Raw genomic sequence first — 121,896 nt, 5'->3', positions numbered from 1 at the left:
CAGGACTACAGCTGAATGTCAAAAAGACTATAAATAATGACAACAGAAGATTTATATAATTTTAAAGTTGACAATGAGGACATTGAACTTGTCAAGGATTATCAATACCTCGACACAGTCATTAATCAAAATGGAGACAATAGTCGAGAAATCAGAAGAAGGCTAGGACTGGGGAGGGCAGTCATGAGAGAACTAGAAACGGTCATCAAATGCAAAGATGTATCACTGAACACTAAAGTCAGGATCATTCAGACCATGGTATTCCTGATCTCTATGTATGGATGTGAAGGCACATATCAATAACAACAACTGTAAGAATGCCAATAATGTTCTAGTTAGCTAGTTCTTAGTCTCTGGCAGTGGATTATTGCACTCAACTCCACACCCTCCCGGGTGGATGTGAGCTGAGGAGACAGTGACGGCTTGCGTGTTAGGTTTGGACCTAACAAAACTAGTAAGTCCTAAGCATGACGGGAATCCAAGTCCCATTGAACTCGGCGCACATGAGGATCGGGCTGATTAAAACTCACCCAAAGATGGCTTCGCATTCGTTACAAGCCCTTAATCGTATTGGAGAAATAATGGTGCGTTCCCTTTTTTCACACCTGCTTCCAGTCCAAAGAAAGATAAAGATGCAGTTTCCCGACAGAGCGAAGATGAGAGCGCAGCCTTTCTCATGATGTGACGCAACAGAGGGAAGCCCCACCTGGCGTGCACTCGCCCCTCCCCTCTTCCCTCCCCGCCGCTTGCTGTCGGGTCGCAGAGGCGCCTCCGCCCGCTCTGGCCATACTGAAGCCGGCCGAAGAAGGAGCGCGGGAGGAGAGGAGGGCGACCTCCTGCCTTTCCGCGGTCGCTATGGGAAGCCGGCCGCGCCTCCTGCTGAACCCAGTCCTTGTTCTCCGCCGCTTGGCTCCTGCAAGCCAGCAGCTGGGGGGCTGGTCCCGGAGCGCAGCGGCCCCTCGTGCTCAGGCGGGTTGGTCTTGTTGAGCCCCGAGCACTCGCCCTTCTTCCGTGCCGCGCCCTTGATTGATTCGCTGCTTCGTTCGCCATCCTCCTCTGCCAGGCAATGGGGCAGCGGGTCTGCTAGATGGGCAGCTTGCCTGGCGGTGGGCAAGGCGCGCCCCTCTCCGTTTCAGGCCTCTATGGATCTGTAGCGGCCTCCAACCTCAGAGTCAACATCTCCCCCACACCCAGCGCCAGTCATGGGGGCTTCTGCGGCCAACGTAGCCGCTGCTGTTCTTGCCGCCGCCGCCTTCCCCAAGGCCGCTACAGGAGCCGCTGTTGTGTGTAGCCTTCTTGTGGTGAGTTACTGGGCGCAGACCGGGGGGGGGGAGTAAGCGGCCCTGCCGCCGATATATAATGGGTACTGCGGGAACTCCCCCTATATTGCGCTAAGGCGATGGGGGCGGGGGGCAGAGAGACGATTGGATGTGAGGCTCTCCGCAGTGTTGCTGCTCCTGAATCTGAGGTTTGTAGAGCTAAGCTAGCCGTCTTTGAATTTAGAGTGGCAATACTTAACTTTCTAAATGAAATACGCCAGGGCTCTAGTCTATCTAGAACCCTTGCTTTAGAAGTATTATATTGTCTGGAAGCCTTCCAGATCTCTGGTGAAGGAAAGGCACTCTGCACATGTTCAAAGGCATTCTTATTATTTTGCGTGTGACTGTGCCAAAACTGCTCTTTGAGAGCAAGTGTAAGGACATACCTAAACTGAGTTGTAGGTCAGTGGTGCCTCACAAAACAGCCTACCGACCAACCACGTTTACAAGCAAGGAGACAGTGGGCTGCCTCTTCTTGGTTCTGCTTCCTAGGTTTGCTGAAGAAGATGCAGAATGGTGTCTGGTTTCTAGAGGGACTCATTCTACCACACTAATGTAGAGGTCTTGTTCAAGGTGTGCTAACTCATGGGTTAGTGCATCAGTATATGAATCACCCCTTTCCTTTTCCCAGTCAGCAGCTGTTGCACACACACAGCCCCACACTTCAGATCAAATGAGATTGTGTCCCCTAATTTATTTATTTAAAATTTATATCCCACCCTTTCTCCAAGTAGGAGCCCATATTTTCATTTGTTTTGTTAGATGAGCTTGAAAATTCAAAGTTCCTTTTTCCAGAAGGACTAATATGTGTTTATATTATGCCCCCCTCCCCTAGTTTAAATTCTTGTGCGTGGGTGCCACCTGTATGAAGAAGAAGTGTTAGACTAGGGATAGGCAATCAGAGGACTCTGGGGCACGTGGGAAAACATGGTTTCAAAGGGGCTCCTATCAAAGACTATCAAATTATTATGCAGCTCAGCTATTTTATACCAAGCTGAGACAAAACCAAAAGGGCTCCTTAATCACTTTCCCAACAGCAAAAAGAGCATCTAGGGCTCTTAATATTTTTTCCTAATGCATCTCAACTACTCACTCCTGCGCATAAGTGAAAATACACAGGCAAAATTAGTAATCAATTGAAAGTTTCTAAAGGATTCTTCCAAACTTCTATTGCTGTTTTTCAATGGGGAGAGGAACTAAAAGATACCTCCTCATTTGGCGTGGGTGGGAGCAGTCAGTGGACAGAGTCAACGTTCCTTTTCTTACTCAGTTAAAAATACAACCTCCATTAAAAATTGCATGCTGATCATCAAATGTCTGGTAGTCCAGTGCCAAAGGAATTGAATTCTGGCCCTGTCTATACATTATTATACTGTAATACAGCATTTGACTTTATTTATTACACTTATATACCACCTTATTTATTACAATTATATCCCAAGAACTCAAGGTAGCTGGTTTGGTTCCCCACCCTGTGTTACCCCCATAAGAGTTCTGTGAAGTAGGAGAACCTGGCTGGGAGTCTAGAGTCTGTGAGTTCAGATCCTTGCTCGTGTCTCCTGGGTGTAAAGGGCCAGCTAAAGGTCACCCCCACAGTGAGTGGGTCAGGGATTACGTGCCCTGCCACCAGTGCAGCCGTGGGCAAGCTGCATAGTCCCAAGGAGCCCAGTTGCCCCCCTGCTGGCAGTTGCGGACAAGGAAGGGGCTGGCTTGTGCAGCTGTGGCAAGCTGAGCAGGCCCTTGCCAGCTGGGGAGGACTAGCCTCAGCGGGAGGCAATGGTAAACCCCCACTGAATACCGCTTACAATGAAATCCCTATTCATATCTGGCATAGCGGTTAAGGTGCTGGACTATGACCTGGGAGACCAGGGTTCGAATCCCCACACAGCCATGAGGCTCACTGGGTGACTTTGGGCCAGTCACTTCCTCTCAGCCTCAGGAAAGCAATGGTAAACCCCCTCTGAATACCTCTTACCATGAAAACCCTATTCATAGGGTTGCCATAAATCAGAATTGACTTGAAGGAAGTTCATTTCATTTTTTTCAGGATCGCCATAAGTCGGGATCGACTTGAAGGCAGTCCATTTCCATTTTCCATATCCCACCTTTCCTTCCAAGAACTCAAGGTAGCAAGTGTGATTCCCCACCTTGTGTTACCTTCATAAGAATTCTGTGAAGTAGGTTAGGCTGAGAGAATGTGACTAGCCCAAAGTCACATAATGAGATTCATGGCTGAGTGCGGATTTAAACCTGGGTGTCTCTATTCTTAATCTGACTCCCTAACCGTTGCACACTGGTGGATAACCTTTTTCCAGGTATAGGAGAAGGTATCAGGGTATATGTGCGGTTACATGTAAATCTTTGTAAATCAGTGTATACCCTGTGCCAGCTAATGATTTTAAGCAAGCTGTTATAGCCTTAAGTTAATCAATATATATTCAACATGTATTTGTTAGCAAAGCCTGGAGCTTTGTATTCCCCTTTCAGGCCCCAGCATCTTTGGGTATGTCAGATCACCTCATAGCCACCTGCAGTCTAATCTAGGTGTTTTAATGAGGATATGATGGCTTGCCCAGTATGATGCTGGGAATGTATCTTGTTAAGTGTAAAGGCATCAAAGGAGCCCAATTAGGCATAGGTTCAAGTATATGTTTATTAGTAGGCAGTTTATAGTTGGCTTGCCTAGTATGATACTGGAAAGCACCTTGTTATACATCAGAAAGTTCTGATAGGCATAGATTCCAATGAATGGGTCGAAGGACGGTCAATGCACAGATAATGCAGAAGTTACGTGTTAGTGCACAAGCCAAGTAACTGTCAATGATAAACTATGCTTGTTAGTAGAGATGAAAATAAAGATGATAGCTATGAAGTTTGCCAAGGGAGGATACTAGGGTGCACCTGGAATGATACTATAGTTTTTAGCAATTAGTTTGCTTTGAAGATGTTCTGTGGGAAGATCAGAACAGCCAATTATATGTCATAATATGTTATTTCAAAGTGTATACTATCATCAATCATATATGTAACTGCATGTGTATGCCAATGAGATATGCCAAGATTTATGCTATATAAACCTGATCTGTGCCCGGTATGGGTGTTCAGTCTCTGACGTCCGCTACTGCAGAGTGGTGGGACTGATCCACTTTTATTGGGAATACTTGGCTGAATGCTGTAAGTTACTCAATAAATTTTAACTCTTTGTAAGCAAACCTCTTGTCTGCATCTCATCTCTGGTAATCCAAAACTACCCTGAAGGTATACAATCAGGTATGGAGAACCTTCTTGGCTCCATGAGCAAGATCTTTATTAGGATATGCCTTGTGGGCCAAATTTGTCAATCACATGATGTTATGATGTCACATGATTGACAATCCCTTACGCTTCCATTAAGTCTCTGTGATCAGGGATTTATGGGTGGGAGAAGACTTGAACAAGTCTCTTCCCAATGTCCCCACTCCCCCTTTAAGTCCCCAGTTGTGGAGAATGAAAAGGAAAATGTGGGGAGACTTGAAAAAGGCCTTCCATTTGAGCAAATGGGAGTGCAGGAGCTGTCTTAAAGCCTTTGCAAAAGCCTCTTTGAAGTAGCTCTTGCATGCCTGCTGGGAACAGGTTCCCCAGCCAAGGCAGGATTAAATTCTGCCCTTCTGCCCATCAGCTGATGTCACTGGTGGATGGATAGGTGTGGTTTGGGGGAAATGGCCTCCAGTGCCAAACAGGACCCTCTCAGGGGCAATGATTTGCCTGGAGGCTGGAGATGCCCCACCCCTGTTGAAAAGAAATCCCATATATATAAAAAAATGTGATGTGTATGTACTGCTTGTGTATAGTTTGATTATGTGCACAAAGTAATCATGAGAGTCCTGCAAAAAGAACTGGCACTCTCAGTGGAGGACATTGATGCACAACTCTTTTTTAAATGGTGAACAGGCATGTTAGGATCTTCCTGACCAACATGCAAAGCGTGTCCCAGATTCAGTTTCTCCTTAGCATGGACCTCGCCACTATGCTATTATTCAGCAACAATATAAAATCTTGTCTGCCTAGTCAAATACTTACTTTACTGTGATAGATGTTGGGATATACATTTACTACATGTCTCTTGTCCTAGTCATAGATGCCAGAAGCACATGACCTGCAGGAGGGGTCTTGGCTGGGTAGAACAGCTTATATCCTTGTTTGATCACCTGACACACAGGAGCCAACTGGGAATAGTGCTGAATAGACCAATAGCCTGGTTCTGGCATAGCCCAACCAGTCTTTCTGGTCCACCCCTCTCCTAGGTGATACATGTGACTAATCTACTCCCCACCCCAATTTTGTCCGATAGGCCAGCCCTGCTGGATAGCATCCCAGCCGGCCTCATTTCCCATTCCCCATCTCTTCTCTCCCCTTCCCCTACCGCAACTGACTACCTCATACACCCTGGCAGCAACATCCATTCTATGTGTGCACCATGAGATGCCTGCTTCCTCACAGTTCAGAGAACTTGTCCCTGAGCCCATCAAGCTCCCTTCCCTCCTGTCCCATCCTGAGGCCAGCTAAAGCCATTGGTGACTGCAGTGACAGTGAGTATACTTCCCCTGGGACTTGTAGTGAAATGCTGTGGTTGCAGTTTGTTTTGCTCCATGCGTTTGGGCTGTGATCCTATAAGACAAACGTGCTCAGGAGTGTTTGGCCAGTGACTGCAATGGTGGGACGGGAGATGGGAGACAGTTGCACAAGTTAATCACTACAGTACTGGAGCCCCTGCAGGATGTGTTCCTCCTTCCCTTGCTGACTTGTGTGGTGGTCCTGTCACTCCTGGTTGATGGGGTGAAGTGGAGCTTGTTGTTGGGTGTCTGTACCTGGAGTCCTGATGTGGCATGCCTGTTAGGGTTCTAAAGAGAAAAAGTGTTGGCACTGCACTTAAATTCCCCTGTGAGGCTGTTTGTGCATAAATCTCCCTCTGTGTGTGAAGTGCCTTTTATCAATCCCCTTACCATCGTTCTCACTCATGAATTCCTAAGTGCGTGCAACATGAGGCCAGAGAGATGGTGTCAGGTTGCGTATGAATCCTGAGTTTCACTATTTCCTGTACTCTGTCAGGGTGATGTAGTCAAGGATGTGGGGGTGGCCATCTTTGAATAAATTTCCCTTCTGGTGGGAAGGAATTTCCTATGCTAGGTTTAGAACTGGTATAACGTTCTGCTATCAGCAGGGTGTGGCCATGAAGAGCCAGCCATTCTGTTTCCATAGAGGAGCTTCCGCTGAACCTTACAGCCTCTCAGCTGGCAGGTCTTCTCTATGAGAGATTGTGCCCTACGTCTGAGTTGCTGGCCTGAACTTAACAGGCTTGGTGAAGGATTGCTGCACTAGAAGCAACCTAGGTTCATTCTGCTTGAGAGGTGGACTGAACTTCTGTTTGGGTTGAATGGTAGTTCCCTGGGCCATTTGGGGTTGATCCCAATGATTCGGCTTGGCCCCACCTGTCCATGTTGCCCACAAGGTTTCCTTCTTGCCATGGACAAACCTACTCAGTTGGTGCCTTTGCGAGAACTAATGGCAGCAGCAAGCACTAAGCCTGCTCTTAATTTGGGAGTGTTGGCACGGCTGTTGTTGGAACAGTGCAAAGTGAAAAAAGCAGGGCCATTTATGGAGTAGCGTGAAGTGAATATCTGGGGTGGAGATAGTCTTTATTGGGATCGGGGAGATGGAAGAAGAGAAAATAGTCTGACTTGGTACAAGGTGGCTTTCTGTGTTCCTTCCTACAGTTGCAAAGCTTTTGTTGGAGCTATGTATTACATTTTCCTCCCAGTGGGTTTCCACACAGTCTTTCCTGCTCTGAGATGCTATGTCTGCACAAGCCTTAATCAGGGTTAATATTGACAGAATATTAACCCAGGACCACTTCCCATCTCTGAACCATGAACAAGAGGTCAGCTGCATCACGTCTTTATGGGGCCTTTGTGGCAAAAACAACAAAATGACACTCTGTTATAGAAATTTTACTGTCGAATCTCTAGAAATACCCAGTGCAGTTGCATAGGTGCTTGGATGTGAACAGTTCTGTTGCTATGGTGCTTTATGTTCAGCATTTTTAAGGGCATTTTGAAGTTTGTTTTTTTATTTGCTAAGCTTGTGAATTTTCAGTTTCACAGCTGGCTGTCGCAGTTTAGTATTTAATGCATAACTTAAACAATAAAATTATTTTTGTTGCAAAATTTCATGGGGTTGAATTAACAGAAAACATAATTGTTTGCTCTTCCAATAAATATTGTACACAATACTGTGCACCCAAATTACAATCACTTTATTGAAAGCAAGAGTTCAATAAAAGGTAACCACTTGCATATACAGACTAACTGCAACTGGTCCCAACATGAGCAGTATGCAGGACAAAGTCTTGAAGGGCACTTAATTTCCAGGTGCTCTGACCAGCATTCTGCCGCAGACAAGAGCATGATATTAACACATCAGTGCAAATCCAACTGAAGTTGGACAAATAATGGCACAGTGAATGTGGGTTTCTCTGAAAGGTAGGGAGTGCCAAAGAGATGAGGAGGCACAAGGGCTATTTGTTTTTTTAAAAAATTATATATGAATATGTTGCCTTTCTAACGCACATTATTCAATAAAATACAACATAGGCAAGTCCAGCAGATAAAAAACACTCAGACTCTACTCAGTTGTTCAAGCTGCATTTATTCCTATATTATAGAGATCAGTTTTTCCAAACTTTTACTGAACAGAAGAAGCCAGTAAGACATACAAGGCCTGCCATCAGTAGTTACTGTCTCCTGTTCTCTGATGACCACACATTCCCTAGACTAAGATCCCCTCCCCCAAGTTCTCTGTGCATTTCAAGGAACTGGAGGTGAGGAGGAGTATAAAAGTTATCTTTCACTGTGCTAGGCATAGTGCCTGCTCTCTTTCAAGTCCTCCAGCACAAATGGAGAACTTGGGTAAGGAGTGGCAGCAACTTCCCAGGTCACACTGGGCTTTGGAGAAGACTGAAGCAGCAGGAGACTCAACTCGTGTTTTTGTTTTGCCTACACCAAAGCCCATACTAAAGAGAGATCGTGGTTGTCCCCAAACTTCTCTACATGTATCAGATGTCTTGGTAATTGGTATTTATAATTGCCGCCCTGGGCTCCTGCTGGTAGGAAGGGGGGGATATTAAATAGGGTAAATAAATGTTTATCTACATTTGCCATTTGTCTAGTTTGCAGAGAGTGTTTTAGAGCTCTTCACTACTCCTTTTTTTTTGTTTTTTACCACTCTGAATTATTTGGTGTCATCAGCAAACTTAGCCATTTTGCTGTTCTCCCCTAATTCCAGAACTTTTATATTTAAGTTAAAAAACGGTGGTTTGTATCCAATGTAGCTCTAAGAAACTTGTTCCACAATGGAACATCCCCTTGTCTCTTTCCCTGTGTGCCCCTAAATCTGCTCTGGGAATTTCCCCAACTGTCCAGAGCAGATTTAGGGAGGGTGTAGGGGGAGGAGAGGAGGAAATGTTTTGTTGTGCAAGCTTAAATATTTGTGCTAATGAAACAAGTGCATTGGATACTACTCTCTGGTCCCAATACAAACCCCTCCACTGATTACATCTTTCTGTTGCAAGAACTATCACTTAATTCCTACTCTTTGCTTCCTGTTTTTTAACCAGTTACCAAACCATGAGAGAACTTCTACTCTTATCCCATGACTGACTAAGCTTGTTCTGGAGTCTTTGTTTAGAAACTTTTATCTAACACTTTTTGAAAGTCCAACTATACAATACCTGCTGAAGGTGTGGGGAATCTTCAGATGTTGCTGAACTACAACTCCCATCAGCACCAGCAATCATGGCCAATGTCTAGGTATGATGGGAGTTGCAGTCCAGCAAAAGCTGGATCTGCTGGATCATTCTTATCCATATGTTTATTGACACTGTCATAGAACTTGCTTTCACCAATTTATCCAGAAGAGAAGTTAAACTAACAGGCCTATAATTTCCTGTATTGCCCCTGGATTGCCCCCTCCCCCCCTTTTTTAAAGAATGGTGCTACATTGGCCACTTCTGAGTTCTCTCGCACAAAGCTTCTCTCCCTGAAGAGGAGAAATTCTCAGATGAGGACACTGGAAAGGCTGTTCTCTGCAGTAGTTAGGAGGGCAACAGTTCTTTCAGGGCCCATATCAAAGGAGCGAAGACAGCTTTTCCCGAAAGAGTCTTCCACCAGGCCTCTGTCAGCTTTCAGTAAGCTCATTCAGAGGCAATAGGTTACCTCCTCCTATAACAGAACCCCACAGGGTCTGTATTTTTACACCAGGATGGTGTGGAAAATCTTTAAAGTGCCCTCGGTAGACATCTTGGCGAGCAGATTTGTAGCAGATAATGCAGTTCTCCCTTCAGGTACGACAGATGGCCTGCCTATAGATCAGGGCAACAAACACATTAAGAGTAGCTCTCCAGTGCAATTTTGCAGCATTTTCAACACACTATGTGTCCACAGCCAATGCTGTCTTTTCTAGAGCTATTTACCTGTGGGCTAATTATCAGGCTTCTCCTGAGACTAATTTACCCAAGGAAACAAGATTGCCCTCTCTGCAACTTTTCTTGCCATTTCTTCTCGTGATGCTGTTCAGTTCTCGGCTAGCGGTACAGCAGCAAATGACTTGACTTGTAGGAGGACATAGTTGTGGTATTGGTATGTGGACCCAATTTCTCACATCATATTGTTTTTCTGGATATGGGTGGTTTGAATTGGGAGTCATGAATCAGTGTTTTGGTGGTTCTGCTCCTGCCTTATTCCAAAAGGTGGTGCTGAGGGACTATTTCTTGATCTGGTGGGACCTAAGTCAACAGGTTCTGTCTTGTCTCCTGTGCTTTTCAGTTGCTTAGTGAGATCATCCAGAGTTTGAAGGTTGGGTGTCATTAAAATGTAGATGACACTCAGTTCTCTTTCCTTTTACATTGGGGTCAAGTGAGGCAATCAGAGTGCTAAATTGTTTCCTGGAGGCAGTGATGGACTGGATGACAGCCAAAATAATGGTCTCAAGAAGATGGGAGTATTATTGGTAGGGCTGTGCACTGTACTTGCGCAAATCGCAAATAACAAGCTAAATAGGGCTGATTTGGGCCTATTTGTATCCTGTCCAAATTGGGTTGAAGCCACTACATATCTACAGAACAGATTGACTAGACCTGAACTGATTTGCAGAGTTTTATATAGATTTTTAATTAGAATATTAAACCTTATTAATAATTAAAATTGTCACAAGTCCAATCAATTTTTTTACATTTGTTTTTCATAGCAAAAGTATATGAAGTCCAATAAAGAATTTTAAATCCATTTAGTGGGTACATTATCTTTCAGCTATAAAATACAGAGTGTGGAGGGTATGATTATACACAATTCACATAGTAAGTCATTATAAAAAAGGGGAAAATGAATGAAATTGCATTATAAAAATTGAACTCTCTGAGGGGAGGAGTTAAAAAGAAGATGCTTACCTGTCATTCCAAATAAATTCACACTGTTGTAGAATTTGAGAATGGTGAGGTTGCTTTGTCATATGAGAAATAAAGGGCCACCAGATTAAAGTAAAGACTTCTGGATTAGCTTTGTATCTGAATTTTCAGGTGATGTGTGAGTTTTTCTGATACAACAATAAAAAACAAGTTTTTTATACCATTTGTGCAGTGTCGAGCTATGCACATCCTTCCAGTGTTGTGTTATTACCAGCAACCAACATAAAAAAGCCAATTCCTTCAGTCTAAGATCCTCTATCTGGCCTGGGAATATTGAAAGCAAGCACAGTCCCCAATCATTTGGGACTCTTATGTGGAGAATGACACCCATTTCATGTACAACTAATTCCCAAAAGGCTGCCACAACTGGGCAAATGAAAATAGGTGCCCTTTTCCCTACATTGGCGCCAACAAAAGTGGTTTGTTGTATGCATGATACAGGCCATTCTCACAGGTGTAAAGTGAATATATGCCAATACTGATGCAAGTAGTTTAGTAGTTTATTTATTTAATTTGTATCCCGCTCTTCCTCCCAGCAGGAGCCTAGGGCAGCAAACAAAGCACTAAAACACTTTAAAACATAAAAACAGATCTTAAAATACATTAAAACAAGACAGCATTAAAAACATTTTAAAAAACAACTTTTTAAAAAGGGTTAAAAACATTATTAAAAACATATTAAACAATTCTGACACAGATGTAGACTGGGATAGGTCTCGACTTAAAAGGCTTTTTGAAAGAGGAAGGTCTTCTAAAGGCGCCGAAAAGACAGCAGATATGGTGCCTGCCTAATAGTCAAAGGGAGGGAATTCCACAGGGTAGGTGCCGCCACACTAAAGGTCTGTTTCCTATGTTGTGCAGAACGGACCTCCTGATAAGATGGTATCTGCAGGAGGCCCTCACCTGCAGAGCGCAGTGATCGACTGGGTATATAAGGGGTAAGACTTTCAGGTATCCTGGTCCCGAGCTGTATAGGGCTTTGTACGCCAAAACTAGAACCTTGAACTTGGCCCAGTAGCAAATGGGCAGCCAGTGCAATTCTTTCAGTAGCGGGGTGACATGTTGGCGATACCCTGCTCCAGTGAGCAGTCTCGCTGCTGCATTTTGCACCAGCTGCACCTTCCGGACCAACCTCAAGGGCAGCCCCACATAGAGCGCATTACAGTAATCCAGCCTAGAGGTTACCAGTGCATGGACAACAGTGGTCAGGCTATCCCGGTCCAGAAATGGCCGCAGCTGTCTTACCAGCTGAAGCTGGTAAAAGGCACTCCTAGCCACTGAGGTCACCTGGGCCTCTAGTGACAAAGATGGATCCAGGAGCACCCCCAGGCTACTGACCTGCTCTTTCAGAGGGAGTACGATCCCATCCAAAGCAGGCAACTGACCAATTATCTGAACTCAGGAGCCACCAACCCACAGCGCCTCTGTCTTGCTAGGATTCAGACTCAGTTTATTGGCCCTCATCCAGCCCACCACCGAGTCCAAGCACCGGTCCAGGGCTTGCACGGCCTCTCCCGATTCAGATGTTATGGAGAAATAGAGCTGGGTATCATCAGCATATTGCTGACACCTTGCCCCAAAGCTCCTGATGACTGCTCCCAAGGGCTTCATATAGATGTTAAACAGCATGGGGGACAAGATGGTACCCTGCGGCACCCCACAGCACAGCTGCCAGGGGCCCGAAAGACAGTCACCCAATGCTATTCTCTGAGAACGACCCTGGAGATAGGATCGGAACCACTGTAAAACAGTGCCTCCAATACCCATCTGACCAAGTCGGCCCAGAAGGATTCCATGGTCAACGGTATCAAAAGCCGCTGAGAGATCAAGTAAGAACAACAGGGTCGCACTCCCCCTGTCCTTCTCCCAATAAAGGTCATCCATCAGGGCAACCAAGGCCGATTCAGTCCCATAACCAGTCCTGAACCCAGACTGGAATGGGTCAAGATAATCTGTTTCATCCAAGAGTACTTGCAGTTGGAATTATATCTTGACTACTTGACCCATGGTCTATTTCCACACGTACCTCAGCCTCCCACAGAGGTTTTAATGTTGAAGCAGAAGAAAAAATCACCCTCTGTAAGAGAGAGTAGATACGAGAAATGGTGGCCTCATATACCTGTAAAGATCCATCCACAATTCTTTCAATCGTAAGAGGCCTGCAAGTGCAAATCTCTTTGCATCTTATCAGAAATCAAATAACGAAGTTTCCAGATATCCAGCCATGTCACTTTACTTCCTCTTAGAATCTTCTGAATTTGTGTTTCTAACAAAGGCATTATTAGCAAGTGAGCCAGCCAGCCAAATCTTGTGGGCATATTAGCCAGCATTCTGAGCTGTGAATCATCATCATCCAATTGCTAACCACAGCAAATATTATTAATATCAAACAGTATTTTTGTTTTTCCCTCTCTACTGCTGTGTGTCTTTTTTATATATATATAATCTTTCATGGTAAATCAAAATTTAAATGTGGCTAGCATGAAAACCCCTGGAGATACCCACCTGAAATTTGCCAGCTTTAATTCTCTTTATAGAGGCTACATGTCACCGAATTTCATGTCCCTGTGTGAAAAAAACAAGCTATTATGTCTGTTTTAATTTTAAAACATTGTAAACTTTAAAGGTGGCTAGATGAAAACCCCTAGAGCAGCCTTTCCCAACTAGTGGGCCACCAGATGTTGTTGGACCACAACTCGCATCAGCCTCAGCCAGCATTGCCAATGGTCAGGAAAGATGGGAATTGTGGTCCAACAACACGTGGTGGCCCACTAGTTGGGAAAGGCTGCCCTAGACCTATACACCCGCAACTTGGCAATGTAATCCTCTACATAGCAGCTGCCATATCTCCAGATTTCATGTCTCTAGGTCAAAAACAAGGAACTTACAGCTATTTCAGTTTTGTAATGTAAGTAAATGGGATTTCAAGAGATTTGCAATAATCTGGTTTCGGATCTGAATCTGGTTGGATCAGGTCTGAATCTGTCCAGACTGGATTGGGTCTGATCTGTATTTATAAATCGGAGCCACAAATTGGATGGGGGGCTATGTGCACAACCTTAATTGTTGGTGGGAAGTTCATTTGTCCAGGGAAATGGTGTTCAATGTGTTCTGAAAGGGGGTTGAATTTCCAGTAATTTATCAGATTCACAATCTGGGCTTGATCCTGCTTTAGTACTCGAGGTCCCTGGGTGCATTTCACCAGCTAATGCTGATGTGCAAGCTGCAACGTTTCCTATACAGTAGGGCCCCGCTTATATGGCGGGTTAGGGACCAGGCCCCCGCTGTAAAGCGGAAATCGCCGTAAAGCGGAACCCATTGACTATAATGGGCCGTGTTGCGCGAAAATATCACAAAATGCTGTAAAATTGCAAAATCGGCTTTAAAACGGGGAATTTCCCTTAATTGAGAGCCACCGCATCAGTGGAATGCCGCAAAACGGAACGCCGGTAAGCGGGGCCCTACTGTATAAAGAGCCTGGCTATTGTTAGATAGGTTATGATAACCTCTAGGGTAGACTACTGTGTTGTCTTATATGTGTGGCTACTGTTACAGACTGTCTGGATATTGCAGTTAGTTCAAAATGCTGTCTTTAGGCTACTAACTGGTACCAAGCATTGAGAACACATCAGAGCTCTGCCATCGTCAGTTTCATTTCAGAGCACAACTCAAAGCTGGAGTTTAAAACACTGTGCTGTTCAGAACCTGGATATTTGAGGTTACGTCTTTTTGCACAGCAGCCTGCCGATGTAGAAGCCCTCCTGAGGGTGCTCCCACGATAGGATGTGAGTTGTGAGGGTAGTTGAGAGAGGAGGGGGTAGGTTCAGATAAGATAATCCCACCCACCTCTTTTCCTGGGCCTGCCCATTACTTTTGTCAGTGCTGCCCTTTCCCGTTGGGCAGTGCAAAGATATAAGCAGTGTTGGTTTCTTATACTTTTCCTTTTCCTTTTCCTCCCTCTGCTTTCTGTTCTTCCTCGTGCTGTTCTCTTACTGCTTCAGTTGAAGATGTTCTGGGGCACCCTGCTGTGTTCAGCTATTGTTTTTTTTAAAGTATTTATTGCAGGTAGTTTTGAAGAACTTGGGAACTGTTTACAGGTTTAGCCAAACATGGCTTTTCTGCCAATTTAAGCTTTGTTTTATTATATGTTTATTAGTGTTTTTAAAATTTATATAGCAGTAAGGGCCAACATAGTTAATTGTTAAGTTAAATATATAGTACATACACCCCCTCTAAAGCATGTTTTTAATAAGAATTAAAAAAAATAAATTTTATTGCATAAACTTTCACTGTTCTGATGTTGTGAGCTGCAAAATTAGATCCAGCTATACCAGGGGTCATCAACCTTTTTGGGCCAAAGGGTACATTTCAAATTTTGAGAAGTGCTGGGGGCACCAGTCACAAAATGGTTGCCATGGGGATGTAGCATAACCCAAAATGGCTGCCATGAGGGCATGGCTTAACAAAATTAGAGAGTAGTTATGGTGAAGCTCTTCCCATAATTGTATGTCCATATTAGAAAAGCTTGACCTGTTGAATTTCTGCTTGCTAAATAGCTGCTAAATGCACAAGAACCCTTTCCCCCCCAATGCCAACTCTAAACAAATGCCTAAGCAGCTATTGTATACCCATTTACCTGGAAGTAAGCCTCACTGAACACAAAGAGGCTCACTTCTGAATAGACATGTATACCATTGTACTGTAAGTTTATACAGTGAGTCCCTGAACTTTAGCTCCTGCAAAACAGAAAATATTTCTAAGCTGTTTTGCAAAGTTTTCACATTTGCCTTTTGGGGGGAGGAAGATTAAACATTCACCCACAGTTATTTTGTAGTAATATTGGCTAAAAAATTACTTCTGGGCACTACCTGATCCCAGACTAACCCAGCATAGGAAAGATGCATCTTGGTTGCTAGGGAAAAAGGAAGGGCAAACTATTGATATTCTAAGGATTAGAAAAAATAGTAGGAAAAGCACTAAAAGGGAGGGCAAAACAGAAGCTCTTTAAGACCCCAGGAATTCCTGTTGATGTCCAAACAACTCACTTATCAGTTGCAGCTCTGACTTTCACTTATTGGCTAATGACACTGATAGGCAGGAGCAGCCAGACTGTCTCATTTCACAGAAATTGTTTGGAAGGATATCTGCACATTTTGCTCCATTACTTTCTTTCTAGAAGAGCTAAAGACTTAAGTTTTTTAAAATGAAAGTCCAGATTCTGGGTTACCCAACAGGGACACAACTGAAGGCCTTTGTGGGCTCCATGGCACCTGCAGGCGTTTGGTTGGCAACCCCTGAGCTATACCATGTTTGCCACAGCCAGTAGACTGGCAGTCTGACCTCCCACCCAGGCAGCCACAAAGTAGAGGACCTATCCAAGAAATCAATGCAAATTTACCCCTGGGAGAGAGAATCAGTTTGGTAGAGGCAAGTGCAACTGTTTCCTCAGGGAACCTTGACTAGATCTATGCCAATGCATTTTTTTTAGTTCTGGGTAGGCAAAGGTCTTTTTATTTTCCTTTCTTTAATCTTTGACAGTATACTTTTTCCTGTGTTGTTTTCATTCTGTGGCATAGAAATGTGTTTAAAATAAGCCCAATAACCGAAGTTGATCTCTAAGCTGAATCTCTACAACTGTAGTTAAGAATTGCATTGTATAGGTGCTGGGGTACATTTGTGTCTGAGGATGGATTTAATGGCGGTGGTTAAGACTGAATAATTAATCCCCACATGGAATCCAGTTTGCTAGCAATTTGTAGAGTAAAGAGAAGGGCAAAATTCTTCAAAAAGCCCTAGGAAAGGCACATCTTGGTTAAGTGTGTGTAGATTGGTAGCCAGTCAAAAGCGGTCTGCAAGACAGGATACCTGACCTTGTCTTTCAAATGTAGTTAACTTTAACTGTTAATTTCTAAATAGAGTAAAGCTGATATGACTTGCTGTGATCGGCCTTGTGATACGTATCTAACTTACATTTATGTATGTGTTTCAGGGATTTATGTTCCTCAGTACCATTGATGCGCAGTCAAAGTTGACATCTGAACAGAATGTCATAAGCCTCTCTTCTGGCATATATAACCACTTTGATCGTGCCACTAATGTACAGCTGACTTGTGACAAGTGTCCTGCAGGAACTTATGTATCTAAGCATTGTACAATAACAAGTCTAAGAGAGTGCAGCCCTTGTCGCAGTGGAACATACACAAAGCACGAAAATGGTATAGAGAAATGCCATCTGTGTAGAAAGCCATGTGAGCTGCCAATGGTTGAGAAAACACACTGCACTGCTTTGACTGACCGTGAATGCATTTGTCCATCTGGCAAATTTCTAGATGGTGATGCTTGCATTCCTTATTCAGTGTGCCCCATTGGGTGGGGCTTAAGAAAGAAAGGAACTGGAACTGAAGACATCAAGTGTAAACCATGCCCTCAAGGCACTTTCTCTGATGTGACTTCTAGTGTGTTGAGATGCAAAACATTCACTGACTGTTCACAAACAAACATGGTAGTGATAAAACCAGGAACCAAAGAGAGAGACAACATCTGTGGACTTCCATCAGGTTTTCTGAATGGAGCTGGGCTTTTGTCACATCCAAAAGAGGGTGAAGAACATTACAAAGTTCCTTCTGCTTTTCTTCCGAAAGGTAAATATAAAACATTGACAAATCTGTAGCTGGGGCATGCAAGGCTGGGTATGAAGTCTGTTTTTCTGAGCTGGTAAGATGTTAGTTGCATTTTAGAATGCCTACCATGGAGCGATAGATGAAGCTTTGTGTTAGATACATTTTACACAGCCCCTAAACAGTGTGATTGTCTCTGTGGTTAGCCCCGCATTAGTCAGGGGTTGTTTCTGCCCATGTGGTTCCTCTGTGTTTAGCATACCATGCAAGCAATTTCCTGACCAGTGAGAGGCCAGCCACGAGATGGAGGAGGCAACTATGCCACCCAGGGAGTTGTGTAAAGACATCTTAAATTGCAATCCTGTACGTATGTCCCTCCAAGTAAGTCTCATTGAACTCAGTGGCAATTCTGGGTAGATATACATTGGATTACGTCAAATAAGAATTTCTGTAGTAGAGGCTGTGAAATGAGCTTGTACTCAGTATGCATTCACAGTCGTAGATCAAAATGGCATTACTGCAAACGTTAATCTTCATGGCATAAAAATTGTAACTGAATAATTTTATGATTTAAGACTGTATAAGCAACTGCTTTAGGGTGAGCTAAAGTCTGGATTAACGTGCACTTGGAATATTTCCAATCTTCATCAAATAGCTCCAGGCTTTTCAATACACATACTATTGTCTGGAGCAAAACAAGTTGGGAATGTCTTCTCGTTAACTTTCTAGCTGACATAATGTAGAAACAACTAACCTCAGTATTAATAAAGCCTTTCCCAAGCCACTGATCAAGAACTTTAAAATGCCTTTGGTAGGTCTATTGTAGGACCAAAATACACTTATTGAGGATGGATCGGATTGTGGGGACAGTATCTAAAATATGAAAGAGTGAACCAAAGTTGTTGTAAATAAGACACTGGTATATTCTCGTGATGCATTCTGACAAAGCATTGCTGGCATGATTTGTACATGGAAACTGAGAGAGGCTAAGCAAATAGACATGAGCAGGATTGAAACAAGATTCTCCTGTTTTTAGCATAACATGTTCAGAATGCTAATTCATTTTTGACACTATTTCCTTGTAATTAACAATCAAGGGCTTTCGCGGTAATGCGTGGTCATGTCCTAGAACACAAGTAAGAGTGAACATAATATTACAGTATATGTAAGATTGGGGGGTACAACTTGCTTGTCAAAATGATGGTGGAGACATTGATTTGATTTTTGCTGTTCAGTTTTGGTCTTGCAAACATTTTTGAATATTGCAAAAATTAACTGAAAGCTTAATTACTAATGACTTGAGATATTGATTTTTATTTTTGCTCTTATCACCATTTAAATTTGGGATTTTATTATTTATATTCCACATATTTATATTCAACATCCTCAAAGCAGTTTACAAACTGGTTTGGGCAAGGGGAATGTTCAGAATCTCAGCAGGGGCATGCTTCTACATACAGATCTTTCATCCAAGAACAGACTCCCTCCCCCATGCTGGATATCATATTTAGTCTGGCTGTCTTGGCTTCCAGCAGTGGAGCAGCAGAACATCCCTTCCTCAGAAATATACTACCTACTAGACCAAATCAGGCGCTGTTGTAGATAGCAGTGTCTGGGTCATGAGTTTGGGTTTATATCTCCCACACAAATTATTCCTACAGACAGATGGTGCTTGTGTTAAAAATCTTTTATACCACCTTACCCATACATTATGTCAATCCAATTTTAATGACATCAATATTAAAACAATAGTATAAAAGATAAAAATACTAAAATTGGAAATATTAAAAACCATTAAAACCATATATCTGTAGATGGGTAATAAAAGTTGGTTTTGATGGATGGAAACTGACAACTTTGGATATAGAAATACAGTCCTTCAACAGCATTGATAACAGCTGGAACATGCTTACTAAGTTGCTTGGAGTGTGTACAAGCATGCATCTAAACAACTATATTGTTGAGGGTTTCCCCACAGTAGGATAACCCTAGTCTGCAGGGCTGTGGAGTCGGTATGTCAAACCTTCGACTCCGACTCCTCTATTTTTCTACTGTCCGACTCCAACTCCTTCATAAATGGCAAATGTATATTAATTTATTAATATTAATTTTATTTTGAAGTCGGAGTTCATACATTTCTACCGACTTCGACTCCACTCAGAATTGCTTCTGACTCCACAGCCCTTCTAGTTTCCTCCCTGCTTACCTGTCATTTAGACAGGTACAAATATCACTGATTCCAGTACTGATTGCCCCTCACTTTTGTCCCTACTGCTATGTTTCAGATGGATTTTCTACTTTTTAAAATACAATGGAAAGTTTTTCTGGTGCCTTGTTTATATGAATCTACATCAGCGGTTGCCAACCTTTTTGGACCAGGGGGCACATTTCAAATTTTTGAGAGTGTGCTGACAGCGTTAATCATAAAATGGCTGCCATGGGGATGTGACAGATCACAAAATGGCTGCCATGGGGGCATAGCATAATGCAAAACTAGAGACAGTACAATCATTGCTGCTTCTCCTCCCCCTCCTCCCCGGGACAACCTCATGTTTACCATGGGAAGTCAGCTATGTCCTGTTAGTCCTGATTGCAAAGATACAACTGTGAAAAGCAGTTCTGCCTAATGTCAGTCCTAAACAAAGCCTTGGCTGCCATCCTGTACTCACTTAATACCATTGTACTGTAAGTTAACTGTACAGTGAATTCTTAATGAGTGCCTGGACATCAGCTACTGCACAACATGCTTAAACCTCTTTGCAAAGTTTTCACATTTTGCATCTGTCATTTGGGAAGAAGATCTTTGCATCTACCTGCACTTATTCTCTAGTAAATAACTTCTATGGACTCCCTGAACTCAGATGAACCCACCATAGAAAGGTACATCCTGGTTGCTAGGTAAAAAGGAAGAGCAAATATGTTGATTCCTAGGATTACCAGAAAATCAGACAGAAGTAGGAAAAGTGCACTGAAGTGCAGGGAAAAACAGAAGCTCTTTAGGGCCCTAGGGATGCCTGGTGTCCAAACAACTCACTTATCATTCATAGCTCTGACATCACTCATTGGTTAAAATCACTGACAGGTTGGAGCAGTCAGGCTGGCTCATTTCACAGAAAGCACTTAGAAGGGTCCCTGCGCACATTGCTTCATAACTTACTTTCCAGGACTAGCTTTTTAAAAAAATGAAAGCTCAGAATCTAGGGCGCCTGATTGGTGACTCCCAGTGCACAGGATCCATGGGAATGGGATTGTGATAATATCACCTGTCAGTCAGCACTAGGAACAGCCTGCTTCTGCTGCATACCCACAAAACCCACTTCTTTTGAATGGGAGAGCGTATATGCCAGATCATGGTGACTCCACTTCCAGAGCACAGCAGCTGCTGTTTTATATATGTTGTATCACATAACATAAATGAGATACCTCTTTCTAAGTGCTCTCAGAATTAAAGGCCATGCTTATTTTTTAAATTTGTTAGTCGCTTTTCTACACATGCGCACTCAAAGCGACTTACAGTTAATAAAAAATTAAAATAAAAAATAAAGTAAAATTACAAATATATAAAAAGTTAAAAACAAAAACAATACATAAGGCAGTGGAGCAACCTTTCTTAGGAAGGCTATACAACACAAGCCCTCCAAAAGCCTTCCAAAGTTAAGAACCCAAATGCCTGGGTTTTTGCCTGGTACCTAAAGATGGATAATGATGGTGTGAGGTGTAACTCCCTGGGAGAGTTTTCACAAATGGGGGGCCACCACTGAGAAGGCAAGTTCTTGTGTTGCCACTCTCCACACCTCCTTTGGAGGGTGCACATGAAGAAAGGCCTCCATGCCAAGCGCAGGGATCGGGTTGGTACATATAGGGAGAGGTAGTCCTTAAGGTATTGGGGTCCTGAGCTGTATAAGGCTTTATAGGTCAAAACCAGCACTTTGAATTGAGCCCAGAAACTAATTGGTAGTCAGTACAGTTGTGCCATAATTGGGTGTTAGGTGCTCAAACCGTCTTATCCCAGTGAGCCGTCTGGCTGCAGAATTCTGCACCAGCTGCAGTTTTCAAACTGTCTTCAGAGGCAGCCCAACGTATAACACATTACAGTAGTCTAACTTAGAGGTTACCAGAGCATAGAGAACAGAAGTCAGACCATCCCTGTCCAGATAGGGTCATAACTGGGTCATCAGCTGAAGCTGATAGAAGGCACTCATCACCACTGAGGCCATTTGAACTTCAAGTGACAGTAGTGGATCCATAAGTACTCCCAAGCTACATACCTGCTCCTTCAGAGAGAGTGTAACCCTATCAAGAGCAGGCCACAACCCCTCCATTCTGTCTAGGGAACCACCCACTAACAGTGCCTCAATCTCGTTGGGATTCAGCATCAGTTTATTGGCTCTCATACAGTCCATTACTGAGACAAGACATAGGTCTAGCACATCTACTGCCGCACCTGGAGATGTAAAGGAGAGATAGAGTTGTGCATCATCAGCATATTGCTGACAACTTACTCCAAATCTCTAGATGACCCCACTCAGCGGTTTCATGTGGATGTTAAATAGCTTGGGAGATAAAATTAAACCCTGTGGAACCCCACATTGGAGGTTCTACAGAGCCAAACAATATCCCCTAAGCATCATCCTCTGAGAGCGACCATCCAAATCGGACTGGAACCACTGCAGAGCGATGCCATCCACCCCCAACTTAGACAGCAATTACAGAAAAATACCATGGTTGATATCAAAAGCCATTGGGAGATCAGGAGGATTAATAGGGACACACTTCCTCATCTCTCTCCCTACATAGGTCACCATACAGAGCAACCAAAGCAGATTCTGTGCCAAAACCAGGTCTGAACCCCTATTGAGATGGATCTAGAAAATCAGTTTCATCCAAATGGTCTGCAACCACGCGCTCCAAAACCTTGCCCAAGAATGAACATTAACAACTGGCTGGTAATGATTTAGATCTTCTGGATCCAGGGAGGGTTTCTTAAGGTTGGCCTCTTTTAGGCAAGCAGGGACCATCCCATTTCGCAAGGAGGCATTAACCACCTCCCTGGCCCAGACATCCATCTCTTCCTTCCTAGCTTTTATCAGCTCTGCAGCGCAAGGGTCAAGAGCACAAGTAGTCGGCTGAATCAAGCCAAGTGCCTTGTCCATATCCTTGAGTCCTTTTAGTTGAAACTCATCCAACACAACAGGACTAGACAGTGCTCTTGAGATTCCTCTGCTTTAACAGGGGCAGACCATCCTAATGAGTCTCTAGAGGGGAAAAGTCGCTGAAATCTCAACAGGAGGTGATCTGACCATGACAAGGGACTCATTTCCATATCCCCCATCCTCAGATCACCCTCTTCCTGCTTGGTCGAGAAACCCAGATCCAGAATGTGTACAGCCACATGCTTTGGGCCAGTGGTGATATGTTGGGACAGCCCCACGGTTGTCATGGCAACCATGAAGTCCTGAGCCCCCACAGAGCCAGTGGCCTTAACATGGATGTTGAAGTCTCCCAGAACCAAGAGTCTTGGAGTCCTCATCACCATCCCCAAGACGAGCTCCCTCAGGCTAGGAAACTGCTGGGCAGTGTGGCAGTCAGTAAACCAGCAGAATCCCCTAACCCTAACCCTCTAGATCCCCACTCAAGCAGACAGGAAACCTGGAGAGAGAGAGATGGAATTCCTATAGACCACAGCAACTCCCCTTCCCAACCCTCAAGCCTATTTTGATGTTCCATCATGTGGGCATAAGTGGGTGAGGCTAACCCCACTCTGTTCACCCACTCAAGTGTCAGTAATACATGCCAGGTCAGCCTCCTCACCCACAATCCAACTGTGGATGAGAGAGATCTGATTCGAGACTGACCTGGCATTCAACAGTAGCACCCACAGGCCCAGAGGCTGGCTAATATGACAACTGTAGTACCTCTGGCTAGAGGAGGGACTGGTACATGGCATAGCCACCAACTGTCTGTGTTGTGTATCCCTTACCTAGCTTGCCCCTCCTCTCACACCATACCTCCCTTTCCTCCAGACCACTGCAATAGGGGGCTCCAATGATCTCCCTAGTTGCTTCCCTCCCAGGCACATATCAATCCTAAAGATGGAATCTTCAGATGGAATCTGTAAACCACCCGACTCTATAATTGTAGTCGGTGGAATTTAGGTCTGCAAGTGGTTTAATATATTTCGTAGAAGCCCCTCTTTCCATATCGGGGGGTATAAACAGTTTGTCTTCTACAGTCGAGTGGAAAATTTAGTAGTGCTGAACTTTCTAGATTAATATTCTCTCTTTCATCTGTACTGGCCAGATCCATCTGATGAGTTAGATCACTGTCAGGTGGGATGGATTCGAGTTCTGGATGGAAAAACCAAAAGACTCACTTGGTCCCTAGATCTGTAGTGGTTTATCTATAGTACTCCTTTGACTGCCAGTTTCTTTTTCACGGGGATGCATTATGAGTGGTAGAACAGAAGAACTAATGTGTTCGTCAGATGCTATTAACTATATTAATAGTTGATCACTTCTATATCTGCTGCTTCACTTCTAAAATTGTATTTGTTTTTCAGGCATGAACTCTTCAGTTTCCAACTTTTCTGCTACTCCTACCCCAAACATGTACATGATGGAGCCTATGAACATTTACAACGAACCTTCAAAGAACAAGACAGTAGCTGTCAATATGACTGCTCTGGAGTATCATAAGCCTTTGAATCACCAGCAAATCTATTATCACAAACATGCCCCTTCCATTCTAAAGAGACAGCCAGCAATGGAAATGAGTGGCAGTGTGAAATCCAGCATTCCGTATAACCCCCCCAGGAGAGGATCTCCAAGGCAGGCTGCCCACAGGCATTTCGATATCAACGAACACCTGCCATGGATGATAGTCCTGCTGCTTCTGCTTGTTCTTGTGGTGATAGTTGTGTGTAGTGTCCGGAAAAGTTCACGAACTCTAAAGAAAGGACCAAGGCAAGACCCCAGTGCCATTGTGGAAAAATCTCTTTTGAAAAAATCTTCCACTCCAACCCAAAACAGGGAGAAATGGATCTACTACTGTAATGGGCATGGTGAGTAAAGACTAACTTAGGTTCATTAATTTCAGTGGGTCTGCTCTGAGTTAGGACTTAGTTGAATAAAACCCAGAGGCTTCAAGTTGCCTCTAGTTTGATTATAAACTTAAAGTACTTAACATATGGAAGTGGAATGGCATGCCTTGAGCAACTTATTTTATATAGTTTAAAGTTGTTTGATATTAACTCATTGAGCCTTGAAGTAAGTGTTAGTGATCATATAGTATAGTTTAAAAGTATCTCAATATGGCTCAATAGGTTACAGTAAATGTGTGCATCTCCCATATTGCTATGGTCCATTTTGCTTGCTTGCTTACCTCCTCGTGTCTGTACCAGGGTTCATTCTTGCATTACTCTGTGGAAGGCCTTAAGGCACGTTCTTAGCAAAGGGATTCTATGAGTGCATCAGTAGGAATAAATAACATTTCCATTGTCTTGAGCAGAGAATAATAAAACCCAGAGTAGGTGTGGTAAGAACATTCTTGAATCAATCTGCTGCAAATGTGTGCAGGTTTCCAAGTTAGTTTTCTGATTGGGCAGAATAGAAAAATGTTAAAATATGGAGAAATCCTCAAGATCACTTTGTCTTGCTGTCTTTGGGGATAGCTAACCTCCAGTTCAGGGGCCCAATCTAGCTCTCCAACACCCCACTGATTTTGGCAGAGGGTAGACGAAGAAAAAATTAAAATAGAGAGTGCTGGGGTGGGCAGAACCCAGTATCTCATGCAGATATCAATTGTCCTCTCCCTGGACATCAAATTGAACATTTGGGTGGACAGTGATAACCCCCCTTCTTAGCTGAACTGCACCGATCAGCTGAAGGCTGTCTGCCTGTCTGTGTGTGCTGGTGTGGAGTGGCCACACCCACCTTCAGCCGCAGTAAATGCTGGTATGCAGTGTTGGCCGAAGGTGAATGTAGCCGGTGGATCAAAAAAGGTTAGCCGCTCCTGCATTAAGCTATGCAATTTACAAACCCCTCAACAGATTTATTCTTCTTCAAAAATATATCAAGCTACATAACATGAGAGATGCAAGTTCAAGAAATGGGTTAGCAAAGTAGAGAGCAAGTCAGCGGAGTAGAGAATTCCCAAGTTCTGATTTTTTAAACAAACAATGTGTAGTGTCTTTGCCTGAGTCACCCTGTAAATGCATCCTTCTTCTTAAAATAACCTATAGTCTCCTCCAAGCTGGCTAACATTTATGACTGTAAGTAAGCATGCCTGGAACTGAGTCTTGTTTTCTATTTCCTTATCCCTGCCAGTATGCTGTGAACTGAACTGTTGATGTTCATAGCAGAACAAGTCACTGTGGCACACTGCCTAAAAGACTACTGTTTGTAGTTGCCTTAAGTCCATTGCTCTCAATTGCTTTCTGTCCTAAATTTGGGGACATTCTAGTTGGTGAACTCCTTCTGCTTTATTTGTCAGTCACTTAAAGGCTTTCGATGATGACTTTCTTGAAAATGAGGTCATTTGACCACTATGATAGGTTGGAGTAGCTGCTGTTACAAGACCACACAACGATTTTCTGTCTGTTAAGAAAAGCACCAGATGAAGAACACTGTACATTCTGTGGTCTGCTAGGAATCACTAACTTGAAGCTGATTTGATCAGGCAAAAGCAGCATTTTAGAAGAGGTATCAAACTTTTTAAAAAATGTAATGTCAAACAAATATTACAAAAAAGGGTATAAAAAGAGACATTTGGCCAGGGTGGTTGTAGAAGTAGAAGAAATGAGTGGGAAGGAGCAGGGCTGGTATTGGGAGTTGGCCAGACCTTGGTCCGCTGCTGATGCCCAGAGCCCCCTTTCCCTGTACTTCCTCCTTCTTGTAGCTGCTTCATCATCTGACTTCTCCTTGTAGGCAGTGATGCAGATTGGGCCCTTAGGGACTGAGTAAGCGAATGGGCAGCGGTGACAGTGGCAATGAAATGGGCCCATCCAGGGAAGTGGTGCACAGACGGCATCTTGCCCAATCCTCCACTCCCTCCCCCCAAACAAAATCTGGAGCCATTGTTGAGAAGGAAGAAAGGACAGTGGAAATAATTTGGAAAAGAAAGCAGAGGGAGAAAAATGAAATTATTTGGTTGGGTTCAGACAAAGAAGGAAAGGAATTGGAGCATATGTGATGAAAGGATGCTTTTTAACGCTGAGCAACACTTAATTGATCCATAAACATATGATCTCATGGAAAGCAGTAGCATTAGAAAAGGTTTGTATATTGCAGAAGGACCATGTTAATTTTTTTTCTAGAAGTACCACCCCATCTAATGAGACAGTGTCCATCAACGGGAAATGTTGGGGTTTTTAGTTTGCTAACTTGCTCTGATCCGATATGGAGATAAGGGGAGGCTGGCCTTCGTATGTGTTTGATGAAAAAGGCAATCTGCAGATACTAAAAATAGTCTGCAGTTTTAAACTGCCTACTTCATGCTCCCTTTGTCTCCCTTTGTCCCCCCTCCCCCTCCAGTAATCTCAATCCCGTTCAATCCTCTTCTGGTTGATGATGTACTTATTATGTGGTGATGGATTCTGCCCAAGTTATGGTGTGCTTGTTTTTGTTATTGTGTGGTAAGCCCAGGTTTTTGTTAGAGAAAAGCACTCTGCGAATGTTCAGAGGCATCTGCTTGAGCATGGCTGGTTGTGGACTATGTGGTGAGAAACTCTCAATATCATTAGAAGTTTTAATGTATTATACTGAATAAAAGCACTTGTTTATGAGCTGGAAATTTCCGCCAAGTCTCAGCACTACAATGAACTCAGTGGCTCATACCCCCTTGATCTGCAATGTTGTGGTCTGCGTCCATTACCTGAATATTGTAAAGGTCACTGTGATATATATTGCACAGAGTTGTTCTAGGCTGCAGAGAAAACAAGCAATTGCATCTTAAGAGTAACAGAATTATTGTGGCATGAGCTTATGGACCAGAGTCTACTTCATGCATTTGAAAGAAGTCTAGACTGCAAAATTGTATGCTGTAATAAATGTTAGCTTAAAAGTATAAGAATCTTCTGATATTGTAAGTGAACCCTCCCCAAAACCTACTTGATTCCACTAAATAGTAGAGGGTTGGCAGATTGGATGGAGGTGTAGCACCCCTATGCTGTGAGGGCCAGTGCCTCCAACATCAGACCCAAAGATAGTCCATAGTCTTACATATTTTCTGCTAAAGGTCCACAAAAATGATTTTTCTACAAGGGTGTGCTACAAGGAGGTAGAAGTGTAATTTGAAAAGGTTTCGATGTACCATTATGGTACCATTATGAAAAAGTTTTGATGTACATCATTTACTGCAGCAAATAAAATGGGAGGAGAGATCACATACACAGCTCTTCTTGAAGAAAGGATGGGATACAATGTAATTAGCCATAATAATTACATGAATTTCACTTAACGGCAGCATAGCAGAAGATTCACAGACACTTCCGCCTGCCAAATCTGATAGAGTAACCATTTAGTTAGACAGCAACACTAGGTGTTTGGCAGCTAGGCTAAAAAAAACAACCTTTTTATTTCATAGAATCAGAGAATAGAAGGGTCCTATAAGGCCATCAATCCCCTGCTCAGTGCAGGAATCCAAATTAAAGCTTACCCAACAGTCTTGGCTTAATGAACTGAGAGATACAAAGCTTCAGTAAGCTACTCAGGTAATTCACACCTCCCTCTGAGTTAGTAAGCGAACAAGGTGGGAAGCCACAATTAACTGTAGCTTCCTGTTTATCTCCAAACTACTGAAACAGTAGTTAATTCATAGAATCATAGAATTGTAGAGTTGGAAGGAGCTATAAGGCCTTCGAGTCCAACCCCCTGCTCAATGCAGGAATCCAACTTAAACATACCCAACATGTGGTTGTCCAGCTGCCTCTTGAATGCCTCCAGTGTTGGAGAGCCCACCACCTGCCTATGTAATTGGTTCCATTGTCGTATGGCTCTAACAGCTAGAAAGTTTTTCCTGATGTTCAGTCAAAATCTGGCTTCCTGCAACTTGAGCCCATCATTCCATGTCCTTCACTCTGGGACAGGTGAGAAGAGATCCTGGCCCTCCTCTGTGTGGCAACCTTTCAAGTACTTGAAGAGTGCCATCATAGCTCCTCTCAGTCTTCTCTTTTCCAGGCTAAACATACCCAGTTCTTTCAGTCTCTCCTCACAGAGCTTGGTTTCTAGTCCTCTGATCATCCTTGTTGTCCTCCTCTGAACCTGTTTCAGTTTGTCTGCATCCTTCTTAAAGTGCGGTGTCCAGAACTTGCCGCAGTACTCAAGATGAGCCCTAACCAGTGCCAAATGGAGGGGAACTAATATTTCATGTGATTTGGAAACTCTTCTTCTGTTAATGCAGCCTAACATAGCATTAGCCTTTTTTGCAGGCACATCACACTGTTAGCTCATATTCAGCTGGTGATCAATAACAATATTGCATGTGGTATTGCTGAGCCAAGTATCCCCCATCTTATAACTGTGCATTTGGTTTCTTTTTCCTAAGTGTAGAACTTTCACTTATCCTTGTTAAATTTCATTCTGTTGTTTTCAGCCCAGTTCTCCAGCCTATCAAGATCCCTGTGAATTTTGTTTCTGTCTTCCAGGATATTAGCTATCCCTCTAAATTTTGTATCAACTTCAAATTTGATAAGCACATCCTCATCCAAGTCATAATAAAAATGTTGAAGAGCACTGAGTCCAGGACCAAGCCCTGCAGTACCCCAATCGTTACCTCCCCCAGTTTGAGATAAACCGAGTGCGATTCTGTAGCCAACTGTGGATCCACCTGATAGTTGTTCCATCCAGCCCACGTTTGGCTAGCTTGCTAATCAGAATATCATGGGGCACTTTGTCAGAAGCTTTGCTGAAGTCAAGATATACTATGTCCACAGCATTCCCACAGTCTACCAGGGACGTTACCCGATGAAAAAATGAGATTAGTCTGGCAGGATTTGTTCTTGATAAATCCACGTTGGCTTCTAGTAATCACTGCATTGTTTTCAAGGTGCTTACAGACTGACCACTTCATAATCTGCTCCAGAATTTTCCCAGGGATCGATGTCAGGCTGACTGGTCTGTAGTTCCCAGGTTCCTCCTTTTTGAAGATAGAAAACATTAGCCCTCCGCCAGTCATCTGGCGCGTCACCCATCCCCCACAATTTTGCAAAGATAGTAGACAGTGGTTTCGAGAGTTCTTCAGCCAGTTCAATACTCTAGGATGCAGTTTATTGGGTCTTGGGGAGTTGAACTAGTTCAAAGTGATTAGGTAGTCCTTGACCATTTGTCTATCAATCTCAAACTGCAGTCCTCCCCTTCACCTTCACATTTCTCAGAAGGGCATAGACCCTCTTTTGGGAGAAGACTCAGCCAGAGTAGGAATTGAGAACTTCTGCCTTTTTTGGTCATCATTTTGCCATCCTCATTGAGTAGCTGTATCACCATTTCTTTTCTCTGTCTTTTTTGTTGCTTTTCGCATCTCATGCTAACCTCAGCTGATTCTCAGCTTTAGCCTTCCTGACACCATTCCTGCAATTCTGTGCTACCTGTCTGTACTCTTCCTTTGTGGTCTAGCCTTCCTTCCACTTCCTGTATGTGTCCGTTTTTGTTTTCAGGTAATCTCTAAGCATTCTCTGAAGCCACATTGGCTTCTTCTGCTGTCTCCCCCCTTTTTTCCTTGACAGAATTGTTTGCCATTCTGCCTTTAGAATTTCCTCTGTTAGAAACTCCCACCCATCTTCGACTCCTTTTCTCATTAGGGAACCGTACTTACCATTGTTCTGAGTTGATTAAAATTAGCTTTCCTGAAGTCCAGTGTACGTGTATGCTACTCTCAGCTTTTGCTTCTGTTAACATCAAGAAGTCAATTATAGCATGGTCACTTTCCCCCAGAGTTCCCGTAACTGCCGTTTCATCCACTAACTTATCTCTACTGATTAGAAGCAAGTCAAGGATCCTCTAGTTGCTTCCTCCACTTTCTGTAGGAGAATTTGCAACACAAGTCAGGAATTTCTTGGAGGGGCCGTGTTTTTGTCTCCCAACAGATATCGGAGTAATTGAAGTCTCCCATTACTGCTACATCATGCCTCCTCGAAACATTGGCAATTTGCTTTTCAGAAGTTTCATCCTCATCTTCTCCTTGATTGGGTGGTCGGTAGTAGACTCCAACCACCATGCTCCTTTTATTGCTTTCCTCATTTATTTTAATCCAGATAGTCTTGGTGGAGCTACCAAGCTCATTATCCTGTATTTCTGTGCAGGGATAGATAGATATATTTACATATAGCATGACTCTGCCTCTCTTTCTATTCCTTATCTTCTTTTTGAACAAGTTATATCCTTCAGTCTCTGTATTCCGGTCATGGGAGTCCCCTCACCAAGTTTCAGTTACACCTATCAAGTCGTATTTACTGCCCTATATTAAGATTCAAGTCCGTCCAGTTTGTTTCCTGTACTGTGGGCATTAGTATACAGACATTGAAGGCCATGTGATTTACAGTCTGGCTTCGTCCCTACATTTTTATGAAGACTATTACTGGGCCCCATCAGAGCCGTTCCCTCAGTTCCTCTTACTGTGCACAAGCCTTTGTTTGTTGTTACCGCCAAGTTTACATCTCCCTCTGCCTTACCATACAAGCCATTATGTGAACCCCTGACTTTTCTGAAAGCCATAATTTTTAATGGAAAACTAGGGTTAACTATGCCTTATTGGCTTGTTTGGCTCTTGTTCACATGAAGGGGGAAATGAAGTAGCTGGATAAAGATGCCTGAATTAGTGCTGGTTTATTAAACTGAGATTAAGCTCATGACTTCGTGGGTCTCTCTTTCCTTTGTGGGAGGGGGTCACCTTTCCTGAGCCCTGATGGTTCTTCTGGTCAAACATCAACCAACCATCCTGGGGCTGTTAACAAACAATCTGCCTGACAAAGAGAAGACTGATTATCCAGAACAATATAGAGGTTCTAATAGTCTGCTTGCTTACTATGCAAGAGAGAACTGTAATCTCAGAGGTGTTTTTTGTGCAGCCAATTAGTAACTGGGGCAGTTTTCACAGCTTTGTTCTGCAATACTGCAGCTAAAATGTCTTATCATGCTGGGACTTCAGCTCATGTCTTGAATCTTTTCTTTTTAAACTTCCCATCAGTCCTAAACAATGTACCTGTTTCCTGAATTACTCCAGGGTTTTTTAAAATAAAAAACAGATGAGCTGCTGTTTACATAGAAGGATCCTTGTTTGAAAAAAAAGTTTTCCTTCCCGTTTTATACTAATTAGTTGGCTGTGCAGCCTCTTTTAGTGTGGCTTCAGTATATATGCTGGAGTAATTCTGAAATATGTTGAGTTGAAACTAATTGCTGAAGGTGGAAATAAATCAAAACTGTCCTCTTAATCCTCTTCAGCATAATACTTCAGTCATTCTGCAGCATATACTTATTTGCTTTACATGCCTTCAATGCCCCTGACAGCAATAAGTAAATGTCGTTGCTCTTAGCTCCATTTCCTAAGAGAAACAGCCTTGAAAAGCAGACGGAAGACAAATAGCTTGCAGCCTTTAACTCTCATGCAGAGAGGGTGTTTTTTTGCCAGAAAAAAAATCACACTGGTTGACTTTGGGGTATATTTGGACCCCAGTGAGATTTTCAATGGAAGGATGGGGTCGCTTGATACCTCAGAGACTTTTTAAAAACATAAAATAAATTCACGCACAGGCGTCTTCCAACCAAACCAAACCAAAAGTCCCATGGTGATCGGTGAATGGCAACGGGGGCAGGACTGTGAAATCTGGAAGCCCCTAGTCATGGACCGGCACATGGGCAGTGGATACAGACTCAGTCATCCTGGCTCAAGGACCGAGGCAGTTGAGTTGTTCGGCAGCTATATCCACGACTGAGCAGTCCTATTCAGGATCCACTCTGTTCACCCTGTACGGGAAGGGGGCTAGAAAAGGTGCCCTAAACATAGTCTGCCTCATCTCTCTCCCTGACTGGATCACCGCATCCATTGGGGTCACCAATTAGCAGTGGCAAAAGACAATTGAATTTTGGAACATACGGACATTGCTGGACAATACAGATAGTGAACGTCCTGAACGCAGGACTGCCATCATTGTGAGGGAGTTGAGACGTTTTGATATTGACATAGCAGCACTCCAAGAAACTCGAAGAGCAGGAGAGGGACAATTGAAGGAAGAAAAAGGAGGTTACACCTTCTTCTGGAAAGGACTGCCTGAACAAGAACGACAAATACATGGAGTAGGCTTTGCTATTAAAAATGATCTTGTGAAGCTCTTGTCAGAAGTTCCTATTGGCATTAATGAACGACTCTCAACTCTCAGATTAAAACTCGCCAAAAACCAGCAGGCAACTATTCTAAGTGCTTATGCACCAACATTAGATGCTGATGAAGACATCAAGGAAAATTTTTATACCCAGCTGGACACCATCTTATCAGAGATACGTAAGGAGGATAAAATTACCTCCTGGGCGATTTCAATGCAAGAGTTGGGCATGATTTTGATTTATGGCCAGAAACCATTGGGAAAGAAGGAGTTGGCAATAGCAACCTGAATGGAATTCTACTTCTGACTAAATGTGCAGAGCATAATCTTGTTATCACAAACACACTCTTTCACCAGAAATATAAATTTAAAACATCATGGAAGCACCCTCGGTCGAAGCACTGGCATCTCCTGGATTACTTAATTGTCCGTGCCAGAGATCGTTGTGATGTACTCCTCACCAGGGCCATGACGAGTGCCGATGACTGCTGGACAGGTCACCAATTAATTCGATCCACTATGGCCATTAATATTGTTCCTCAACGTAGACTCCAAGGAAGGAAACCAAGGCGTAAAATGAACATCCACACCCCTCAAGATCCTATTAAGCAAGCTTGTTTTCAAACAACTCTCAAGAAACATCTACCTATGGAACTCCCTGAAAACATTGAGGAACACTGGATTAAACTGAAGACATTCATTATTGCAGCATGTGAACGAACTATTGGATACCAAACTAAGAAACATCAGGACTGGTTTGATGAGAATGATAGTGAGATTGAACATATCATTGATAAGAAAAGGAAAGCCTTCCAGATATGGTAAAAAGGCATTAACTGTGCTGATAAGAAAAAAAAATCTATGCCAGTGCAAAGGCTGAGGTCCAAAGAAGAACTAGAGAACTTAAGAACACCTGGTGGACAAAGAAAGCTCAAGAAATCAAGCATTTTGCAGATGCTCATGATGCATGGGGCTTTTTTAATGCCACAAAGGCCATCTACGGGCCAACAAATTGTGGTACAAATCCCTTACGTTCAATAGATGGTACCAAACCTCTAAAGGACAAAGAGTCTATTGCACTGCATTGGAAAGGGCATTACTGTGACCTCCTTAATCGTAACTCTATTGTGGCTGATGAGGTCTTCTCTCAAATCCCACAACAACAAATTAGAGATGAGCTTGCAGTATTCCCTAATTTGGATGAAGTCAGTAAAGCCATTAATCAAATGAAGAATAACAAAGCTAGTGGACCTGATGGGATTCCTGCTGAAGTGTTTAAAGAAGGTGGGCCTGAACTTACACAACAACTTCATAAACTCATCGAAAAAATCTGGATGAGGGAGGAGATCCTGGAAGACTTTAGGGATGCCATAATTACCACTCTTTTCAAGAAGGGTGATAGAACAGATTATGGGAACTACCGAGGCATCTTTTTTCTTGCTACCGCAGGTAAAATCCTTGCAAGGATCCTCACAAATCGCCTCCTATCTATCTCAGAAGACATCCTCCCTGAATCCCAAAATGGTTTCTGCCCTTCCAGGGAGATAGTGGACGTGATCTTCACTGCACAACAGCTTCAAGAAAAATGCCGGGACCAAACCGACCTCTGTACATGGCGTTTATTGATCTGACTAAGGCCTTTGATGCTGTAAATCGAACTGCTCTCTGGACCATCCTTCTGAAAAATGGATGCCCTGATAAATTTGTGAATATTTTGCGACTCCTCCATGACAACATGACGGCAACAATTTTGGATAACAGTGGCTCTCAAAGTGATCCATTCAAAGTGGGAACAGGCGTCAAACAGGGATGTGTCATTGCTCCGACCTTATTTGCTATTTTCATTGCCATGATTCTACACCTTGTTGAGGGGAAACTTCCCACTGGCGTGAAAATCACCTATCAAACAGATGGAAAGCTTTTTAATCTCAGTAGGCTGAAAGCAAAAAGTAAGGTAATTACACCCTCTGTCATAGAACTTCAATATGCCGATAATAATGTAGTCTCCACACATGCAGAGGAAGATCTTCAAACTATCCTAAATGTCTTTGCAGAAGCATATGGAAAGCTTGGCCTCTCGCTTAACATCAAAAAACCCAAAGTGCTTCATCAGCAAGTGCGAACCAATCCCTCTGTAGCACCATCAATCCAGCTTAATGGTGCGATACCGAGATTGTTGATCACTTTTCTTATCTTGGCAGCCATCTCTCTGTAAAAGCTGACATCAACACTGAAATTCAGCATTGTCTGAGCTCTGCAAGTGCCGCATTCTCCCGAATGAAGCGTAGAGTGTTCGAGGATCGGGATATTCGCAGGGAGACCAAAATGTTTATTTTCAAAGCCATTGTACTACTGACCTTACTGTATGCCTGTGAAACATGGACCATCTATAAACGCCACTCCCAACTTCTTGAAAGATTCCACCAACACTGCCTCCGGAAAATTCTGCAAATTACTTGGGAGGATAGGCTGACTAATGTTAGCGTATTGGAAGAAGCAAAGACCACCAGTGTTGAAACAATAATCCTCCAACATCAACTTCGCTGGACCAGCCATGTTGTTGGAATGCCTGATCACCGTCTTCCAAAGCAGCTACTTTACTCCCGACTTAAGGATGGAAAACGGAATATCGGTGGACAGCAAAAGAGGTTTAAAGATGTTCTCAAAGCTAATCTAAAAAAATGTAACACAAGCATCGAGAACTGGGAAGCCTTGGCCCATGAGCATCCCAATTGGAGGTTGGCCATTATTAAAGGTGCTATGGACTTTGAAGAAGAAGCACGAGTACAGGGCAAAAGGGACAAACGAGCTAAACAGAAGGCATGTCAAGCAAATCCTTATCGTGGACCATCTTCCTTCTGTGTGGATCCAGAATTGGCCTCCACAGTCACTTACGGACCCACCGTTAAAGACCTTATCTTGGAAGACAATCTTACTCGGCCACGAGTGGTCGCCAGTGATGAATGAATGACTCGAGACTACCAAATCACCTTGAGCCAAAAAACTCTTATTCAGAGGTCGAATTTTTCTGAACAGTATACATTTGCAATGAAGAAAAATTAAAGGAACGTTTTTACCATGTGTTCTGCCTTGATGTTTGCTAATTTGTTGTTTTAGCATCTCTTGCTGACCTCAGCTCATTCTCAGTTTTAGCCTTCCTGATGCTATCCCTGCAATTCTGTGCAACCTGTCTCTACTCCTCTTTTGTGGCCTGGCTTTCCTTCCACTTCCTGTATGTGTCCTTTTTTTTGTTTTCAGGTCATCTCTAAGCTTTCTGTGAAGCCACATTGGCTTCTTCTGCTGTCTTCCCCCTTTTTTCTTCGATGGAATTGTTTGCCATTGTGCCTTTAGAATTTCCTTTTTTAGAAACTCCCACCCATCTTGGACTCCTTTTCTCAATAGGGTCACTTACCATGGGACCTTACTTATCATTGTTCTAGGTTTATTAAAATCGCCTTTCCTGCAGCCCAGGGTACATGTATGACTACAATCAGCTTTTGCCTCCTTTAAAATCAAGAACTCAAGTATAACATGGTAAATAAAAGGGATCTTGTTGCTCAGTCTGAATATACTTTCCAAGCATTTGACCATTGGGAACATAGTGGGCTTTAGCACAATTCATTCTTTTGCTTATTCATCTGTAATTCTTCCCTCATATAGGCATTGACATTCTGAAACTGGTAGCTGCCCAAGTTGGAAGCCAGTGGAAGGATATCTACCAATTCCTGTGCAACGCAAGTGAGCGGGAGGTGGCAGCTTTTACCAATGGCTATTCTGCAGACCATGAAAGGGCCTATGCTGCTTTACAGCACTGGACCATCAGGGGCTCTGAAGCCAGCCTTGCCCAGTTGATAAATGCTCTCCGTCAGCACAGGCGTACTGATGTGGTGGAGAAGATCAGGGGCTTGATGGAAGACACAATACAGGTAATGATTGGCTATATTATTGGCTCACGGCACAATTCTAACCTTGTCTATTCAGAAGTAAGTCTGATTAAATTCAATGCAACTTGCTTGCAGGTAAGTGGAATTAGGATTGTAGCTTTCGTGAATTAATGCTGAGTCACTATTGGTGATTTTGAAGCCTATGGGCAGAATGACCCTTTTGCAGCATTTACCAGCAGTTATATCATTGAATTCCTGGCAAAATGTTGCAATTTTCTCATAGTCTGAAAGATTTTCCTCAGAAATCTCTGGTGGATTTTCAATTACCTTTTTTGAAACCAGGAAGAGGTGGGATCTTCTCATTTTGAGAAGTAACATGGAGGTGGTTGTGTAGATGCATTCTGAACACTTGCATTATACCTCTCCTTAAACAAGGCTTTTACCTCCTTCAAATATGCTAGTATTTGCTACATGCGTCAAGCTGGGGAATTCTACAAATCAAAAGATAGGGAGCTGATAAAAGTGGTGGTGGAGAAGGTGTGTCTTTCGTTTCCCCAGTGCAGACTATATCCATAGAGAAGATTTCTCCTGGTTTCCCTTGATTTGTTTAATTCCACACTGCTGTGAAAAATTGGAAGAACTGAAATGACACCAGCAGTCACCAATGAAAGAACATATAATGTAGTTTAAGGTTGCTGTCTAAAATAGTTGCCCAGTGTCATGCTAGGGTTAAGCAGGAAAGCAGGACTTCACCACCATCTCTAGCAATCTTAGTATTGTGGAGACCCTGATTATAACACATATTACTTATATTTAGCTATCTACTTGTAATTCTGGAGTAACAGTTGAGTGCATCATTTCATAACTCAAGTCTGCAGCAAGTGCTTTTCTGTGTATTTGTCTATATGAGTTTTGCCAGAGTGGAGGAAATAAACTTAAATTTTATTTCTAAAGCAAATTATACTCGTGGGCATTCATAATTTATTTTTGTTAACTAATGCAATATCTGAGCTGTTGGTCCAAATGCCAGAGGATTTTCTGGCAATATTGTAGAGTTTTTGTTTCTGTTCCTCTTTGCTTTAGTAAATATGCGGCAGAAAAAAAGGGGGGAACCCCAAGATGCTAGAAAAAAGTTTTTTTTAAGATGAAAGCCCAAATGGGTTTTATTAAAATGAAAGCCCAACTCGTTTCGGCCACTCAGTGACTTGGCCTTTGTCAGGGGCTGTGAATAAAATCATGAGAACACATTCAGTATCTTACAGCATAAAACCATAGAGTGCAATGAGAAAAAGTTACTTATTTACATATACAGGTCTAAAGTTTTCTTCTCCAACAAATCTATACGCATAGATATTGAACATGAGGAAGCGTACATAAACAGGTCTAAAACTTTTCCAATGAATCTGTGCAACTGGATAGTGACCATGAGGTAACATACACTGGGAGTGTTAAACATATACACATACTCAAGTGCCTGATTGCGGATACACTAGGGAACTACACACACCTGGGACAAAGGGATATATAAGGGATCATCACTATTTTGTGAGATCTAGAAAAGAGGAAGAAATTCTAAACCCTCATTAAGGCCACCAGGGGTCAGCGTTTTTAATTCTAAAATCCATGCTAATTCTCTTCTTAATAAGATGCATCTTTTGTTCACAGTAGATCCAAGCTACACAGGAAGTGGATTGGACTGTGAAAGACCAGCCCAAATTGTGTTTGCATTTTGACAAATTTGTAGGACAGTACAATATCTCAGAGAGGAGTTCAGGTCTCCTGCTCCCCTGGTGCATGCACTATAGCAGCCCAATTTCCCTCCTTTTTTTATTTCTTTTTATTGATCTTTTATTATTATACAAGAATTTAACATAAATAATATAACAATATAAAAGTAACCCTAATCCCCTTCCCCCTCCCTAGAGCCATTATTTATGAATTGATTTAGTGTATATGCAAAGCTGTAGAAATAAAAAGTTAAGTATTAATATACAAGTGAGTGTTTTGAAGCTTGAATTTCCCTGCTTTTTAAAGTTTGACAGAAAGATCTGTGGGCTATAGGTAGGTTCTTAAACCCCAAGGTTTTTTGCCTGTTTGTGAATTTCCTTGCTTTTTAATCCGGGAGGTAAGAAAGGGGATCCTGTGCAAGTTTGCTGAGAATGGATTGATCATTTGCATGCTTATTGAGTTCAGTGGGATTTACTCCCCTGCAATCATGCTTAGGGTAGGTGAAACTGACCACAGGGGATGGGGAGGGGGAGGAATAGGAGGAGGGAGGGGAGGAGGACAGGTTTGATCATTTGTATGTTTATTGAGTTAAGTGCAATTTACTCCTGTGCAGTCAGGTAAAACTGACCGGGGGGGAGGGAGGGAGGGCTGGAGTGGGCAGGGGAGGAGGAAGAAGGAAGAAGGGGGGAGGAGGAAGGGAGAGGAGTGCGGAAGGAGGGGAAAAGCAGGTCTGATCATTTGCATGCTTATTGAGTTCAATGGGATTTACTCCTATGCAGTCATGGTTAGGATAGGAAAAACTGACCATGGGGGAAGGGGAAGCTAAGGCGACTGTTTCTCTTTCCTGTCTTCTAGGAAAGCAACATCAGTGGAATAAAATTCTTGTAGTGCCGTGAGCTCACATATCCACATGCTGTGTAGGTTCTGAGTTCTGTGTATCCAAATGCAGTGAGATATAGTTTTAAAAAGTATTGGGGGGGGTAAATTCAAAGATTTACAAAGTGACTTTTTAAAACAAGGTGAAAGGAGAATATTTTCCAAGCACAGTGTTATATCAGCACACATATATGTATGTCAAGTAAGCATTATGATTACTTTGTTGTTGTTCTTTAGCTTTACTCTGATTTTCAATACGACCAGTTCATGATCCGTACTGCAGTCTGCTCCTGTTCTTGTTTTCGCAGAAAGTATGGAATTATTAGATGCACCTATAATGCATAATGCCAAAATACAATTTAAATAACATCCCAGAAGAATATAATGATCAAATAAGGAATAGGTTTGAGGCTTTAAAATTAGTTGACAGAGGACCAGAAGAACTATGGAGTGAAGTCAGAGACATTATCAGGGAAGAATGCAAAAAGACAACACCTCTAGTTAAAAAGAGAGAAAGACCTCAATGGATGACGGAAGAAACTCTTAAAAGGGTTAAAGAGAGAAGGAAAGCAAAGCAAAAGGAGATAGAAACATGGCCAGAACCCTAAATGCAACAATACAGTGACTCTAGTACATAAGGACAAAGAGAACTATTACAATAGTTACTGTATAGAAATAGAAGAGGACAAGTAAAAGGGAAGAACAAAACCCCTATTCCAAAAGATTAGAGAAATGAAAGGGAAATTTAAACCACGAGTACGGATGTTGATCAACAGGGGAACACACTGACTCACCAAGATGAAATAAAAGGAAGATGGAAGCAATACCTCTATAAAAGAGATGCCAGGATGACAGATTCATTCATGGAGGAACCAGAAATTTTAGAATGTGAGGTGAAAGCTGCTCTTAAAATACTTGGAAGAAACAAATCACCAGGAACAGATGGCATACCAATAGAGTTGCTACAAGTAACTGAGACTGAATCTGTCCAAACTTTGACAAGAATTTGTCAAGAAATATGGAAAACTAAATCCACAGACTGGAAGCGTTCAAGAGTTCAACTGCCAACATCCCAATTCCAAAGAAAGGGGATCCCAGGGAATGCAGTAATTATCGAACTATTGCCTTAATGTCCCATGCAAGTAAAGGGATGCTCAAGATTCTACAACAAAGGCTCTTACCAGATATGGAGTGAGAAATACCAGATGTCCAAGCTGGATTTAGAAAGGGAGGAGGCACCAGAGATCATATCGCAAACATACGATTGATAATGGAACGGAGCAAGGAATTTCAGAAGAAAATCACCCTGTGCTTTATAGATTACAGCAAAGCCTTTGACTGTGTAGATCATGAAAAACTATGGAATTTTAAAAAAGAAATGGGGGTGCCACAGCATCTGATTGTCCTGATGTGCAACCTATACTCTGGACAGGAGGCTACTGTAAGGACAGAATAGGGAGAAACCGATTGGTTCCCAATCGGAAAGGGTGTGAGACAGGGGTGTATTTTATCACCCTATTTGTTTAATCTATATGCAGAACATATCATGCGGAAAGTGGGATTGGATCAAGATGAAGGAGGAGTGAAAATTGGAGGGAGAAATATCAATAATTTAAGATATGCAGACGATACCACACTACTAGCAGAAACCAGTAATTATTTGAAACGAGTGAAAGTTAAAGAGGAAAGCACAAAAGCAGAACTACAGCTGAACATCAAACAGACTAAAGTAATGACAAGAGAAGATTTATGTAACTTTAAAGTTGATAATGAGGACATTGAACTTGTCAAGGATTATCAATACCTCGGCGCAGTCATTAACTAAAATGGAGACAATAGCCAAGAAATCAGAAGAAGGCTAGGACTCGGGAGGACAGCTCTGAGAGAACTAGAAAAGGTCCTCAAATGCAAAGATGTATCTGAACACTAAAGTCAGGATCATTCAGACCATGGTATTCCTGATCTCTATGTATGGATGTGAAAGTTGGATAGTGAAAAAAGCAGATAGGAGAAAAATCAACTCCTTTGAAATGTGGTGTTGGAGGAGAGCTTTGCAAATACCATGGACCACAAAAAAGCCAAATACTTGGGTGTCAGAACAAATTAAACCAGATCTGTCACTAGAAGCTAAAATGATGAAACTGTGGTTATCATACTTTGGACACATCATAAGAAGAGATGGATTGATTCCATAAAGGAAGCCATAGACCTGAACTTTAAGGGTGGTTCATGACAAATGCTGTTGGATGTCACTGATTCATAGGGTTGCCATAAGTCATAATTGACTTGAAGGCACATAACAAAATAATGCATAAAGGGGTAATTAACTATGACAGGATCCAATAGGTTAAAAACTGAATTTTATAGAACTTTCCAGGATAAATATTAATTTCTTGGTCCAAATGTTTTCATGGTTTATTAGATTAGGATCACTTATGTAGACTGGGCTTAAAATTAATATGGCTTTGTTCCATAAAACCAAAAAAGATGCAGAAGTGACTGAATCATGCCATCCTATAACTTTGTTGAATATGGATTATAAGAACATATGAAGAACATAAGAAGAGCCTGCTGGATCAGGTCAGTGTCTATCTAGTCCAGCATTCTGTTCTCACAGTGGCCAACCAGGTGCCCCAATAGGAAGCCTGCAAGCAGGCCCTGAGTGCAACAGCACTCTCCCCTCCTGAAGTTTCAAACAACTGATAGTCAGAAGCATATTGCCTCAAACCATGGCAGTATATCCTTATAAGACATTAGTATTCAACAAAGATATAGGGTGACATGAATCAGATCTTCCTGGTTCTAGGCCTCACAGAATGAGATGATTTACCTGTATTTGGTTTTGGGGAAAGATTCAGAAGCTAGACAAATATAGTATACTTATAAGTGGACAACTGTCTTAAAAATAAACTTTGAAAGAGGAGTGTGTCAGGAGTATCCCCTTATCTATGTATAGAGCATTTAGCCATTTCTGATATTAATATTGAAGGGAATGAAATTGAACGTAGTGTCACTATGGAATGGAAACTGCCTTCAAATTGATCCCAACTTATGGTGACCCTATGAATAGGGTTTTCATGGTAAGCGGTATTCAGAGGGGGTTTACCATTGCCTCCCTCTGAGGCTGAGAGGCAGTGACTAGCCCAAGGTCACCCAGTGAGCTTCATGGCTGTAGGGGGATTTGAACCCTGGTATTCCAGGTTGTAGTCCAGCACCTTAACCACTTACACTGATTGTTTTACATTAAGATATCCAAAATCCTAAACAAGCCTTGTAAATAAATCCACAAAAGTTATTAGCGTGAAGATTTTTTTTTTATTAGCCTACTTAAGTCCTGTGTTTCCATGCTGCATATAGAGGAGGGGAAGCCCTCTCCTCTATGACTGCCAGAAGTATAATGCCAGGGTTCCCCTGAAACATGGAGCCAACCCTGAAGGCTGGTCATAATGAACAGAAATATGTAACTAGATCTGTACTTAGTCTTTGCTTGGTGGTGCTTTCCCTGCAAAATGGTTTCATACTCATTTTGTTAATGGAAGTCCTGCAAAGTTGGCAGAACTCTTTATGTGATTACTCATGTTAGCAAAGCCTGTCTTAGCAAAATCATTTTTCCTATAAGAACTTGCCGTGCAGTCTTATTGATCTTAATAATAGCAGCAGAGTTTAGAATGTCCTTAAATCTTCCCACAAAATGAGTGGGAACTAAATGTACTTAATTTTTGCTTGATTATGCTCTTAATTCCTTTCCGTTGCGCATAGTGCAATCTAAATGTCTAGGGACCATGTCTGTATATCACAGCAGGAAGATGTCTTTACATAATTAGTGCAACTCAACTTCCTAAAGAAAGAGGTGTGATGATCAGAATGGAGAGTAAGGTGGCTAAGTAGGAAAATGAAATGCTTAAGAAAATATCGGTGATTTTGCAGAAGTACACAATTCTAACATAGGTCCTCAGTTATACATGTCGTTTAATCCTTCTGTGCATGTGTGTGTTTTCCCTCACATGTGTGACAGCTAGAAAGTTGCGGGGATATTTTTGCAGGCTGCCTTTATCCTTTACCAGCAGAGCAAATTGTGGATTATGCCAGAAAGTAGTTGAATTGGGTCATTAATCTCTTTAGTAAACTGTACTTATGTATTTCCAGTTATTTCTATACCCATCTTAATCGCTTCAGTGAAGTTCAGAGTTCTGTACTCTGTAACTCACCAAGAAAAGTAAACCTGTGTAAGGTAGAATGGAACTGCTTGCATATGCTTTCCAGTGTCCAGTTGTTTATGATTACTCCAGACAGTTGCAAATATGTCTTAAACAGTATTTCTCAAGTTCAAAAGTAGCATCAACTTAGTAGGAAAACATCAGTGCATTTTATTTCAGTTTCCATACTAGCAGTTTCCACGTTTCTTGGTCTGTCATCTGTTCAAGGAATTTATATCTCTTCTATTGAAAGCACTAGCACTTTGCAAACTACATAAGGGCCTTATGTCACCTGGAAAGTGGGGAGAGAATGAAGTTCCCGAGAGGTGGGGATTCCTCAGCAGGCATCACCAGAGGCATTTTTCTCCCACCAGCAGCAGTAGTTTAATGTTGTGACCACCAAAACTGCTATGTTAACCATGGAAGCTACAGAGAAACAGAAAAGATATGTTATTTTGGCTTTGGGAAGTGTGGTAAGTTTGGAAATAGGGCCTGAGAAACTCTGAGAAATGCTAGTGGAAGGGAATGCCCCTCCCACCTCCATATTCTGTAGCTGTAACATGGGTTTTGCATTCAGATGCAGTTTTACATTTGTCTTTTTCTGTGGAAAAACTATTGGAACTGGTGCTTAGTTGCCCAGGTGTAGTGATAAAACTGACATTTTTGCTTTAGCTGTGGCTTGATTCACACAAGATAATACCTTCTGTACATACAGTGTTACTTCTGTACACAATTGGGCTGACCCCTCAATATGTGCACAGTCCAGAAGTGTGAGCCAGATTGAGCACAAATACAACCAGCTGGGGCTTTTGTAGTCATGGCAGTGCTATGGACAGCCATGGGAGACTGTGTAGAAGAGGTTAGTACAATTCCCACTTTCATTATCCATGTGAATATGGAGAGTGTATGTAGCAGAGTGTATGGAGTTGACATCTGGTGTGAATTGGAGTTACACAGAGCTGAACAGATTAAATAGCTATTCAGAATGAAGATCACTTGCTGGTTCTGAAGTGTATGCTTTTCTTTGCCCCCTCTGTTTCTTCCGTCTGAGCCCTCTGGTAGTCATTCAAAATACATGAGTAGGCAAGCACCATGACCTCTGACTCTCCAAACTTTAACCATGTTGTAGGACACAATTGTATCACAAGGCAATGAGGGGTTGGTTTATGCCACTGACATGTAGGTAGGGAATGTCTTAAGAATTTTTTAGGAGTGATTTATAATCCCTTTTGTTTTGTTTTTAATAAAAAACATATGTTTTTTAGGGAGATAGAGAGTCTCTTGCAGAGAAATAGCTAAACAGCAAGTTTTTACTGTGGACCATATTGTGGGCTTCCTGTTAAAATTTATGTACGGTCAACAGTAGTTTAAAGCTAACAATCCCCAATAACAGGCTGATTTCTACTACAACTCTTTGTGTTGTGTTGGAAGGTGCTGCCAAAGATTCCCTGATATTCAGAGGCAGAAGCTTTTCATTAGTGGTGTGCACACATATGGCCCTTTAGATCCTGTGAAGGGTTAGATTCTGCAGATAACAGGCATGTTTGTCCATTATTTTTTAAGTAGCCAGTTGCTAGACGGAATCTGATTACTTAGCATAAAAATGGTCTAGAAGGAGACACACACAGTTTGGTAGGTAATGGTGGATTATACTGGGTTCATGAAAAGATTTTAGTAGCACTAATGGGAGCTAACTTCTTTGAGTAACTGTAGGTAATGCTCTCTGCTATCCTTCCCATCCTCCTTTGTCCTCCTGTGACCTCTTCTAGTTTCCCCTTCCCTTCTCTCTGCTTTAATATAATTCTCATTCCCTGCCAGCTCCTGCTGACCAAAGCCTAGTTATTCTCATTGTGCAGAGTAGATCCTTTTTTCGTAAAACCATGGAGCTCATCAGGTTCTGCTCCAGTACCTGAGCATTGGACTTTGATACGTCATTGCTAAACAACTCAGGAAAGCAGCCATTTAGAAATCTACTCCTCACAATGAAAATTGGGTTGGCTAAGACTATATTTTCTGTTGAAGTCAAATCCACTCAGTATAGCAGCAGTGGTTTTTCCATATGGATAATGATTTTGTCTGATTGTGGAGTATTTACTAATTTTGTATGTTTTGTTTCTAGTTTTTTATTTTCATTTTTTGATGCCTTGTAATGAGGCCTTTTTACTGATAGGATCATCCAAGAGTCTTGGTTCAAGATTAGCTTTTGGCTTAAACTGTCAGGAATGCTACATTCAAGAATGTTGGGTTGGCCAACAGCAAGCTATCCTAGTTAGGGAAGCAGTAAGTGTTTGAGTTGAGACATTCACAAGGCCTAGCAACCATGACTGAATGCTTGCAAGCAGGATGGAGGCAAGCAAGGCCTGTGCTTGCCTTGCAGCCATGAGTACCACCACTGCTGCCTTCCTCTGCCCAAGGCCTTCTAATTTGTCCTGGGGCACGGAAAAGAGGCAGGCAGCAGCATGCACTCCCAGGTCCAAGTGGAGCAGAGTTTTCTCCTTGGGATGGGACTGCAGCTCAGATGTCCTTCTCCCCAGTGAAAAAGACATGCATGGTGTTAGTTTCCATCTGATGTTCTGGGACTGGTCATCCCTGGCAACCGGTACTGTAAGTTACTGGACCTTAGGGAAGGGAAAGGTGGCAGAGTACAGAACTTCAGGAGCACTCTTTGAACTTTTTGTTAGTGTTCCATTTGAACACTTGCAAAGGTAAGACCCCTTTTGGGGTGATCAGTGAATTGCTCATACATCCCTATCTCCAGCAGGGAGTCATTATTTTGGGGAAAATACATTCTAAGACTTTGATCATTATTGAGCCTAAGCAACTGGCTTTTCTTGGTTTAATAAAATTAGTAGGCCTCTGACCTTGGATTTTAATCAAGGAATGTCTCTTTCTACTCCAAATCCACATAAATGTACAGATACATCTCTACTACTAACATCTGTTATCCCTGCCATCTTCAGTTCAAAGGATCTCTAGTAGCATGGCTGGAAAAGTCCCCTGCTTGAAACTTTGTGGAACGTACAATACTATGCTAGACTAATGGTATGTTTCAGAATAAGGCAGCTTCATATGCTCAGCCTGCTGTGTTGTCTGAAGGTCTATGTGAGATGAACAGATGTCAGAAACATGTTAGTGTCTGCCTTTGGTAATGTCTCTGAAGATGGCTTCTCATGCAATGTTCTATATTCTGCAACAGATATAGAGTATACCTGTACAGATGACCTCTGTCGGGAGAAAGACAGGGGGAGTGTAACCCTGTTGATTCTCCTTGATCTCTCAGCGGCTTTTGATACCATCGACCATGGTATCCTTCTGGGGAGACTCGCTGATCTGGGAGTTGGAGGCACTGCTTGGCAGTGGTTCTGCTCCTATTTAGCGGGTCGTCTCCAGAAGGTAGTGCTGGGGGAGTTTTGCTCGGCACCCTGGGTCCTCCAATATGGAGTCCCACAGGGGTCAGTACTATCCCCCATGCTTTTTAACATCTACATGAAGCCACTGGGTGCGGTCATCAGGAGTTTTGGAGTGCGTTGCCACCAGTATGGTGATGACACGCAGCTCTACTTCTCCTGTTCATCTTTTTCAGGTGAGGCCGTCAAGGTGCTGAACCGATGCCTGGCTGCGGTAATGGACTGGATGAGAGCGAATAAATTGAAGCTCAATCCAGATAAGACTGAGATGCTGTTAGTGGGTGGCTCTCCTGACCAGATGGGAGAGGTTCAACCTGTTCTGGATGGGGTTGCACTCCCCCTGAAGGAGCAGGTCCATAGTTTGGGAGTTCTTTTAGAACCATCCCTGTCACTGGAGGCACAAGTAGCCTCGGTGGCACGGAGTGCTTTCTATCAACTTCAGTTGGTGGCCCAACTACGCCCCTATCTGGACAGGGAAAACCTTGCTTCAGTTGTCCATGCACTGGTAACCTCAAAATTGGACTACTGCAATGCACTCTACGTGGGGCTGCCTTTGAAGACTGTTCGGAAGCTGCAGCTCGTGCAACATGCAGCGGCCAGATTGTTAACAGGGACTTGGAGATGTGAACATATAACTCTGATTCTGGCCCGCTTGCACTGGCTGCCTATATGCTTCCGGGCTCAATTCAAAGTGCTGGTTTTGACTTATAAAGCCTTACACGGCTTGGGACCACAATACCTGGTAGAACGCCTCTCCCGATACTCTACGTTCAACATCGAAGGGCCTCCTTTGGGGGCCCACCTAGAGAGAAGCCCGGAAGGTGACAATAAGAAAACGGGCTTTCTCAGTGGTGGCCCCCAAATTATGGAACTCTCTCCCTGATGAGGTACGCCTTGCGCCAACATTGCTGTCCTTCCGGCGCCAGGTAAAACCCTTTTTGTTCTCCCAGGCATTTTAACATTTTAACATTGTTTTACATCTATTTTAACACCTACATTTACACTTACGATCTTAACATTTTAGTAATTTTAATTACTTAACATCTTAACATCTTAATACTTTTAACTGATTTAATAGGCTTTTAATATTTTCAGGCTTGTGTTGTAGTTGTTTATATATTTAATTATGTTTTGCTACTTTTGGTGTATTGTTTTTAAGTTGTTTGATATATGTTTTTAACTGTATATTGGATGTTTTATGTTGTGCACCGCCCAGAGAGCTTCGGCTATGGGGCGGTATAGAAATAGAATAAATAAATAAATGAATACACCATGTCAGTTACATAGGGTGTGTACATATAAGTGCCACTACACTTGCTCTCCACTTATAAAGGTATCCATGTGGGTGGGTTTTTAATGCTTAGAATGAGACAGTAGAACCCTTAGGCACTAGTTTTGAACTATTTTGATTGCAGGTGACCAATACTTCTTTTGAATTCTACTTCAAGTTTGAAAAACGTCCTGTTGGTACAAGCAAAACAAAATTTAGCATATCAGGAAAACTGATTCTAGCCCAGGTCACTCTTGAACTATGCTAGTTTCTCACTCACAAAGGGAATTTTCAACAATGTGAACTCCTGCAATCTGAAGGCCATTCTTCCACCTCATTCTACAGTATTTGTAGATCAGACCACCATGATGTGTACTCAAGTATAAAACAGTGTGCAAGAGTGCATATTCAAAAGAAGAAAGGAAGAACATATTGCTACCAAACATCAAAACCCAAATAGCATTGTGTTGAAAAATTGTTTCTCACTTCCCTCTATTTGCATGTGGGACCTGCATGTGCGCAGCTGAGTTCACTTGAGTTTTCAGACATTCTTACATGAATGCTGCTTTGTGCAACTGTGAATTAGCTGGCTGAGCATTCTGTGTATGTGTGCACGTGTGCTTATTTTTCTTTTGCTCTCTGGAACCCTCCTCCCATCCCCCTTCCTTAAAGCAAGAGACTGAGTGAGTCAGCATCCAGTCCTGGCTGTAACAGAATTGCTATTGATGTAAGAGCATTTGGCAGTTTGCTGACATGTACAGAAGATTCCTAAGAGGTTCTTTGCCTTAGTGGAGGTAGCCAGTCTTTCCAGCCTCAGTGATGGTAAATAATTCACAGTTCTATTTTTTTCTTAGTTATTCTCTCCCCACTTCTTTAATAACACACTTAGAAAATAATATTTCTTTAAAAGCAAGAAGCTTGGTTATTAACATTTCTCTGTTGAAATTACTTCAAAGAATTACAGTAACCATCTGATTCTGTGAGCAGATCTGAATTACAGAACCTCTACAAGAGACTAATGCATGCATGTTTTTTGCTCCTGTGTTGAAGAACAAGGCTGCACCGAGTAGCTCCACCCTAGCCTTGCATGTGCCTCCCCTGAGATCCACATGTATAATGCAAAAGTCTATAAGTGAGGGGGACTTCATTCAGGGTTGCAGATTCTGGGAAAGCCTTTGGATGTACAACTGTACAATGAAGCCCCCCATGCTAAAGATGTTCACACTGTACGTGTGGGCTTTGAGTAAGGAGCGTGCAGTGTCAGGAGTGGGGTTATTCAGTGTGGTCTTGCTGCTTGCTTCCATGTTGTTGAACACAGGAGCTTCAGTTTACCAAATCAGTGGGTGGCTCACAACATTCATATTTTTTTAAATGAAGTACAAAAACAATATATTTGTTTCCAGACTCTGGTAGGACTTCATGTTTTTCCTGAGTTCTAGAATTTATAAAGTGGTGCATTTGGGGGTTGCCTTAGAAACACACAAACACAAAGATATGTAATTTTCATGTTGGTAGAGGAGGACGGAGAGATGGGATCTACACTTGCCCTTTGACTTACTGTAAACTCTTTGGCATATGCACATGCTCATGAATCCACGTACATGCACACACAAAAACTATTACATAGTTGGTGAGGGAGGAAAGCTTTTTGCCTTGCTGTTGCACTGCATGCACATGACCACACGTGTGTGCCTGTGATTGGTGGAAGGGATGAGGCGGAGGGAACGAACCCACACACATATATGCATACTTGGGAAATAAGCATACACCACTCCGGTGAGAGTTAGCTGGTGACCATCTATTAAGAGGTTAACTAGAGCAAGCCTGAGAGCTGGGCAAGTATACAGGGGTGAGCAGGGCCAATGGGGAGGGTCAGGAGGCCATTTGGCCTCCCTCAAAGGGGGCCTCAAATTATGACACTTGCTAATTTCACAGACCAAAATGTGACACACTCTCTGAGAGCTGCAGATTTAAGCAAGTAAGATATGTGGTTTGGTAAAAGATATAATTTTTTGTTAACTGATATAGATTTTGTCATATTAAAGAGTTAAAATGTTCATAAATATTAATAAACATATTAGTTTTGATAGCACAAGATTAGACTGTGATGAATGTGTCCTCTCAGTTCAGCTGATCATATAAATAAACTACTCACTCTTTTTTTGTTTTCGTGTGTTGTCATTTCTTACTTTTATTATGGCTAGGGACCCCCATAAGCTGGCAGTGGCCCATGCCTCTAGACCTGTGAGAAGACCTGGGGCTGAGGCAAAGTGGGACCAGTTTTGGAGTTAAAAGGAATTGCCTTTTCCTCCTGGTCTTTAATGTTACCTGCAGGCAAATCATTTAATTCAGTGTTTAGAATCTGGCAGACTGATAGCTAGATAGAGGGTGCCTTGGCCAGACTTCACTACCCCTGGACAAGCCATCTGAAGTACAATTGGTTGGTGATCACAGGTTGGATAGGAGTCCACTTTAAAAAATGAAATCGCCTCCAGACCAGTCAGTCTGGCATCAATCCCTGGGAAAATTCTGGAGCAGATTATAAAGCGGTTAGTCTGTAAGCACCTTGACAACAATGCAGTGATTACTAGAAACCAACATGGATTTGTCAACAAAGCCTGCCAGACTAATCTTATCTTATTTTTTGATGGGGTAACCTGCCTGGTAGACTGTGAGAATGCTGTGGACATAATATATCTCAACTTCAGTAAAACAACTATCAGGTGGATCCACAGTTGGCTACAGAATCATACTAAAAGAGTGCTTATCAATAGACCCTTCTCAAAGTGGGGGATAACGAGCGGGGTACCACAGGGGTCGGTCCTGGGCCAAATGCTCTTCAACATTTTTATTAATGACTTGGATGAGGAGATGTAGGGAATGCTTATCAAACTGGCAGATGATACAATATTGGGAGCAACAGCTAATACCCCTGGAAGACAGAAACAAAATTCAAAGTGATCTTGATAGGCTGCAGCATTCGGTTGAAAACAACAATGAAATTTAATAGGGATAAGTGCAAAGTTCTACACCAAAGAAAAAGAAACCAAGTGCACAGTTATAAGATGGGGGATACTTGGCTCAGCAATATTCTATGTGAGAAGGATCTTAAAATTGTTGTTGATCACAAGCTGAATATGAGCGAACAGTGTGACAAATGCTGTTTTTGGCTGTATTAACAGAAGTATAGTTTCCAAATTGTGTTCCCCTTTATTCGGCACTGATTAGGCCTCATCTTTACTTCGTACAGTTCTAGACACTGCACTTTATGAAGGATTCAGACAAACTGGAACAGGCTCAGTGGAAGGCAACAAGGAGGATCAGGGGACTGGAAACAAAGTCCTTGGAGGTGAGATAGAAAGAACTGGGCATGTTTAGCCTTGAGAAGAGAAGACTGAGGGGAGATAAGAGCTCTTCTCGATTGTCCCAGAGTGGAGGACAAAGAATAGTGGGCTCAAGTTACAGGAAGCCTGATTCTGGCTGAGCATCAGGAAAAATATCCTAACTGTTCGAGCAGGTTGATAATGGAATCAATTACCTAAGGAGGTGGTGGGCTGTCCTACACTGGAGGCATTCAAGGGGCAGCTGCACAGCCACCTGTCAGCTATGCTTTAAACTGGATTCCTGCACTGAGCAAGGGATTGAACTAGGTGGCCTTTACATAGATTTTATATGAATCTATGGTGTTACTGCCATATGATACTGGCACCGCAGTGGTTAATGAAAATGTATTCCCTGATTAGGTCTTCTGACAATTTAGAAGAGCCTAATGTTATCTCCAGGCAATTAAAACAGCACTTAGGGGAAAAAACAGGCAGCCTCAGCTTACTGTCTGATACATCCCAGTTTCCTGCAACTGACTGATGCTTCAAAGCCTTTAATTAGTTGTAATGTTTAACAGAAACCCAAATGAGTAACTGTACAGGCCACAAAAGTAAATGTTATAAAGTACCATAAGAATAGGCGTGCAGCTTTGTGGTGCAATAAAATATCTCATTTGTAATTTTTTAAATCTTAATTTAGTACATGATGTCTATTTAATAAACAAAACTAAAAATGGCTGTTAAATTTTATGAGTCATACCCCCAGCACGCATGCACACACACACACAGAGGCACCTCCAAAAACACACACCCAGGTACCTCCAAACACACTCCACTCCCTTTGCCAACCCCCTCGCAACACCTACCAGTGCCTCTAGGCATTGGTGCGCACTGAACCTGCTTCTTCTTCCTCCTCAAATGGGTCATAATGCTTCCTCCTCTTCCCCCCACGACAAGTCGCCAAGATATCTCCCATGCAGGCAGTGTGGTAGCGATGCCACTTGTCACTCAATGGCCCATGCAGGCCACTGCCCGCTTGCTTTGCTGATTGTTCTGGTGCTCCCCCCCAGGTCAGTCAGCTTTCAGCACACACAGAGATGGGTTGCCAAGCTTCCTCCCAGTGGTTCACAAAGCACCCCCCCTTCCTGCTCTGGAGGCCTTGTGGTAGCAATGCCAAAGTCTCCCAGAGCTGCTCTGGCCTGTCACTGCGGCTCCTCCAGGCTGCTGCCTACCACTGTCCCACTCTCTACCACCCAAATTCTCAGGCTGTAGTTCGCAACACCACTTTGTCTATGACACTGCAAATTGCAGTGTGACACATTCAGGGCTTACCTCGCTCTGTGTGTGTAGATAGATAGAAAGAAAGAAAGAAAAAGAAAGAAAGAAAGAAAGGAAATAGAAATGGACTGCCGTCAAGTCGATCCCGACTTATGGCTAGGGTTTTCATGGTAAGTGGTATTCAGAAGGGGGTTACCAGCTGGCTAGGGCCTGCTCAGCTTGCCACAGCTGCACAAGCCAACCTCTTTCTTGCCCACAACTGCCAGCTGGGGGGCAACTGGGCTCCTTGGGACTATGCAGCTTGCCCATGGCTACACAAGTGGTAGGGCACGTAACCCTTCCCTTTTAGGGGGATGCCACAAAAGCACGCAACACACCTTCTCTGGATCCATCTCGACTCCAGTGGGGGAGATGTAGTAACCCCAAAAGTCCAAAGTGGTCAAATCAAACCCGCATTTCTCCAACTTGGCATACAGATGAATCTTTCAGAGTATCTATAACACCGCCTTCACATGCACCTCACACTGCTCACAGGAGTCCAAAAAAATGAGGATGTCATCTAAATAAACTATCACGAAACAGTCCAGATAGTCCTGAAATATGTTGTTCATTAAATTTTGGAAGACACTAGGAGTGTTCGATAGTCCAAACAGCATTACTAAGTATTCGAAGTGCCCATACCATGTCTTGAAAGCAGTCTTCCACTCACCACCTTCCTTAATTCAGACCAGATTGTAAGCTCCATGTAAATCCAATTTGGTGTAAATTTTTGCAGAGTGAAGATGTTCCAGGATCTCCCCAATCAAAGAGAGTTGGGATAATCCTGACACGGATGGAATTCCCCACTTTTTTTCTTGACAAGCAACATCTGTGCCCCTGCAGGAGATTTAGATGGCCGGATGAAGCCTCGCTGTAGATTGGTATCCAGAAACTCTCGCAGTGATGCTAACTCTGACTCTGATGGGGTAGTTATGCCCCAACAGGATGTACGCCCCCGGCAACAGGTCTATGGCACAGTCATAGGGGCAGTGAGGGGGCAGTTGGTCGGCTTCTTTCTTGTCAAACACATCCCTGAACTTCTGATACTTCGTAGGCAGGGGTGTCTCTGCCGAAGGGGTCATGGCGGCCAGTGACAAAGGCGCAGACCTCGGGGCTGGCAATGCTGCTTGCAATCATGCGACTGAAATGTCACAGTCACCTCCTTCCAGGAAATGACAGGGTCGTGTTTAACCAGCCAGGGCATACCCAGCACCACTGGGAAATGGGGTAAAGCAGCTAGATAAAAAGCCATCCATTCTACGTGCCCAGGCACCTCTACCCTCAACAGTACAATAGCCTTGGCTACCACTCCCGACTTCAGTGGCCTTCCATCTGTGGTTTCCACCGGGAGGGACGTCTGGAGCTCAGTAATAGGCGCTTTGTGTTTATGAGCATAGTCCAAGTCCATACAATTTGTAAGCCCCAGAATTGACCTTGGCAAACACCTGAATGTCCTCCCCAACAGGCAAATCAAAGTGGACAGGTAGTAGCAAGGCAGATCTTAAAGGGAGTGGGTCAATTTGAGGTCATTGGCTGACAGTCGCTCCCAGCTCTTGGACCTCTACAAGGGCTGGGATTTATAGTTTTCCTGCATTGGTGCCTTTTCCATTTTGGAGGGGCAGGACCTGGCCATATGGCCCACCCTTCCGCAGTACAAACATAAACCCTCCTTGCACCTCTTCTCCTTCTCTTCTGGCAAATGAGGCCATGCCCCTCCAATTTGCATGGGCTCCCCCCCCAACTGTAAGGGGGTTCCCACGTGCGGATGCAGCGAAGTGGTAAAGGGGGCAAGGATCTAGCCTCCTCTGCCCTAAGTTCCTGGCAGTGACCCTCTAGCCAGCTGTTGATCTGGAGACAAAACTGCATGAGTTTTGCAAAAGTGGTCAGCAGAGGAGCTTGAGCCAACTCATCCAAAATCTCTGAGTTGAGTCCCTGGCAGTATAAAAACATCAGTCCAAAGTCATTGAAATCTGTCTCCTGAGCCAGGATGAAAAAAGAGTTGGTGTTAAGTTTCCACTGAATTTTTTCCTTGTCTCAGGCACCCCAACTGTCTGGACACTGTTTCCTTGTGCTGGGGTTCCTTGAAAATCTTGGCCATGGTATTAACAAAGGCAGTATCGTTGTTGGGAAATTCTGAGTGTCATACACGCATATACAGTTCACACTGGGCAAGGAACATGGAAAATTGCTTGACTTTCCCCCCATAATGGGCTGGCATTCTGACCGGGGGTTTGCTCCTGGGCACCGGCTGTGGCTGGGCACCTCCCAGCCCCTGTCGCATAGGGAGGCCCTGAGTGACCAGCTGAGTCATCTGGGCGTGCAAGGCTTGATTCTCGGCTCGAAGAGACTGGGTTTCCATCCAAAGCTTTGAAGTTCCATTAGCATGGTTTGCATGGGTTGCTGAAGGTCCTCCCCTGCTCTGCCATTCGCTTCTATCCTTTCGGTCATGGGGGCACTGGAGGGAGGTGTTGGCTGAGTTAAACTGTCCCGTTTGCAGCCAAGGAACGCAGCCGTACATGGTGCAGTGTTTTCTCTTTTTATTAAAGTTACATCAATCTTAAAAGCTTTCGACTCATTCAACTAACTACACTTTCTAGGAACTATTTCCCTGACTGGCGCTGACTAAGCTTCCCTCCGGTCACAGACATTGACTCAGCACCCCTCCTTGTCATCACCCACTTAAGTAGGTTTCTCTTTCGTGAGCTAATGTTTGCTCCTTCGAACTGCCGGCCCGTTGCTCTTTGTGCCTCTGGATTCTGTGAGAATGGGGGGAGAGGGGCTGGACCTTGACTTCCCCCTCTGACTGAGGGGGGGTGGTAGCCTGGGCAGCCATGGGAATCTGCTGGGTGCCTGGCTGGGAATCTACCAGTTGGTCAGGTGATTCCTGCACCACTGGAGAAAGGGACATGCTCTCGACAGCGACCTCTCACAGCTCTCTCTGCACTTCCATGGGGAGAGTGGGAAGTTGGGGACTCTGCAAGCCCTCCTCCCTCAAACTCTCAGTCAAGTCCTCAGTCAGAGTCCTCCCTGTCCTGGGTCACAGCACTCTGGGAGTTTGGTCAGTGAGCACACAGCAGGGTATAGTAAGAATATTTATTTTAAAAATAAATTATCAGGTTCACTTCCAAATCCCAAACCCAGCAAAATATAAAAAGAGAGGTTTCTTGAGAGAATGCAGCCACTAAAAAATAACAAAGCTAAGATAAACCTGACTAAACACTAAGAACTCTAACTCGGGTTCCTCAGCAAAATAACAACAGGCTCTTGGCATAGTTGGTCCAGACAGTCTGAGTCAGATAGTAGAGGGAGTCCCAGTGTAGGTGCAACATAGATTTCTCCATTCTCTCAGCAGGATGTCCTAAAGCTTAGGACTCCCCAACTGATGCTCCAAAGAAAAGTAAGGGCTTAAAACCCCTTTTCCTCAAACCACCCAGCTAACCAATCATAGGCCAAGAAGGGTGTAGCATTTCAGAGCTCTAGTGGGCCAAACTGGTTTCATTACTAAGTAAAAGGCCTTAAGCATAGGTGTATCTACTTAGGTTAATCAGGTCTGTAACACCTTCCAATACACTGGCAAGTAAAATACAAAGTTAATAACACAGACTGCCTTTCAAAATGGATGTCAGCACCAAAATGAATCCCATTCTTTACAGCAAGTAAGAAGTGACATGACAGAAGTGTATAAAATTACGCATGGCATAGAGAAAAATGATTTTTTTTCTCCAACATTCATAATACTAGAACTCATGAACATTCAATGAAGCTGAATGTTGAAAGATTCAGGACAGAGCAAAGCAAATGCTTCTTCACACAGTGCATAGTTAAACTATGGAATTCACTCCCACAGGAGGCAGCGATAGCCACTAACGTGAGTGGCCTTAAAAGAGGATTAGACAATTACATCGGTGATAACGCTATAAATGGCTACTAGCCATGATAGCTGTGCTCTGCCTCCATGTTCAGAGGCAGTATGTTTCTGAAAACCAGTTGCTGGAAACTGCAGGAGGGGAGAGAGCCGTTGCACTCAGGTCCTGCTTGCGGGCTTCCCATAGGCATCTGGTTGGCCACTTGTGAGAACAGGATGCTGGACTACATGGGCCATCTAACAACTTACGTTCTTAGTTGTAGCCCAGAACATGTGAAGGATACTACCCCTAAACTAGTGAATGGCGAATCAAAGCATTGGACATGGCAGCAATGGGTAATAATTAACATAAAATATATAGACAGGTATACCACTGATTTGATTGCCATCTTTCATCATAGAATTTTATAGAAATAAGATGCTTGAGTTGCAGAGGACACTTCATCATGAGTTTGGCAGAGCTTTTGGATTGTCAGACACAACGGGTTGTAGAATTCTATGAAACCAATCAATAGGTAGTTGGGTTCTGTCTGGGGAATTTAATCCTTTCATAAATACTTGGTTGTTAAAGAGAAAAGCTAGTAATTATCCTAACAAATCTTGTTGGAAGATAATCTGATTCTTTTGGTTGGGCTCTTCTGTTTGTTGATTTATATATAAATAGGCATTGAAAACCAAAAACTGAAAGAATGTGATACTGCCATTTTCAGGGTAAATGTTTTCTTGTAGCCATGTTGATCTATTAGACATTGCACTACTTGATGTATTAGATACTGCAAAGAGAACTTTTGAAATTCCTGGGATATCTTTTCACCTACATATAACAATGAGGAGAAATGAATGGTCCTCTGTGTTATTTCATGCTTTTTCAAAAACTAACACACATACAAAGATGCCACCCAAACTTTGCACTAGTGTTTATCTGAGTCCCAGTCTATCTTGTATTCATGAACCTTTATGGATATGTGCCTCAGTATATAACATATTGATTGAAATAGAACAATGCATATTCTTCTTATCTACTGAATTTAAGCAGGGGGCCAGGGTTGAATATTAATTTGGTGTACGAGAGGGTAGGTGCTTGAATTAACAAGTGATTTGTGGGTAGCAAGTTGTGCAGATGGCAAAACTACAAAATAGAAGGCAATGTGGAAAGATCACAGCTGCTGTTTTGCCAAATTTGTCTGGATATATTAAAGCAAATAACACATAAACCATAAGTGAGCTGTTGCAGGTGGTATGACAGACTGCAAAACTTGTTCCAGAAACATATACGCTAAGGGTATGCGTGTAAACATTTACATCCTGCCTTTTTTGATCAGGTGGCTCACAAATTTACTTTTTTAAAAACCCATCAAAAACCAAATAAATTGAAACTATCAGCCAGCAGAAAACAACAATGACAGGAGAAAAACCAGCAGGTTATTGTGAGGTGGCTGAGAGGGGAAAAGTTAACTGTAGGGAGCTTCATGTTGACATGATGATGATTAATCATCCCATTTGTTCCCTACCCTTCCTCCAAAGAGCTCAGACTATATTCCCACCACTTTATCCACACAACACTGCTGTGTGTTAGATTGGGAGATAATGACAGATGTAGGGTTGAACAGTGAGTTTTGTAACCAAGTAGGAATTTTGGGCCTGGTCTTCTCAGTCCAAGTCAAACATGGTATTCATCATACCACACTGGCCTGATGATAATTTCTTCAAGTATGAATTAGGAATTTAGAGCAGGGAAGAGAAGGTGAAAAGGAAAGTAGTTAGTTGATCAGGCCCACCTCTGGACTTTAGTCCTGAGAGAGCAATGTAAGGCCTAGTCCAGACTTGTGACACTCCACACCTGCCTCGTAGCAGCAGCAGTAGCAGCTGTGTCTTTTAGGAGGCAAAACTGCTACCTCTACCAAAAGGGTAGATAGAGATGACACACAGCTTGGTGCCACTGTCCACTATGCTGGTGTCTTACGCCTGCTGAAAGACCTTGTGTGGATCAACTAAAGGATTTGCCCATTTCCCCCTCCAGCAGATTCAGTATGTTGGTTCAAATCAATTACATACACTAGGAGTGGCTGGAACAAGAAGTATAGAATGCAGTGGCTAGGAATCAGTATGTATACGATACACTTTTGCATAACTTATAAATTTCGGATATTTACTTGTGTTAGCACATAATTTTCCCCCTCTATCCTGACAATCAGGACAATGGATATATCATGAATGACTCCCTGCCTTTGCTCCTGTATGTTAGAATTGTACAAGAGTAGAAAAAAAGAACAGGACAGGTCTGCACACCTTGGTGCAGCCTTTCCCAACTGGTGTGCCTCCAGATGTTGTTGGACCACAACTGCCATCAGCCTCAGCCAGCTGGCTGAGGCTGATGGCAGTTGTGGTCCAACAACATCTGGAGGCACACTGGTTGGGAAAGGCTACCTTGGTGGCTCACAATCGCCATGTATTGTAGCCTGCCAGCTCTTGACAGTCTCTTTGTTTTGCAGCAGCAAAGCAGGTTTGTCAAGCCTCTGGCAGGCCACTGTATGTGGCTGGTTTGTTTCCTTCAAATTGATGGATCACAAGGTGTGGAATGGGTCAGTATGTGAGCCCATGGCATTTCTAAAGCTTGAAAGTCAAGATGAAACCAAACCCTAAACTAGGGGTGGGAAATCTTCATCCGGCAGGCCAAATTGGCCCCAGCATGTCCCAATTTGGCCCACAAGGCCATCTGCCCCCAAACCATGGCCCGCTGTCCCACACCTGATTCAGAGGTACCCTTTTCCCTCAGCCTCACTTTGTATAAACACAGGTTTAGGTGTCGTTCTTCAGTTTTCTGCAGCCGCCAATTCACCAAGAATGCTAGAAGGCATAGCTGTGAAATGGACACCAACACCAGAGACAGGATGAACTTTAAACTAAGATTGTTAGTTAGTAAAGGGGTACTATGTGCGTACTGATACTTATATTAGAATCTTAAAGGTGCTCATTGACAGTTTCTGAAGACTCAAGAGACACTGTTGCTGACACTAGTCTCTAAGTGGCTCTCCCTTCAAGCCAATTTTCCTCTACCTCAGCCAATTACTTCAACAGTCCAGTCTAGCTCCTGGGGAGAGTCCACCTCTGTACCCCAAAGCCCCTGTGGTTGTCCTCCTGGCTGCTTGGACAGTTTAGCCAACCTTAAAAACCTACTTGAGCTACCTTCCTCTGGTAAGACCTTTACACAGGGCAGCCTCTCAGACCAACCCAGCTCCACAGGATCTTCACTAGACAGATATAATATGTGACGTCAGGTGTGGGTCTGATAGAGAAGTGGCTGGATTGGCTGCACGACTGAGTTCCCCTTGGGAACCCAATCACATAGCTGATCCCTGCAGAAAGCAGCGTTGAAGTCACCCCACATTGGCTGATCCTACTGGATCAGCTGCGCAACCAAGTTCCCCATGAGGAACTTGATTGCGCAGCTGATCCCTACAAGAGACTTCAACACTGCAGTATTCTTTGCAGAAAACAGCTTTGCCACCCCTATGCTAGCAAAGTTCCTTGTTCTGTGGTTTATTTATTTATTTATTTAAAAAGTTTATATCCCGCTTCAGTTCCAAGGAATTCTAAGCGGCAAACAATAGCATAATAAAACAACTTGGTACAGTATAACATACCAAACAAGTTATAAAACATTATAAGAAATATACAGTATATCACACATTACAATTCAAAAGCTAACCGAAATAAAAAGGTCTTAACTTGGCGACGGAAACTAAACAGAGAAGGGGAAGAACGAATTTCCTGGGGAAGAGCATTCCAAAGAGTTGGTGCCCCCACTGAGAATAGTTTATTCCTAATGCCCGTCTGGTGAATTTGGGAAAAGGAGGGAATATTAAGACCAGGGTCTAAAGAAGATCTTAAAGGACGTGCCGGTTCATAAAATGACAAACGATTTGATAGATAACTAGGACCTGAGCCCGATAAAGCTTTAAACGTTAAAACCAGGATTTTAAACTGAACTCGATAGGAGATTGGAAGCCAGTGTAGTTGTTTTAAAAGCGGAGTAGTGTGAGCTCGGACGTCCGCCCCAGTTAGCATCCTAACAGCTGCTCTCTGAACCAATTTCAATTGGCGGAGTATTCTAAGGGGAAGACCTAAATAAAGTGAGTTACAATAATCTAGTTTAGATGTGACCAAGGCATGGGTAACCATGGTCAAGTCAGAAAGCTCCAAAAAAGGACGCAATTGGCGAACTAGCTTCAGGCGGGCAAAAGCGCTTCTAGAGATTGCAAGAACATGAGCCTCTAGAGTCAAGGCCGAGTCTAGGAGAACACCGAGACTACGGACTTGAGTCTTTAAAGAGAGTACAACTCCGTCTAATATCGGAACATTCCGTGTTTCCAACTTAGTTCGATGTCCAACCACCAGCACCTCTGTTTTATCTGGGTTTAGTTTAAGTTTATTCTGCGTCATCCAGGTCTTTACTGCTGTTAGACAATTGTTTAATGGGAGGATGGCATCTTTCGTATCCGGAGGAAAGGAAAAATAAAGCTGGGTATCATCAGCATATTGGTGAAATCGAATTCCAAACCTCCGGATGATCTCTCCTAGCGGTTTCATGTAAATGTTGAATAGCATCGGTGAAAGCACTGAGCCTTGTGGAACTCTACATGATAACGGCCAGGGATCAGAACTAAAATTCCCAAGCAATACTCTCTGTGATCTGCCCTCCAAGAACGAGCGGAGCCACTGAAAAACAGTGCCTCGCAAGCCCATCTCGAAGAGGTGGTCTAGGAGGATTTTATGGTCGATCGTGTCGAACGCTGCAGAAAAATCGAGGAGAACTAGTAAGGACACATTCCCCTTGTCTAACTCTCTCCGAAGATCGTCTACTAAGGCCACCAATACAGTCTCAGTTCCATGACCTGGCCTAAAACCAGATTGAGATGAGTCAGAGTAATCCGTCAGCTCCAGAAAACTCTGGAGTTGCGCGGCTACAACTCTCTCAATGATTTTACTTAAAAAAGGTAAGTTAGAAACAGGACGAAAACTGTCTAAACAGGAAGGGTTCAAGGAAGGCTTTTTTAATAATGGAATAACAATTTTAAGCTTCCTGGAAGGCGACCTTGCTGGAGGGAGGCATTAATCAACTCACTGATCCAAATTGCGAGTCCCTTTCTGGACTGTTTTATAATCCAGGAAGGGCAAGGGTCAAGTAGACAAGTGGTAGGTCTCATCCCTTCCAAAAGGTTATTTATATCTGCTGGATGTACGATCTGAAAAGAGTCTAAGGTGGCAACGCAGACATGAGTGGCAGGGAGGGGGTTGGAAATTATAATATTCTTAGTGTCAAGGTCGAAATGGATCTGAGCAATTTTAGTACTAAAGTACGTGGCTAGTTCTTGGCAACGAGAAGCAGAATGATCAGGATTCGGCTTATGCTGGTCTTGGTTAAGTAAATTCTTAACCACCCGGAAGAGTTCTTTTGGTCGGCCATCAGCAGATGCAATGGTGGCCGAGAAAAAGGTTCTTTGAGCCGTAATTCTAGATGACATATAGTGTTTCAGAAAATTTTTTGCCTGAAGATGGTCGCAGGGGCTCCGTGTCTTCAGCCAACGGCGTTCTAAGCCCCTATAGGTCTGTTTCATATCAGCCAACTCCTTAGAGAACCATGGGGCAACTTTAGATCGAGAGTGTGTGAGAGGGCGTAACGGAGCAATAATATCTATAGTTCTGGACATTGTATTGTTCCAGAAATCTACTAGATCAACAATAGACTCATTAGGTCGAGGAACTAGGAGTTTTTCAGCAGTAGATAAAAAAGTTGTTGGATTTAATAATCTTTTTGGACGAATCATTTTAATGGGATTCTTTTCTGTAGAAGGGGTAAATAGTGGTGGAATTTTAAATTTAATTAAATAATGATCCGTCCATGGTAATGGACGAATAGATAAGTCAGAGACTGCTAAGATCTCTTCATCTGATCCTGTGTAAAAAACAAGATCAAGAGTGTTTCCAGCTCTATGTGTAGGTTCCTTAATTAGTTGAAGAAGTCCTAAGGTTGACATAGTCGTCATAAACTCTTGAGCCGCACCATATAAAGAAGAATTAGCATGAATGTTGAAGTCACCCAATACTAACAGTTTGGGGGACATCAACATTAATTCCAGGATCGAATTCGATAGATCCTGCAATGTGGACGTGGGGCAGCATGGAGAACGGTAGGTCAATAAAATTACCAAATTATCCTGGTTTCCAGATTTTAGACTAAGGACTTCGAATCCAGGAGGAGATGAAAGGGGGATCCTAGTTAGGGAGATAGTCTCTCTCTATACTATTGCCACCCCGCCTCCAGGATCACCAAGTCTAGGTTGATGTATAACCATGAAGCCAGGCGGGCAAAGACTAGTCAAATTAACTCCGCCGGCTTCGTCTAACCAGGTTTCAGTAATACATAATACATCTACTTGTTCGTCCACAATGAGGTCTTGGATAATCACCGATTTCTTATTTACAGATCTTGCATTAAGGAGTGCAATTTGGGATCCGAAAAAGTTGTTTAAGGCAGGAGTCTGTCCCTCTTTTTGAGTTAATTGTACAGGGGCAAGTAGATGGCGATGTACTATGCCTTCTTTGGAACGAACATATGGTGTTAATTGGTTGTACTTCCTTCTACCTAATATCGTAGGAATAGGGTTGCTATCAAAGACCTTCGATAGGTACCCGCCTCGATTCTTCAATATCAATTGCGATAGAATTCAAAGAGGTGGCAACATCAGATTCTAATGGGGGTCTGTATTTAGGGGAGTCTGTCTGAGATAGATTCCCAAAGGGGGCAGAGAGTGCTGAATCCGTCACAGCAGTTTGTTCTAAGAAACTGCAGGCAGTTTCAGCTGCTAAATGGTGGTTAGAACTTTCCTTATTCTGTGGCAACCTATGATTCTGCAGCAGTCTAAGGAGACTATGTAGGTCATCAATGATATCTTGTTGGGCTATATCAGAGAAACTAGGAAATTTAATCATTAACTCTTCAACCTGGGGCTTTTTTAATATAACAGGATGATCAACAGGCTCCATGCGATTAGAATTCTTAATAATAGGCAAGGATATATTAGCAGAAGGCGTCAATATCCTATGATCACAACAATTCATTAAGGAATCCCTAGGGTCATCTGGGCTAGATAATGCTAAAGGGACAGCATAGTCCTGACGTAATTCTCTTAGAGGTGGTTGTTGATCATAGGAATTTAGCGAAGTTCTTGGCCGTTTAATAATCAAAGGGGGAGGAGTCGCTAAATTTAAGAAGTATCTATGGACAGAGATGCCCCGCTCCCAAAGCCAGAATTTCTTAGCTAAAAATAAATTGACTAATTTAAAAGGAACAAAGGAAAACAGTACTGTAAAATCAGAAGGAGTTTTGGACAGAACAGTAATTTTAGCAAAATCTTTGAAATTAATTGGGCCTATGTCCCAAAATTGGAATAATTTCAGAAAATACAATTTTAGATTTGACAATTGACCAGAGGAACCAGGGTAAGGCAAGTTGGAAAGAACAATTGAGTTCTGCTGAAGTTGTAAAGACCAACAGTCTATAGGTTCTGTCTTTATAGGAGCTTGATTTTGCTCTATTGTCTGTAACTTCATAGGGGAAGAGGGTGTGTCTCCCAAAAATGGTTGAGATACAGGAGGGGGGGAATGCTTCACCGGAGGAGTTGTATCCAATATACGTATTGAAGAGGATTGTCCCGAGCTTCTCCTAGTATGTTCAAGGGAAAGTACATCTTCTAATAATTTAAAAAGTTTACGGAAATTCATCTTCCTCCCTCTAGGGCGTTTATAGTTCTTTATATTCTTTGTTTTCTTTATGTGGTTAGCATTCTTAGGTCGTTTCTTTTTTTGTCCTTGATTTTGAGATACTTTCTTCATCATCATAGGAGGGGAAGAGTCAGACGGAGGGTTCTCCGTAGGAGTATCTAATTTGGTTGGCAGTGATGTCTTCACAAACTCTTCAGTAAGGGTTCTTAAAAGATTGTTGGTTACAGAAATAAAGTCTATTATAGATTTCAATTGATCGGAGAATATTGCCAGATGAAGAGATAGATGAGGATCATTAAAAGAAGGTTGAAAAAAACTAAAATCATCATTAGCACAAGAGGAGTTTTGCGTTCTTAAAAGATCTTCGGTTCGGATAGAGGTTAGTTTATTTATCGTAGATTGAACTGTTTGTGTTAATTCTGGTTCTCCCGTGTGCTGTCCAAGTTGAACTTCTGCCTGGGCTAATTCCACCGCTAAATTTGGGGTGATTGGCACAGAGGGTTCTTGTAGTAGGTGGAACACTTTAGAGTCTAAGGACCAATTGAGTTTTTCATTGTTTAACATACATAATGGAGCAGAACAGAGACTCATAGCAGGACTTGGCTCCTTTAAATCTTGATCTATTGTCGAACAGGAGAGAGAGCACGGTCCTTCTGCCTCTCTACTCCCTCCGTTCATTCCGTGTTTCCAGCCAAAAAAGTGAGTAATCTTAAGTTGTTTTGTACTTTTTGACATATCCTTATCTACTGGTATTTGTTCTTGCTGGAGTTCTTGCTGGGATTCACGGCACATTCTCCTTGTTAAAACCATAATTAGACAATGGAGGAGTAGGAGTAGAGATAGGAGTTGTACTTATAATTTAGAGACAGCTAGCCCGGTAAGAAATCAGCTTCAGCGTAAATATGAGTGAGACCAGTTATATAGAGTTAAAAATAAAAATAAAGTTTAAAAGTTTAAAAATACTCAGTCTGTTCCAACTTGCTCCCTAGAGATCAGAGGATATCAGAGGATATCAAACAGCGTCTTCCCACTAGCAGCCATCTTGAAAAGTACACCATATGGGGGAAGAGCCGTAGCTCAGTGGTAGAGCATTTCCCTTGCATACTGAATCCCAAGTTCAGTCCCCAGTGGTAGGGCTCAGAGAGACCCCTGCCTGAAACCCTAGACAGCTGCCAGTCAGTGTAGACAATACTGAGCTAGATGGACCAATGGTCTGACTCGGTATAAGGCAATTTCCCGTATTCCAGGTGGTTCTCAGGTGCTCTGGATGCACTGCACAAGTGACTTGATGAATGGGTGGGACTACCTACCTGTCAATCATCTGACATCATAATGATGTTAGGTGATTGATAGGTTGGTTGTTACACCCACTTGTCAAAAGTGACCTACAGAGGTGGGGACAGATATAGAACTGGCTCACCAGGCCAAAAAGCTTCTCCACTCCTTCTGCAAACCAACATTTATTGACCTGTGATTTTAAACCAAAAGGAAAGGTGAACGAGTGATAAGCTGAGGTGATTCATCTTTTGTGTATATTCTGCAGTCAGCCTTTTCCTGAAACTGCTTTATCATGAGTACAGATCATTCTTTGAATTCTTTCTACTCCTGAATGAACAAAAAACTGATATAATAAATATTTGTAGTGTCTTCCTTTTCTTGGCTCTGCATACTCTGTGTACTAAAGAACGATAAGGAGATTGCAGAGAAGCTAAATGAACTTTTTGCATCTGTCTTCACAGTGGAAGATATAGGGCAGATCCCTGAACCTGAACTAACATTTTCAGGAAGGGATTCTGAGGAACTGAGACAAATAGTGGTAACAAGAGAGGAAGTTCTAGGCTTAATAGACAATATAAAAACTGACAAATCACCGGGCCCGGATGGCATCCACCCGAGAGTTCTCAAAGAACTCAAATGTGAAATTGCTGATCTGCTAACTAAAATATGTAACTTGTCCCTCAGGTCTTCCTCCGTGCGTGAGGACTGGAAAGTGGCGAATAACACCAATCTTCAAAAAGGGATCCAGAGGGGATCCCGGAAATTACAGGCCAGTTAGCTTAACTTCTGTCCCTGGAAAACTGGTAGAAAGTATTATTAAAGCTAGATTAACTAAGCACATAGAAGAACAAGCCTTGCTGAAGCACAGCCAGCATGGCTTCTGCAAGGGAAAGTCCTGTCTCAGTAACCTATTAGAATTCTTTGAGAGTGTCAACAAGCATATAGATAGAGGTGATGCAGTGGACATAGTGTACTTAGACTTTCAAAAAGCATTTGACAAGGTACCTCACCAAAGACGTCTGAGGAAGCTTAGCAGTCGTGGAATAAGAGGAGAGGTCCTCTTGTGGATAAGGAATTGGTTAAGAAGCAGAAAGCAGAGAGTGGGAATAAATGGACAGTTCTCCCAATGGAGGGCTGTAGAAAGTGGAGTCCCTCAAGGATCGGTATTCGGATCTGAATTTTTCAACTTGTTTATTAACGACCTAGAATTAAGAGTGAGCAGTGGAGTGGCAAAGTTTGCTGATGATACTAAATTGTTCAGGGTTGTTAAAACAAAAAGGGATTGCGAAGAGCTCCAAAAAGACCTCTCCAAACTGAGTGAATGGGCGGAAAAATGGCAAATGCAATTCAATATAAACAAGTGTAAAATTATGCATATTGGAGAAAAAATCTGAATTTCACGTATACGCTCATGGGGTCTGAACTGGCGGTGACCGACCAGGAGAGAGACCTCGGGGTTGTAGTGGACAACAAGATGAAAATGTCGACCCAGTGTGAGGCAGCTGTGAAAATGGCAAATTCCATGCTAGGGATAATTAGGAAAAGTATTGAAAATAAAACAGCCGATATAATGTCATTGTATAAATCTATGGTAGCTCGCCTCGCGGCGGACCGCCAGCTCGATCCCAAGATCCAACTACGAGCTTTTTAACTGCAGCAACTTTAAGATACGCTATTGGAGCTGGAATTACCGCGGCTGCTGGCACCAGACTTGCCCTCCAATGGATCCTCGTTAAAGGATTCCATGCTAGCGATAATTAGGAAAGGTATTGAAAATAAAACAGCCGATATCATAATGCCGTTGTATAAATCTATGGTGCGGCCGCATTTGGAATACTGTGTACAGTTCTGGTTGCCTCATCTCAAAAAGGATATTATAGAGTTGGAAAAGGTTCAGAAGAGGGCAACCAGAATGATCAAGGGGGTGGAGCGACTGCCTTATGAGGAAAGGTTGCAACATTTGGGGCTTTTTAGTTTAGAGAAAAGGCGGGTCAGAGGAGACATGATAGAAGTGTATAAAATTATGCATGGCATTGAGGAAGTGGATAGAGAAAAGTTTTTTTCCCTCTCATAATACTAGAACTTGTGGACATTCAAAGAAGCTGAATATTGGAAGATTCAGGACAGACAGAAGGAAGTACTTCTTTACTCAGCGCATAGTTAAACTATGGAATTTGCTCCCACAAGACGCAGTAATGGCCACTACCTCGGATGGCTTTAAAAGAAGATTAGACAAATTCATGGAGGACAGGGCTATCAGTCGCTACTAGCCATGATGGCTGTGCTCTGCCACCCTAGTTGGAGGCAGTATGCTTCTGAAAACCAGTTGCCGGGAGCCTCAGGAGGGGAGAGTGTTCTTGCACTCGGGTCCTGCTTGCGGGCTTCCCCCGGGTACCTGGTTGGCCACTGTGAGAACAGGATGCTGGACTAGATGGGCCACTGGCCTGATCCAGCAGGCTCTTCTTATGTTCTTTATGTTTATTCAGTTGTGGAGAGGGGAACTTCTTTGGCTAACACAGTTTTCATGTTAATGCCTAAAAATTATCAGGAAAGTCTATCAGAATGTGATAAGTCCCCTTAAAAGTGGATTGGCTGAACATGCTTCTCAGTACTGCAGAGTATAACCTCCATTTCAAATATGTAATACTGCTGACTCCTTATGTCCAAAGCATTTTTGTGTCTTTGTCTTTCAGCTTGAAGCTGACAAACTGGCTCTTCCTGTTCATCCTGGTCCTCTCAGCCCTAGCCCAGTTCCAAAGCCAGATGCAACCATTATTCCCGTGGAACCATCTCCCTTAGAGAAGAACAAGTGCTTCTTTGTAGATGAGTCAGAACCTCTTCTGCGTTGTGATTCAACTTCCAGTGGCTCCTCTGCTCTTAGCAGAACAGGTTCCTTTATTACCAAAGGTACTGAATTTTGGAAGTCTCAAATCCCATTTTCCTTGGATGCCAGTCCTGTTCGGTATTATAAAAAATACAGAAATAGGAACTAATTTGGTTGGTCCTATTTCTTAGCAGAGTTGTAAAAATATAAGCAGCAGAACGAGAATGTAAACCAGTCCACCTTTCTCTATGTAAATAACAACAGACACAATCCTTTAGATAAAAGAAAAGAATATCTACCTACGACCTCATATGTTAGGAACACAGGCTCTATAGCTTAGATGAAAGAAAAATAGTCTCAGTCCATCTTGGGCTTTAGTAATGGATGCTCTCAGAGAGAGCATCTGTGCCATGCGGCCTCTCTCAATGGTGGATAGATCAGCAAAGGAGGATATTCAAAAATCCCCCAGGACAAAGGAGGAGGAAGTCAGGTAACTAAACCCCACCCATTAGGAAGTTACATCATGGTAAACAGGTACATGGGATATTTCCCAAATATCCCTTAAAGTGAACATGCAATATTTGCCTATTCCAACGAGTCCATCACATCTGCCATTAGTCTGCCATTAGGTGTCCAAGGACAGGAAATGCACTGAAGCTTTGCAGCTTTGAGGAAGTCATTAGACATCGCTGGCTTGCAGAGTCCAGTTCATTTGCTGTCCTGCTCCAAGGCGGATGTCTCAGTCCTTACTCCCACTTTCTTCGACAGTGTGAGTCAATTCCCTTTTCTATTTTTCTCTTACCTAGTTTCTTCTAACTTTGCTGTAGTTGCTATATATATATTTTTTAAAAAACTTTTTCCTTTCAGCCTATTTCTTGTGGTAGGTTAGGGGAGCACTCTCAGTCCCCCCCCCCCGGGTTCCACTCTCCGCACTTCTGGACACCATTGGGACTCCCCCCCCCGACATCGTCTCCCTTTTTAGGAAACTTTGCCCCGTCTCTAGCTTGTTTGCCTTAGCCGTCCACGGCACTGAGCAACGGCATGGAGGCACAACCTCCATTTTAGTCTGACCAGGTTGTCTGCCTCCCCTTGACCCCGTGAAGACTTCCTAGGGTGCGAAAGCCAGCTGCCATTTTTACCCAGCGATACAAGCCAGGCGACCAGGAGCCACCTCCTTCCCTCTTAGCTGGGCAGTTTTCCCCCATCCTACCTTAGCCAGCCACACTCCCTTCCCACTGCTGACTGCGGCCTGCCCACCCTCCATCCTTACCAGTGGTTGTTGCTCCCATGGTAAAAAAAAAGGAGCAGGCCCACACAGGATTAAATTCACTGGGCCTAGCATGATAGGGGTCATCAGGGACAATAACCAGGTTTTTTTAAAAAAAAAATTCCCCTTTTTTCTTTTGGTTTCTTCCCCCCCCCCCCACCTACACAACCCAGGTAGCCGGTCTACCGATCCTCCCGCTTGCCCTGCCACTTCTGGTGGGAGGGGACATCTCCTGGCACAGAGGGACCTCTTGGTCAACCAGAGACCCAGCAGCTGCAGCGCCCCCACCTGGCCCACCCTATTATTATTATTATTATTACTACTATTACTACTACCATCACTGCTGATACTAGCACTGCTGTCCTCTATGGGGGATTCTATACTCCCCACCCCTTTGTCTTCCTGCCCTTCTCTTTCTCCCCTCTGACTTGGACAGGCTACAAAGAAGACAGAGTCCCCAAAGAGGACATTTACCTGGCCATAACCTGAATTTAAACCAGGGGGTGCGAGACACTTTTTCTAGGGGTGCAAGGCCCAACCAAAGATTTTGGAAAACTGTCATTTATCTTAGCTAAGTTAGGCTAAAACACACATTAAAATTAAATTAAATTAAAATTAAAAATGAACAGTATTTCTTCAGGGGGTGCGAGAGCATATTTTGGAAATCCAAGGGTTGCTGGCAGTGGAAAAGGTTAAGAACCACTGATTTAAATGCTCTCCTCCCTCGCCAAGTGTGGCAGCAGGCAGAGCAGAACCCATAGAGGACAGTTACCTGGCTAGAACCCGGATTTAAATCCTCTCCTTCCTTGCCAAACGTGGCAGCAACAGAGCAAGCCTTCATAGCCAACAAATATGGCAATAAAGCAAGATGCCCCTGAGCAGCCCTGCTTGCTGGTTGGGCAAGCTGCACATAATAATGTGGCCCGGGGCATCCCTGTCTGGTCTCATAATGGATCTCTCACAATGGCCCCAGCACAGGTCTCTCACGATCCCACTACTAGGCATGGGACACTCTGTAATGCAATACTGCCCTGAGACTGTGCCTTAGTCTCCTCCACAGATTGCTACGTAGTGTCTGAGTGCATTTACAGGCCACAACCCCCCTGTATCTTTCTGCCTTTAAATATTACAGCCCTGAGTTGCTTTGGATACCTGATGCTGTTACACTGTCCCTTCACCGCTGCCACCATTGATACTGTTCCCAGCTTTGGTATTTGCTCTGCCCACCCTTCTAGTCTGTAATATCTCAGCCAAGGATCAGGCATGTTGTTAAACGAAAACTCTTTATTTAATAACACAAGGAATAAACAAGATTACTTGAAGTTCAGGCAACATGTGTGTGGTTACATATAATAGTTTTCTCTTTATATCTCGTAGTCCTAAAACCTGCCTCACTACCCACCTAAACACAAATCCACCCCTCCAAAACCCAGAACCAACAACCACCACCAACTGTCATTCTCTCATTTATACCGTCAATCACCCAGACACTCAGCCAATCACAACTCGGCATTCCTCAACATTCCAACCCACCACATTTATGCTACAAAACTGACAACGCTACCATAATTACTGTACAACATTTACAGGGGCATCCCCTCAATCAAACAGGGCACCCATCAGACCTTGCCAACCAACAAGATGCGGACAAAGCCTCCCAAGGCCAAGAAGGCCAGGAAGATACACGACAAAGGGCCATCCAGCCAGCCCCCACGTAGGGCCATGTACATGGGCCATGAGGAATAGGAGAGGGAGCAGCCTCTTGAGGAAATGGGTTCAACAGTGCAGAAAGCAGCCAACCCAGCCATCTCAGAGGCCTCAGATGACGAGTCCAGTGGATTTTCCCATCAAACAGCCCGCTCAACACAGTCATCGAGCTGGTCAACTTTGAGCCAGGGAGCCCCATTGGCATTCTCGGATCAGCTGATAGACTCAAGGAGGCTCTATTTGGGTCGTGTCATGGCCCCATCAGAGGACTCCTCCGATGAGGACGACTCGGGAGTAACAGCAGCAGACCCAGGAGCAGCAGACCCAGAAGGAGACACGGAAGAGACTCCTGAGAATCCAGCTCCTTCTCCCCCTCAGCTGCAGAGCACCCCAGATACAGCGGAGGCCCTGCAGCTAGATGTAGACAGTGAACAGGATACTCCCCCCTCACCTGCAGAACGTAGACAGCAGAAGGTCAGGCAGAAGAGAGGCAGGCCTGTCCCCTTAAGGCCCAAACGCTGAGGGCTCACACCTGCTGTCAACCCTGCTCTTTATAAGGCACACCTTGGCTGCAGCTTGTTGCTGACTGCAACGTCAGGCGTGGCTTCATGTATTCCCAGTTTCCCTGCAGCATCTCTTGGACTGACCCCTTGGCAATTGATCCCGGACCTCTACTGACCTCGCTTCTGGACTTGTGACTTGGCAAGTAAGCTTCAGACAGGCCTGGCCCTTATCAGGTTCCCTCCTCGTTTGCCTGGCAGATTTACAACCAGTCTGCCGGCTAAGGACTTCCCTTCCGTGCTAACGACCCAGGAATTTCCAACCCCCACTGCTGACTCAGTGTGGAGCTGACAGGTCATTAGCCAGTGGCCCCAGCTCTACACAAGCGTCAGCAGCCAACTGGCCTACCAACACTAGCACCGCTAGGGGGCGAAAGGCCAAGCGTAAGGCCAACTATACTGCGGAGCCTCCACACTCCTCAGACGAGGATGAGGACTCATCTCCAAGCCCTTTCGACACACTGAGAGGCAGACCACGAGGGGAGCCCTATGAGGATGCATATCCCTCATCAGATCAGGACTTCTTAGAACACAAACACAGAGGCGGAGGGACAGGGGCTGCCCCCACAGCGACTATTTCAGGCCTCCAATTACCTTCCCCTCCTGAAGAGAGCTCGAGCTGTCTTAGAAGCAGAGAACCCAGGGGCAGACAAAGGTGCCTCAGTGGAAGCAGGTCCCCCAGGGCAGGAGCAGCCCTCACCCAACACTAATGCCAGGCCCTGTTCTCAAGAATGCTGTAACAGAATGGAGCACACCTCTCCATTCTCATAGTAGAAAGGCACAAGCCAACAAGCTCTACTCCATCAAGGCAGACTTCATGGAGCTTCTACAAGTCCCAGCTGTGGACAGTCCAGTCCTTAGTCTTGTCTCAAGAACCATCCTCCCTTGTTGTTGTTTTGTGCCTTCAAGTCTATTACAACTTATGGTGACCCTATGAATCAGTGACCTCCAAGAGCATCTGTCATGGACCACTCTGTTCAGATCTTGTAAGTTCAGGCTCCCTTTATGGAATCAATCCATCTCTTGTTTGGTCTTCCTCTTTTTCTTCTCCCTGCTGTTTTTCCCAGCATTATTTTCTTTTCTAGTGAATCATGCCTTCTCATGATGTGTGCAAAGTATGAAAACCTCAGTTTCATCATTTTAGCTTCTAGTGACAGTTCTGGTTTAATTTCTTCTAACACCCAATTATTTGTTTTTTTCACAGTCCATGGTATGCGCAAAGCTCTCCTCCAGCACCGCATTTCAAATGAGTTGATTTTTCTCTTATCCCCTTTTTTCCTTCCTAAGGAAGGCAAAATGAATCTCAAGGATCCCACAGAGCACCGGCTGGACTACACCCTGCGGAGGTCCCATGAGGCAAATGCCATCTCCTTTAGAGCTGCCAACACCACCTCAGCATTCACTGGTCTGGCTAGTGGAGCTACTGGATAAACCCGACCAGGACCCAGAGCAGGTCAGAAAGTTGCTGCTAAAGCTCCACAAGACAGCTGCCTTCATTGCAGATGCCACATTAGATGCCTCTCAATTCACAGCCAGATCCATGGCCACCAACATTGTGGCACGCTGCACGCTCTGGCTAAAACACTAGGATGCAGACAACACAGCAAAAGCAAACCTCATAACAAAACCCTTTGCAGGAGGTAAGCTGTTTGAAGACTCTGAAGGAGACTCTGAAGGAGGTCCTTGTAGACCCCAAGGAAAAAGGAAAGCCATACCTGGCAACCAAAAAGCGGGAAGACAAGTGCGGCTCGAGAAGGTACTCTCCCTACAACTCCTACCACTCCTTTCGGTTGGGAAGGCAAGCAGCAAGAGCAGGGATTACAGATCCTCTCCCTGCTATTCCTGGAACAAGCCTCGATACCAATCCAGAACACAACAATCAGGGAGGCAGGCTGGTCAACCCAACCCTGACACCCAAGCAGGGTGGCCATCGCCGCCAACAATGGTGCCACAGAAATAGGGGGCCGGCTTCTGCAGTTCACTCCTGCCTTGCGGGCCATCAAGGTGGATGTTTGGGTGCTCAACTCGATCACCAGGGGCTACGCTATAGAATTCTCTAACCATCCACTTCACAGGTTCTTACCATCCCAAATACCCAAGGGCCCGGCAGGAAGAAGCATCATAGCAGCAGCCATTCAGCACCTGAAGGACATCCACGCCATAGAGGAGATCAATCCCTTACAGCGTGGCTCAGGTGTCTACTCAGTCTTGTTTACAGTCCTGAAATGAGACCTGTCCTGGAGAGCGATCCTAGACCTCAAGTACCTGAACAGGTTTGTGAATTACAGCAGGTTCAAGATGGAATCCCTAAACTCCATCAGGGAAGCACTACAGGAGGGCGACTTCCTAGCCTCCATCGATTTGCGGAAAGCCTATCTTCACATCCCAGTCCTGCCCTCTCACAGAAGGTTCCTAAGGTTCTTGTTCGGGCACCATCACTTCCAGTACAGGGCTCTTCCATTCGGTCTGCCATCAGCTTCAAGAGTATTCAGAAAGTTCATGGCAGCCCTGGTGGTACACCTCCACCTGCAGGGAATACACATCTACCCGCACCTCAATGGCCTACTAATGTGGGCAAACAGCCTACAGCACGCTCAGGAGCATGTCGGGGAAACCCTGATGCTTCTCGATCACCTTGGTTTCCTGGTCAACCATGAAAAGAGTCACCTTGCTCCCTCCCAGCAGCTACAACACCTGGGAGCTCTACTAGATACAAAAAGGGCCTTGTATGTCTTTCTTCAGAAAGGATACAGACCATCAGAGACGGCAACTGCACTCCACTGAAACAAGGCAGCAGATATCATGAGTCTTGCCAGAGCCCTAGGTCTCTTCATATCCACATACAGATAGTCCCATGGGCCCACCACCACACAAGACCCCTTCAGAGGGCCCTGCTACCCCATCAAGCGGACATCGCAAGATCGCTACACTAACAAATTTCACTGTCCGCAGAGCTCTGTCACTCATTCCTATGGTGGATGAAGCGGGACAACCTCCTAAGAGGCACCCCCTTCATGGATCCTCCAAGAACCATAATAATAATGGACACCAGCCTACTGGGATGGGGAGCACACTGCAACATGAACTATACCCAGGGCATATGGTTAGAGGAGGAAGCAAGACTCAGCATCAGCTGGCTGAAGCTGCAAGCATCCCGGCTCACTCTAACTTCACTTCAGCCAGTGCTTCCCTCTCAGGCATGCCCTAATCTACACCAACGACACTACAAGGAGGACACACATCATCAGACAAGGGGGAACGCGCTCGAGGAGCCTACAAGCAGAGGCCACCCTGACATGGAATGGGCAGAGCACAACCTCCCATCCCTAACAGCAGAACATCTCAGCAGAACATCTCACCACAACAGACTGGCTTGGTCAACAACAAATTCTCCTATGGGAATGGCCCTACACCCGCAGGTCTTTGCCAAGATACAGTAGAGATATGGCCGATTAGAAATAGATCTCTTCACGACAGAACAGAATCACCAACTTCCTTGGTTCTTCACAAGGAGCAGAAGCAGTAGATGCCCTGTCACAACATTGGCCTCGGGGCCTCCTGTATGCCTTCCCACCAAAGCCCCTCCTAGCACGCCCTCTGCAGAAGGGGAGGGAAGAGAAGGCCCACTTGGTACTGATCGCTCTCTGGTGGCCACAGAGACCATGGATCTCGGAGATCCTCAGCCTCTCGGTGACAGAACCTTGGAGATTACCCCCAGGGCCCAATGTGACATCCAGATCCAGACTGGTTGAAACTGACAGTGTGGCACTTGAGCGGAGAAGTCTGAGATGCTCAGGCCTTACCTTAGGAGTCATTTATGTCATTCTTGCCGCGCTCAGGCCATCCACGAGAAGAATCTACCAAGCTACCTGGAAGGTCTTTGCAAGCCAAGGGCATTTGACCTTCCAAGGCCAACATTCATCAGGTGCTAGATTTCCTCTGCAGTATGGAGACAGGCATCAGATGGCATCAGCCATCTCAGTGGTTCTGTCAGCCACATCTGACCATCCAGTCGACAGTAACCAGCTGATCCGGCACGTCTTCAAGGGGGCTGCTGCTTCACAACCTCCGACCACTCACCACTTCCCATCATGGGGCCTACAGAAGGTCCTGTGGCCCTGCAACTACCACCCTTCAAACCACTAGATAACTTTCCTCTTCAGGTCCTGTCCTACAAGGTCCTATTCCTCATTGCTATTACCATGGCCAGGCGCATTTTGGAGCTGGGTACCCTATCTATTAGATGCCACCTTGCAGGAGCTGGTCCTACCATCATTCTGGCCTAGACCTGTGCACCCGCTGGAAAAGGATCTGCACTGCCTATACTTCACTAGGGCACTCAGGATAGATAGGACTAAGGACCACAGAGCATGCTTATATCAATACAGCCCAGAACTCTGGGTAAGAAGGCATTGACACCAACCGTAGCACACTGGCTAAGAACATGCAACCATATGGCCTACGAGGCTATCAGCCTCACGCTGCCACAGAGCATAACAGCCCACTCTACAAGAGTGGCATCTACCATGGCAGCCTTCTCAACCAACGCCAAATTGGTCATCTCCTTTGACCTTCATCAGACACTACAAGATAGACCGTTACGCCTCGGCCAAGGCCCCCTTTGGGAGAAGAGTACTGCAGCAGGTGGTACCAATGACTTAGTCAGCTGGCCCTGACCTACCTAGCTTTGGTATGTCCCACGTGATGGACTGGCATCCAGGGAAAATGAACCATTGGTTCTCACCTGAAAGGTGATTTTACTGGATCCCAGTCCATCACAACCCACCCGGTTCAGTCTTTGGGGTACAGCCGCTAAGTCAGTCCAAGTTTAAGCTTTCTCTTGTTTTGTTTTGTTTTTAAGAAGGGGGGGGAACAACTAAAATGTCTAGTATGTCAATAGGCTAAATATTTGTATATACATACATAGATATATATAATTGCAATCTAGGACTGAGCTTGGCACTGCATTCTATCTGTTTTCAGTTCACAGAACTTCCAGCTCCTAACTTGCATGATGAGGAAGTGGCCTCATGTTAAGCTAAGGGGTCGCTTGCTTGTGACATTGTTCTTCTGTGGTAGGGCTGTGTTTTTCTTCCTTCCTTTCCTGCAGAACAACATATAGATTTTCCACTGCCACATCACAGAGGACTGTGTCCAAAAATGAACTGGGCTCTGCAAGCCAGGAACACTTAACTACTTCCTCAAAGTTGCAAGCTTCAGTGTATTTCCTGTCCTTGGACACCAGATGGCAGACTAATACTCACGTGATGGACTGGCATCCAGTAAAATTACCTTTCAGGTAAGAACCAATGGTTCATTTCATATTCATAGCGCCATTTATCATTTTTATTCAGACTTCAGTGTAAATGGAACAGCAAGAATTATTAGGAATGCAGACTTTGATTTTGCCCTGCAAAGTGCATCAGCGTGTGTTTCTAAATATTTCTGTTGATGATTATTTTGTTATCATTCTGTTGATGATAAATGGCACGATCTACAATGTCTGGAAAGAACTTTTGATGTTGAATTTACCAAAGGAATGACCGGCCAAACATTTTAAAAATACAATTATTATTAGTTACATTTTTATCCTGCTTACTATGAAGGAGCCCAGAGCAACATATATGATTCCCCCACACACACTGCTTTATCCTAACAAACCTGCAAGGTATCTGGGCTACCATTTTACATAGGTCAAGCAGTAGAATGGTGAGCTAGTCTGTGACTGTGACAGAGGGCTTTGGACAGGCCTTGGCCACAGAAATACTAGAATCTGATCTGATAGGAAAACATGATAGAAAGAAAAAGCTAGGTACTATTCCAAATGGGCCCTTAGTTGGTAAGAAGTAAGATTACATGACCCAAACTCTCTTCATCCACTCTAATTTCTATTGGTGTACCTTAATATACTCCTTCTTTCCTCAAGTTCCATACTTGTTTCCTAATAATTGGGTAATTATTCAGTTACATCCAGTGGCTCTTCTGTGCCAGGTATGACAATGGGATTGGGAGATGCGCTGCATAATGGACAGGATTCACATAGTGAGTTTATGGATGAGGTGAATAGACTTGCCACAAGAATCGAGATTTCCCTGGTGGGTTGGATCCAGATTTACAGAGTAGAGTAATCCAAACCCCCAATCTACTACGCTAGGGGTTTTTTGGATGAGGTGGAGGTATCCCTTCACTCAGCTCTGCATTGCTGTGCCAGGCTCTGCTGGTGCTGGGGAGGAATTCTACCACTGCAGAGCTCCTTTCTGTGTCCACCTAAACTACAAGTGTGCAGAAGCTGTCGCTTGTGGTATACCCATCAACAGTAGCTGGCATATACCCCCTAAATAGGCTTATTTTGCAGGTGGAAGTGGGCCAGCCAAAAATCCATGGGATTCTAAGCTGGTCCATCTACCTGCAAGTTGCAACAACAGGCCTATCTGCTGTACCAGCCTGATCAGATGAGATGTTACACAACAGATGAGGGGGAAAGCTATTTTTTAAAAAATAGGCTGGCTCGTGAAGTCCTCAGAGATGTGTTTAGAGAATTTCAGCATAATCCTAAGCATGTCTACTCAGAAGTCTTATTGAATTCAATGGGGCATACTCCAAGGTAAGTAGGGTTATAATTTCAGCCTTAGTCTGTGTTAGGTACTTGCAAGTATCAGGTTACACCTAAGGACACTGGGATGACTGGTCTCTATTTTTGACAGCATAAAGCCTGCCTGTTACCCCAGTCTGTCTCACACCTGACATGAAACACACATGTAAAGAGAAATATAGCAGTCTTTATGGTATGATAAATCCCTTTGATTTTAGAGGGTCTATTCTACCTATGTGAGAGCCTGCATCCAATCTGATGAGGGTAATTTATACTTTGGCTCTTCAGTCTGAAAATCTCAAGAGGTATTATAATGGGTGACTGACTTCTAGCAAATCCTGGATTAATAGCAAAATATCCTTTCCATAGAAAAGAAAGACACAGTGCTGCGACAGGTTCGCCTGGACCCATGTGACCTTCAGCCCATCTTTGATGACATGCTTCACATTCTGAACCCAGAGGAGCTTCGTGCCATTGAAGAGATCCCACAAGCGGAGGATAAGTTGGATAGGCTTTTTGAAATTGCTGGTGTCAAGAGCCAAGAAGCAAGCCAGACACTCCTAGATTCAGTCTATAGCCACCTGCCTGATCTGCTTTAGACCTTGGTCACCAAATTACGCTGCACACACACTCTGGCTGCTGCTTGTACTAGCTTGGCACAACATGCCGGCAGGGTATTTTATAGAACTTGTGGCCAGTATTTTCTTCTAGGTTTTACTTTTTTCTTCCTTACCAGAGGAGGGAGGGGCAGTTTGCAAACCTTTGCAAACTTTCATGTTTCTTATCTGAATTAAAAGATCTTGTTTCCCTCTTTCCATTACAACATTTTAATCTGTCATTTTAACCACTTAAATGCCCCCATCTTCTGTTCAGACTTTATCTGTTGAATTTGGACTTAAGCTTCATCACCTTCAAATCTTACCAGATCAATTTGGGTAGGTTTTTTTTGCTGTTGTTTCTGTTGTCAGCCATTTTCACTTGTATTTGAAATATATATATATATATATTTTTTTTTTCTCATGTCAGGTTTTTACAATTCTCCTTTACTGCCCTGTTCATAACTAGAGGCTTATGTGAAAAACACTTGTCAGTTTGATGAGCTTTTCTTAAGATGACCTTTAAAAAAATGACACTACTGAATTACTCACATTGTTGACATTTTACTAGCACACTGTATGGGTTTCACATGGACAAAACAGATATTGGTTGGTGACTTGTGCTCCTCTAAAGCTATAAAACAGAAGCTTTCTAAATGTAAGTTCTCCAGCCTTCAAGACAATAAGACATTTTGGCCTGCAGCTGAGTGTAATTCTGAATGCTCAGCTCAAAGGGATTATTTTGCCTTGCCATTTTAGGATCTCAGCAGGCTCAATAATTAGGGTCATTTTTGAAGTAGCACCTGGAGCTGGACTCTGGAAGGTAAACAAGAACCCTGGTGGTGCCACATTTCTCATTCTATACGATTTATTGATCTGTGCTTCAAATTTGTCTTTTTTGTGTGAGTTTTTTTTTATATAGATGTGGCCAATAGGTTTCAAAGACGTCACTTGGTATTAGCATTTCTCCCCTCTACATACACTTCACTTTCTATTAAAAATGCTGCATTGGAAGAAACCTGCCTCTATTATATTTGCAACTACTATTATGCCAGTAATAAACCATTCAGTGGTATTACTTACTTTGGAGATGCTGCTGCAAGGTGATGTGTTCTACCTTACATGGGGGCAGGAAAGGGAAGGAGATCATGATTTTGAAAAAAACTTGCCTTCTGGTAAATTAATTTATTAATAAATGATAGGTGTTTACCATGTGAATGTTTTTGTCTTAAACTCCATCATTTGTTGGATATCTTGAAATGAGCTCAGTGCAGTTGCACAGGATTTGAATTTTAAGTGTCCTGTTTTGAGGCTGCAATCCTGTTTGCCCAGGAGTGACCAACATTGAACTTGGTGAGAGTTACTTTTCGATAGACTTGTGTGAGATAGTGGGTGGGTCAGTACTGAATGCACACAAGACACAGTGTGGGGACAGTAGTAAAAAAGACAGGAATTACCTTGTATTATCTGATCTGACCTCCCAGTAAATGACACCTTAAATTAATGTAGAACATGATGATTGCAATTCAAAGTGCAGTAAGTCCTGCGGAGCATGGTAATGAAAACATGCTGGATGTTTAGATCCTTTTGGAAACATTTCTGCCATGCCTTGAAGACATTCTGTGCCGGCAGCCTTGAGTTTGGGTATCCATTTTTTAAAAATCTGCCAGTCCTAAACTAATTAATTTTGATTTTGAACAGTTATACATTCCTTGTGTTGTTAATCATGACAAGAAAACCAGAAGTACTGCTAACAGGCTTAATGGATGTTGCAATCATTTGAGCTCTGAACAAAGAGCAGAGTCAGTACAATTAGAAGGAATGTGAAGGGATAGTCTTAATATAATTGCCTATGACTGAGTCACAGTGAACTTTAGGCAAGCGCTCGTCCTTTTCCTATCCTCCACTCCTATTCATCTAAAAACACAACTTTTCTTACTTTTTCTAAAATAAAAACATTCCTGACATACTCCACAGGAACCTAATTGAGGGTCAGCATTTTCTCAATTAATTTTGGTACGTTCTCAGTTTTATTAATTGTGGCCGAGACTGCCTTTTGCAGTTCTTGAGAATCCCTGTTCAAACCATCTACCCTCAAATGATGGGAATGTAAGAGGCCTGGTTTGGTTGACTATATTGAGAGTGGAGATCTGAAGATGGCTAGGAAGCAGGCAAGTAGTCAAGCAGGTATGCATAGACCTTAGAACAAATTAGGCACAAGTTTACAGGACCAGGTCAAATCTTGTTATTCCCCTGTGTTGCCTGACCTCTGCTGAGCTGGTAGCTATAGCTGCAATACCACATTCTTTCTTTTATATTTATATACATTTATTTGCAAATATAACAAAGGAAAAAAGAATACAAACATTTTATTAACATTAACAATAATATTCTATAAATCCTCATTTAAACTTATAGATTAATATAGGCAGTTCATATGTCCAAATAGGTATCTAAACAAGATTGACTTCTAAGTCATCCATTCAAATGTAGAAAGGGCATTGAGATCTTCAGCCACTGAGTAGTAGATGGTGAGTGAGTGTCCTTCCAGGCCTGCAGTATGAGTCTCTTCGCCACCATAAGGGCTCACAGGATCCACTTTTCTTGTCCATCTGTGCCCACACCACACGTATGTAATTTAAGAGTGCATGAACATCTGCAAATATCAAAGCAAAGTTAATACAAACTTTGAGAACTGTCAACTTTACAAAGATTCTCATAGAATTCTGCAAATACTTTGCAGATTGCTGTCGCTGAGTATCAGAAAGTTCCCTCAGTACTGAAGACATGGACCATCTGGTTTTGCTCCCTTTTTTTCCTGTGGGCATGCACCAACAGCCTTGAATTCCTATTGCTGAATTTGTGATACACACAATTAGTCTATACCACTATGTTGCTGGTTTGGTCAATTTCTAGAGCCACCATAGAGCTTATGAAGAAGGCTCTGAAGTGTCTGTAAACCATCAGACACAAACATCTTATGTTTCTCCAGAGTTGCAATTTCTCCTACCAGTTCCTGTCTGGTCACATTTTTGGAACACAAGGATCGACGTTTCCATTATGCATTGCCCCCTAATAACAGATTTGAAAGCATCCCATAAGACTGCAAGTTCAATTTCCAGCGAGACGTTTTCAGTGAAATAGTGGGCTATTCCCTCTTGCAGCTTTCTTTGATCTCCTTGCACAGGAGATTTGGTGGAAGGCATCAAGAATATGGGGGATGATAGTGAGAAGTGAAAGACTATCACAACAGGAACATGGTTCGATATCGATATTACACCTAAGTGTGCATCTGCCACTGTGTCCCTTGCATCAGGGGACACTAGAAAATAATTGATCTTACAATAATAATTGTGTCTGTTAGAGAAATGTGTGAAATTTTTGACCCCTGGATGCCTTCTGTGCCATGCTTCAATTAGACTAAACTCTTCTAGCAGATGGGCCATAACTGTGGGGTGACTAATTCTTCCTCCTGCAGTACCGCTCCTGTCCATAGCCTCATCCACTACAGCATTTAGATCCCATCATGAGTTCCAGCGTTTTCCCAAAACAATGTTCTTGGCCCTCATTTGGCCTGTAAATAGAACCCAGAGTTATTTGCATGCCCTCTACAATGCCCCTTGCAAGAACATACCTGCCCCTACTGTCAGTTATTGTATCAGAGATCACAGTCTTTTTCACTAATATGGAAACTCCCCTAGCTTTTGATGAGCCAAAGTAATGAAATTGCTCATATATCCAGTGTTTGTGAATGACATTTTGAGTGGCAGATTTTTTTTGTGTGTTTTTTGAAGAAATATGACATCCTAAGCTTCATCTAGAAGTGCTGACACTGGAATGTTTAACAGCAGTTCCCAATCCTTGTACATGCAGGAGGTGGAAGGATGGCCAGGCCACAAACGAAGAGTACAGACAGGTAGCATGGAATTGCAGCGATGGCATCAGGAAGGCTAAAGCTGAGAATGAGCTGAGGTTAGCAAGAGATGCCAAAAGCAACAAAAAAGCTTCCTTCAGGTACATCTGTAAGTAAAAAAAAGAAAAGAAATGGTGGTACAGCTACTCAATGAGGATGGCAAAATGATAACAGATTACCAAAAAAAAAGTCAGAGGTGCTCAATTCCTACTTTGGCTCGGGGTATTCACACGTTACTCTGTACCCAGGTAGAAGCCCCCTGTATCTGGGTACAGCCGCTCTTGAGAAAGAGTCTACACATGGTGATTTCAAAAATCACCACGTGTACCGTACCCTGAAAAAAGACATCTCTTGTTCACGTGGTGATTCTCCCTGCATGCTGTCCATCATGAGCGATTAGTTTTTCTCCCCGGGGACAGCCTGCGCCTTTGCTCTAGCAGCAGCAGCAGCTGCTGCCAATCAGAAATGGGCTCAAGGAAACGTCAGTTGCTGGAGCCAGGGAGCAGGAAAGAGGAATAAAGCTAAAATGGAGGCAAGGGCAAGAAAGAGGGAAGGGAGACCGGCCTGAAACAACGAATGAGCTTGAGGGAAGGAAAGAGGCAAAAAATGGGGGGGGGGGGAGCTTTGAATGACTCACTGCAATTTTTAAAAAGTCTACTCAGAAATAAGTCCCATTGAGTTCAGTGCTTCTGTGTGCTGGCAGTGATTGAGTTTGAGGGAAGGAAAGAGGAAAAAATGGGGGAGAAGGAAAGCTTTGGAGAATTCACATTTGAATTTTAAAGATGTCTACTCAGAAGTAAATCCCACTGAATTCAGTGGGGCTTACTCCCAGGTAAGTGGAGCAGAGTGTCTGTGTGCTAGCAGTGAGGTTGAGGGAAGGAAGGAGGAAAAAGTCTACTCAGAAGTAAATCCCACTGAGTTCAGTGGGGCTTACTTCCATGCAAATGGAGTGACTAAAAATGTGAGAGAGACTTGTCAGGAAGCTAGAGCTAGGTTTAAAAAATAAGTTTGTTTTACAAACTTAAATGGAGTTTAAGCCTCTTGTGGTCTCAGACAAGTGAAAGCTGCTATCTTGAGAGAAGGGCAGAAGGAAGCGCAGTAATCAGAAAGCGAGTGAAGAGAGAGAAGGGGCAGAGATCCTGAGGTCTCGCAATATAATTCTAAAAACATCTACTCTGAAGTAAGTCTCACTTAGTTCAGTGGGGCTTACTCACAGGTAAGTGGAGTTAGGATTGCCTAAAAAAAGCAAGTGTTCTGTTGGAGAAGCTAGAGCTAGGCAAGGACTGTTTACATTGCTGATTTTTACAAAATTAAGTTTGATTACATTCCTAGTACAATCCTAACCCCATGCCTACTCTAAAGTAAATTCCATTCAGTTTGGTGGGACTTACTCCCAGGTAAGAAGGATTAGGATTCCAGCCCCTTAGAAGAAACAGTTGGAGGGGAGTTTGCCTCTGTGTCTGCTCACAGGCCAGGCCAGTCCTAGCGATGTTCACTCAGAGGAACTTACTCCCAGGTAAATCGGGTTGGGATAGGATTGCAGCATCACTTTGAGGGGAATGTAGGAAGAGGTGAAAGAACAACAGGTAATGTGGAGAGAAAAGGTGGGGGGACCCTAAGACTCTGAAGCAGAACTTGTGTGGCCCCTGTGGGCTCAGGCAAGTGAAAATTGCTATCAAGAGAAGGTGGGAGGATGTACCAGTGATCTAGTAAAGGGGATGGGGAGAAAGACGTAGCAATCTGCAGTCCTATCAATGTTTATTCAGAATCCCTGGGGCTGATGGGAGTTGTAGTTTAAAAAAGTAAGCTTTCCAAGCTCTGGATCCACGTGGTGGTGATGAAATGCCTTGTGCTACCATTTTACTACAGTAAATTTGTTATTACTAGTTAATATACATTTGCCATTTATGAAGGAGTCGGAGTCAGAGTTGGACAGTAGAAAAATAGAGGAGTCAGAGTCAAAGGTCTGGCGTAACGACTCCACAGCCCTGCAGCTCACAGTATTTCCACACAAATATCCATTCCTGATTACTCCCCCCCCCATTTTCTTCTTTTCAGCAGTATAATGATGGGGTGGTCATTTTCTTGTTTTTATTGTGAAACAGGAGTCTGAAATCCTCACTGATCTTCTGCGAGTCATCCTGAGATACACCAATACATTTTGATCTACTTTCTGCCCACCCTGCGTTTAAAGTGCTATCCAAAAGCTAAATATTACGACATAGATCAGTGGTTCCCAACCTGGGGGCCGCAAAGTAATCCAGAAGGGGCCGCAAACAGTAAAGAAATTATTTATTATTATTTGTTAAAAGTCTTCACTCCCTGGACACTGCTCCCCACCACCACTGCAGATGATGCCTCCTCCTTGCTCCAAACGAGAGGAGAGGACTTTTGCTGAAGTGCTAGAGCATCTTTCAGGCGCACCAAAGGCAGGCATCTGCCTATAAAATACATGGCAGACACCAAAGGAGGCTGAGGGTGGAGCTACCAGAAAGAAGGGGGAATTACTACCACTGTCTCCTGTCTCCTCACACTGCCACTGCTGATGATGCCCTTACTCAGAACGAGGGCTTTTTGTGAAGCAAACAAGCAGGGCTTCAAGGAAAGGCTGCTTTCCCCCTTCCTTCCTGGCAGCCAAACTGCCTTCCTGGAGGTAGGGGGTCACCAAAAAAATTGAGCTTATAAAGCGGGTCCCATACTCACAAAGGTTGGGAACCACTGACATAGATCATAAAAAGAGATACTGATGATCACTTTTTGATACTGATTTGATTCCCAAATACCAGGAAAGGCTTTCAAAGGGACAGTAGGAGCACCAGGCTGGAAAGCCCAATTGATAAATAATTTTCCCCACATTTATATTTTGACTGTGCCGAGGTATTGATAATCCTTGACAAGTTCAATGTCCTCATTGTCAAGTGTAAAGTTACATAAATCTTCTGTTGTCAGTAGTCCTCCTTTTGTGCTTTCCTCAAACTGGGGGAAGGTAACGAGTGAGTTATCGCAGGGCTTTATGCTGGGTCCAGGGCTCTTCAACAACTTTATTAATGACTTGGATGAGGAGGTCTAGGGAAACGCTTATCAGATTTGCAGATGATTTAAAATTCAGAGCAATAGCTAATACCTTAGAAAACACACAATTCAAGGAATCTTGATAGGCTAGAGCATTGGGCTGAAAATAACAGAATGAAATTTAACAGGGATAAGTGCAAAGTTCTACACTTAGGAAAAAGAAACTAAATGCACATTTATAAGATGGGGGACACTTAGCTCAGCATACTGCATACGAGAAGGATTTTGGGATTGTTGTTGATCACAAGCTGAATATGAGCCAACAGCGTGATGTGGCTGCAAAAAAGGCAAATGCTATTTTAAGCTGCAGAAACTGAAGTATAGTTTCCAAATTGCATGAAGTATTGGCCTCATGTTGGGTACTGCATCCAGTTCTGGTCTCCGCACTTCAAGAAGGATGCAGACAAACTGGAACAGGTTCAGAAGAGGGCAACAAGGATGATCAGGGAACTGGAAACAAAGCCCTATGAGGAGAGAATGAAAGAACTGGGCATAGTTAGCTTTGAGAAGAGGAGAGATTATTTATTTATTTATTTTATTTATTTATTATTTCAATTTATATACCGCCCTTAGCGAAATAGCTCTCAGGGCGGTGAACAAACAAAATAAAATACAATATATCATAATAAAAATACAAAAACATATACAAACAAACAACGAAAAGCACAGCAAAAACAAAATAAATACTACAAAAATTAAAATACAGATTAAAAGATTAAAAAAGTTAAGATTAAAATGCCTGGGAGCATAAAAAGGTCTTTACCTGGCGCCGAAAAGATGGAAGTGTAGGCGCCAGGCGTACCTCTTCGGGGAGGCTGTTCCACAACTCAGGGGACACCACAGAAAAGGCCCTAGATCTCGTAACCACCCTCCGGGCTTCCCGATGGGTTGGTACCCGGAGGAGGGCCTTCGATTCTGAACGAAGTGAACGGGTAGGTTCATAGCGAGAGAGGCATTCCACAAGGTATTGAGGTCCCACGCCGTGTAAGGCTTTATAGGTCAAAACCAGCACCTTGAATCTTGCCCGGAAGCAAATAGGAAGCCAGTGCAGACGCGCCAGGACAGGTGTTATATGCGAAGACCGACTGGTCCTCGTCAATAATCTGGCAGCTGCGTTCTGCACCAGCTGAAGCTTCCGAACTGTCTTCAAGGGCAGCCCTACGTAGAGCACATTACAGTAATCCAATCTTGAAGTTACCAGAGCGTGGACAACGGAGGCGAGGTCGTCCCTGTCCAGATAGGGGCGTAGTTGGGCTACCAGACGAAGATGGTAAAACGCATTCCGTGCCACCGAGGCCACTTGGGCCTCGAGAGACAAGGAAGAGTTGAGAAGAACCCCCACTCTTCAAGAACAGCACTCTTCAAGTAGTTGAAAGGTTATTACTCAGAGGAAAGCCAGGATCTCTTGATCATCCCAGAGTGCAGGACATGGAATAATGGGCTCAAGTTACAGGAAGCCAGATATTGATTGAACATCAGGAAAACCTCCTAACTGTTAGAGCTGTATGACAATGGAACCAATGACCTAGGGAGGTGGTTGGCTTTCCACCACGGGAGGCATTCAAGAAGCAGCTGGGTAGCCACCTGTCAGGTATACTTTAAGCTGGATTCCTGCATTGAACAAGGAGTTGGACTCGATGGCTTTACAGGCCCCTTCCGACTCTACACTTCTATAACATTATAATTTTCAAATTACTCACCATTACCGCAGGGTGTGTAAAGAAACCAGAGTGCCCACCTCTCAACATGGACCATTTTTAGTTGCCAGACAAAATAAAAGAGGGGGAATATTTAAAAAGTGTCCCTTGAGGGAACCCTCAACCAGAAAAAAAAATGTTCTCCAGGTACACAGTGACAGCCTCGCCATCTCCAGCGAGCTGGGCACTGTCTCCAACAATCCTGGGGGTGAACAGGTGGAGCTAATTGCATGGAGTTGTACAGGGTTGCTTCCCCTTCCCCACGATCTGTTTCCAGATCACAAAGGTGAGAGGACATTTCTATTTGTAGAATAGCATTTTTTTTCACCTCAGAAACAGATGTGGCTGCCAAGGTTTTATCCTTATGACGGATTAGCATCTTAAAGGGAAACCCCAGCGATAGAGTACTATTGCCTTTTGCAGACCTTTGGTTAGTGGTTTAAAACATTCCCTGCATTTCAGCGTATCCAAGCATATATGTTGAAATATCTGGATTTCCACACCACTGCAGCACACTGCAGAAATTGCATGGAAATGGACTGCCTTCAAGTCAATTCCGACTTATGGCGACCCTATGAATAGGGTTTTCGTGGTAAGCGGTATTCAGATATGGTTTACCATTGCCTTCCTCGGAAGCTAAGAGGCAGTCAGTGACTGGCCCAAGGTCACCCAGTGAGCTTCATGGCTGTGTGGGGAATCGAACCCTGGTATCCCAGGTTGTAGTCTGTAAATCTCTTTTTTAATACTTAATTCCCAAATCTAATAATCAAGGCATGACCTCCACTGCCATTTTGAATCCTTGGTCCCAGTGCCCGATATATTGGCTCAATATCCCAAGAAGTAAAGTCCCCTGCAACCTTCGGCTCTGAGAGACATTATATGAAAAAATCATAATGTGGGTACTTTCCTCCCCCTCGGGGACCCCTCGTAGATGAATATTCTGTTTGTTCTCCTGTTTCTCCAGATGTACTTGTAAGTCCCATGTAGTCAGCAGCAACTTGTCCAGCCGTGAGGTATTGCAGACACTTTGACCAAAGGCATCACTAGCTGTTTTGGCCACCGCTCTTGTAGAGATGTCAATTTACGACCTAAAGGTTCCAAGGTTGCTTTCAAATCACTTGCCATATCACTGGATCATTTTAAGATGCGCTATGATGTCTACTTCTTCTGATAGTTCTGTCATCAATTTCGTGCCTTCAGCAGATTTAGGACCACCACGTGCCATATTGGAGTCTTCCATTCTTGACAGATCGGATTCTCCCGATTGATTGATCTCAGACACAGCCAATTTCAGGGGTTTACGCTGGCTTCTGGTAAGAGCTGGATGCATTCAAAGAATAAAGCTTTCAAAGAAAAAAGATGCAGATGTGAATTATTGTTGCATTTAGTCTTTCAAGCCTCCATGTAATTGGGAGAGAGAAAGTTATGCAGCCATCTTGCACACTGGCAAGCCATGTCCCCGAAATTAAGCATCTTGTGGAAATAATGTTTGGATTTTTTGGATTCATCCATCTTTATTTATAACTGTTCCCATCCAACATCTCCACAACGCTAGGCTCCCCTTTTCCTATAGCGGCCTTCTGGCAACTGGCCTAGCCTGAGGGCAGTTAAAACCTTCTTGCCAGAAGCAAGTAGGCTAGATTAAATGTCCCCTACCCAGGCCTTCCTAATCAGGTGAGAAGGAATTATCCCTTCACTTCCACTGGGCCTGGGTCACCCCCCCTTTAGTTATGATTTCTTTCTTAATTTACAACTAGAGAAATATTTTCTCATTTTTAGATTTCATGTTTTTTATTTGAATGACATGGTCCAAGCAACTATGGTTGATGCTTTATGTATCATGCTTAATGACATCACCAGGGTCCACCCCCGTGATCATCAGGAACTGTCTCTAGGTCTCAAGTTTTGGTCCTAAAATCTCGGGGCCTGGGATGCTTCTGACCTGGCAACCTTACTTATGATATAAACAAGAGCTGGACCATTAAATCCTCCTCCCAGTATTGACAACTGTATATTTTAAAGTGAAAAGAGATAAAAGAGGACCATTAAATAAACTTCCAAAATGCTGCATTAAACCTTTGAAAATACACATAAAGAATATATAAAGAAACACCACAAAGCACATAAATTATCTACGGCAAAATATTCATCTAAACTAACCTTTCCCCAAATATTGTACTAAGTAAAGCCTATCTTTCCAAATCAAGAAATATTTCTGTCCTATTTAAATCTATTTAAATTCAACTTAATCATTTGAGAAATGCCTCTAGGAACCAAAATGTGTACATATGTTATAACCTCTGGGCACCAAAGAAATTGCCCGTTCGTATATAAACTAGATAACCTTATAGTCCCATTGGCATCAATTTAGTTTTTGACCAATCATGTGACCAGAAATTACACCAAAATCATTAATCAGTTTTATTCTGACATAGATGATTCAGGCCTGCTAATAAATAACAAACAAGCTAATAAATAACATGCATATAGACCTATTTAAAATTGTATTTGTTATGTGTTCATGTATAAACACATGAATCTCTCTGTCTAACTAAGCATGCCAATGTCTCCAAACATAAATGTCAGAGGAAAAAGGGGACAGCCCTGTATTGCATTCTAAGCCCAACACACTTGAGAGAATTCAATTTGTCCTCCCCTATGTCTTAGGGGGTAAGTACAAGACTCTAATCCTGCAGTGGGAGCCTCTGGCTCGTGTGCCAATCTAGGTTGGCAAAAGGTCCAAAATGGCCCACAAGTCTATTTCCCCCAAACCATGCCCACTTTGTGACAGGTTCAATTCCGAGCTCCACGAGCTAGAGGGAGCCCCCAGCTGACGAAGCGTCAAGGCCACGGCTGACAAAGCGTCAAGGCGAGTTAAGCAGCAGAGCGAGAAGAGGGTAAGTAGCACCCCTTTATTTCATTATTTAATTGAATTAAAACAGCTCAGAGCAATAAGTAATAAGGGCAGCCTAAGGTCACCCTGAGCTAGGAGCCAAATCCTGAAAGAACCTATATCTTAGGAGACAGATCCTAGGAGAAGGAAGCTTATAGAAAGCTAGTGTTCAACACCACCCTAGCAGGAAAGCTTCAGGGGACACTGTAAACAAGGCTAAATTCCTGTCGGAGAGAAGGGGAAAAAGGAAACTCCACCGATACATACAGGGAGTCAGCTCAGTCCTTGCTAAAAAGGGCAGCTTTAGCCTTCCTGAAACACAACCACAAGCTCTGTTTCCCTAGGTTAAAGAAAGGTCAGGCTGTTCTAGGTGGGAAAACAACAAACAAAAAAGACTTGCCTGGAAGTCTCAGCCCCTTGCTTAGATTAAAAGCAGCCAAAAGCTAGTTTAGTTTGTCCATGCCAGAGTGCAAGGCACCATTTAAAACTACAGGGGAACTTGCACTGATAAAAGTGGTTGTTGTCAGCAAATAAAATAAAAATAGAGTAAAAGCTAGTTAACCTTTCTTAGTACCACTAGTCAAAGTCCTTATACAGCCCCCCCTCGCTAAGGAAGGAAGCCTGAGATAATCCTAAGGAGAAGGCCCAGCTGATAGTTGAGCCATCAGCCTCAATTAACACATCATTGGCTGGCAGCAGTAGCTGGGAGGGACCAGCCACACATATAAATTCAGAGCACCCTAGCAAGGGAGCCTGCTCCACGAGCTAGAGGGAGCCCCAGCTGACAGGGCGAGGAGGCCAGGGCCCCCCACTCTGCCCGTCTGTTCCCTGACCTCAACTAAACCTCAGTTTCCAACCCATTAACTTAATAAACCTTAAACAAAACTATGCAGGTAAGAAGCCAGCAGGGGTGTGGGAGCTTTCCAGTGTTTTGCACTGCCTGCAGCATGTACGACTATCTGCCTGTTGGACAGAAGTTGTGGGTGTGCTCTCGGTGCAATGACCTCCTGGCTCTCCAGGAATGACTTCATTTCCTTGAGGCCATGGTGGCTGACCTGGAAAAGCTGAGAGAGGCAGAGAGGTGTGTTGATGAGGCCTTCAGGGACACTATAGCTGTGTCCCACTCCAAGGATGATAGTTCTGCTATCATGGAGAACGATGGTCTCAGGGAAGGAGAGCATCCAGCCGAGGAAGAGGGAAACAATCCCTTAGAAGGGATCCATTCCTTGGGGGATGAGCAGCTATCCTCTCGTGCCGAGGATATATCTCCGGGGGGTGGAGGGATCCTTGTACTGGGTGATTTGATCATTAGGAACATAGACAGTGGGGTGTGTGATGGGCGTGTAGACCGCAAGGTTATTTGCCTGCCTGGTGCAAAGGTTGCGGATATCGCCCATCGTGGATTCCATTAGTCTCCCGGGGTGGACCATCTTAATCTGTCCACCACCTTTTTGTTGTGGACAGGAGGAAGACAATCTGTGATATGAGGCATCAATATGATTCCCTCGTTGTGAACAGATCTGTATCTGGTAAGATGTAGCCTCATGGCAAAACTCCACAAGGATGGGGGAACCCCTAGATCCCAAAGCTCAGAGTGCCATATGGAACAAAAGGCCCCTCCAGTCAGTGTTGGCTAATGTACAGGGAAATTCCCTTAAAATCATAAACTGCTGCTATCTAAGAAACCCAAAGAGTGGTAGTCGGTGATCATGCTAATGTGGGATTAGCACTAGTGGAACATGCACATTGCTTGCATCCAGGGAGACTGCATCCTGACTGCTGAAGAGAATATGGCTTTAGAGGCTCTTGTTCATCTTTGGTGGCAATGTCCTCTGGAAGATGTGTTTTCAGACTATGTTATTGCTGAGATAAGCCTCATCTGTCACCCCATGGTTAAAAGACCCCAGCCTGTTCTTGTTATCCATTTTTTCTGGAGTTGATTAGGTTTATGCTTGTGGCAGTACATGTGATTATTGCACAGCACTGGAAAAATGCTTCGGGACTGCTATACAAAACTTTGGGACTTGATAACAATGGAGAAGCTAACATGCCGCTTGAAGTCACTAAGAAGCCCAAAGGGTTTCATTCAGTGAAGTAATTCAGTGAAGTGAAATTCAAAGTCCTATAAGGAAAGTACTGGGCATGTTTAGCCTGGAAAAGAGAAGACTAAGGGGAAATATGATAGCACTCTTTGAGTACATGAAAGTTGTCACACAGAGGAGGGTTGGGATCTCTTCTCAATCGTACCAGAGTACAGGACATGGAATAATAGGCTCAAGTTGCAGGAAGCCAGATTTCGACTGGACATAAGGAAAAACTTCCTAACTGTTAGAGCCATACGACAAAGGAACCAATTCCCTAGAGAGGTAGTGGGCTCTCCGACACTGGAGGCATTCAAGAGGCAGCTGGACAGCCATCTGTTGGGAATGCTTTGATTTTGATTCCTGCATTGAGCAGGGGGTTGGACTCGATGGCCTTGTAGGCCCCTTCCAGCCTACTTATTATATGATTCTAAGTAATTCTGGTAACGCAAGGATCAGCACTAGTGGAACAAGACTCCCCCTCTCTCCTCCCCCAATGCCAGAACTGATTTAGGGGGTCCACAGGGGGAGGAGAGGGGGAAGAACATTTTGTTGTACAAGGAGAAATCTTTGGGCTGATGGAACCAAGGAATTAGTGCTACACTGAACACAGCCGAAAGACAACAGATTCATTTTCAACAACTTGGAGTGACTTTATTTGTTTTGTTTATCAAGAAGAAAGTGAGACACAAGTCCCAGCCAGATATACTGAGATGTAGCATGAAAGGTTCATTCAAATTTGTAAGAGCAGTCCAGAGTTGAGAGATGCTACTTTTAAGAATAGTCCCCAAGATGGCCTAAATGTCAGAGAAATGCAAAAATATAATATATGATTATACTGTTCAGGTGTGTTTATGCCTTATTTATTATTTTGGAATATTACTTTGCTTCTCACAATAAAAGGCTCTTTGTGAATGGTGAAGGGATTGGTTGTCCAGTGTTACATTCTCTAAACAATGGAAAAACTTACAGGAGTCTCCATGATGGGAATACATTGCTGCAGAGTTTGTGTTGAAGTGTCACAGCTGTAGCAACATGCATGCAAACTCAGACTTCCAGTCATAGTTATAGGAGCAGTGTTGCCAAGACTGTTGACATGCCAGCATGGTCACTTCCAATGCTAACAGGAAGCACTGCATTACCTTGATGTTTATACACTGACAAGAATTTGCCATGGTGCATTCCAGGCACGCACTCTTATGTGCATGCCACAACTCATTTATTTTTTCTGAGAGCTCTTCCTGTAGCTGGACAGGAAAAACTGCATCGATTTTGCTAAGGCCTGTTTAGAACAGACTAGATATATTCATCCCTCTCCAGGGCCAGTTATTACATTATTTTAAAAGGTAAAAAACTTCCCACCTTAGGTGGATACAGTTGTTTATTAATAATTTATCACTTCTAGTGCTTCACAGTTAAGGAAATAAAAGGGGTTCTCTCCAGGCATTCGTTCCCTGCCTTTATGGATCCTCAAGACCTGTACAGCCTTAAGGAGACTTGGCCCAGCAAACCTGAGATCACCTCCATGCTAATGTTCCAAGATCTATTAGACATATCCTCTGAAATTGCTATTTATGTACAGGATTGCAAGAACAACCTAGGAAGTCTGGCTGCTCTTCAGTTGGGGAATACACTACCTTACCAAGTCCAGGTCTCAGCATTATAAATATAGTTTAAAAATGCAAGCAAGTTTCTTCTTCTATGAATACTCCAGCATGGGTAATTTTAGAGATGATTTACCTACCACCCCTCCCAGGATGGGTGGCTTTGGGGTCTATGTATGAAAAAAATAAAGGACCTATACCACCTGCAATTCTAGCAACTAGAGAGATATGACATATATTCTCTCATCGGTTACAATTTTACCCATACGCTCATGCCAAATTAACTTTATAGGATAATCCAGATTTGAAGATAGAGAGGCAGTCTTTTCTGTGGAAGGCATGGGCTGATTGTGGGATTTATACATTAGTTAAACTGCTCCTATTTTACATCTTAAATATAAATTACCAATCACTGCAGCATGCCATTATCTTCAGTTACAACATTTGCTAGTATCTAGTTATTACTAATCTGTTCTGAGTACCATCTCCAAATTGTTACTGGGAATTATTGGCCATCCAAATTGGTGACCATCACTGTCTCTTATGGGAGCAAAGTCCATAGTTTAACTATGTGCTGCGTGAAGAAGCACTTTCTTTTGTCTTCCTGAATCTTCCAACATTCAGCTTCATTGAACAACCACAAGTCCTAGTGTTATGTGAGAGGGAGAAAAACCTTTCTCTATTTCCTTTCTCCATGTCATGCATAATTTTAAACACTTCTGTCATGTCACCTCCAACTTGCCTTTTCTCTAATCTAAAGAGCCCCTCTAATCTAAAGAGTTGTTCCATCCCCTCGATCATTCTGCTTTCATTTTTATAAGCGGAAGACTGTAGTGATTTACATTCAGGAAAAAGGACATGGCTTCTTAGAGTATATTATAAAATATTTTAAGAGTATATATAGTAAGAAAAGAGGAGAAACAAGGACATAGAAAGGAGAGAAAAGAGAGAGGAAGATTATTATCATTCATTTATTGGTTTATATACTGCTTATACGGAAGGAGGAAGTCGAATCTCAGGTAAAAGGGGTCAAGGTCCACTCAGCCTTCCATCCATCTGTGGTCGGTAAAATGAGTACCCGGCATACGCTGGGGGGTAAAGAAAGGCCAGGGAAGGAACTGGCAATCCCACCCCATATATACGGTCTGCCTAGTAAACGTCGCAAGACGTCACCCTAAGAGTCGGAAACGACTCGCACTACAAGTGCGGGGACACCTTTACCTTTTTATATGCCAAAATGACAATATGAGGAGTGGGGAGGTTTTTCTGGCTGGTAAGCCAAATCCCTGGTAAAGAGTTGCCTAGGGGGGTTGGGGGTTGAACCCGGGAATCAAGAATAGGGGTGGTCTCCACAAATAATTTTTGATTTAAAGATATTCCATAGATGGCATATGTTCGCATGTCACATCTACAATGAATCCACAATGTTGGTTAAGATGCCCAATTAAAAGTACTTACTTGCATCTATGGCAAAGATAATGGGACTATGGAACATGGTATGTGGAGATATCTAATATAACTAAAGGAAAAAATTACCACACTCCAGAATTGTTTTTATTATGTTTATTTATGGATAGTAACACTGACTTAAAAGCAAAAGTTTAATTTTAAAGTTATTTGTAGCATATATTTGTATATTTGTATATGGAACATGACAGTTCTGGTTTAATCACATAATCTTTATTGTTTATAAGTGAATAAGGTTATAGACCTTTGATGCCATCTGGTGGAGTTTCATAATGAACATGGTTTAAGTGGTCAAAGAGCTTTAAGTTAATTATTTGCTGTGAAATCTTTTGAATTTTGAGGTCCATCCACTGTTTCTGTTAATGATTTCATGAAGATTTTTATGTTTGTTGTATTGTGATAAAAATAATGGTATTTACTTTTTTCTTTTTAGGCAATATAATTTTTTTAAATAATTAAAAAGATAATGTACACTTCACCCCAAATTGTAAGGATTAGAAAAGGTTGAGGATCTTCCTGTTACCTGTTTAATTGTTTAATGACACAAGATTTTAAAGAAAAATATATTGCTGATTTGTTAAAAATTATTCCAGTTAGCCAGCATGTCAAAAATGTGTTAAAAGAGAGTTTATTTTTTTGCTCTTTAATAAGGTAATTGAGAAGAAATGGCACAAACCGAGGCTTGAGCAAAATGTTATAAAGTGAACATGAGAAGCCTTATTATTTCAATTATTTTAGCTTTTTTCTATATGTCTTGTTATGATTAAAAGCCACTCATAAAAAGTAATGGAATTTTAAATGTTGGGATTTAGTAATTGTTGTATTCATTGGGTCAAATATCAGTTCACAACTCAGTTGGGTTTTACTTGTTTAATTTTGTTTTATTTCTCTTCTCATTCTTTATGTTATGTTTCTCTCTCTTGTTTTGTATTGTGATTACATGGTTACAAGCAATACACCTGAGCTTCTTATTGGCACTTCTGTACATGGAATTAAACAAGCTCTTCCTAATTTATCTTTTAGCTGTCTTTTCCATACTGAAATCTATCCACTCAAATTTGTTTAGACCTACCTTATATCCTGCTAGAGTTCCAGTTTTTTAAAGCAATCCTGTATATTGTAATAGTCATTGGATCAATAAACATTTTGGGTATATGCCCCCACAATAGACTATTTCTTGCAATGCTTCAGACTACTGTGGGAAGCTCTTGCAGGAGTTTAAACTACTCAGGACACATGCAAGCACACTTAAAGCAAGGCCATTTCTTGCAATAAAATACTGACTAAATTTCACAGCTGCTGTTAGTGCATTGCAAATGCAAGCTTAGAATGTTTTAAGGAACTTGCCAAGTGTTTATACATCCATTCCCTGGCAGTGCCCATCTCGGCGACATTAATATTTTGATTAGCGGCCCAAGCCAAAAATATCAGGGTCAAACTCTAATATTGTAGATGTCTGGCACATAAATCTCTTTCTGGTGGTTTACGGTCAACTTGCAGTACCAATTGCTATGACCCACGGTCTATTTCTAGATACAGAGGTCCATCAGATTACATGACAGAGTAGGCTTGGCTACTGAAATAAAATCCTCAGCATTGGACCAGATGCAATTTAATGCCATCTTGTAGAGGTCACTCTTCTAGAAGTGTGGGTGTATGACCTGGGGTAGACCAAAGTTCCTTTGGTGCACACCCAAGTTCTATTTTTGTTATTGTCATCTGGGATCATCACACATTAATGTCAACTGTGTAAACACAACAATTTTGGTTGGAGCAAAATATTGTGGATCTCGAAGGAGACTGTGTTCCAGTCATGGAGATATGGTATAGACCAAAGCTTACTTGGGGGGGGGGGCTCAGAGATATGTAAACTCTCATTTTCTGATGAAGCTGTGTTTCAAACTTTCATGTTTACACCTCTTGCATCTATCTGTATTACATAGTGCCTTCCTGTATAGGAGTTATGTTCTATATACCTAGTGGAGGCTGCTCTGCTCTGTACTTCCCAATCAGAATGTCAAGCAATTTTTGAAAATCGCCTTCCCTATCTCAAAATGTATACTTTTGTGTTCCACACACATTGTATAATTTCTTGAATTTACAGAGGCTTGTGAAGGCATGCCTGTCAATCTCTGTTCAGCTCCTTGTTCTCTGGCCAGTCAGCTGTCTGCACTATACTCAGCCAGTATTATGAGGCTTATCCAGCACAGCCAGTATAGCAAATTAAGGAGGAGTCAGGGGAACAACAAACCGATGTGGTAGCCTTAGCCTGGTTCTTGTGGGATTAACTGAGAGCCAAGGAACCATGCTGGGAGAGGTAAAGAACATAACTAACTTTATTACCTGATTGCAACTAACCTCCCTGCTAGAGATGTGAAGGCCTGGAAAATTGTCTTCTGGTGAGTGTTGGTCTGCTTATCCTGCCTGCACATTGTAGAAGTCAGGCCAATGTAGAGTTAACTGGGTAGGGAAAACGGGGACTGTGAAGTATCGCTCTCCTGGGCTGAGCCATTTGCTAAGGGTGTTGATCTGTACCCTAAAAGAGCAAGAGAGGGATCCAATGATTTGGAGAGTAATTGCTTTAGGGTCTGGACTGCTCTGAGGGAATAATGGATTGGAGGTAACATGGTGAAATCCATAGGTTTCTGCAATTTTGAAAGAGGTCAGGGGAAAATTTATGCCCATTATTAGAGAATAAAGTGCTCAGAGACATCAAAATAGTCAAAACTGGGCTTTATCAATAACTACTGTTGAAGTGGTACTAGACAGCTCAGCAACTTCTAGGAATTTAGAAAAGTAGTCAATGACAACAAGGTAGGATATATTACCCAGGTAGAAAAAATCTGTGCCAACTTCCTGCCAAGGTCAGTTTGGGAGGGTAGACGAGATAAGTGGCTCTGGTGGGTTTGTTCTCATGCTTGCACAAGTACCACATTTTTCAATTCTCTGGTGAGCTGTTTGCTCAACCCTGGTCACCACATGGACAGTTTAGGTCAGGCCTTGCATTTTGTGATCCCTTGACACCCTTTATGGAGTTTTTCAAGGAAGTTTTGTTGTAAAGGACCATGAATAAGCAGCCTATGATTCACTGTGAAATCACTTGAGACTGGCCAGCATGGATGTAGAAGTGTGTGTGATTTTGCCTGTGGTGTCCATCCTTCGCAGCAAAGGATGATGTATCTGCATCTTGAGAGAGGCAACAACAGAGCCTACAAACCCTTCTATCAAAAGCTGCCCCTGAGCACATCCATTTGGTGGGGTTTGATGGAGAGGTGCTCTGGAGAGTGGATCTGCCATAGAAAGAGTCTTTCCTGCAACATGGGAAACTGTTAAATGAAATCTCATGAGTCATGTCCAGAAAGGTTGGATCCTTTGTGGTAGTTCATTTAGATGTTTGGAACTCGCCAGAGCATGTAGGGAGCATGATCAGTGGAATGTTATTCCCAAGAGAAAGTCCCTGAAGCATTCACAGGCCCATATTATTGACAGAGCTTCCTTTTCTATTTGGACGTATTGCTGTTTGGTACGGTTGAGTATATGAAGTATATTGAGTATGAAGTATGGGCCGCAGGGTACCATCAGGATGATGAGTGTTCCAGGAGGAGGAGGAGGACTGCTGCTATCCCATATGATGAGCTGAAACCTTGATGGGTTTATTTGGGTTACAGAGGTCCAAAAGTGGAGGTGAATTTAGATCCTGATTTATACTGTTGAAGGGCATTTCTTTCTTTTGCTTTCCAATACCATGAGTGCTGTGAACCTAAGAGAGCTCTCAAAGGCTTTGACTTCTCTGCTAAGTGTGGGAAGAATTTTCTTAAATGTGTTACCATGACCATGAATCTATGGATGTCACTGACATTCTGAGGCCCATGCATCAGGATGACAGCTTGGACTTTTCCTGGGATGCAGTCTGACCCCTGTGCCACCCACTGGCTTATATAATTAACACCATCATTCTGAGCATCCTTAGAGCTGTTTCCCTGAAGGCCAGATCTCTTCATAGGTGACTAGAGACGTAAGAGGGAGTGTTTCCTACTTTCAGGAGCTTATTTGGTTTAGTATTTTTGGTGACCTTGCGAGAGAGAGAGAGAGAGAGAGAGAGAGAGAACACAAGCAAACAGTGAATCTTTCTATAATTAATACCAATTTTTCCTTAATCATTTTGCACATTACTTTTGTTAATTGGGAGGAGAAACAGTGGATGGCTTATGTTTTTGTAGCAATAACCTCTGTGTTAATCATTTCCTTGAATTCACACATTACAGCCTGAGTAGAGCAGCGGGGGTTGATCTGAGCCACTTGTGACTCCAGAGTATTTTCCATGGTATTTCTAGAAAAGGGGTTTGGATCTGTTTCCATCAAACCCCTTCTTTAGCTTCATTTCAGAATATCATGAATGCAGAGGAAAACGCATGATGCTATTGTTTCTAGCTTGCTTCTTGGTGAGTTTTGTCAGTAATTTCTAAAGTAAAATGTTTGGGCTCTGTGCCTGTCGATATGACTCCAAATCTGGCACATGTTCTCCCTAATCTCAGATATAATAGGCACTGGTTATGATTAGTCTGGGATGATGTACATTCATCATGCATTAATCACATTTTCAGGACTGAGCCAGGCATTACAAATAAGTTCAGTTGTTCTCTGAAGTGCTCTGGTTCAAATTAAAGTTTTTTGTCTGTTGGTTGAAATACGTTGTTATTTTAATTTGGAGGGGGGAAGGATAATAAAAAGTTAAATTGATATTTGGGGATAGAAAAATGCATGCAGTGGGAAGCAAGTGTTTCTTGTAACTTAACAGTTTGTGTGCTCAATTTTTTGGTAATGGATGTGTAGGTATAATCAATACAGGAATTCAAAAATTTATGCCATGTGGCATGGCTTAATTTCTTTGAATAAATGTACTAATACATATATATTATATATATGCACACACACAATATAAAATGTTCAGAAGGGAATGTAATCCAACAATTTCACAAAGATAATAGATGTCAATCCAAAGAAACTGGATTTTTTTGGTGTTGTATTCTAACAAATTTTGTGACACAGAAACTAAGAAATTACATGGAATCATAGAATAAGAGTTGGAAGGGCGAATCCAACCCCTGCTCCATGCAGGAATCCAAATTAAATCATACCGGACAGATTGTGACCAACTGCCTCTTGAATGCCTCCAGTGTTGGAGAAGCCACCCTCCTCAGGTAATTAGTTCCATTGTCATCCTGTTAGGATGCTTTTCCTGATGTCAAAAACAAATTTCCTGCAACTTGAGACCATTCTGTATCCTGCACTCTGGGTCAATCAAGAAGAGATGCTGACCCTCGTCTGTGAAGAGTGCTATCATATCTCCCTTCAGTCTTTTCTTCTCAAGTCTAACCTTGCCCAGTTCTTTCATAGGGCTTGGTTTCCAGTCCTTGATCATCCTTGTTGCCCTTCTCTGCATCGTTTGTCTGCATCCTTCTTAAAGTGCAGTGTCCAGAACTGGATGCAATAAGATGAGTTCTAACCAAATACCCCCATTTTATAACTGTGCATTTGTTTGCCCCCCCCAGGTGTAGAACTTTGCACTTCTGCCTATTAAATTTCATTCTGTTTTCAGCCCAGTCCTCCAGCCTGTCAAGATCCCTTTGAATTTTGTTTCTACCAGGGTATTAGCTATCCCTCCCAATTTTGTACCATCTGCAAATCTGATAGGCCTTCCCTGAACCTCCTCCTCCAAGTCATCAATGAAAATGTTGAGCACTGGGCGCAGGACTGAGCCCTGCGATACCACTTGTAACCTCACACCAGTTTGAGAAGGAATTTCCTGCGTATGGTTCTGTAGTCAACTGTGGATGAACCTGATGATCGTTCCATCTAGCCCACATTTAGCTAGTTGGCTAGTCAGAGTAGCATGGGGCACTTTTGTCAAAAGATTTGCTGAAGCTGAGATGTATTATGCCCACCCCACAGTCTACCAGGGAGGTTACCTGATCAAAAAAAATGAGAGAAGGGCAGTCTGGAAGGATTTCTTCTTGATAAATCCAAGTTGCCTTCTAGTAATCATTGCATTGTTTTCAAGGTGCTTACAGACTGACTGCTTTATAGTCTGCTCCAGAATTTTCACAGGGTTTGATGTCAGGCTGACTGGTCTGTAGTTCTTTTGTTCCTCCTTTTTGCCCCTTTTGAAGATAGGGACATTAGCCCTCATGCAGTCACTTGGCACTTCACCCATCCTCCAACAATTTCACAAAGATAATAGATGTCAATCCAAAGAAACTGGATTTTTTTGGTGTTGTATTCTAACAAATTTTGTGACACAGAAACTAAGAAACATACATTCAAAAAGTGAACCTATAACCTGATTTGCAGAATAACTGAAATCTCATCCAGCACTTTTCACTAGTCCTCAGTTGCCTAATAACAGTTTCTTTGGAAAGTTGGGTTAATTTTTCTTGCTCTGATTTTTTAGGCATAAAGAATTTGGCTGGAGAACTTTGCACACCCCTGTATATTAAAGACAAGAAGTATGCTAAACATTTGACTCCAAGAAACAACAGGACTTGTGACAGCATTCAGAGTTTTGGTATAACCAAGAGCTAGAAATGTGGGGCATGATCCAGCACCCTGTTAACATGTACAATGTTTGCACAGATATATCCCAGGAGACCTCTCAGGGGGCAAGGTGTGAATTCTACCTATACCTGGATCCAGCACTCATGGTTTGCACTCCTGCCTAAAACACACTGTTATATTGCTACATGTGGGAGGCATGCAGCTGCATACCAGACTAGTGGAGTGGCAATGTGAGGTCTTTCATGAGCTCCAGCACAGGTTTGCAGTTTGGGTGTGCTCCTGGACTCAGCTCTGAACTTGGAGGGCCAGGTCTCAGCCGTGGCCAGGAGTGCCTTTGCCCATTTAAGACTAGTGCGCCAGCTGCGCCCGTTCCTGGAAATGCCTGATTTGACTATGGTGATGCATGCCTTAGTTACATCCCATTTAGACTACTGTAACATGCTCTACGTGGGGCTGCCTTTGAAGACTGTTCGGAAACTTAAACTGGTACAAATGGCTGCAGCCAGAGTGTTAACAGGGGCTGGTTACAGGGACCATACAACTCCCTTATTACAACAGCTCCACTGGCTGCCGGTTTGTTTCTGGTCACAATTCAAAGTGCTGGTTTTAATAATAATAATAATAAAATTTTATTTGTTAGTCGCCTATCTGTCCGACTTAACGGACACTCTAGGCGACTTACATAGAATAAAATATACAATATACAATCAACACATTCAGCAATTTAATCTAACACCAAAAGCAATAATTAAAACATCAAGAAAAACTAATCCCCCCAACGTTCTTAAAGGCCTGCCTGAATAGCCAGGTCTTTAAAGCTCGACGGAAACTCATCAGGGAGGAGGCATGTCGGAGATCGTAAGGGAGGGAATTCCAGAGGGTGGGGGCCACAACTGAGAACGCGCTCTCTCTGATCTGCACCAGCCTAGCTGTTTTGATTGGTGGGACCGAGAGGAGGTCCTGTGTGGCTGATCTTGTAAGGCGGCCTAATTGATGATACTGGAGGCGGTCCTTCAGATACACTGGACCGAAACCGTATGGGTTTTAAAGGTCAACACCAACACCTTGAATTGGGCCCGGTAAACCACTGGTAGCCAGTGTAGATCTACCAACACCGGGGTGATGTGATCCTGCCGGCGGCTATGCTTAATCAAGCGTGCCGCCGCATTCTGTACCAGCTGCAGTTTCCGGACTGTTTTCAAGGGTAACCCCACATAGAGCGCATTACAATAGTCTAAGCAAGAGGAGACCAGGGCATGTATCACTTGTGGGAGCAGATGTACAGGAATGTAGGGTCGCAGCCTTTGTATCAGATGTAATTGATACCAAGCTGTCCGGCTCACTGCTGAAACATGAGCCTCCATGGACAGCTGGGAGTCAAGAATGACCCCTAGGCTACGGTCCTTTAGGGGTAATCTTACCCCATTAAGTATCAAGTCGATGTCTCCCAACCTTCTCTTGTCACCCACGAGCAACACCTCGGTCTTGTCGGGATTCAACTTCAGCCTATTTTCGCCCATCCATCCACTTACGGACTCCAGGACCCTTGGACATGGTCTGCACAGCCAACTCTGGTGAAGATTTAAATGAGAGATAGAGCTGAGTGTCATCCGCATATTGGTGACACTGCAACCCAAAACTCCTGATGATGGCTCCCAGTGGCTTCACATAGATGTTAAATAGCATGGGGGGGAGGATAGAACCCCGTGGAACTCCACAATTCAGAGGCCAAGGGTCTGAAACCTCATCCCCCAATGCCACCCGTTGGTACCTGCCTGAGAGATAGGAATGGAACCACTGTAAAACAGTGCCCCCCATACCCAATCCCTCAAGGCGATTTAACAAGATACCGTGGTCAACGGTATCAAAAGCCGCTGAGAGATCCAGGAGGATGAGGAAGGTATATTCACCCCTATCCAACGCCCTCCTCATATCATCTACCAGAGCGACCAAGACTGTTTCAGTTCCATGTCCAGTCCTGAAGCCCGATTGGAAAGGATCTAAATAATCTGCTTCATCCAAGTGTGTCTGTAGTTGCTTGGCCACCACTCGCTCTATCACCTTGCCCAAGAATGGTAAATTGGAGACTGGGCGGAAGTTATTCAGCTCTTGGGGATCCGAGGACTTTTTCAAGATGGGCTTAATCACTGCCTCCTTGAGGGCTGATGGCATTGCACCCTCTTTCAAGGATGCATTTACCACTGCCTTGATCCCTTCGCCCAGTCTTTCTTTGCAGCTCATAATGAGCCACGAAGGGCAAGGATCCAGCAGACAGGTGGTTGGCTTCACAGTACAGGGCACCTTGTCCACTTCCTCAGCGAGGAGAGGCTGAAACCGATCCCAACAGACCAGAATGCAACTGGCCGACTCTGGCCCACCTTCTGTATCCACGGCGTGTGGAATCATGCTCTTCAGGCACTCGATTTTATCAGCAAAGTGTTTAGCAAATGTGTCACATGTCGAGGTGCAGGGTTGGGGTCCCGGGGATTTAGAGGAATGGGATTCAGGAGAACTAGAGAGAAGGGGGGGATAACTTCACCACAATGGAGTGAAGACGAAGCAGAGGAAATTCCAGAGATAGAGTTGCCTAGCAACGGGAACCTTGAAGGCTTGGTAGATTCAGAGGCTTCTCGGGAAGTTCCCACGCCTCCTCTGCTCCGAAGCTCAGAACAGGCGGGGGAAGAGGGAGGGCTGCCCAAGTCAGAAAAGCTGCAGGAGAGTTTTACACTTGCTCCCCCCTCTCCCCCATACCGGAGTCGGAGACTTCAGAGGAGAAGGGGCCCGTGCTTCCCCCCTCGCCGCGTACTCGAAGACATTTGAAAAGACAAGAGAGGAGGGAAGGAAGGAGGGCGGTGACTGAGGGCCCGTTAAGGAGGAGTGAAAGGCTGCGTGCCCGTTTGCCACCTTCTTAAGAGACAGGTGGGAAAGCAGCCCCTTGCTCTGTCAACTTTCTTCCACGTCGCAGGATCTATAACTGTGTTGCTTCATGAGAAGGCGCAGTCTTTGGATGTTACCTTAATAAAAATGCGTTTAATTAAATTAAATTTAATGCGTTTTATTATATGTATCGTTGTATTTTGCTGCTGTTTGATTATTTTTGTTTACCTTTGTTGGCTTGATTTTATTGTATTATTGTATTTATATATTCCTGACTGTTTTATTTTATGTACACCGCCCAGAGAGCCCTTGGGGTTAGGGCGGTATATAAATTAAATTAAATAAATAAATAAAAATAAATAAAAACTGAATTGCTTTCAACCACAAGCCTGGTTCCTGAGTCCCATCCTGGGCCTGACACACAGGAGGCTTTGGGTTCCATGGGTTCCTGAGCAACTGGACCGACCAGGCTTCGGACCACTTGGAACAACCTCCTGGGACAACACTCTGCCGACGCAATAGAGGCAGCAAATAATTGCCTCTTCGTTGCCTTGTTGCCACCTGGTAGGCTGCTATTGCTGCTCTAACCAGTGTCCGATCGTCTTCGGTGCGAGATTTCCGCCACCGGCGCTCTAGTCGTCTCACCTCCTGTCTCAGACCCCGCAACCGTGGTGTGTACCAGGGTGCTGTCTGAGTTCTATTCAGGGGGAGAGGACGTTTCTGTGCCACCCGGTCTATCACCCCAGCGATCTCCCTATTCCATTTCCCCACCAGGGTTTCGACCGGGTGACCTTCAGTCAGCTCCAAATCCCCCAGCACATCCAGGAATCCTTTAGATTCCATTAGGCGTCTGAGGCGGACCATCTTAATGGGTCCTTGACCCCTGCGGAGGGTGTGCGGCATTGAGAGGTCTATATTTACCAGATAGTGATCTGACCATGACATGGGGTTAGAAGAAACAGCCCCCATTTTCAGAGCACTTCCCTCTCCAGCTGAGACAAACACAAGGTCAAGAGCATGACCGGCTACATGGGTGGGCCCTATATTACTAAGGTGCAGTTCCCAAGAAGTCATGGTTTCAAGGAAATCCCGAGGGGCTCCCATGAGAACAGCCTCAGCATGCACGTTGAAGTCCCCCAAAGCCAATAGGTTGGGGGAGAGCAATTGTACAGCCGAGACCATCTCGAGCACCTCGGCCAGGGAGTCTGCTGTGCAGCGGGGTGGGCGGTACACAAGTAGAATCCCTAAACTGCCCTTTGGGCCCAACCTCCAGTACATGCCATCGATAAACTTGGTCTCGTGGAGGGGGGGTCTGGTAAAAACCAAAGACCCTCGATATATAACTGCCACACCCCCTCCCCACCTACCAGTCCTCGGCTGCTGTATACGGCCCAGGTCCAGGCTATTTGTCAGACCGTATCTTCCTATATGAGCCTGCCCAGGCCCTGAGATCTTCAGGAGAGGCCCTTCTCTCAGTCCCAACACCCTCGCAAGTGCAATTGGTGGGGACGCGAGATAGGGCCTTCTCGGTGGCTGCTCCTAGGTTCTGAAACTCCCTTCCTAGGGAGACACAAATGGCCCCCTCCTTGCCATCCTTCCATCGGCAAGTAAAGACTTTTTTATTCCGACAGACTTTTGGGATAGAAGGTGTTTAGGATTGGGCTTTACAAGGCTTGTTTTATTGTTTTATATTATTATTTGTATTATTTTAAATTGTTTTTAGATTTTTAAGTGCCTTTTAGGTTTTAAGGTTGTGCATAGTTTAATTGTATTTTAATTGTATGTTTTTCTATGTTTTTAACTACATGTAGTTCTATTCGTAAGCCGCCCTGAGTTCTAGTTTGGAAAAAGGGTGGGGTAAAAATAAAGTTTCAAATAAAGTTTCAATCTAAGCCCACCAGTGCCAATCAGACCAGGTGTTCAGCTTGCTTGTGAACATACTCAGAGCTCTCTCTCTCTCTCTCTCTCTCTCTCTCTCTCTCTGTGTGTGTGTGTGTGTGTGTGTGTGTGTGTGTGTACTCACAAATGTACACGTAGACTGTTGAACCTTAACTGTTCAAATCAGGCTCCACAAGTTTTGGACATTTATTTTGGATCACTTAGTTTCTCTCCAACATGGAAAAGTCTAGGTGGCAGGTGAAAGCAACCTTATTACTTGGCACCAACTGGACCCTGCAAACAAGAGTTTTCACTTTCCACGCACTGCCTTATATACTACTCACTTTCTCAATAAGAAAATTGCATTTTTTACTAGCAATCTACTTATTATATAGCTCCACATGTACAGTGAAAATATTCCAGCTGCTCCAATAAACATTAGCATTACTGGCAGACCCCAGAATTAGGTCAAACTGTGACTAGCCTAAGGGAACGAAGCCTAGCCTAGAGGTGGTCCCCTTGGACCAAAGGGGGAAATCCATACTCAAGAGGAGTGGAAAACCGCAGTGATTCTACCAGTACTGTATGTGGCTGAGCAGTGCTCCTTGCAAGACTGTAGCAGTTGCAATACAGTTTAGTGTCTCACAGGGATCCAGAGGCTAATTTAAACTGTGTAGCATAAACAGTATACATGGTTGCCAGTTTGTTTCCAGGCCCAATTTAAGGTGCTCAAGCTGCTGTTTAAAGGCATAAATGACTTATGCTCCAAATTTCTGAGACACCACTTCCTTCCCTACAGACCCGCTTGAGTGTTTAGGTAGTTCCACCACCAGAAGTTTGGGGGATGGTAGCTCAGAAGAGGGCATTCTCTGCATCAGCCCCTAAATTGTGGAATTCTCTCCCCACAAAGGTGTGTCTAGCACTTTCATTATTATTAATGAAATATTAACTTATTAAGGTTAGGAAGTAGATTAGACTGGATACTGTATCTGGATAATTACTGTTCATTGATACAGGTATACGCATTAATGTTTAATCTTTATCCTATATTTTAGCAATTATTATAGTCATTATAGCGATTAAACAAAGAGATAAATTGGCATTAATTAATTTTGTGGGTCAGTAGGGCTGAACGAAACTATTTGGCTCAGGTCCTTGGATCTGGACCCAGATTTCAACCTGACCTAGTGTCAGAATTATTCTAACTCCCCGGCGTAGGGATAGGGGCATGTGTAAACCAGGGGGGGATGTGACAGAAAGGGATGGGGGCCAATATATACAAACATTGGGCAGCAGACGATGGAGTGGTGCTGGAGGCAGACCATGTCAGAATAGAGGAACAAGAGATAGATGCGTAATATCCATCCCTTGTTCCAGGTCTGCCCAAAACCGGAAGATAACTGGGAGATGCAGGATTCTAACCAACCTTCGTTTGCTGTTGTGTAATGCCAGGTCTGTAGTGCAGAAAACATCATGCATCCATGATATGATTCTGGATGAATCTGCAGACCTGGCATGTATAACAGAGACCTGGTTGGACGAAGCCTCGGCACCTATTTTAGAGGCAATGTGCCCACCAGGTTTCCGCTATGCACAACAGCCGAGGGAAGGAAGGTGGGGAGGGGGAGTGGCTGTCATCTATCGGGAGTCCTTAGTTTTTGCCAGATCTCCTCTCCATGGGACCAAGTTTGTTGATTGCATGTACTGGAGGTTGGGCCCGAAGGGCAGTTTAGGGATTCTGCTTGTGTACCGCCCGCCTCGCTGCACGGCAGAATCCCTGGCCGAGGTGCTAGAGGTGGTCTCCGGTGTACGTATGATGTCCCCAGAATTGTTAGTGATAGGGGACTTCAACGTGCATGCCGAGACCACTCTCAAGGGAGCCCCTCGGGATTTCCTTGAAACCATGGCTTCCTGGGAACTGCACCTTAGTAATACTGAGCCCACCTATGTAGCCGGTCATGCTCTCGACCTTGTATTTGTCCTGGGGGAGGAGGAAAGTGCTCTGAAGTTAGGGACTATTACTTCTATCCCTGTGTCATGGTCAGACCACTATCTGGTAAATGTAGACTTCTCGATGCCACACACCCTCTGCAAAGGCACAGGACCTATTAGAATGGTCCACCCCAGGCGTCTGATGGATCCAGAAGGATTCCTAAATGCGCTGGGGGAATTAGAACCTGCTGAAGGTCACTCGGTTGAAACCCTGGTGACGGGATGGAATACAAAGATCACCGGGACATTAGACCGAGTGGCTCCGAAACATCCTCTCCCCCTAGAAAGATCTCGGACGGCACCTTGGTACACACCACGGTTGCGTGTTCTGAGACAGGAGGTGAGACGACTAGAACGCCGGTGGCGAAAGTCCCGCTTCGAAGATGCCCGGACACAAGTTAGAGCAGCAGTAGCTGCCTATCATGTAGCAATAAAGGCAACAAAGAAGGATTTCTTTGCTGCCTCTATTGCATCAGCGGAGTGCTGTCCCAGGAGGCTATTCCAAGTGGTCCGAAGCCTGGTCGGTCCAGTTGCTCAAGAACCCTTGGAATGTTCAAAGGCTTCCTGTGACAATTTAGCTAAACACTTTGCTGATAAAATCCAGCATCTAAGAAGCTTGATTTCGCATACCGTGAATGCAGATAGTGGACCAGAGTTGACCAGTCATAATGTGATCCAATGGGATCGGTTTCGGCCTCTTCCTTCTGAGGATGTGGACAAGGTACTGTCAACTGTGAAACCTACCACCTGTCTCCTTGACCCTTGCCCAACATGGCTCTTGATGAGCTGTAAAGAGAAATTGGGCGATGGGATCAAGGCGGTGGTAAATGCATCCTTAAATGAGGGTATATTGCCATTAGCCCTCAAGGAGGCAATTATAAAACCTATTTTGAAAAAGCCCTCTTTGGATCCCCAAGATTTAAACAACTTTCGCCCAATTTCAAATCTACCATTTCTGGGCAAGGTCATTGAGCGAGTGGTGGCCAATCAGCTGTCAGCGCATTTGGATGAAACGGATTACTTAGATCCATACCAATCAGGTTTCAGGACTGGACATGGAACAGAAACAGCCTTGGTCGCTCTAGTGGATGATATGAGGAGGGCATTAGATAGGGGAGAACTCACATTTCTTGTCCTCCTGGATCTCTCAGCGGCTTTTGATACCGTGGACCACGGTATCTTGCTGGATCGCCTGGAGGGATTAGGAATAGGAGGTACAGTATTAAACTGGTTCCGTTCCTTTCTCTCCAGTAGACAACAGCAAGTGGCATTGGGAGACGAGGTTTTAGACCCTTGGCCCCTCAACTGCGGTGTGCCACAGGGTTCTATCCTTTCTCCCATGCCATTTAACATTTATGTAAAACCGCTGGGAACCATCATCAGGAGGTTTGGGCTGCAGTGCCACCAATATGCGGATGACACTCAGCTCTACCTCTCTTTTAAGTCCTCACCAGAGTTGGCTGTGGAAACCATGTCCAAGTGCCTGGAATCTGTGAGTGGATGGATGGGAAGAAACGGGCTAAAGCTGAATCCTGATAAAACTGAAGTACTGCTTGTGGGAGACAAGGGAAGATTAGGAAACATTGACCTGACATTTAATGGGGTAAAATTGCCCCTGAAGGATCAAGTCTGCAGTCTCGGAGTGATCCTTGATTCTGAGCTATCTATGGAGGCCCAAGTTTCATCGGTGTGCCGAGCAGCTTGGGGTCAATTGCATCTCATTCGTAGGCTGCAACCCTATCTTCCTGTTCACCTGCTCCCACTCGTAGTGCATGCTCTGGTCACCTCGCGTTTAGACTACTGCAATGCGCTCTACGTGGGGCTACCCTTGAAAACAGTCTGGAAATTACAGCTGGTACAAAATACGGCAGCTCGTTTACTTACAAATAGGCTTACTTACTTACACGTTTACTTACACTGGCTTCCAGTCATTTTCCGGGCTCAATTCAAGGTGTCGGTATTAACCTTTAAAGCCCTATACGGTTTGGGCCCTGTATATCTGATGGAGCGCCTCCACCGTCATAAATTATGCCACCCTACGAGATCTGCCACACAGGGCCTTCTCTCAGTCCCACCAACTAAAGTAGCTAGGTTGATGAGGACTCGGGAGAGGGCCTTCTCTGTGGCGGCCCCCTCGATCTGGAACTCCCTCCCAATAGATCTTCGGCATGCCCCTTCCCTAGAAATATTTCGCCGGGGCTTGAAGACTTGGCTCTTCAACCTGGCTTTTCCAGCCTCTGAGACCTCTAAGGTGAATTAGCCTCTGTACTGAAATGTTGATAACTTATTATATTGTAATTCTGTATTGTACTGTATTGACTATATCTTATTTATTGTATTTTATCTTGTTTTATTGTACGCCGCCTAGAGGGGCCATCGGCCAGATAGGCGGCCTATAAATTAAAGGTATTATTATTCATTATATAGTATCCATTGTATGCTAAAGACACCTCTCTTTACCTTGACCTTTGACACCTGAGATTCAGTACCCACCCTATTCCTGTGATGTCATTTGTTCTAATTGTTTTTAATATTGCATTTTAAACTATTGTAATCTGCCCAGGGACCTGCTGGTGAAGGGTGGGTAATAACAACCACCACCACCGCAAAAATGGATTTTGCATTAACCTGGGGAATATTCTTCCTATGCGCCCATGATGAAGTTGATTAACATAACAATTTTTCATAGAGCTTGGATGACTTTCAAGATTCATTTTCTATTAAAGTGAGGCTCCACAATGGATTCTGACAAAGGAAGACATGGGTGTACTGACTTAATACACCCACCAATCCTTTAAATCAAGGCAATTTAAATATGATTTCAATCACCAAGAGAAACCCTTGATTTAAATCAAGTGTGTCACTTATCGTTCTTCACATACTTCTTAAACAATGGTGTGAATCTGATGACTAAAACATACAGGATTTTACAAGGAACGAGACTTTGTATAACTGTTTAAATAACTTGATTTTTATTAATTTAGGAAAGAGTACATAATGCCGCCTGAGAAAACAAGTAAAGAGTGGAGTTCCCTAGGTAAGCTGAGTGATGCTGAAGTAAAAAGGAAATAGGATCATGCAGGCTGCTGAATAGTGTCTCATCATTGGCAATTGCATTCCCATACTGCTAAAAGTGTTTCCAACACTGTAATAGACCACTTTGCCCTTTCGTATTTCCAGCAGAGCTCAATGTGATGTTTCTGGGACATGCTGACCTGCCAATACTCCCAGAGAAGTGAGTGTGTGAATGTCTGCATAATCACCACTGGGGGTGAGCAGAGATCTGTGTGCAGGGTGTGTGTGCTTCTTCTTCTTGACATATACGTGCAGGAGGTGCCCTTAGGACAGAGAAAATCAAACCTACAATATCATGTTTTCAACTTGCCCCTATGGTGCAAATGTGTGGCCCTGCAAAAGGGAATTTGTCCCCACAGCCTTCCAGGAAAATCAGTAAACATCAACTAACTCATGTAAATGGCCAATATTTTAACAGATTTAATGTTAGTAAATTAGACCAGTGTTTATGGCAGACACAACATGGGGCATTCTCTGGCTGTACATACTGAAGGCGTGAGCTGCAGTAATGTCATGGCCATGTGCAGGACTTGGAGTAGGGAGTCAAGTTTTACCAGTATAGCATACTGAGTGGCTAAGGACAAGCTGTGATGTCCCAGCCTAGCCTTCAAAATGTCATGACAAAATGAAATAATCACATATGTGTGCATCCCTAGCTCAAGAGAGGAAAGGTGGGATATGAATATTATTTTTAAAAATACAGCCAGGTCTGTTGGCATATTACTTAAACCTGCAAGAAGTCATATTATGCTGTAGCCCAGACAGCTCAGATATGTGGGCCATAATAATGAAGTGGAGCCTTACTTGTCTAGATTCACCATGCTCCCATCCATTGTCCATGAAAACTTCTATCAATAATACGTGGACTTACTTCAGCTTTTACATTATCCAAACAAAGAAACAAATGCTCAGATGACCACTGATATATGAGGCTATATAAATTCTAACTTTAATCCAGTTCAAAACATCTTCATTGATCTTAATTCTCTTTCCTTTGATTTATGTCAATCAAACCAAATATTCCTTGGTCTTTATTTTTATTTATTTATTAACAACATTTGTATATTGCCCAATATCTAATATTTTCTTAGTGAATAGTGCAGTATATCTACTGTACATATATAGCTTTCCATGCAATGAGAACTCCAGTCACAAACGTCCCAATTGCATAGGAACTCATTTTCAGATGTCTGCCCTAAACACATGGGGAAGGGAGACAGCAGGGTCAGGGCAGGGCTAAGAGGTTTGATCCTGGTTCCCGCTCCATTGGCTTAGCCCAATGTATGCAGGCAAATCTGAGAATAGGGTTAAAGCCTTTGATCAAGTGGTGTACTTTGAAGTAGTGAACGTCACAGAGAATGAGGCAGTGGTAGTACCCTAAGCGCAGGCTGTAAAGGATTTTTTAAAGAAGGGACTGTAAGGGTATAAAATATTTCTCCAAGCCAAACGATATCAAATACAAAACAGAGCATTGAGAATAGGCTAAACAGATAGCATGATGGAAATCCCACCTCCTGGAACCTTTTTTTTTGCAAGCGGGTGTGTGTGTGTGGGAACTGACCAGAGAAAGATAGGTATATTACAACAGAAAGATAAGCATGAACAATAGCTCTGGTGGAGTTCACTCAAGATTGTTGTGAAGGAGTTTGCAGTTATTCTTCAAAAAATTTATGATGTTTAGAACAATTCAGATTGCGGACAGCAAGAAGTCTGATTTATGTCCTTAAAGAAAAAGGAAATGTATCTTTACAGACAGATCTCAGAAAAGAATTCTGTTTCACATTTCCAGGTATCTGAAATTAAACTATAGTTCAATGGACTTTCCATGTACAAGTCTGTCTTTTCCTCCCAAATACTACAGTTTTGCTCTTAGCATGGTTAAGAATCAAATGCTCTCTCTCTTTACACTGATCTGCTGCTGAGGTGATGAAAAGTCCTACTGAACCCAATGGAGCTTACTTCTGAATAGACATGTATTGGATTGCAGCCTAAACTCTATGCAGGAACCATTTTTTCCAAGACAGGAGGTTGAGAAAGGCAATGGGGAGGAACATTTTGTCTCAATGTGTACAGGACAGAGATTGCTTTCATAACACGTCATTACGAATAATGCCATAGCACTTGTTCACTGTTGGCCCTCTCCTGGCTGAAGTGAGCAGTTGCACAAACACACATCCATTCAACAAACCCTTAACTCCCCAATTCTTCTGTTCCTACTGAAGGGCTTGGATGAAATGTTATAGTACACACTAGGGTTGCCTGGTGTCTAATTTTCGCCCAGAGACTGGATTTTTTGGGTCCTCTTCAGGTGATCTCTGGACTTTCAGTTTAAACAAATATTAGTTTTCTAGGTGGTCTGGTTCCAGAGATATACACCAAAACGTCATCTCCCCCAAAACAAACATTTTTGAAATGATCTGTTAGCTGGCTGGTCTCACCCCGCCCTCTCAGATTTGTAGCCAATAAGTGATTGACAAGGGATTCTACAAAGGTAGAAAACTGTTGTTTTTTCTTTTTTATCTGAAAATCTCGTAAATTGAGTAAGTATATAGCTTTCAGTAGTAAAGTCTTTTTTTTTCTCGTCTTCACAAGTCAAACAAGTTTAAATTTTCCTGGGCTGTTGAAGAAGGCAATGGTTTGAAAACCTTCCCCATATGAAGCTTTTCTGGGAGTAAACCTGCAATGCTAATTCCACATACTTGGAGTCAACTCAATTGAATTCGATAGTTTTGAGTAGACATGGCTAGGATTGTGCTGTAAATTAATGGGACTTTTGAGTGAACATAGTAAAGGATTGTCCTTGTGTTGGAAGTCTTTCTCTCCCCCTCCAATCCTAATTTATAAAGCAATTAGGTAGGGCTCACATAGATATCACTGCTTTTATTATGTAGGAAACTAATCCTGATTCTTTTACAAGTTCTGCAATGACCAACTGGTTTTGACAATGAACTATTATGAGGAGTCTATGTATTTTTATATCTCCAGTGCATGTGCGTATGTATGGAGAATTCCTAACAACCCTGTGAGGTAGGAAACCTCAACAAGCAATTTAAATTTAAATGAACTGCCTTCAAGTCAATCCCGACTTATGGCAACCCTATGAACAGGGTTTTCATGGTAAATGGTATTCAGAGGTTGTTACCATTGCCTTCCTCTGAGGCTGAGAGGCAGTGACTGGCCCAAAGTCACCCAGTGAGCTTCATGGCTGTGTGGGGATTCGAACCATGGTCTCCCAGGTCATAGTCCATCACTCACCATAAAAAGTATAAACAGTTGCAAAACAGCTTAAAGTGGCATGATTCTGAATTCTGGGTTGGGTGAGTGAAGTTCCTTATCAGTTCACTTCCCTGTTTGAGTAAGTCCCATTGAATACATTGGGACTTGCTTCTGAGTAAATAATCATAGGATTGCACTACAAATATCTTTAAAGGTTGTGTAAATGATAAACATGCTTATATAAATATTTCTTCATACTGTGTCCTGATGTATTGGTTTTCACACTATGGTTGTACATTATTACTTTGCCTACATTTTCAGTGTGCCCTTCTTCCTTTGGTAGTCATGGTTCCCCTCTGTTATTTTCATCCTGAGGGGCAGATTAACCTGAGCAATGATGAAGCAGCCCATAGTCACCCAGGAAACTTTACAGCTCATTTCCATTTTAAAACATTAAAATGATTTAAATGCAAGCAAAGTTTATTAAGTAGATCCACACAATATATTTAAAGCACATCCAACTTGCATTTAAAGTTTCCCCCTCACAGCTATTTCCACTACCCTTAACAAAAACTACAGTTCCCATGATACTGTGGTGGGATTCATGTACTTCAAATGTGTTGAGTGTGTTTTAAATGCATGGGTGGATCTCTGCCTCCATCGCATCCTCAAGTAGCTGTCCAGTGGAGCTTTTGGAGTCTGGGGTGTGTCACTTCAGGAAATGGAGTTTTACATCCTTTGGAAGCCCACTAAGAAAACTGTAAAAATCAATTCTAAGGACACTAATAAAGAGGGCCTAAAAGGGGAGAGCATAAAACAAAAGAAAAGTAAGAACATTAAAAATATTAAAAAGCGGGAGAAAAAAGTCCATCGTTACGGGAATAAACATTTAGAGAGGCTGGTTAAACTGCTAGACAAGCAACCAAAATCCACATCCTAATAAGAAAGCACAGGCAATCCCTAAGGGAAAAAGGAAACAGGATCACATAATGTTGCCAGCGGGCAGCTGATAAATGAGGAAGAAGCTGGGGGAGAACATCAAACAGAAAATCATAGAATCATGGAAGGAGCCTATAATCCAAATCAAAGCATTCCTGACAGATGGCTGTCCAGCTGCCTCTTGAATGCCTCCAGTGTTGGAGAGCCCACTACCTCTCTAGGTAATTGGTTCCATTGTCGTATGGCTCTAACAATTAGAAAGTTTTTCCTGATGTCCAGTCGAAATATGGCTTCCTGCAACTTGAGCCCATTATTCCGTGTCCTGCAGTCTGGGATGATCGAAAAAATATCCTGGCCCTCCTGTATGTGACAACGTTTCATGTACTTGAAGAGTGCTATCATATCTCCCCTCAGTCTTCTCTTCTCCAGGCTAAACATGCCCAGTTCTTTCAGTCTCTCCTCATAGGGCTTTGTTTCCAGTCCTCTGATCTTCCTTGTTGTCCTTCTCTGAACCTGTTCCAGTTTGTCTGCATCCTTCTTGAAGTGCGGAGACCAGAACGGGATGCAGTATTCAAGATATGCAGTATTCAATGACAATTTGTATTGCTGAGCCAAGTATCCCCCATCTTATAACTGTGCATTTGGTTTCTTTTTCCTACATGTAGAACTTTGCATTTATCCCTGTTGAATTTCATTCTGTTGTTTTCAGCCCAATGCTCCAGCCTCCATCAATGTCCCTTTGAATTTTCTTTCTGTCTTCCACGGTATTAGCTATGCCCCCAATTTTGTACCAAATCCCCCAATTTTGTATCATAAAATAAAACAAATGAGGCATCTAAGCTGGAAGAGAAGCAGGACCCATGGGCAAACGTTCTCTGAGTCAATGTGGGGAAGTTTGATGTCAACCCCTGCACCAAGTCGGGCCCTATACTTTATTGTACAGAACCTCAGATACACATATGAGAAATGGGTGGAATTTAGGATTTCCACAAAAGCTGACATTCATCAATTACCCTAAACCAAAGGGTGTACTGACAGAGCCGGAGTGCATACACTTTCAAAGACTGGGATACAGCTGATTACATCTATAGAGCCAGGGAGGCTTTTCCTAAATATAATTTAGAGGGGCATCTTCCCTCAGGTCATCTATACAATGTACACTATTTTCATAAGAAAATCATTGCCCACAAAACCACAGGGAGGGAACAAATGCTTTAGTTCTCCAAATCAACCTTAAAGATGCCTAACACAAAAGCCTCTCTGGATTGATTTGTCTGTAATTTTGTAAGTTTCTTACCTATGGGTACCTTTCTCATGTATGCCACATTCATACAAATTGCCCCCAAACAATAGGGGAGATTAAGTGGATCCTTTATAAACACCTCAAAATTATAAAGGTTGCCCTTGCAGAAAAACTGTTATAGCTATCGTTATGAAATTTGGCAGGATTCACCCCCTCTGAAATTTGCCTGCAAATCCATTTGCCTGCAAGTTTCATCCAATTGTAACCCCCAATTTTTAAAAAAAGTTATGTGAGGAAAAAAGTACCCAGCACCAAAACTGGAGACAAATATTCCTTCAAATTCCATCCAATGTTTGTAAAACAAAGAAATAACTATTTTTTTACAGTTTTCTCATAAAAGTGAATGGGGAGGCAGTGAGGTTCATTTTTTTTTAATTGGGATTCAGATTTGGACCCTGAAACAAAATGAACAGCCTCCAAAGTGCTTTGGAACAAATCTTGGTCTTTTCCAAAGTGCCAAAGCAGGTTCCAAACAAAATCTTATGGTTGGTGCAAAGACCTAAGATACATACACATATATGCCACCCATATATCCCCTTTAAACACACCACCAAGAGGGGGAGCGATCTTTTGCTAGAAATAAAGCAGGCTCTTGCTCTGGAAATGTGCCTGAATAGCATGTGCATAACTCAAGAATATAGATCCAGGCCAGGCTAAAGCAAAGCTTTCTTCGATCGCAAGAAAAAAGAATAATAGAGATACAAAATTATTGGGTGCATGGCAGCATGAATTATTAATATCCTAAGCCATTCATAATTCTAAACTAAAGGTCTCTACTGCTATAAGAAATAACAGGTAGCAGAGATTACCTATGCTAGGCCCAAGGATGTGGGCAGCCATGGAGTACAGCTGCAGTGTGTATACTGACCATATAGCAGAAAAGCATCTCTTTAGCTCAAGGTTTACACCAAGACACAGAATTTCCTTCCAGGCCCATAATACAAATTCCAGCACCATACTTGGGAGCATAGTTACAAATTGGAACTCAGATCACAATTTTGTTTCTCAAACCCTGCTCTTAAATACATTTCAAATTTCATGTGAAAAGGCTGGTTTTTCGGGTATGAGGTGATTCTGAGTTGGGAATATACATCTGCTGACACTTTGAGGGGGAAAACTGAGTCTGTCTTTTCTAATGCTAGCTTAAACTATGGGATTTTTTTGCTAGGGTTAGGGTTAGGGGTAAAAGAAATATGGCAAGAAAGCATGATATTGCTTCTGTAGTGGATGTACCTTGGGGAAATTTATTAATTTGAGGATTGTTTCAATAGTTGCCTGTGTTCATGTCTAATTTTATATAAATACTTATCAGGTTTGATTGACCAGCAGTGGAGGCTGGTCCACCGTGGAACAGCCCTCCCAATGAGAATGTCAAGCAATTTTTAAAAATCCCCCCAAAGCCGCACACTCTTTGTTCCACACATATACTTCTATTTGAACTAGGGTTGCCAGGTCAGAAGCATCCCAAACCCTGAGATTTCAAGGGTGGGCCCTAGTGATGTCCTAGGGGGTAGGCCCTAGTGATGTCATTAAGCATGATACATTGAGCATCAACCCCAGTTGCTTGGAGCATCCTGTTATGTAAATATGTATAGATATTAGCAGAGATCGTCAATGGTCTGAGATCCGTGTGTGCCAGTGTGTGCGTTTACCTAAATAGCAGGATTGTACCCTGCATTGAGATTACTGAGATTTAAGACTTAGTAAAAGGTACTTTATTTATAAAAAATACATAGTAGATAGGAAAGGCATACCTAGTTCTAACTAAGTTGGAGGTGCAACGCCCAGACGTTGGAGTTGCCCTTATGGCTCAGGAGAGAGAGAGAGAGAGACAAAGGTGTTTCCGCTCTCTCAGATTGTCAAAGAAGAGAAGGGAAAGGGTGGAATGAGGAGGGACAGATAAGCTTCCCTAAGCGTATCAGTCTAACGGCAGAAGCAAATCAGTCAGGGCATCACAGGTAATGGTAGTCAAGCCTAGCCATCTGGAGGACCCTAACTCTATCTCCCTTCTGGAACATAAACAAAAGAACAAAACAGGAATTGCTCTTGCCCCACTTCCAACACCTCTTCTCAACAAGTGTTGGTTCAGCCCACGAGGTTCATCTTGCCTCGCAGCTTGCAATGTCTGACTTTGCCCAATGCCTTCATGAGAGCGTCTACAGACATTTCTTCTGTTGGACAACATCTTGAGTAGTCCTCTGCGGTAGGTATCTCTAATGAAATGGTGCTTCACATCAATGTGCTTGGTTCGTGAACTCACCCCTTTTGACTCCATCAGTCTGTTGCATCCTTGATTGCTTCCCAGTCCTTCTTGGTTGGTGAGCTGGTTTTTCAGCACAGGTATCCCACTGCTAACACCATGTCTGGCCTGGTAACAGTACTGATATACAGACATTTTCTGATGGCTTGTCTTGTATCTCTCAAAGTTTCCTTTAGCATCTGTCTTTTTCTTGACTTTCCTCTTGTAGCCTTCAGCTTTCCTTTCTTGAGGAAGCTTGGTCAGTGTCCAAGTTTTACTTTTGCGTAGCACTTCCAGCTCTTCCTTGGCTACCTGCCTCCACCACTCAGCCTCAGCTTTGGGTAAAGCTTCAATCTCTTTCCAGGTCTCTGGCTCTGGAAGTTCATCTCTCACAAGGTAAGCAAGACTCTGGTGGTACACCTCTGTTGGTGTGTTCAGAGCACCTGGGTGCTGGTGCTTGGGCTGGGTTAAACCCCAATGTAAATCAGCACCCTAACTCGAACCCAAACCCAGAACCAAACCCGAATGTTAATCAGCACCCTAACCCTAACCTTTATCCTAAACTGGAACCTAACCCGACCCAGAACCAAACACTAATTCTAATCAGCAACCTAACCCTATATCATAAACTGGAACCTAACCAGAAGCCAGAACCAAACCCTAATGTTAATCAGCACCATAACTGTCACCCTAACCCTAACCCAACACTTAATTTCTCACACAGAACCTAGCTGTAACCCTAAACCTTAATTATAACCCACATGCTCACCTTTATCCTAAACTGCAACCTAACCCGAAATCAGAAACAAGAACTAATGCTAATCAGCACCCAAACAGTAACCCTAACCCTATCCCTAAACCCTAAATATAACCCCCATCCTAATATTTATTCTAAACCTAACCCAAACCCAGAACCAAACCCTAATGCTAAGCACCCTAACCATGCTCTTAGCTTCCGGTGCGCTTGCGCCACTCCAACAAGGCCGTGCCTGGGCGACCTTGTGCGGTTCTTGTGAGCCATCCTCATTCCCCTCCTGTGAGCTGTAATCTGGCAGACAACGCAGGACTACAATGCGGGGGGGCACCTTCCGTCCCCTCCGCAACAATTCAGTCCCGCTCCCCCTCGCCCCCCCATTCCTCTCTGGCAGGTTGGTAAGCAGCGGGAATCTGTTCCTAAGAGGACACGCAAGTGTGGTCTCGTTGACAAAAGCACCGGCTCCCTTTTCCCCTCCCTGTCCGCTGATTGGACGGTGTTGCACGCGCCGGGTGCCATCACGAAAGAGGGCAGGAGGACTACAGCTCCCAGCGCCCCGCCGGACGAAGACTGCAACTCCCAGCAAGTCCCGCTGGATCGTCGCCAAAAGCGACGTTCCTAAAGCGACTGGGAATACCCATAGAGATAAGATGGGAAGGCTGTTGCTGGTCATGTTCGCCGTTTCCGGTGCGCTTGCGCCACTCCGAAGAGACTGCGCCCAGAGGACCTTGTTGGGTTGTTGTACTTGTAAGCCACCTTCATTAAGTGTCATAAAATTAATGAGTCCCCAAGCTTCTGGCCTAATAAATGTTGGTGTTTCAGGTGCCACACGACCCCTGTTGCCGCTCAATCCCCTGCGGCCCGGGCTTGAAGGGCAGGCCACTCTGAGATCCCCTCCGTTTAGCAATCTGCAGCCCAGGATTGGCGGTGTGTGTGTGTGGACCAGGCTGAATTGGCGGGGGAGGTGAATGATAGTCCTGCATTGTCTCCCATATTAGAGTTCAAAGGAAGGGAATGAAGGTGGCTTACAAGCAACCCAACAAGGTCCTCTGGGCGCAGTCTCTTCAGAGTGCCCTCCTGTGGCGATTTTATGCAACTACAATGTGCAAATGAGTGTATACATG

The 121,896-nt window shown here is 43.4% G+C and overlaps 1 protein-coding gene across 2 annotated transcripts; it reads left to right on the top strand.

Moving 5' to 3' along the window:
• Positions 1-648: 648 nt before the first annotated feature.
• On the top strand, positions 649-80,435 carry TNFRSF21 (TNF receptor superfamily member 21). 2 transcript variants are annotated; one of them, XM_061607517.1, is made up of 6 exons: positions 649-1,301; positions 16,805-17,456; positions 23,992-24,492; positions 36,403-36,668; positions 68,365-68,578; positions 78,991-80,435. In XM_061607517.1, the coding sequence occupies exons 1-6, from the start codon at positions 1,203-1,205 to the stop codon at positions 79,218-79,220; spliced, it is 1,962 nt and encodes a 653-aa protein (XP_061463501.1). In that variant the 5' UTR covers positions 649-1,202; the 3' UTR covers positions 79,221-80,435. The 2 variants fall into 2 exon arrangements, with proteins under 2 accessions (XP_061463501.1, XP_061463502.1); XM_061607518.1 differs by lacking the exon at positions 649-1,301 and adding an exon at positions 1,412-1,468.
• The last annotated feature ends 41,461 nt before the right edge of the window (positions 80,436-121,896 follow it).

This window comes from Rhineura floridana, chromosome 2, assembly GCF_030035675.1.
Source record: "Rhineura floridana isolate rRhiFlo1 chromosome 2, rRhiFlo1.hap2, whole genome shotgun sequence".
Lineage (NCBI taxonomy): Eukaryota > Metazoa > Chordata > Lepidosauria > Squamata > Rhineuridae > Rhineura > Rhineura floridana.
Note: the sequence above shows the minus strand (reverse complement) of the source record. Positions and strands in the feature narration are given on the sequence as shown.

What these genes read in the sequence shown, in the direction of transcription:
- TNFRSF21 (XM_061607517.1), top strand. Translation starts at nt 1,203, where the DNA reads ATGGGGGCTTCTGCGGCCAACGTAGCCGCTGCTGTTCTTGCCGCCGCC. An exon ending in TTGTGTGTAGCCTTCTTGTG is followed by an intron (nt 1,302 to 16,804) that starts GTGAGTTACTGG and finishes TATGTGTTTCAG; the next exon opens with GGATTTATGTTCCTCAGTAC. An exon ending in TTCTGCTTTTCTTCCGAAAG is followed by an intron (nt 17,457 to 23,991) that starts GTAAATATAAAA and finishes TTTGTTTTTCAG; the next exon opens with GCATGAACTCTTCAGTTTCC.